This window comes from Hemiscyllium ocellatum, chromosome 17 (assembly GCF_020745735.1).
Source record: "Hemiscyllium ocellatum isolate sHemOce1 chromosome 17, sHemOce1.pat.X.cur, whole genome shotgun sequence".
Taxonomy (NCBI): domain Eukaryota; kingdom Metazoa; phylum Chordata; class Chondrichthyes; order Orectolobiformes; family Hemiscylliidae; genus Hemiscyllium; species Hemiscyllium ocellatum.
In genome coordinates this window covers 35,102,380-35,204,558 of record NC_083417.1, presented here as the reverse complement: position 1 = coordinate 35,204,558, position 102,179 = coordinate 35,102,380, and the positions used below count along the sequence as shown (strand labels likewise).

At 39.7% G+C, this 102,179-nt stretch overlaps 2 protein-coding genes across 5 annotated transcripts; one reads left to right on the top strand and one right to left on the bottom strand.

Annotated features, from left to right (window-relative positions):
• Window positions 1-2,246: 2,246 nt before the first annotated feature.
• Window positions 2,247-95,527, bottom strand: ankrd27 (ankyrin repeat domain 27 (VPS9 domain)). Of its 4 annotated transcripts, none has more exons than XM_060837663.1 (29): window positions 95,451-95,527; window positions 89,641-89,788; window positions 81,661-81,780; window positions 80,753-80,909; window positions 78,160-78,314; window positions 75,277-75,336; window positions 75,110-75,163; window positions 74,940-75,005; window positions 74,610-74,686; window positions 68,969-69,090; window positions 58,874-58,952; window positions 55,610-55,742; window positions 53,241-53,333; window positions 48,286-48,413; window positions 42,073-42,155; window positions 41,740-41,855; window positions 41,238-41,330; window positions 38,431-38,628; window positions 36,939-36,998; window positions 36,583-36,702; window positions 35,283-35,327; window positions 24,489-24,605; window positions 23,452-23,649; window positions 14,943-15,062; window positions 13,603-13,776; window positions 6,498-6,630; window positions 6,059-6,149; window positions 4,216-4,288; window positions 2,247-3,038 (listed from the first exon to the last, which is right to left on the bottom strand). In XM_060837663.1, the coding sequence occupies exons 2-29, from the start codon at window positions 89,740-89,742 to the stop codon at window positions 2,718-2,720; spliced, it is 3,288 nt and encodes a 1,095-aa protein (XP_060693646.1). In that variant the 5' UTR covers window positions 89,743-89,788; window positions 95,451-95,527; the 3' UTR covers window positions 2,247-2,717. The 4 variants fall into 4 exon arrangements, with proteins under 4 accessions (XP_060693646.1, XP_060693647.1, XP_060693649.1 ...); XM_060837664.1 differs by having other exon boundaries at window positions 6,516-6,630; XM_060837666.1 differs by lacking the exon at window positions 41,238-41,330.
• Window positions 95,528-95,705: 178 nt separating this feature from the next.
• Window positions 95,706-97,334, top strand: si:ch73-167i17.6 (regulator of G-protein signaling 9-binding protein). The gene has a single exon (XM_060837662.1). It carries the CDS (start codon window positions 96,106-96,108, stop codon window positions 96,823-96,825), a length of 720 nt encoding a protein of 239 aa, XP_060693645.1. The 5' UTR covers window positions 95,706-96,105; the 3' UTR covers window positions 96,826-97,334.
• Window positions 97,335-102,179: the final 4,845 nt, after the last annotated feature.

Sequence of the window (102,179 nt, the reverse complement as noted above, 5' to 3'; positions counted from 1 at the left end):
TGTAAATGTTTATTGTAAACGGTTTTTGTAATTTTGTTGAATAAAATATATAAACGGGGAAAAAAAATAAATAAATCTCTGCTCAGGTAGTTGAGGCCAGTTATGATGTTACCAGCACCATTTGACGTGGCACTACCAAGATTGTGGTTTCAGGCAGCATGGTGGTACAGTGGTTTGCACTGCTGCCATACAGCACCAGGGTTCCAGGTTCAATTCCAGCCTTGGGCAACTGTTTGTGGCATTTGCACCTTCTCCCCATGCCTGTGTGGGTTCCCTCCCATAGTCCAAAGATGTGCAGGTCAGGTGAATTAGCCATGCTAAATTGCCCATAATGTTAGGTGCATTAGTCAGAGGGAAATGGGTCTGGGTAGGTTATCCTTCAGAGGGTTGGTGTAGAAAATCTAATCAAAACTGACATCTGCATTGCGATTAAACAGGATTGTGTTCTAGCACTGAGTTTACATGTTCTTTGCAATTATATTCTTTCATTTATCTGCAGGCGCTTTCTCTAAGTAACTTTCGTATCACTAATTAATCCAAACTACAATTGGTGGGCTAATTGTCTCAAACGTTCTTCTTACTTCCTACATTTTAGCAGAGGGAGATATGGTGATATACGCAAGGGGTCAGTTTTAGCACCAGTGCGCTTTGAGATATTTAGTTAACCCTCAGTAGACAGGGTACAATTTAAATGATTAGGGTACCAAAGTCAAAGTCAACAGCAGTAAATGATAATTGAAAAAGACTTCAGGAGCATGCAAGCCAGATTGGAACAGGCATGTGGGCAATGCCATTTACTGTCAAGAACTGGTTTTTTTAAAAAAATGGAGAGGCAGTAGGAACTAAATAGCAGGCGATATAATATTAAGTGCTTAGTAAAAGATCATGTAGACATTAAGTACTTCAAATATTAGGGTTAGATAATTTTGTTAAAAGGGAAGCTTGGTCAGTAAGTTCATTTTACAACCAATTAATCTTATGCTTATTTACTTGGCATGATTAGAATATTTACCATCATGCAACAAATTAAGTCATGACTGATTATTCAAATTAAATTAGTGGCAAAATTGACTAGTGGAAACTTCTGGAAATAAAAGCTAATCTAATATTTAGGAATAAACTATATTTGATTTTGGAATCATTGTCAAAATTCTAGGTTATAAAGTCCTTTTAGAAACTTTACCTTGTATCCTTTAGTAAACAGTTTATAACTTCCTTTTCCTCCAACAATGTAGGGAAGCACGGTGGTAAAAGTGGGCCTCTCAGTGCCAGGGACTTACTGGTTCAATTCCACACTCAGGTGTGGTGTTTGCACATTCTCCCTGGGTCTGTGTGGGTTTCCTCAGGAGGCTGTGGTTTCTTCACACAGTCCAAATATGTGCAAGTTAGGTGGATTGTCCATAGTGTCCAGGGATGTTTATGTTAGGAGGATTAGCCATGGGAAATGCAGGGGTACAGGGAAGAGGATGAGGTGAGGTACTTTGCAGACTGGCAGTATGGACTCAATGGGCTGAATGGCCTGCTTCCACACTGTATTCTATGACTTTATAGCCAGAATACACACATGGAACCTGTTCCGTCATAGTAACTTCTTCAAAACCAAGAAGTGGGGAAGCTGGTATTGGACTGGGGTGGATAAAGTTAAAAATCACTACAGCAGGTTATAGTCCAACAAGTTTATTTGGAAGCACTAGCTTTCGGAGACCAGCTACCTGAAGGAGCAGTACCTCCGAAAGCTAGTGCTTCCTAATAAACCCTTTCGACTATAACTTGCTACTGTGTGATTTTTAACTTCAAAACCAAGACAGCCCTATGTACACAACGTGATACCTAGGAACAGCTGAAGGATCATCGCTCTGGAATCTCTGACATTAGAGACACCTGCAAATGCATTCAAACATCAACTCAAGAAAGCATATTTTACTGAATTCAGTTGAGATACACAAGATTACAAATAGACTAGTGTATAGTAAAAATGGTGTTAAATGCTAATTTTGCAAATAATGTATTTAATCTGGATGTGGCTAAAATAGTGTCATCAAATATTGCAACCAAGGGACCCAAATTATGATGAAAATTACTTTAAATTGGTTACACTTGCAGTGTTCATTGTATACCCTGAAATGATGGCTGGGCGAAGGGTAAATAAAATAATAGCAATCTTTTCCACAAAAATGTTTATTTTTGAATAATTTGTTTATATGAATAGTAACATTGCACATTTATAAAATTAAATAAGGCACACATTGTTATAGAAAGTCCTAGAAAAATACAGACACCAACAGAAACAAACTTTATTTGTGCTCAATAGGAATTGGCAGGAGTTTAAAAAAATACATTTTTGATGTTTTAATGTTAAAATCACTGCCAATAATTAAGAGTGATTTTTTTTAAATATATACACACACGAAAATACAGATGCATGTCTAATGGAATACTACACAGTAGCTCATGGACAAAGCTCCATTTCCCTATATATGTGCAAAGTAAAATATTGCTACTGCAATACATTTATCCATAGAGAGTTAAGTGCTTTCTCCTTTGTGACTGCACAGTGGAAGTGAACTTCATACTTAGTGACAATTTTTATCCAAGGTTTTAGTAGATCAGTTCTCCAGCTGAAGTAGGTAGTGAGCATTGCATTGTGTGCGTACATTATGTGAGGTACCTACCTGGAGGCATTTATATTAGCAGCTCCTTTATGAACAGTTTTTGGTTCATAATTCACCAATATCTTTGTGGTTGCCTACTTTTGCAACATTAGCTGTCTCAAAATCTGGTGAATCTTGTGAATGATTACAAAGTTCTCCACAAATTCCCACAAATTCGGTGTTTCCATTTACATCATTCAATTTACTGGGTAAACATTTAAAACCTGTATCCCTCTTGTTTTGATCATTAGTCTCTGTATGGTTTGCTGCAATTAGCTTTTCTTTCTCAGTTTCAAGGTCAATGGCATAATTAAGAAACAATGCTGCACTGTGGTCCTTTGTTTCAGTTTGCTTCAATTTTCTTTTGTCAAAAGTCTTGATTGCCAACTGTCAGATCAAATTATAAAAACAATGCAAATGTACATAAATTAGACTACTGACTTGTTAGTAATAAAATAAAAGCTTTTCAAATATTCTTAAACTGTTCAATTTATTTGAAAAAGTGTCAAATCCAAATTAACAAGGCTCCACTTAGATCATGCTGGGAGCAGAGTCCTGGTGAATTGCACGGACTAGAGTTGTGCATCGGGCTAGAAACTAAATAGACAGGGCTTCAGTTGCATGGAGAATTATGGAAAAAGTTACAAAGGGACAGGTAGCACTCTGATAGGTTATTGAAGTTTCCAGAACAAGTAACAAGATAGAATATGGAAAAGGTCAGGAATTTAACTTCAGGCATAGCAGATAAAAGGGACAATTACGACAAGGGCATAGTCAATGCAGGACTGAGTGTTGTATTTAAATGCATGAAGTATATAAAATAAGGAAAATGAGCATGTAGGAGAGATTGAAATTGGCAGGTACAAAGTTGTGGTCATCATGGACATATTTGCAATGGGTCAGGATTGCCTTGTTAGTAAGAATTGAAACTAAATTGATAGCAAGTAGTAAAAGAGTCTGGAGGCGTAGAATCCGTGAGGGTAGAGTTGAAGAAAGGGGAAAAAAAATACCCTAATGGGAGTTATGTACAGGCCTCCTAGCAGTAGTCAGAATGTGGGCTGAAAATAAATCATGGGGATCTTCAAATATATGCTAGGAGTGGATCTCAAGCAAAGGAACTCAAGGAATATGTAATTTTTTTTCAGAACAGTTTATGGTACAGCCAACTAAGAAACAGGCAATTCTGAATTTGATAATATGTAATGAGGCAGATTTGATTGGGGAGCTTAAAGTGAAGGAACATCTAGTGACCATTACATGACAGAATTTACCCTGTAGTTTAAGAGAGAAAAGCTGAAATCAGATGTAACAGTATTACAAGGGAAAGAAGTTTAATCCAGATAAATATGAGGTGCTGTATTTGGAGAGATCAAATATTAAGGAAAAGCAGACAATTAACGGCAGGATCCTGAACAGCATTGGTGTCCATCAGGATCTTGGAGTGCAAGTCCATCGCTTCCCGAAAGTGGCTTGCTTGCCTTTATTGCATGCCATTATTTGCATCAGATGGTATCATGATTTTCTTATAATTATCTGGTAAAGTTAATCCAGTTAAATTTCATACCTGATGGATTAGGAGTTCATCAAATTCAGGGCTGCTTTTATCTCTTGTAACAGTCTTCTTTAAATTCTCAGATCTACAGACAAAGGTTTAACCAAAATGCTTTCAATCTCTTGAAGGGTCACATTCAGAGCAAGGCGCAGTTTTTTTATTCCATCTAGTTTGATTCATTTCTATGGAAATACCTATTCTTCTGTCATCCTCTTACTTCCTGAGTAAAAACATACATTTCCATAATTCCTTTTCCTCTTTTCCCATTTTTGGATTTTACTCTAGATAATTTTATGAGGTCCATTATCTGAAACCACTCACATAAGCACATCCTTGCACCTAAACCGGTGATATATTCTTTCCCTTGTGAATACCTAACTAATCTGTCGTGAGGCCAGGGATCAAACTGAAATTCGCCTGAAAGCAGAAGCAACTTTGAGAGAAACAAGTGAACAGACATTTTAAAAAGGGGTAGCTGACAGTGAAGCAAAACGCATACTTGTAACCGGATTACTTAATTAAAACAAGATAAACAGAAAAATTCTCAAACATTCAAGACATATTTGAATTACCATCTTTTTAAAAAATGTTCAAATTGCTGGTTCAAAATTTGACGTTACGTCCAAATGTTACATTTCCTATTCTTTTACGGAAATAGGAAAATGTAGACATAATCCTAAATTTGGTAAGAAAACAGAGTTAACGCTTTGAGTCTTTTGACTCTTCATCAGAGCACATGCTGCTGCCAGACCTGCTGAGTTTCAACACCAAGTTCTGTTTTTGCTTCAGATTTCCAGCTTCTGCAGTTCTTGGTTTTACTTTATGCTGAATTTGGTGCTAAGTTATGAACAATTGCATATATTTTAAAAGATTTATAAAAATAATGCAGCTTGTTATTAATTAACACAGCTTCCTAATAACTTTTTAAGTTCATTACAATTTTAAAAATAAATGATATAGAGTCAGAGATGTACAGCACAGGAATAATCTTTCGGTCCAACTTGTCCATGCCAACCAGATATCCCAACCCCAATCTAGTCCCACCCGTCAGCACCTGGCCCATATCCCTCCAAACCCTTCCTATCCATATAAACATCCAAATGCCTCTTAAATGTTGCAATTGTACCAGCCTCCATCACATCCTCTGGCAGCTCATTCCATACACGTACCATCCTCTGCGTGAAAAAATTGTCCCTTGGGTCTCATATCTTTCCCCTCTCACCCTAAACCTCTGCCCTCTAGTTCTGGACCCCCCAACCCCAGGGAAAAGACTTTGTCTATTTATCCTATCCATGCCCCTCAATTTCGTCAACCTCTATAAAGGGATAAAAGAGAAGAAAGTGAGGATTGCAGATGCTGGAGATCAGAGCTGAAAAATGTGTTGCTGGAAAAGCTCAGCAGGTCAGGCAGCATCCAAGGAACAGGAGAGTCGATGTTTCGGGCATAAGGACTTATGCCTGAAGCGTCAATTCTCCTGCTCCTTGGATGCTGCCTGACCTGCTGTGGTTTTCCAGCAACACATTTTTCACCTATAAGGGATAGGTGAGCAAGTTAATCAGGAACGAGCCATGTAAAAGGCAGCTGTCTGGTTTGGACTATAATCCAGTTCAAGGAACAGCAGTTACAACTTCATCCTCACTCGTTTCAAAATTCCATCCTAGATAATTTTATATAGTGGAATCATACGCTGCATTGTAAGCTTGACCACTTACAACACACCCAGAAAACCTTCTTGACAAAAGTTTATACACATCAAAAGTAGTCCAAATTAATTAAACTAACATTGATAAATAGTAGTAACTAATTTATACCTTTACCGAATCTACATTCTTTTCCACATTAGAGTTGTAGTTACCTGTTAAATTTCTGAATGGATTGCACAAGCTGGGTCCTTTTTTTATCAGTGAGTTCATTAACTTCATCTGGCTTCGTAACAAATGTATCAGCTGAAAAGGAAAGTAGATGGTTTTGATACTGAAATGGAAATAAGCAAATATAGATTTCCTTTCACTTCAATTCCTTTATCAGAAGGCAGCAGTACAAGTGGCAGTCACCCTCTGGCTATTCACCTTCAGGTATCCCTGCCAGGCAGAATGTTGTCCTCACTTCATGTCCCTGCAGAAGAATTTTCAGCTGTGGGAAGCTTGGCTCACTTTCCCAGTTTCTGACATGACTTTGTCAAATAGACAATCCATGCCACGAGCACAGGAACAGTAACAAACCAGCAAAGGATTTGAGAAAAACCTATAAATTAAAAGAAACCCACAGTCCAGAACAATTTACTTGATGATTACCTTTAAACAAATTCTTACATTTCTTTCTGACATCAGCTGACTTTATCTTCCGGGCAGCAGTGAGTCTGAATACTCCAGCTTCTTCAGTGACCTGAGCAGATGCTGTTTCCAGAATTTTCAGAATCTCTACATTCTGGACAGGAAAAACAGAAAATAAAAAGTGATGTGTAATTTCTTTTATTCATAAAATGTATCATTCTTCAATATTTAATATTCAGTATGACTTTAATCCAGATTAAAGTCATCACTTTATATGCAACAAATCATGGCTGAATTATACCTCAACATCATTTGTGCATCTTCTCTACACTTCTTTATACTTACAATAATCCATCAATGGAAATTTAATTTGGCCAAATATCCACAGCCTTGTCAGGAAAGTGCTCCAGCCAGTGCATGAAAGTGCTTCTCAATTTTGTGCTTAAATAGTCTAACATTAATTTCAGATGCGTCCCTTTGTTTTGGATGCTCTCAAATAGAATACTTTATCTGAATCCACTATTTACTCTTTCATAATTTAAAAGACTTGATTAGATAACCCCTCAACCTTTCAAACACAAAAGGAATACAAAATACAACTGACCCTCATAACCCAACTCTCTTTGACAACCTGCATTTACACATCTCCTTAAACACAGCACTGGGAAAGGCTTCAGGGGTAAACCACAAGGAACAATCCGAAGTAGGGGGCCCCAAAGATAGATTGTTGTTATCTACAACCTTGTTCTGGCAGCTCCTGCGACAGCACTGGTACCAACCAAACTGTAACAGCTCTGCTGTTCCTTTGGATTAGCCAGTGTTGTGGAGAGGGGGAACGTGCTTCATGGTCAACAGCTTGTCCCTATACCACACCGCCTAGGCTGACATCCTACCACTACTGTAGCTGGAGAGGACACTCCACCCGCTTCACCTGTGACGTCGACACAACACTAGGGGGCAGCAGATACTGGTTTTATGTCATTGCAAGATCAGCGTAGAACACAATGCCAGGGGTATCAACCGTAGGAGGGATTTTCGGATCCCACTGGACAGCTATCACCCGCCTCAACCTACTATCCTCACTGGGTGCATGGGGATTAGGAATTATCCTGACAGATTGTAATCATTGCACCAAACAATAAAAGAAAAACAAACAAAAACAAACACCTCTAAAAATGAGAAGATGGAATGTCTGGACAATGATGTCTCAAGGCCACTCAAACCCTCCAGGACAACAGCGACTCTAGGAAATCAGCTATCATAAATAACAAGCTCAAGAGACTCACTGTGGGTTATAGCCACCCTCCAGGAAACAAGGCTGACCGAGGTGGGTTCATTGAAAGAGAAGGACTACATGTTTTACTGGCTGGGGAAGGGCTCCGAGAGCACAGGGTCGGCTTCGCAGTGACAAACAGTCTGATGAACACAGGAGAACCAGGCAGCAATGGCTCAGAGCGACTCATGACTCTTCACCTCAACTCCACCTCAGTCACCCTTGTCAGTGTGTATACCCCAACACTGTCCTCCACATCAGACACATAGGACAAGTTCTACAACAATCTCGCTGCCCTCATTAGCAGCTTCCCTAGGGAGGAGTAGCTTGTTCTTCTGGGTGACTTCAACGCCAGAGTGGGTGCAGACCATGACTTGTGGCCCTCCTGCCTTGGGCATTTTGGTGTGGGCAAAGTGAATGAGAACAGACAGCGACTGCTTGAGCTGTGCACTTACCATGATTTGTGCATCACTAACTCCTACTTCCAGACCAAACCTCAGCACAAGAATTCCTGGGGAGACACCAACTCGATTGGATTCTAGTTAGGCACACCGCCAAACATGTTCTTCACACTCGCTCTTACCACAGTGCTGACTGTCATATAGACCGCTACTTGGTGTTTTGCAAGATTAAGCTGCAACCTAAGAGATTCCATCACAGTAAGCAACAGGGGAACCCTCGCATCAACTTCAGCAAGAGTCCAAGCCAGACCTTACGCAGCAGTTCTCAGAGGCTTCCAAGAGAGAACTCAGCGCCTCGTGACACAGAGACTCCGCCACAGAGAAGAGAGATACCTTTCGAGATACTGTGTACCTCACATCCCTGGCCATCTTTGGAAAGAAGAACTCCAAGACACACCTCTGGTTTGAGGCTAAGGTAATTGAGATGACCCCCATACAAGCGGCCAGCTAACAGGAAGCGCCTGCAGATTCTCAGAGCTGCCAGAAACAAGGTTCAGCAGACTGCCAGATATTGTGCTAACGAGCACTGGACACAGCTAAGTGAGGGAATTCAGACGGCCGCTTTAATGGGGAACATTAGGGGAATGTGCAGAGGCATTAAGGAGGCACGAGGACCAGCGCAGAATAAGACAGCCCTCGTCAAATCCTCTACTGGGGAAGTAATCACAGACAAAGGCCAGCAGATGGAGAGGTGGGTTGAACACTACCCTGATCTCCACTCCAGAGAGTAATAAGCGTCTGCTTCAGTACTTGATGCCATCATGTGCTTGCCAACCATGGACGAGCTAGATGCAGAGCCATCAGTAGAAGAGCTCAGCAAGGCCATTGGCAGCCTGGTCTCAGGGAAGGCCCTGGGAAGTGACGGGATTCCTCCTGATCTGATTAAGTGCAGCAAGATTAGCTTCCTGCTCCCATTACATAAAGTCCTCTGTCAGTGCTAGCAAGAAGGAGCTGCACTGCAGGCCATGCGGGATGCCAAGATCATTGCCCTCTTTAAGAACAAGGGCAAGAGAAGCGACTACAACACCTACACAGAGGCATCTCTCTCCTCAACACTGTCAGCAAAGCATTTGCTTGGGTCATCTTAACTCGCTGCAGAAATTTGCAGAACGTGTATACCCAGAGACACAATGCGGCTTCCGAGCTGAAAAGGTCGAGAGTAGACATGATCTTCTTCCTTTGCCAACTGCAGGAAAAGTGCAGAGAACAGAAAATGCCCCTACATGCTTCTTTCATTGACCTTACCAAGGCGTTCAACCTGGTCAGCAGAAACAGCCTTTCCAAGGTTCTCCTGAAGACTGACTGCCACCAAAACTGCTCAGTATGATAGAATTCTTCCACAGTAACATGAGGGGAACAGTGTGGTTCTATAGCAGCTCTTTTGAGCCCTCAACATCAGCAATGGCGTCAAACAAGGCTGCGTCCTCGCTCCCACACCGAGATTTTTTTTGGTTGTGCTCCTGAACCATGCCTTTGGCACCCCAACGGAGGGGATTTACTTAAGCACTAGAACAGATGGCAGGCTCTTCAACCTGGTCCACCTCTCAGCCAAGACTAAAGTAAGCATGGCACTCATCAGGGACATGCTGTTTGCCAATGATGCCACAGTTGCAACACACACCCAGCAGGAACTCCAGTTACTGGTAGACCGCCTCTCTTACACTTGCAAGGATTTCAGACTGACTGAGTCTGAAGAAGACCAGCATCCTGGGACACTGCCGGTTATCACCATCGACGACTACAAACTCAGTGTCGTCCATCAGTTTACGTGCCTTGGCTCTTCCATCAGTGACCACCTCTCCTTGGACATAGATTGACAAGAGGATCAGGAAAGCAGCCTCAACTCTTGCTCACCTCTCAATTAGAGTATGGACAAATCCCAAGCTGACACTGAAGAAAAAGATGTCAGTCTACAATGCCTGCAACATAAGCACACTGTTGTATGGCAGTGAAACGTGGACTACATATGCCAGACAGAAGAGAAGACTGAACACCTTCCACTTAAGGAGTATCCGCCATATCTTGGCAAGACAGTGTCCGATGCAGTGGTCCTATCTTGTGCTGGCTTTCCCCAGCATGTACACTCTGCCCAGGCAGCGGAGGCTGCACTAGCTGGGCCACGTCCATTGCATGGAAGATGGTCGCATCCCAAAGGATAACCTTCATGGAGAGCCTGCTTCTGGGAAGAGACCCACCAGGGCATCCCCAGCTGCACTACAAGGATGTCTACATGAGAGACATGAAAGTGCTTGATACCGTTACAGAGTCCTGGGAATGGCTTGCAGCTGACTACATCAAGATGGAAAAACACCGTGAACCAACACCTCAAAACAGGGGAAAAGCAGCTGATGAGCGCAGCAGCAGACAAGCGGGCACATAGAAAGTAGTACAGCAGCTCGAGCAGATGAACCATGACAGAGATTAGCCTTCTGCAACCGGGACTGTCACTCCAGCATTGGTCTCTTCAGTCAAAAGTGACACTGCGTCAGGGAAGTAGAAAGCCATAACAATGAGGATGCAACCCATGGTCAGCCATGGCGAAAAGGGGCCTCACATAACATAGCAAAATATTCCACATGCTCACAGTTTAATATCAAGCCAAATAAATATTTATTCAGAGAGGTGACAAAGTCAGATTAAAAAAGATAGTTCTGAGGAATCCTCATTCTGACGATACAATACGATAGTGCTTCTAAGGCCGACATACATCATTCCTAAGATTTAGTATCAAAGAGCAGACCACATGGAATGTGAGGCAATGAACATCTCCAAGAGAAAATCTAAATCTCTCCTTGACATGCAATTGCATTAACATCACTGAATCCCCCACAACCAACAAGCTGGAGGTTACCAGCTGGACCTGCCACTTAAATACTCGTCAGTGGATACAGTAGCAGGTCAAAGGCTGGGAATACTGCAGTGAGTAACTCACTTTCTGACTCCATCTACATGGCACAGCTCACACAGCAGTCAGGAGCTTGATGGAATACTCCCAAATGGATGAGTTGGATGAATACAGTGCCCAACATTCAAAAACGTTGATACCATTCAGGCCAAAGCAGCCCACATGATCGGTACCACATCCACAAACATTCAATCCCTCCGCACCAATGCACAGTAGCAGTGAGTGTTCAAACTACAAGTGTGTACAAAACCCATAGCCATTACCATTCAGAAGGAACTACACCAACTGCAAGTTCCATTCCAAACTCATCATCCTTACTTGGGATGACAGCACTGTTCCTTCAGTGACATTAGGTCAAAATCCAGGAATTTCCACCCTAATGGCATTGTGGGTTAGCTTACAGCAAATGGACTGCAACAGTTCAAAGCAGCAGCCACCTTCTCCAGGGCATGGGCAACCAAGCTGCTCCAGCCAGCGACAGCCACAACCCAGCAATGAACAATAAAGCAGCACATTCATAGGTGTTTGACATTCTGCAGGGATCAATGATTACATCTCCCTATAACCACCCCTCCACCCTCCCCTTAAGGGAGAATTACAAACACCTCTAATTACATATTCAAACTTTGGAAACTAGCATGTAAACTTGATCGATTGAGCGATCAAACTGATGAAAAATTACAAAAACAGGTTGCTAATTGCCTAGAGACAGTATCTATGTTACAATCACAACCAAGCAATTGCAGGAAAATAAAAGCTACAAATCTTGGGTTAGCAGTACATTGGCAATAAATAATTCAAAACGAGCCTACACTTCAGTAAAGTGCAACATTTCTGGTATAGCCTGTGAAATATTTTTTAAACTATCAAACACTATAAAATGAAAGAAAAATCAATTAGCCGATTTACCAACTGCTGATAGCATCGTATAGTACCACCGTGTAACAGAAAAACATCCCTGCAGTACAATATTCATATTTAATGATTCAACAACTGAAGTAGAAGATTCAAATTAAATTTGGAAAAAAACAGATGTGCAATAAAGAATACACAGGCATCCTCAAATAGCACAGAGTAAATTGCAGCAAATCTCATTTGTGGAAGTAATAAGTTACCATTTATAAACTACAAAGATCACTTATTAATTCTCATGAAATTATTCCATTTATATAGTACAGAGCTTATACACTTTCCACAGTAAAATAGATAGTCTAGTCAAGGCTAACTGTTCATTTCTTTTCTACTTTTGTGAATGTTGAATCCTGAAACAGTGCTGCTCCACAAAAAATTTAGTTTGTTTTTGGAAATGAATATAAAGCAAGCTGTAGCTTAAAGCTAGAAAACTGTGGCTAACCAATTTCTCTTGTGTGTATTTTAGCCAGTAAAATTCTTTGACAGATTTTCAACATGAAAGCAATGCAATGTCCAATATCCAAGTTCAAGAGGGAGAATTAGAAAAATACCATTGCAATTTCCGAAAGGAAATCCAGAAGTGCACTATAAGCCAACAAATGGTATATCTGGGTGTGACAAATAATATTCTATTTGAAGGCCACCCAAAGTGAAAAAGCTCATGAAATGAAATTAATCATCAAGCATAACAGATTTTTTCCCCAAACTTTTATTCCCAACAAATATCAAAAATATTACTTCAACAGTCAACAGATGATTCTCATCTGACTCTAAGATTAAGCTCAGATCGTTTTCCATGTGCTTCTTCCAGTTGTCAATGATAAGTCATATCATTAAACAACACAAAATGTTCATCAATTAGAGAAACAGGGTTGCTTGGAACAGAAGAGTAAATCTAGATGCTGAAGATGTGAACTTAAGGCCCTACTGGTAACAGAATGTAAATACAACACACAAATATAATTATTCTGAAGGAGAATCGAAACTAACTCTCCACAGATGCAGCCAGAGTTGTTGAGTTTCTCCAGCTTTGTGTTTGTGCTTAATTACAGCATAACAATTTACACTAGCAGTCTCAATAATTAACATGGACATTAGAATTTATAATGAGACATTACTCAAAAGTGAGACAAAAATGTGATAATGGGAAGGAAAGTTTCATGGACAGAAACTAAATACAGACGCAGTTTTAAAAAAACCTGGATGAGGAAACAAAGTAAGGTTCAGAATTTAACTAGTCCTTCTCCATAGTTTCAGCAACTTGCCATTTTTGTTTCTTTCTAAAGTTGGACTAACATGTGAAAAAGCTTTTTGATTAGTTGGAATGCAATGGTCTCACTAAACAGCTTTGTGATGGTTCAGAAATCATTTCCCACAAGCAGATTAAATGGCAACTGTCTAGGAAATTGGTTATACACTTGAAAAACCATCATTTGAAAGGCTATTTAGAAAGAGGAGAGAAGAGGAAATAATGGATTGCTTGTTATAAAAACCTGGCAGAGGACAGATGTTAACATGGCCTTTTTCTGCAGGATTTTATGATTCCTAAGTGAAATGACAGTTACAAGCTTTTACCTTCCCACAGACTTCCTCAGCACAATCAACTGGAGTGCACTGCTGCTTATTTCGCAAATTGACCGATGCTCCGTTGCACAAAAGTAGATTCACCAGCGCTCCGTGTTTTCCCTTTACAGCCTCATGCAGAGCAGTATTTCCTTGGTTGTTGGCAAGATTAACATTGGCACCATGCTGGAGAGTTTTCAGAGTAAGCAGATTTTAAAAACACCTCACCAAGTCTCAGAACAGTATGCACACATTAACAAGTCAAACAAAGCAGCAAAATTCCTCAATTATATTTCCTATTAGTAGTGGTGTGGTGACTATGCTACTAGCAATGATCTTAATTTCTGTGTCGTGATCATTAAATCCGTACAGTGTGGAAGCAGGCCATTCAGCCCATCAAATCCACACTGGCCCAAGAAGAGCATGCCACCCAGACCTTCCTCCCTACCCTATCCCTGTAATCCTGCATTTCCTGTGGCTAATCCACCTAAGTCTGCACATTCCTGGACAGTGGGAGGAATCCAGAGCACCTGAAGGAAATCCACACAGACACTGGAAGACGACGACTGTTTAGGAGTTTGCACTCGAGGGCAGAATCGAACCCAGGTCCCTGGGACTGTGAGGCAGCAGTGCTAACCATTGAGCCATCATTCTGCCCATAAGTGCTTCATCGTGGCGATAAGGCTAGCATTGTGTGCCAATTTGGAAAAGCTGCTTGACCTTTACACAGCAAACTAAAAATTGACTGAAAAACAATGAAAAATTGCTGAGAACATTCTGCATTTAATTTTCTAAACTCAAGAGGAGCAAGTACATGGAAACAAAGTTGTGCAAAGGCAGAATACATGCATTCTGAAGTCAAAATATGTCTAAGTATCACCTTGTAGTTATATACCTTGCCTACCCTCAAGATATCCTGAAAGCTCACTGCCAATGAATTATTTTAAGCTTACTAATGTAGGGAAACCTGGCAACCAATTTAAGTATAATAAGGTTCCATAAACAACAATAAATGATCAACTAATGTGTTTTACTGGTGCTGCTTGACAGACAGGAACACAACCCTGCTCCTCTTTAAACAGAGTCATGGGTTACAGAAGCCTGAAGGGTTAAATAGGGCCAAGGTATCACATCTCCTCTCATCGAGTGCAACACACTCTCAGTACTCCACTGAAGTGTCACTTTAGATTGCGGACTGAAGTCTATGGAGTGGAGCTTAGGCCTGGGGTTATTACATCCTGACCTAGGGTAGATGTTACCAACTGAGCCAAGCCAATAGTTTAAAGCAGGTTTTAACTGCTTTAGAGGAACAGCCTCAAAAGAACATATTTCAGGCAAATTGGTGTTCTTACCTCCAGCAACAACTCGGCAATTTCCAGATGTCCTTGAAGGCAGGCGTGGAGCAATGATGTATTACCATACACATCTTTCTTATTTAATTTTGCATTATAATTCAGCAAGTATTGAACTATCTGTTTAAGAAAACATAACACTTTTTGTAATTTTTCATTACTGAAATGCAATGCTATGTTTTCATTTGACTTTTTTTTTATTAAGTATGAAAAGGTGATTCTAAATTTGTACCTAGTATTGGTTAGGTGACAAATTAAGCGTTATATACAATTCCGGGGATCCCATTACCAGAATGATGGTAAGGATATAATAGATACATTGGAATGACAGAATTCTTGACAATTGCTGAGGGAACTGTATTGAAGATGCCAAAGGCAATCATTTATATTGAGTGATACCCATCTCCATGTACCAACATGCCAAACTGACCATCTTGATCTTTTCGCCGTCAAGAATAAAACAACTATTGACTAATGTTTTGTTTTCCAAGATGCAATTCTGCAGATATTTTTGTCTTTATTGGTTTTTGTCTGGTTATTTAAAAGGGGAAATATTTATACTTTAATATTTCCAAAGTGGCCGAGCAGAGGCTGATAGCTAAGTTCGGTACCCATAGGGAGGGCCTCAACCGGGACCTTGGGTTCATGTCACATTACAGGTGATCACCATTGCACTACACACACACACCCCAACCCCCACCCCAGACAGACACACACAGGGAAAGACTCACATGCGCACAATATTTTGTGTGGTGAATTTGTACTTGCAGAGTTACATTCATGCAGTTTTTGAGCAAAGTGCAATGTGGGCGGCACAGTGGTTAGCACTGCGGCCTCACAGCGCCAGAGACCCGGGTTCAATTCCCACCTCAGGCAACTGACTGTGTGAAGTTTGCACGTTCTCCCCGTGTCTGCGTGGGTTTCCTCCGGGTGCTCCAGTTTTCTCCCACAGTCCAAAGATGTGCGGGTCAGGTGAATTGGCCATGCTAAATTGCCCGTAGTGTTAGGTAAGGGGTAAATGTAGGGGTACGGGTGAGTTGCACGGGTCAGTGTGGACTTGTTGGGCCGAAGGGCCTGTTTCCACACTGTAAGTAATCTAAAAGCGTTCATGTAGAACTCTGAGCTCAAAAACTGCATGAATTTATGTAAAACTCTGTTATCTCACTTTTTAGATTAGATTTTAGATTAATCTAAACATAACAGCTAACCTGAGAATGCAACTTTTAAAAAAAGGGTTTTGTGATTTACCCATGAAAGACGTGAAACTATCACTGTATTCTAACAGATGAAAGGCTTAACAGGCAATCAATTTTTCAATGTATAATTTCAGTTACATCACACTGCAAATTTTTGCTATAAATCCTGTGTTACAATCGAGCCCTCCACAATCACCTGATGAAGGAGCGTCGTTCCGAAAGTTAGTGTGCTTCTAATTAAACACATGAAACCAGTGTTGCTGGGCTAGGAAAAGCACAGGAAAGCCAGACACGAAAGCATAAGCCTAGAAGTTCTGTTGGCATCGTACCAGACAGCACAGTGGAAGCTAGAAAGCTGCATCAGAATGCACAAGCTGATCAGAGTTTCATTAAGGAGGAAGTGCCAGATCTGCTTAAAACATACATTGCAACGGTAAAGTTTATTCCCATAGGCCAGGAGTAGCAGGTAAAGGGGTTACAATATTAAGGGACACAGGATCCTCTCAGTCTGTGATGCTAAAGGATAAGGAGATATGTACTCCTGAGAGACTATTGCCAGAAAAGATACTGGTAACAGTAATTCATGGTGAGACAAAGTGTGCTCAATTATGTAAAGGGAGGCTAGAGTGGAGAATTTGTGGTAGGAGTGCTGGACAAACTCTCAGCTCCAGGAATACAACTTGTCCTTGTGAATAATATCGCTTATTCACTGGCTGGCACACTGCCTACTCTCGTTGAAAAGACAGTAGAGACGCAGGCAACTAAAGCAATGCAGGAAGCTTATCCAGGAATCTTCCCCGATTATGTAGTAACGAGATCACAGAGTCACAAATTGAAAAAGAGATCAAAAGGGTACAGATAAAGAAGGTGAAGTGACATTAGCAGAGACTGTGTTTTATCAGTTAAGTGGGACAGAGCAGGAGCAAATAGATAAACATGCAAATATCTTTACCTCTGCAAAACTTTGAGTTGCAGCAGAAAAATGAAAATTTAAAATAGTTGTATCAAAAGGCATGTACAGAGGAAGAGTCTGAATGCATCCCCGTGTGTTATCTGAAAAATTATGCCTTAATGAGGAAATGGAGACCATCACATATTCAAGCAGATTAGATTGGGTTAGGAAGTTTACCGAAGACATGCAGATTGACGGAGGAGTTGTGGATAGTGTGGAGGACTGCTGTAGGTTGCAACAGGACATTGACAGGATGCAGCGCTGGGCTAATAAGTGGTAGATAAGGTTCAACCTTAAAAAGTGTGATGGGATTTGTTTTGGAAAGTTGCATTTGAATAGAGAATACAGAGATAAAGGCAGAATTCTTGGCAATGGGGAGGAACAGAGGGATCTTAGGGTCCATGTCCATAGGTCCCACAAAATTGTCACTCAAGCAGGTTAGAAATGGGCAGAATTTCACCAAATTGTGTTGCATAGAAAGGAGGTGTAGCAAATGGCACATGAGCTACCACTTGGAGGTCATTTAGGGGTGAGGAAAAAACAGGCTGAAATACAACATTTTTACTGGCCTGGACTACACAAGGATGTAGTTGAATTTTGCCAGACATGTCACACATGTCAGGTAACTGGAAAACCACAGGCAGGAACAAAACCTGCACCTTTAATAACTAACCCCTGCATTTGAGGAACCTTTTATAAGAGTCATCACTGATTACATAAATCCCCAGCTAAAAGGATTGTAGAAAAACTTACTCAAATTTTTTTTTAAAAAAACTAGATACAGACTACCAATAGAGATAGTCAGATAAGGGTCAAACGTTTACATCCAAACTGTTCAAGGAAGTTATGGACAGCTTAGGCAGAGAACGATTCAAATCTACTGTGTACCATGCAGAATCGCAGGGAGCGCTAGGAAGATGGCATCAAACACTAAAGACCATGTTGAGGCCTTATAATCTGGCTTATCCAGATGATTGGGATAAGGGAGTCCCATTTGTGCTTTTTGCAATCAGAGATGCACCAAATGAATCGACCAAATTCAATCCATTTGAATGAGTTTTTGGACATGAAGTGAGAGGACCACTAAAATTGATTAAAGAGACCACACATTTGGACGATGTCTCAAAGTTTAAAGAACAATTAAAATAGAGCTGGGGAGTTGGCTAGACAGCATTTAAAAGTATCACAGCATGCAATGAAACAGGAAGCGGATAGGAAATCAAAAATGCGTAATTTTGCTATTGGGCAGAAGGTATTTGTGTTACTTCCAGTAATAGGTGAACCTCTAAAAGCAACATTTAATGGATGTTATCAAATCGGAAGAAAATTGAGAGGGGTAAACTACTTGATAAGGATTCCAGACAAGAGAAAAAAATCTCAGCGCGTTGTCATTTGAATATGCTCAAAAGCTACTCTAACAGGGAAGGAAATCAAGAGGAGAAGGCGTTAATGATTACAGCACAGAAGAAAATACCAAGTTCAGAGAATTCGGAATTGGGCATTTCACAAATTAAATTGGACAATGAGAAAGTTGTCAAAAATTGGGATAAATTATTGGGTTACCTTCCTGAGAAAAATCAAAAGGACCTGAAAGATTATTAATAGTTGTGTTTTATGTAAATATAGGAGATGCTGTTCCAATTAAGTAACATCCTTATAGGCATAACCCTCTAAAGTTGACACAGGTTCAGAAGGAGATAGAACGCATGCTCCAAGATGCATAGTTGAACTGAGTTACAGTGATGAGCTCACCCACAGTCATGGTGCCCAAAGCCAGATGGTACCCAACAGTTGTGTGGACTATCGCAGAGTCAATGCCGTTACAAAGACTGATGCATATCCAATTCCTCTGTTGGAATACAGTGTTGAAAAGTGGGACAAACAACTTACATTTCTAAGTTGGACTTGCTCAGAGGCTCCTGGCAAATACCTCAGTCAGAGAAAGCAAAGGCAATTTCGGTTTTCATAACACCAAATGGACTGTACCAGTTCAAAGTCGTGCCATCTGGTATGAAAAACACACCAGCCACATGTCAAAGACTAACTAATCAGGTTATAGCCTGATTATCCAATTTTGTTGTGTACACTGATGACCTTGGTGGTTTTTAGTCACACGCAGAAGAAATATTTACAATATTTAATCAGACTTGTTGATTGACTTCAGAAGGCAGGCTTGGTGGTAAACCCAGTCAAAAGTGAATTTGCCAAAACCCCAAGTCACCTTGCTGGGCCATGTTGCTGGACAAAGACAAATGGCCCCACAGGATGCGAAAACGCAAGTAAATGGGAATTTCCAAGACCATCGACAAAAAGAGCTGCAGTATGATTCCTGAGATTGAATGGATTAGATCGCAAATTTGTGCTGAATTTTAGCAGTGTAGTAGCTCCATTCAATGAATTACTAAAGAAAAGCAAGCAGCTTCAGTGGACAGCAGACTGTCAGAAAGCATTTGACACCCTGAAGACTCTGTTAACCACTGCCCCGGTATTAGCCACACCCGATTACACAAAGCCTTTCAAGGTGGATATCGATGCCAGCAATTTTGGTGTACGGTGCTGTGCTCCGCTCCTACAGGAAGATGACGAAAAGATAGGTAGGCCTATCGGGTATTTCTCCAGGAAACTGAATGCTCATCAGTAGAAACATTCGACGGTTGAGAAACAAACTTTAAGTTTGGTGTTGGGCACTACAACATTTCAGCGTTCATATTACCAGCCACGCATCCGAGACAATCGTATACACTAACCGTGAATTTCTCTACAAATGTCAATAGGTTAAGGTAAAAAATGCCAGACTGTTGAAATGAAGCTTGTTATTGCAGCTATTCAATTTGACAATTGTGCAGTGGCAGGTCAAGAATACTTGATTGCTGATGAATTGCTGAGACTAAAATGAGCTATTGGAGGTGTTTAATGGTGAGAGTAGCATAGACTGAATCCAAATATAATTGTGCATGTTTGCTTGTGCATTGTCAGTTTAGTGTGTGTGTGTGTGTGTGTGTGTGTGTGTGTGTGTGTGTGTGTGTGTGTGTGTGTGTGTGTGTATTTTTTTTTAAAAAAGAGGTTTTAAAATTGAAGCTATCTTTGGATATTGATGGTTCATCTTATTTTAAAAAGGGAGGTGGTATCACAAGAGTGGTTCTGTTCCAAGGTTACTATGTCCTTTTTTCAGAAGGGTAATAAAACAGCTCAGTCTCTGAATTGGCTGAGCCAGTGCAGGGATGAATGGTTTATTAGGGCCCTTGCTATCTACCCCTTAACAGATGACAGCATAGGCCCAAGGCTTTCATGTTTTAGAAATAGCTTGCATACTGAAATGGGAGTGGCTAGTCCCAGCAGTTGAGGGTTTTGGGGCAGTTCAGCAGTTGTGTGTGTGTGTGTGTGTGTGTGTGTGTGTGTGTGTGTGTGTGTGTGTGTGTGTGTGTGTAGGTTGCTGGAGTCAGCCACAGTTGATACTGGAATCTTTCTCTCTCCTTCTGCCCTAACTTTGACCTGTAAGCCTCAGTTTCATTTTTACTCTGATTAAGGTGCTTGTTTATTGGAACTGTTGCATGTATTTTCGGAATATCATAATTTAGCCGGGTTTGGATAGGATGAGAAAATGCTGGAAAATCTCAGGTCTGGCAGCATCTCGAAGGAGAGAAAAGAGCTGACATTGAGTCTAACTGACCCTTTGTTTAAAAAAAAGAAAGAGCTTTGACAAAGAGTCAGTTAGACTCAAAATATCAGCTCTTTTCTCTCCTTACAGTTGCTGCTAGACCTGCTGAGATTTTCCAGCATTCTCTCTTTTGGTTTCAGATTCCAGCATCCGCAGTAATTTGCTTTTATTTGGACAGGATGAATTAGGCAGTATTCATTTTTTTGTTCTGTGCTTCATTACATAATTTTGTCAATAAATTTTAATTTGTTTAAGACTGGCAGACGACCCAGCTAATTTATAACAGGAATATCCACTATACAGCTAGCTAAACAAATAGCAAAGTTATGGTCTGGGCTACCTGTTTAAAGTGTTTTGAGGGGCCTGGCCTAGTCCATAATAGTGTTAATCAGTTTTGTTGAATAATCATTAATTTTGTTTTGTTATTTACTAAAAAAAACCGGTTGATGCACCACTTGTTCTAAACCTGATGTAAAAGTATAAAAGTTGATGAGAGAGGCATACAGCGATACAGACTTACATTCTCAAGTCATGACAACAGGTTTACAAACCCCAATCAAAAGGTGAGGAACGAAATGAGACATTAGAAGAATTCTTTTTATGCAGAAGTATTATGCAAGTTTGAATAGTTTACTCAAGAAAGAGACTTTATTAATTAGAAATAATTTTAATAACAAATAGAAGGCCCAGGAAAATGCAATTAGAGTTCAGTTCAAATTGAAGAGCAAGCATTGAGTCTTACAGCCTTCTGCTACCCTGTAAGTTGTACAATTGAGTATTTGTTAGTCAATGCAAAGAGAAAACACAGAAGAATACCAGTTATTTTAATAAGGAATGTTGTGAAAATCAGTCCAATTTTCTCTCAGGTTTCATCAGCAAGGTGAGAATTTCACTATTAAGTGAAGACCACATTTGCATGAATTACTGTCTCATTAAAACCTAATCACCTCATTAATAGATAAGTTGCTATTATCTCTGGTATTGATGAGAAACAAGATGGTGGCAATTTCCTCATTGGAAAGTCAGCTGTAACCCAACACCTCCATGTTAGCCAGCATTATCCAAAAACTTAAGGCATGTGCCCTGGGCAGCAGCTGCCTCCATCTGTAAAGGAGCAGCATCAGTAATGCTGCCTCACCACATTATCATGGAAGATCTTGGAATAACCGATAGCAGTTCAGAACCTCAGAACTACACTTTGGAGCTCATCAACACCTTACATTGTAATGTTGTTGCCAGGTTGGCACCATCTCAAACACCAAAACCATCTCAGGGCTCTCAAAAGCAATAAATAAACTGCAAATGCTTGAAATTTTGAAACAAACACAGAATGTGGAGAAACTCAACATCCATGGAACAGAGAGAAAGAGAGTTAATGTTTAGAGTCCTGTATGACTCTTCAGAAATTCTGCAGCTTACGCTGCAAACACTACATGTGCTTCAACCAAATGGCCATGTCAGAGTGTCTAAATAATCCTTAGTCCGCTCAATGGAGACTATAGTCAGACTGGGGGCTACACTATCCTCAGTCAGAAAAGGAGATGCAGTGCTCGGAGTGAGGAGGAAGTGCAGGGGCAAAAACAACAGAGTTTGGAGGGGTGGTTAGACAAGAACCATTGAGGGGAAATCTTGCAGGCAGTAATGAGGGTGGTAGCCTATGAGCCATGGTGGGAGGTGGATACACTGACAGAATTAGTGTAAGTGGGTGGTAGTGAATACAAGATGGTGCCACTTACCTTGGGGAGTGCAGAAGGTCGTTAAACTTTCTTGTAAGATGAATGCACATTCCGGTCAGAACATGGACACCACATTGTGGCAATATCAGACGAGGTCTGTAATGTCAGTTTGCAGATTTCTCCTCTGGTGATCATGGACAGAGGAGATGACCCTGTTCTCCACCACCCCATCACTATTTGCAAAGTAGAGTGCCAACTTGCCACACTCAGCCATTCGGAATTAACAGCAACACACCAAGGGCAGTACCAGGCTGACAGTATTTAATATGGTACACAGCTGGGGTTTAAGAATGGCACCCATAACATGAACTGTAATGTCCCAGGGCATTCACAAACACTTCCACTAATTGATACTGGCCTTTATACCTAGACAACTCGACTACAAGGATGCAGAAGTTATGCTGCAGTTATACAAAACCCTGGTTAGAGTCCAATTAGCGTACCAACAGCAGATCTGGGCATCATACCTCAGAGAGGGTGCAACATGAGTTTATAAGTTATGAGGAGAGATTTTATAAATTAGGCCTGTTTCCTCTAGAATTGGGATGGTTAAGGGGTAATTTGGATTGAAGTCTTCAAGATATTAACAGTAAAAGACAGAAGATAAACTCTTCCCACTGCTTGGTGATTCTAGAATGAGGGGACACAGTCTGAGAATTAGGGCTAGACTATTCAGGAGAGACGTTAGGAAGCACTTCGACACAGAGTGGTAGATGTTTGGAACTCATTTCCATAAATGGCAGAGGACATTGGATCAGTTACCAATCTGAGATCAGTAAATTTTTGTGAAGCCAAGGTATTAAGGAATATGGGCCAAAGGCAGATATATGGAGTGAGGCTGCATATTAGCTATGATCTCATTGGATGGTAGAACAGGCTCAAGGAGTTGAATGGCCTACTTTTGTCTCTAAGTAATGAATACAGTGTGATACTGAAATTCAATACAGGTTATTTTCTCTTTGCTTACCTGGAGGTCATTGTGTTGGCAAGCCAGGTGAAGTGGTGTTGCATTATGGGAATTCTTTGTATTGGCATTGGCACCATGGCGCAGTAGAAGTGAGACCAGGTCAAAGTGCCCATGCAGAGAAGCCACATGTAACGGAGTAAAACCATCTTGATTGGCAGAATTCACACTCAGACCATTGACAGTAACACTGGAAAGTTTCTATGGAGATCAAATTAGTTATTAGCCTTTCATGATTAACATTGCGCAATACACACAAGTGTTCAGTTTTAAGTCTCCCCATTTAAAGCTTTCTCACTTAAAATGTCTTATGTCACCTCATGCCATTCCATACTGCCTCATTGTGCCTTGCATCATCACATCACTAGCATGGGCACTACAATGGATGCCACTATAACTGTGCCCTGCAATCAAAGATTACCTTTCTCCAAACAGTTCACTGCTGAAGTCACTGATTAAAAATGAAGTTTACTTCAAAGTTCAAATTTTCTCTGCAGTTTATATCCATCATAGCAGAGGAACCGCCATGGTCTTAGCTTTTTAGAAGTAATTCTCTAGCTTACTATATTCTACAGACATTTACTCATACAGATACAATAGTTGAGGAATCTGCAGTACAGGTCAACTACAAATTTCTTTAAAGACTTATTTTTGTCACTGATGTTTTCCTGTTTTTGTATCACTTGTTACTTCTGCTAAGGATGCACAGTAAAAGACATGCATGGCACAATATTTTAAATCTAACAGTGGTTTTTATATCTCCTTTTACGTCACAACTGTAGAGAAATATATGCTTACATTACACTGCCTACTTTATTAAAACAATGAATAATAGAAAATAAGAGAAAATTATCTGAGTGTTACAGATCAGGCAGAATTTTTTAGAAGAGAGCATGTGTTAAGTTTTCCCAATTTCCAATAATTCCACATTTCAGGCAACCTTATTATAGACATTTCTCCAGTAAATCAAGAGCTGCATTTTGGATTGAACATACACCTCAGTTATTAGAAGCGATTACTTTGCAGGAAAAAGCACATACCTTTTGTGCCGGTTCACACTTTGGACATTGACACAAAGGATGACAGAAATCTGATTTCAACATAAGGCCTTCCTCTTCCTCCGGATCTTCGTCCATCCATTCTAACAAATATCGAACCTACAATGAACACAAAAGAGGTAATCTTCAAAGCAGAAGGGGTGGAGATAGGGGAGCAATCTGCTGGATCCACTGAAGCTTTTTCAGCAGAAAATAAGGAAGTCACCTGATCACAATTCATCTGAAGCCAAAATTCCATAATAGTGACGCAATCAGGTGGGAAAGACAAATAGACTCCCTTCCTTTCAACCACCCTAGTTGACTGCAATAAACTCTTCCCAGCAAGAGACTACGATTCTTTGGGTCTGACCCATCTCCCACGTTTCAGTGTTTGGCCCTCTCTTCCCTCCCACAAGAATGATAGGGTCTCCTTGTCCTCACCTACCATCCCACAAGTATCCGCAGCCAGAGGATCATTAGCTGCCATTTCCGCCACCTCCAGTGGGATGCCACAACCAGACACATATTCCCCTCCCTTTCCTCGTCAGCCTTTCGCAGGGACCGTTCCCTCTGGGACACCCTTATCCACTCCTCCTTCACTCCCAGAAAACTCCCCACAGTATCTTTCCCTGCAACATGTCAATTTACTTCCTCCCTCCTCAGTATCTAAATGCCCAAACACACCTTCAAGGTAAAGTAGCACTTTACCTGCCCTTCACACAATTTGGTCTACTGCATTCGCTGCTCACCCTCAAACTATTTTCTGCATAAAATCCAACCTTTTGCGAGCCACCATCCGTTCTGAAGAAGGGTCTGTGGACCTGAAATATTAGCTATAATTTCCTTCCATAGACGCAGCCAGACTGCTAAGCTTTCCCAACAATGTGTTTTCGATAGTTAAAAGTTTATTATTGCTAATCGGAGATAAACAATGCAATGTCAAGTACACAGCTTTTGGATAATTTCACACAGGTAAAACGTTATTACTGGATAATACTATTGTTCTTCAGTCGATGTCTTAGACCATCAAGAGTAGAAAATATTGTAGTTAATCTCTGGAGTGAGGGCAGAAGGGAGGGCATATGCTTGAGAGAGTAACAGAGAGATCACATGCATGAAAAAGTGTGCAAGAGAAAATGCACAAGAGAGATGGCATGGGAGAGGGTGAAGGAGAGGGAGAGACAGAGACAGAGACAGAGACATGAGGGAGGGCCTGCGCGCAAGTGAGTCGCACACCAGATAGTGTACCCACGCGAGAGCTTCCAATAAATTAAAGTGTGACTTCCCTTCCACAAAACCATGTTCAGTCTGCCCGATTTTCTTGAGCTTATCCAAATGCCCTGCTATGTCATCTTTAATAATAGCTTCTAGCATTTTTCCAATCGTAGATGTTATGCTAACTGTCCCATGGTTTTCTGCTGTGTCTCCCATCCTTTTTTGAATAAAAGAAGTTTGTTATAAGTCAACCAAATGGCACCATCACAAATCAAGGGAGTTTCTGAAAATTAAAATTAATTCATCTACTATCTCACTAGCCCTGGTATGGAGTCCTTCAAGACCTCGACACTTCTCAGACCGCAGCTCCAACAATCTTCAGGGTATCACTTCTCTGGTGATTGCGGTTTTCCGGAGTTCCTTCCTTAATGCCATTTCCTCATTTAAGACCAGTGCAAAATATCAGTGATCAGCCATCTCTATTTTCCAGCATTAATTCCCTAGTCTCATTTTCAACAGAATCAAAACTCACGTTTATAACTCCTTTCTTTAAAATAAAAAAAATGCATAAACTCAGTATTTGCTTTAAATTTCTCAGCGCGTTGTCCATATAAATTTTTTGCCACTTTAGAATGTATCTATTCTGTGCATTCTAAAATACTTCCTTAAATATCTGCTAGTGCATTTCCATTGAGCTATTCTTTAACCTAATGAGACAATTCATTTTAGTCAGCTCTGCTCTCATGCCCTCAATGTTCTTAGTTACATTTTAAAAACACAGTTTCAAAACCAGGCTGCTCTGCCTCAAATTGAATGCAAAATTCAAATCATTTCATGGCTATTGATACCCTGCGGTGCCATTAATATGATATTATTAAGTAGTCCTATCTCATTTTATAGTTTCAGGTCTAATGGTTGACTCCATTAGTGATTCTGTGGCTCAAATTTCCACACGACACCAGTTTAATTCAGGTGGAATCGAATTAAACAGCACAAAGTTTAACTGAACTTTAAGCAGAAGTGAATTGCCACAATAAGTAACTTATGTATCTGTGACCCCTTTGTAATAATTCAATAGTACTTTTCCCTAATGCCTCCTCATCCCCATCCACCTGTGTCTCCAGGTATGAATAGCAGATTTCTGTTGGTGGGTAATTACTCCCCGAGCAGAATCTCCAGACCTATTTAATGAATCGCCTCCAGTCGATGATATTTTCTACCTTTCTGGATAGACAGGCTGAACATCTTATTCAATTTCCAATGACTACAGCAGGAGGAGATAAATTTTTAAATGAGGTATTCCCACCCACAGTGAAACATGAAAAGATACACTATTTTGATGATGCAAGATACATCCACTTTAATTGCCCACTTACAATGAACACAAAACAAAAGTCAGAGGTATATAGCATGGAAAGAGACTATTTGGCTCAACATATCGTGCCAACCAAGTTTTCTAAACTGAACTGGTCCCATTTGCCTACATTTGACCCTTATTTCTCTAAACCTTTCCTAACCATGTACCTGTCCAAATGGGTTGTAAACATTGTAATTGCACCATTTGCACTGACAGCTCATTCCGTACACACACCACTCTCTGCATGAAAAACGTGCCCCTCAGTTCCCTTTTAAATATTACTGCTCTAACCTTAAACATATGCCCTCTAGTTTTGGGCTCCCTTACACTTGGCTATTCATTCAATCAATGCCCCTCATGATTTCATAAACCTCTCAAAAGGTCACCCCTCAGCCTCTGATGTGTCAAGGAGAAAAGTCCCAGCGTGTCCACCCTCTTTTTTTAGAACTCAAACCTTTCAGTCTCAGTATTATCCCTACATTTCCTTTTTTCACCCTTTCCAATCTCTCAAACTTGATTGGGTTCTTTGAGGAAGTGACCAAAAAGGATGGATGAACGCAGAGCAATCCATATGAAGAACTTATTGCAAATGCTTGGCAGATATAGTTCATATAAATTATTTTTTGGAAAGAAATCCACTCATTATCAAGAGAAATTATTTTCAAATCAACACCCGGATTAGCATGAGACGACAATCAGTTCCACATTTTGAGCATTTGAAATGTCCCTGAATGCAGGGAGAAGACTCATTAAGTCAGAGGTTTCTAAGTAAATTTGACAAAGCTGACACCAAAAGATCTAGGTTGAAGTCCCACCTGAAGTGTTTCATGACATATTAAAGCAAGTCAAATTATCCTCCACTCCCCCCAAAAACAAAAGGTGCCTACATTTCAGGTTGACTGACTGGTTGAAATCTTAATTGACACTGAACCAGAGCTACTGCAGAGATTTGTATCAAGAGCAATTTTGCTACGGATGTTTGATGTCACACCTTGGTCAAATGCTGACTGGCAATCACCCTCATTCAACCTCGAGAATTCAGCTCTTCTGTCCACATGAGAGCATGGCAGTAATAAAGGCACAAGCTGAATAACTCTTCAGAGAACCCAAACAGAGCTGGAGTTGCCAGATTATCACTCACTGATATTTGAAAACACTTCAGCTACACCTTCCATCATCATGCTGATGCCCAACATCTTGTACAGGCTGTTCCTGGGTTGTAAGAGGCTTCCATTCTGAAATCTGTTCAATAGACAATAGGTGCAGGAGTAGACCATTCTGCCCTTTGAACCTGCACCACTATTCAACATGATCATGGCTGATCATCCTTAATCAGTATCCTGTTCCTGCCTTATCTCCATAACCCTTGATTCTACTATCCTTGAGAGCTCTATCCAACTCTTTCTTAAATGAATCCAGAGACTGGGCCTCCACTGCCCTCTGGGGCAGAGCATTCCACACAGCCACCACTCTCTGGGTGAAGAAGTTTCTCCCCATCTGTCCTAAATGGTCTACCCCGTATTTTTAAGCTGTGTCCTCTGGTTCGGCACTCACCCATCAGCGGAAACATGTTTCCTGCCTCCAGAGTGTCCAATCCTTTTAATAGTCTTATGTCTCAATCAGATCCCCTCTCAATATTCTAAACTCAAGTTATACAAGCCCAGTCGCTCCAGTCTTTCAGCATAAGGCAGTCACGCCATTCCAGGAATTGACCTCATTCATAAATATATTTGTACACAAGTTGGAACACAATTCAGGACAATGTAAAGCAGTTATTCATAACTTCAGTAAATGTTCAAATGTTGGCTCTTTAAAGTTACAACACAATAGGGGCTTGCATTCCTAAGTACGAGAGTCTGCATGTTGGATGTTTATAAACATGGGACTCCTGTATATGTTTAACTTTTACTTGAGCAAATGAAGCAGCACAATATCTAATTTTAAAAAGTGGACAGCTTTATTCTACAGGGAATACATGCAAAACTAATTGGTCAGGTCTATCGTACACAAACTAACCTCCTGTTATATTAAAAGATATAAAGTGTGCTCTCTACACTAAGCTTAGCTTATTCCTGTTTTCCAAATTACTAATCTTTCTTTTACTGTAATTAATTATAAAAGCTTGCTGTGTTAAGTAAAGGACAGGAGGAGAGCAGGATATTAAGTCTCCATTCAATAAATTAAACATGAATTCCTGCAGTTTAATTAGTCATCACTGTTTTCTCTTCAGTTGAAGACACTGTTAATGCCTTTAGAGTGTGGATTTCCAGGATAATGGAAAGGTTAACAGAGGGCCATTTAAAACAGCTACTCTGCTGTGTTTTCTCATTTCCAATCTAGATACTAATTATAATAAATAACTATGACTGAACATTTATGTGGCAGTTTTCCATTTAAACTTGCACTATACTCAGCCGAATGGTCCAAAATATACTGATGCAGTAATTCACTAATTTTACAAAGCAAAATAATGCACCTTTAATTAAAAGAATAAATAAAAATGTTGTAGATCATTAAACTACACATCAACTACATTGCCCATGCTACCACATGAGTACACAAGCACTTTGGGACAGCTAATGAAAAATATTTATTCAACCTTATAAAGCTGGAAATTTGAGTGCATGCTGTTTGGACGTTTTAAAAATGTTTTATTTGCGCTTCAAGGCTTCCTCAACAATAACATGCATCAAGATGGTACTCTGTTCCAATACATAATAATTGGCACTAGTCAAATCAGAATGCACAACAATTTAACAGACCAATAAAACTTCTTTTACAAAAGAGAAATAATCAAAATTAATTTGCAATTTATTTCTGGTCTGGTCACAAAATCCAAACTTCTGCAATTTCATTCTTTGGGACTACATTAACTCGCGCTCAGTTGATAGCACACTTTCCTTCAAATCAGGTGGTTTCTGGTTCAAATTTGACTCTAGGAGGTGAACACAAAAATCTAAGCTGATCTCGTACTAAAGTGGGGACTCCACTGCTGAAGGCACCATCTCTTAAATGCAAGTTTCAAAAAAGGAAGTGATAAAAACAGGGTAAAATTGTCAGCAGAATAAGGAGTCAGACTAGGTCTATGCTAGAGATAAGAGTAACAATAGTGAACTGGGGAAATCCATGCATTCACCTGCTGACTTCCCCAAAATCCTTTCTATGGAGCTGGAGGCTGCCATAACCAATGTGGTCAGTATGGAAGTGAAAAGAAGAGACTGTCAGAACCAAATTAGCCATAAACCGGGACTGAAGGTGATCAGAACCAAGTTGAATCAGAAACTTTTAAAACAAAGGAGATGTTGTGGCCACTGCTCATCACATACCAGTTAGAAACAAAGAAACAACGTTTTATAGTAGTTATTGAAAGTCAATGAGAGAGTTTATCTGTCAAGAATTTTGGCTCTGAAGCGTTTTACCTTCAAATTAATAATACAATATTAATAAAAACCTAAAACAATTTAAAGTTTATTTGAAGACACCATAAAATATTCTGAGGTGCAGCATTGACTGAAATTCAATTTTTTTTCCACAGTTAGTAACAGTTGTTATAAGGAAGTTTCCTAATGGAGTTGGAGTATTTCTGTCACATCACAAACTACCAAGTTATAAAGTAGAATAGGTCGGTATTATTTTAAAAGAAATTTCACAGAAATTACCATACTGAGGATTTTACTATGCTGTAGGACATAACCCTTGGTCTATTTGTGGGCAAGTGGTGTCATATTGTTACAACTTTGACAGTTTTTCAGCTTATTAATATGCATTTGCTGAAAATTCATTAATACATAATAATGAGAAGAAAGTTTGGCATGAAGTAAATTTACAAGAGCAAGGGGGTGTGGTGGATAGCAGTTTTAGGAAGGAAGAAGAGTTGCAGATACACACAGTCACATAGGTGGGTTAACTGCAGGAAAGCTAAGAGAGGAAGGCAGGTAGTGCAGGAGTCTTCTGTGGCTATCCCCATTTCAAACAGGCATGCTGTTTTGGTAATGTAGGGAGTGATGGATTCTCAGGGGAATGTAGCACGAACAGACAAATCTCTGGTATGGAGACTGGCTGTAATGCAATGAAGGGTACGTTGGGTTCCAAGAGATCAATTGTGTTAGGGAACTCTCTAGTCCAAGGCAAGACAGACGTTTGTGGCCAGCAGAGAGAAAAAAAAAATCAGAATGATGTGTTGCCTCCCTGGTGCTACGAGCAAGGATGTCTCAGAGAGGGTGCAGAATGTTCAAGTGGGAAGAAGGGCCAGCAGGTCATTGTATACATTGGAACCAATGACAGAGGAAGGGAAAAGGATGACTTCATAAAGGGAGGAGAGAGTGAGAGAGTTTAGGCAGGAATTTAAAAAGGAGATCCTCAAGAGTGATAATATCTGGATTACTCCCAGTGCTATGAGCTAGTGAGAGCAGGAATAGGAGGATAGAGCAAATGAATGCATGGCTGAGGAGCTGGTGCATGGGAGAAGGATTCACATTTTTGGATCATTGGAATCTCTTCTGGGGGTAGACATGACCTGTACAAGAAGGACGGATTGCACCTAAATTGGAAGGGGACTAATATACTGGCAGGGAGATTTGCTCGAGCTGCTCAGGAGGATTTAAAACTATTAAAGTGGGGGGAGATAGTGAGGAAAGAGATCAATCTGAGACTGGTACAGTTGAGAAAAGAAGTCAGTCAAAACAGTCAGGGCAGGCAGGAACAAGGCAGGACTGATAAACTAAACTGCATTTATTTCAATGCAAGTGGCCTAACAGGGAAGGCAGATGAACTCGGCATGGTTAGGATCATGGGACTGGGATATCATAGCAATTATTGAAACATGGTTCAGGGATGGGCAGTACTGGCAGCTTAACGTTCCAGGATATAAATGCTACAGGAAGGACAGAAAGGGAGGCAAGAGAGGAGGGGGAGTGGCATTTTTGATAAGGGATAGCATTACAGTTGTGCTGAGGGAGGATATTCCCGGAAATACATCCGGGGAAGATATTTGGCTTGAACTCAAAAAGAAGAAAGGGATGATCACCTTATTGGGATTGTATTTATAGACCCCTAATAGTCAGAGGGAAAGTGAGAAACAAAGTTGTAAGATGACCTCAGTTATCTGGAAGAATAATAGGGTGGTTATGGTTGGGATTTTAACACTGACAGTTCCAGTCCATGTTTGGAAAGTTAACGGTTTAGATGGAAAGGCATTTATTAAGTGTGTACAAAAAAATTTTCTGATTTACTATGTGGATGCACCTATTACAGAAGGTGGAAAACGTGACCTACTCATGGGAAATACGGCAGGGCAAGTGACAGAGGTGTCAGTGGGGGAGCATTTGGGGACAACGACCATAATTCTATTAGTTTTAAAATGGTGATGGTAAAGGATAGACCAATTTTGAAGTTCAAAATTGAAGAAAGGCTAATTTTGACAGTATTCAGCAAGAACTTTCAAGAGCTGATTAGGGCAGATGTTCACAGGTAAAGGGACATCTGGAAAATGGAAAGCCTTCAAAAATGAGAAAACGAGAGTCCAAAGTATATCCTTGTTAGGATGATAGGAAAGGTTGATAGGTGTAGGGAATGCTGGCTGACTAGAGAAATTGAGGTTTTGGTTAAGAAAAAGAAAGAAATATATGTCAGGTATAGACAAGATAGATGGAGTGAATCCTGCCTGGCCTGCTGTGCTTTGACCAGCAACACATTTGCAACTGTGATCTCCAGCATCTGCAGACCTCATTTTTTACTCTGAATCCTTAGAAAGTATACTTCTACTGCCTTTAAACTTTAAGAGGGAAATCGGGAGGGCAAAAAGAGAGCATGAGATAGCTTTGGCAAATAGAATTAAAGGAGAGTCCAAAGAGATTTTACAAATACATTCAGGACAAAAGGGTAACTAAGGAGAAAACAGGGTCGTTCAAAGATCAACAAGGCGGCCTTTGTGCAAAGCCCCAGGAGATGGGGAAGATACTAAAATAGTACTTTGCAACAGTGTTAACTGTGTAAAAGGATATGGAAGAATAGAATGTAGGGAAATAGATGGTGACATCTTGAAAAATGTACGTATTACAGAGGAGGGATTGCTGGATGCCTCGAAACACATGGAATAAATCCCCAGGACCTGATCAGGTGCATCTTGGAACTCTGTGGGAAGCTAGAGAAGTGACTGCTAGGCCCCTTACTGAAATATTTGTTTCATTGATAGTCACAGTTGAGGTGCCAGAAGACTGCAGGTTGGCTAACGTGGTACCACTGTTTAAGAAAGGTATTAAGGACAGGCCAGAGAATTATAGGCCAATGAGCCTGACGTTGGTGGTGGGCAAGTTGTTGGAGGGAATCCTGAGGGACAGGATGCACATGTATTTGGAAAGGCAAGGACTGATTAGGGATAGTCAACATGGCTTTGTGCATGGGAAACCACGTCTCACAAACTTGATTGAGTTTTTTTGAAGAAGTAACAAAGAGAATTGATGAGGGCAGAGCGGTGGACGTGATCTATATGGACTTCAGCAAGGCATTTGACAATGTTCCCCATGGGAGACTGGTTGGCAAGGTTAGATCACATGGAACACAGGGAGAACTAGCCATTTGGACACAGAACTGTCTCAAAAAGGTAGAAGACAGAGGGTAGTTGTTTTTCAGACTGGAGGCCTGTGACCAGTGGAGTGTCACAAGGATTAGCGCTGGGTCCAATACTTTGTCTTTTATGTGTAGGATTTAGATGGGAGCAGTTGGTAAGCTTACAGATGACACCAAAATTGGAGGTGTAGTGGACAGCGAAGATGGTTGACCTCAGATTACAAGAGGATCTTGATCAGATGGGCCAATGGGCTAAAAAGTCGCAGATGGAGTACAATTTATATAAATGCAAGGTGCTGCATTTTTGGAAAGCAAATCTTAGCAGGACTTATACACTTAATGGCAAGGTCCTAGGGAGTGTTGCTGAAAAAAAAAAGACCTCGGAATGCAGGTTCATAGCTCCTTGAAAGTAGAATCACAGGTAGATAGATTAGTGAAAGCGGCGATATGTATGCTCTCCTTTATTGGTCAGAGTAGGGAGGACAAGATTTGGGAGATCATGTTGCGGCTGTACAGAACATTGGTTTGGCCACCTTTGGAATATTGCGTGCAATTCTAGTCTCCTTCCAATCGAAAGAATGTTGTGAAACTTGAAGGGGCTCAGAAAGGATTTAAGGAGGTTGCCAGGGTTGAAGGATTTGCACTATAGGGAGAGGTTGAATAAGCTGGGGCTGTTTTCCCTGGAGCGTCAGTGGTTGAGGTGTAACCTTATTGAAGTTTATAAAATCATGAGGGGCATGGATAGGATAAATAGACAAAGTCTTTTCCCTAGTGTGGGGGGAGTCCAGAACTAGAGGGCATAGATTTAGGGCGAGAGGAGAAAGATATAAAAGAGACCAAAGGGGCAACTGTTTCACTCAGAGGATGGTACATGTATGGAATGAGCTGCCAGAGGAAGTGGTGGAAGCTAGTACATTGCAACAGTTAAAAGGCATCCGGATGGGTATATGAATGGGAAGGGTTTGGAAGGATATGGGTCATGTGCTGGCAGGTGGGACTAGATTGGGTTGGGATATCTGTTCTACATGGGCAAGTTGGACCATGTTTGTGTTGTACACCTCTATAACTATGTGCTTGCACAACAACACATCAACCATATGCCAGTGCCGTTCATTATCACAATTAACAAGACAGTTCCTCTAAAATACCCAGAGTATCGTATTCTGATTGAAATGTTTTGAAAACGTCCACTTCTTTATAATCCTAAAAACATTGCTTCAGATCTTGAGAATTAGAATGCAAACCAAATAAAAATAAAGTAAAACACTTCAAGTCTGTCTTCCTGTATATTATTTGAGCTGTACGTTAAAGCTTTACGGTGTAAAATCAAAATCTATTTCAAAACAGTATAAAATTTTAAAAATCAGATAGGTCTTCAAATATTTTCCAAATTATATTTTACATCAGTTCCTTAAGAGTACAGAGGATGATGTTTGTATCCAATCAAAAATAGTTTACCTTGTACATATGAATGCAAGGTCTATTCATAAAATGAAAAACAAATTAAAAGCATATATAAAATCACAAAACCTATGATTCAAGAGTCAGTATTTACTTGGCAATTTGCCAAGATTAAAGGCCATTAAAAATCAAAGAAACCACATATCTATCCCTTCAAGTAATTGAAAAAAGGTCCAGTTTTGACTGACTGTACTTACCATTTCTACATCTCCATCAGCGACAGCACGCAATAATTTTTCCACCTGCAATAAAATTGCAACAGCTAAGCTCCTTTTAAGCGGAATAGAAGCGAAAGGATTATCTGCTTAACTGCAATGCTTTGTAGCACTTCTATGCTCGAATCAGCAGGAATTACAAAGATGTTGAAATTAGAGTCAAGATTTTTAAAAAATCCACTTTGTAGCTGTGTGCAGGCTTGACATGACAGCGTTGCTTTCAGATACCTTATTAGCAAAGTTTTTGTGTGACAATATAAATAAAACAAAGATTAACCCTTGAAATATTTGTGTTTGTATTATCTGCTCTAAGTTCTCATTTCCAGCAGAAATCTGAAAATAAAAGCTTTTCAGTAATTTACTTGTGAGTTAAATAATTTTACATTTATTATCAGTCTTATCATTAAAACATTCACTTATTCTTATAAATGCCATTACTAGACATTGTTGATAAGTTAATAGCTCATTACAAACTCATCCAGGGCTATTAGGGATGAGCAGTAGACACTCCTTGAGTCAGTGACATCCATATTCTATGTATTAATTTTTTAAAGTTCTAAACAGTAAGATTATTCTGAGTCTGCACCTGCTCCACCTTTAATGTGATACCTGGAAGCAACCAGCTTTGTGGCTAGAGAAAACAAGATAATAAAGCATGCTGTAAAAATTTACATCACTGATCTGCCTCTTTGGTTAAGAAATTGAATTTATAGGTAAAATTAATTTTAAAAGTTGTAATGGCTCCAGTACAGAGCTTAGATACTCATTAATCTACCCAATGCAATGTAGGTAACGTACTGTATATTTATAACTATAAAATGGCATTTTTAAAAGCTTTAAATTTTGTACAAATTATGCAGAAGTCAAATGCAAGGAAGACAAGAAATGACAAAGAATTTTGATTTTAGCAGTAAAACAAACTTAGAAAGTCAAAAAAGTTAAAAATGTGGCAAAACCACTGGCTGAAAAATATTTTTCAGTTGAGGCATCAAGTTGGTAGATCACGGATGATACGTATGCCAATTTAAATGTTATTCTGCAGTATACAAACTGATTACATGTTGGAGCAGTGAAATATTTTTTTTATCTAGCAGTGTGGAACATTCCCACATCAAATTGGGATCTTTGCAAATATGTAGAAAAAAATCGAATTAACATGGTTAGTTGCTGCTAAAACAAATCAGTGCAATTTGTTTAGTCAATCTTTAGATTTAGAGGTGGAAGATATAAGAATGTGTGGAGAAATGATCTACAATAAAAGGTAAGATAAAACATCTTTCACCTCTTTGTATTTGACTTTATCTTCTTCAGGCTTCGTTTCAACTGATGCAGAGGAGACCGTTGACAGAAATGATTTCTGACTACCAGCATCAGTGGAAGGCTGAGTGGATCTACCATTCGACTACAGAAAACAATGGTTAAGTTAGGACAAGTTAAATCAATACTCGTAAATGACTAAAAGTTTAATACTAAAATCTGAAGGCTTTGAGAAAAAAAAAGGAACACACAACATGATATTGAAAGACAACAAAATATGTAAGTGCATTTAACATTCTAACAAAATACCTGTATACTCAACTGTTTTTACATTTAAAGAAAAGCAGCACATGAGACAGATAACTTCACATTAGTAGTTACCTCTGGCATGCTCTGTCGCCGGTCATGGTCAAAATAGGTAATTTCCAGCAAATCTAATATCTAAGAGCAGAGACCAATATTTTTCTTTAACAAAGTTTCATTATCAACTGACAATATTATTTCATTCAGTCTGCAGATACAAATGAAAATTTCTTTAAACTTTTACTGCACAAATCAAAAGGTTAACATGAATCAGCAACACAACATATTGTGATGTTCCTCCTAACCATTCACCTTGTTTTCACTCTTCCTAATTTTGACAATTTTCATTTTTGAATTTCTGGACTTCTCTTAACTCGCGCTTGTAATCTCGCCTAAACTGCGACATCACTTGGTCAAATGAGCTTTCTTGCGAAATTGCCCCCATAAAAACCGAAAGAACTGCAGATGTTACAAATTAGAAACAAAAACAGAAAAGTTGTTGGAAAAGCTCAGCAGGTCTGGCAGCATCTGTGAAGAGAAATCAGAGTAAACGTTTCAGGTCTGGTGACTGTTCTGAGGATGCTGCAGAAATACTGAGCTTTTCCAGCAACTTCTGTTCAAGTTGCTACCATATCTTCTACTTTTAGTAAAGATAACAAAGACATTTAATGAAATTACTTCTGACTGGCTTTCTTTTAGCACAAGATTATGATTGTGAAGACTTAGATTGCGAACTGCAAAGAGCACAAAGTTTTGATCCTTTTCTCTCCAGAAGGTAGTTACTACCTAGGACGCAGTACTATTTAATATTAAAAGGGTCAACTTAAAGATTTGACAAACAAATAATGACCATTATATTATCTCATTTTATGAAGAGACTTTACTCAATGATAACTAAAGATAAAATTAAAATTATTTTGCTGCTTTGTGAAGAGAATTCACATACAGCTTTAGAGAGAGTGTTTTTTTTTTATTTACACATTTGGCAGTTATTTCTGTAAATAGCCCTCAACTAATAAACTGCTGAGAGATAATCTGGTGCCTAATAAAAAATTGAAGCATTTAAGTTACTTTAAAAAATGTGGTTCTCAAATGCTTACATGGGCAATACACAAACTGTTCCATCCCTTCCTTCATTTTGGGAAGAAAGATGAAATTAATGGCAAAAGATGAAATTAACAGCAAAACAGAAATGTCAATGTCAATGTCAATATGTATTGTTAAACATCAATACATAGATCAATCTGAAATACAATTTGATTACAGGATTATTTCCTTTCCAGCAGCAAAGCTTTGTGATTATGGAACTTCAGAAGTGCTGATTGAATTAGAAGGCACAAGTATGCAATTTTACCACATGATAACTAATATTATTGTGAATGTGTGGATAGTTACGTACAGCAACCTATTTTTCAAGTTTGAATCCTAAGTAAAATTCAGCTTCTTTCTATTCATTATCTACAGCAATGCCTGCTTCTTTTTCTAAATGTTTAACATAAACAGTGTGATCTTACAATATGTATCGTTAAACATCAACACATAGATCAATATGAAGTTTAGCCTATATCACCTTAGAATTGAGTGCACATTGCAAAGGTGTTTCTTTCATTTTGTTCGGAATTTCATTACTAGCACCATTCTCCAGCAACACCTGAATGATGCCATCATAACCCCATCGTGCAGCAATGTGGAGAGGCGTATCACCTTTGTCATTTGTCATGTTTAATTTGCAGGTATTTAAATGGTAATACACCAGTGCTTTGACACACTACAAAAGAACAAAAATAAACAAACAATTTAGTTTCATGGAAAGAGCAAACAGTGTATATTTACGTCTTCAATTCTAACTCTTATTCTATGTGAATATTTTTGGAAGGTCACCTCCAAAGGAAATTTTAAAGAAGTCTGTAATAATTACAAGGAGCAGGAGAATCGACGTTTCGGGCATGAGCCCTTCTTCTGCTCCTTGGATGCTGCCTGACCTGCTGCACTTTTCCAGCAACACATTTTCAGCTCTGATCTCCAGCATCTGCAGTCCTCACTTTCTCCTGTAATAATTACAGTAAACTTTCCAGAGTTTCAATTATGTTCCCTTACCATTAGTAGGCTATATTGATAAATTCATCATTACATTATAGGTTACGAACTTGTTATTGATTAGCACATCCTGAAAAACAGCTGCGAGGAGTCTTTAAGAAATCAAAATTTAGTTAAGAGATAACACTATGCTGAAGAGGCTAAATATTTTCAAATTTCAGGTGTTAGCTCTTCAAAGTGAAACAAGTGAAAGTAAATCCTTCACTTGACCAACATGAAAAAGATGATTTGACCATATATTCATTAGCTGATTGTGGGAGCTTGCTGTGTACAATCCTACTGACATATTTCTTACATTACAACAATGGCTAAACTTCACATATATTTAATAGATTGTAAAATGGCTTGGCTTGGAATATCCTTCCATATAATTGCAAGTCACTTATCTTCTTTATTTGTGAGTAAACCTTTTGACTAATGGCAAAAAAATACATCAACAAAAGTATCCTGAAGAAGGGTTTTTGCCCGAAACAACGATTTTCCTGCATCTCAGATGCTGCCTGACCTGTGCTTTTCCAGCACCACTCTAATCTTTGCCATCTGCAGTACCCACTTTCACCTAAAAGATACACTGCTCAAATAGTTTGTAAAAGCAATTTGAAATACTGTGTCCTGTTCTATGTTATTGTAACTCGGAAAAGGTTCGTATGTGTGCTGAAGATTTGGGGGGGGGGGGGGGCGGGGGGAATGTTGGGATGAGAGTAGCAATGATAGGTGGAGATGGAACCGACAGAGACAGAGACAGACATTTGGGCAGATAAGAGAATGAGTAATGGTCAGCTTCAGAGAATGAATGGCTGCTAATAGGGACTACTGGTAGCTGACAATGGGTTGTTTGTGGCAGCAGCCCATGTGATGACAAGTTCTGGGGTATTGGAGAAGGACATGGGAAACAGTGCTCAGGCTGAACTCAGTAAGGAGTCCTGAAGGCTGCACAGTCCCCAAGCGGAAAATGAGATGCTGTTCTGCCAGCTAATGCATACATAACAACCTTTTCCTAGCTGCAATCATTTCTGAAGGTCAGTCAGTGGACCCGACACATTGACATTGCTTTCTCTGCATAAATGTTGCCAGACCTAATGCATTTTTCCAGCAATTTCTGTTATTATTCAACTATTAGACTGGATAGTCATTAGCAGCTCTGGATCCCTGTGCTGTTACATATGTATCTAAGACCCAATAAACCAACAGCATCATGGCTTAGGAAACCAGCAAGGGGACATATTTAGTTTGCTGAATTTGATTTTCGTTACTGTGCTCTTGTCCACCATTCACTCTGGCCATCCTAGACCCACACATTAAAATACCATGGAAAGCACAAGCTGGCAAATTTTCATTTTCCTGGAAATATGCATTGGATTCTCTGATCTCTGCCAACAGAATAGAAAGGAGATGCCAATAGAGGACTAAATGCTATCAGCTATAATTCCTGCTGTTGATCAGTCGCCAAACTTAGATCTGGGATAATTCAAATAGAACTCAGCCAGTGGCACCAGTTGCTGGACCAAAGAGACAAGAGGACAGAATGGGAGATACAGGGGCTAGCCTGATGCTGATGTGACGCAAATTGAGGTGACACTTTTTAAACATACCACAATCAACAATGTAGTAGAAATTTACACAAGACACTCAGAAGGTCAAATCACATCCTAAGCCAATGCCATTTCTATAAAGCCCTCCAAGCCTATCATTTCCCACCCAAACAAATTTCCTTTGCTCCTCCATTGGTAGTTGTACCTTTAGAGTACGGGCCCAACATCTCTGAATTTCCTCCTCGTACCAGCTTACTCTGCTCCTCTAAGAGCTTCTGGCTTAGTGTCCATTACTTTACTACACCTATGTGAAATGCATTGAGACTAAAGGAAAAGAAATGGTGTTCATTTACGTACCACCTTTCAGAGTCTTAAGATGTCTAAAAGCACTTTAGAAGTGATGTCACTGGTGCAATGTAGGATGCTTTGCTATATTAAGAGTATTAGATAAATCCAAGCTTGCTATTATCGATATTGTTAAGCATTTAGCTACAGAGAGCTCATTGCAAGGTCAAAAACTAGATGAGTTACAGAAGCAAACATGGAACATCTTGGCGCGTCCGTTAAAAGGAAGATCAGTGGGAACACAATATGGACAGACTAAGATGAGGCTACATTATGGAATACTGTGGGTGTGGCAGTATAATAAAAGCAAATGGTCAAGTTATATTCCTGGAATAAGATTTATAGCACCTTCCTAATAAAAAAGCTACATATTGTACAGAATTCAACTTGTATGAAAACTTACATCTTCATGACCATGCATGCAAGCCAAATGAAGTGGAGTATTGCCATTATTATCTTGTGCTTCAGTGCTAGCCTTGTAATCCAGAAGAAGCAACTAAATATTTAAAAGAAAGGTATCAAAATCTGTCTGCAACTTAAAGTGATTCAGTAAAACTAGCATGTGAGACATCAAAAATACTTTTAAGTTACATGTAAAATGAGACATTATTTGAGCAGAAATAATCTGCAGTTAATTCCTTTCTTCTGTCAGCAGGTAATGGACACTGACTCAAACACTGCAGTACTGCTTATTATCCTGAGCAAACTGGTGGAAACATGGCACTTTGCCTCATATCTACTATATTACATAATTACCAAAATAGTTGTTTCAGAGACAATTAGTTTTCTGGTCAAACACTTAAAAAATGCTCCAGTAACTGGGAAGTGTTCTCTTTGACTATAATCTTTTATTTTAAGTCAATCAGCTTTCAGGAATACTTTGAAACTTGACTTGATTTACTTACAGTCACATTTTGATACCCTTTCTGACAGCATAGGTGAAGTGGGGTGGACCCATGATAGTCTGTAGCATTAACTGCACTTCCTTTTTCAACCAATAGGTCAATTAATGCTGCTTGGCCTGGAGGATAAAATACTAGTGTCAACTATTCATTTTTAAAAAACATTTTATCAGAACTATTCTAAAAGCACCAAATTAACAAACTGCCCTTTGTGCAGTTCTCTACATATTTTAATTTATGCATTAAAGTGAGAGAATAATTCTAAACCTTATGATTTAAAAAGACTCAAGATACTTAAATGTAGAAACCTGATCAATGCACAAATGCAATGCTCACCACAGAAAGCAGCTACGTGCAATGGTGTATAACCCCGGTCGTCTCTAGAGCACGGTGTGACAATAGATGGGTCATTCAATCGTCTACAACATAAAAAAAGTCACCAGACACTGGAATGAATTATACAAACACATACAGGTATTTTAAAATAACCAAATCAGCTAACTAGCTGACACAGGAAAAACACACAAATTTGCTCATGTAATAATGACATCTCTCAGAAGGTTGCATACACATAAGCAAAATTGCAGGTTGGACATATTCCACAGACTTTAAATACCTTTGGCATTATCTGTACATAGTCACCTTGAAAAAGGTTGCAGACTGGATTATACATCAGTTTCAGCTCTGTTAAAACAGCTAGTTCCTGCACCCTCTCAAATTCTAGCTGGAGCATACTGAGATAAATTACTGAGTGCTTTGCAGGAGAATTAAATATTACTGCTAAAGCAACTTTAAATTCATTTTTGCAGCTTTCTTGTCAAGCATTTTTGTTAAGAGTAGTACAATTCTTTGAATATTAAAGATTTACCTTTTTAACTATTAGTCCTGTTCTGCTTTTTGTTGACAATCCAAGACTGTCCATTTCACCCGCCTTCCTTTATTTTATTTTAGTCTATTTAAACATGTCCCCTTCCCCTTGCTTAACCCAATCATGCCAGCTTTCCTTTTCTCCCCATCTTTAATCCAATTCATCACTGTTCCTCTGCTTTCCTACCCTCCTTCCAGATTCAAGCCTCCCTTGTAAAAGTTCACAGCAATACTTGGTATCATTCTCAGGAGAACATATGAACATACATGTTGCTGCCTCAAGAGCAGAACAGCCTTTACTACACCCAAGCGCATTCAGGAGGATACAATGACAAGTTCAAGTTGGCACCTATTCATAGAACGCAGAACAATACAGCACAGAACAGGCCCTTTGCCCACGGTGTTGTGCCGAACATTTGTCCTAGCTTAAGCACCTATCCAATTACCGCTTAAAGGTCACCAATGATTCTGCCTCTGCCACTTCCACAGGCAGCGCATTCCATGCTCCCACCACTCTCTGGGTAAAGAACCTACCCCTGACATCCCCCCTATACCTTCCACCCTCGGAAACTAGGAACCATACAATATGGTGAATAGCCTTATGTTCAGCTCAAAATAGCGAGAAATCAAAAGTTCCTACCTATGCAGAAGAGTCCTAACTGGTTCAGTCAGTGATTTTTCATGCTTTTTACAGCCCAATAAGACAAATGAACAACAAAATAACTTATAATCACATGGAAATCATAGGGACCAAAAGTTCTATACAGGTTCCTATTGAACATGTTATGGTGACAGAGGAACCCCAAAATATTCACCCAAAAGCACAACAGGACAACAGGTCAGACAGCAGTTACAAAAGTTGGAATGCCCGACCAACTTAATTGTAATTTCGTACAAGTTATCTCAGACAGTGAATATGATGGTAGAAAAGACTACAATCTCAGAGATTTTTGGGTCTTCCCCTTTCAACGAATTTAAGGGTTAAAAGCTAGTTCAATCAGGTCTGAGTGTGTTAAAGGAAGGAGGTGTGCTAGGAGAAGCAATGACATTGTAACAATGTCCGAGGGCTTGTAAATCAACAATGTCCTAGCAAAGAACCTGAAATCAACTTAGCAACTATCAATGTGCCATTATCTTCTCTTGTCAAAGAACGCAGAGGTGGCCTTTCATGGTTTTTTTGAGTACATTTCCCATTTCCAACGTGTGTGTATGTGAGGTGTATTATTATTTCCTTTCACATTTAACAATTAAAAAGCTCTTCTGTTAACTCAGAGAAACCTGGTTATATTGGCTCTTTTAAAAGCAAATCAATTTGGTTCAAGGAGGAAGATATTCACAAGGAAGAGGACGCTTTGTGGATTAACCTTTTGTGAACATCCAAGGGTCACATAAATAAAGAAGGGAACCTGACAACTTGGGGTATTCTATTTACTTTAGTTCATGGCTGGACTACAGACTGCACTGGCTTGACCAGCATTGATTGCCCAATCTAATTTCCTTTGGGAAGGTGGTGGTGCACTGTCTTCTTGAACCGCTGCAGTTCATTTGGCTGAAGTACATTCAGTGTGGTTATGGAGGGAGCTACAGAATTTGACCTTGTGACACTGAAGGAATGAGGATATATATCCAGTCAGGATAGTGAATGGCTTGGAATGAATTTGCAGGTGATGGCACCCCCATTTAACTGCTGCCCTCAGCTTTTGAGAGGATAGTGGGGTCAAAGGATCAACTGTGAATTTCTGCAGTGCATCTTGTAGATGGTACACACTGATACCACCTCATCTTGGTAGTGGAGAAAGAAACATTGGAGGATGTGCTGTCAATCAAATGGGTTATATTTGTCCTGGATGGTGTCAAGGTTCCAAACATCAATGAAGCTGCAACCATCTAGGCAGGTAGAAAGTATAGAAGCATATGTATCAAGAGCAGGAGTAGGCCATTTAGTCCCTCCAGCCTTCTCTGCTATTCCATAAGGTCATGGCTGATTTGACTAACCTCAAATCCACATTCCTACCTACCCCACAACCGTCTTACCCACGGCTCAACAAGAATTTACCTACATCTGCCTCAAAAACATTTGAGGACTCTGCTTCCATCACCTTTCCATGAAAACAGCTCCAAATACTCAGGACTTTGAAGAATTGTACTTATTCTATATTTTAAAATGGCAACTCCTCATTTTAAAACAGTGACACCCTAGTTCTAGATTCTGCCATTACATTAAACATCCCTTCCACGTATGTCCTGTTAAAACCCTGTAAGATTTTATATACCTCATTCTAATCATCTCTAAATTTGTCTAATCTGACCTTTTGCCATGTAGACGGTAGACAGACAGAGTCATGAGTGGAGTTACTCACTGCACGATTCTTAGCCTCTGACTTGATCACATGGCCACAATTTTTAAATAGCTAGCCCAGTTCATTTTCTAGTCAATGATAAGTCCTCAGGGTATAAGTAGTGGAAGATTTAGTGATGGTAATGCCACTGAATGTCAAAGGAGAATAGTTAGATTCAGTCTGTGGGAGATGTCTGGCATGAATGTTTTTTGCCAATTGCCAGGCCAAGCCTGGATACTGTCCAGATCTTCTGCATTTGAACATGCACTGATGCTGAATGTTCACAATCATTGGCGAACATCCCACCTCTGACCTTGTGATGGAGGGAAGGTCATTGATGAAGCAGCTGAAGGTGGTTTGCCAGAGGACACTACAGGAGGAATTCCTGCAGAAATGCCTTCAAGCTGAATAACTGCAGTCAATGCTAAGGATTCAAAGGACAACTCCTTTTCCGACTCCATACTACTATGTTGCCATCTCTGACAGCTCTCTCAGACCAACAGAACAAAATATAATGGTGTTTGAGACACTCCGTAAGATGTGATTCCATGACTATAGCTGCACTACGTTGTTACTTGATTAATCCGTTACATAGCTCTCCCAAATTTGGCACTAGCCCCCAGACATTACTGAGAAGGAATTGGCTGTTGCACGTGGTCCACTTGACTTCTTTTCTTTCTTATACTGTAAAGAATTGGGAAATCTTGTCTACAGTCTGGTTTTAATGATGTCCATTGGTAAATAAATCTCCACTAACTTATGTTCAACAGTACAGTCATGGCTAGATTCAAAACTGGTGCTTTCTCCTTTCTTGCATGTGCTGAAATCCTGACCACAACAAGGAATTTGAATTTGATCTTTACAGCCTCAATCCCCACAGGAGTACTACCAGATGATTGGAGAGATGAGAATGTTGTTCCTCTGTTCAAGAAAGGGACAGGGAAATTACAGAGAATTACAGACCAGTCAGTCAGAGTCAGATGTACAGCATTGAAAACAGACCCTTCGGTCCAACCAGATATCCCAACCCAATCTAGTCCCACCTGCCAGCACCCAGCCCATATTCCTGCAAACCCTTCCTATTCATATACCCATCCAAATGCCTCTTAAATGTTGCAATTATACCAACCTCCACCACATCCTCTGGCAGCTCATTCCATACATGTACCACCCTCCGCATGAAAATGTTGCCTCCTGGGTTTCTTTTATATTTATCTTTCCCCTCACCCTAAACCTATGCCCTCTAGTTCTAGACTCCCCGACCCCAGGGAAAAAGACTTTGCCTATTTATCCTATCCAAGCCCCTCAATTTTGTAAACCTCTCTAAGGTCACCCCTCAGCCTCCAATGCTCCAGGAAAACAACCCCAGCCTGTTCAGCTTCTCCCTGTAGCTCAGGTCCTCCAACCCTGGCAACATCCTTGTAAATCTGTGGTATGCAACGTACTGGAAAGAATTTTAAGAGATTGTTTTTGCAAATAGTCACAAATCCTCAGTTTGATTAAAAATAGTCAGCATGGCTTTGAGAGGGGCAGGTCATACCTCAAGCCTTATTGAGTTCTATGAGGATGTATTCAGACAAGTTGACTAAGGTCGAGCAGTGGATGTGGTGCATAGATTTCAATAAGGCATTTGATAAGGTTCCCCACAGTAGGCTCATGCAGAAAGTTAGGAGGTATGGGATACAGGGAGATTTGCCTGTCTGGACACAGAATTGGCTGACCGAAAGAAGACAGCAAGTGGTAGCGGATAGAAAGTATGCCGGCCTGAGGTCGGTGACCAGTGGTTTTGGATTGGTAGTGCTGGAAGAGCACAGCAGTTCAGGCAGCAACCGAGGAGCAGCAAAATCGACGTTTCGGGCAAAAGCCCTTCATCAGGAATAAAGCAATGGTGTCCCACAGGGAAATGTTCGAGAGCCTCTGCTCTTTGTAGGCTTTATAAATGACTTGGATGAAGAAGTGAAAGAGTGGGCTAGTAAGTTTGCTTACTAAGGTCAGTGGTGTTGTAAATAGTGTCGAGCGCTGTTGCAGTCAACAAGACATTGACAGGACGCAGAGCTGGACTGAGAAGTGGCAGGTGAAGTTCAATCTAGATAAATGCGAAGTAATTCATTTTGGAAGGTCAAATTTGAATGCTGAATACAGGGTTAAAGACAGGATTCTAGGCAGTGTGGAGGAATGCGAGATCTTGGGATCCACTTGCATAGATCCCTCAAAGTTGATCGGGTTGTTAAGAAGGCGTATGGAGTTTTGGCTTTCATTCACAGGGGGATTGAGTTTAAGAGCAGCTCTGCAAAACCCTGGTTAGACCACATTTGGAATAGTGTGCCCAGTTCTGGTCACCTCAGTATAGGAAGGAAGTAGATGCTTTAGAGGGGGTGCAGAGGAGATTTACAAGAATGCTGCCTAGATTCGAGGGCTTGTCTTATGAAGACAGGTTGAGTGAGCTAGGGCTTTTCATATTGGAGAGAAGTGACTTGATGGAGGTGTACAAGGTAATGAGAGGCATAGATAGGAATTGATATCCAGAGATTTTATTCCAGGGCAGAAATGGTTGTCACGAGGGGTCATAATTATAAGGGGATTAGAGGAAGGTATTGAAGAGAGGTTAGAGGTAGGTTCTTTACACTGTGTGGTGGGTACGTGAAATGCACTGCCAACGGTGGTAGCAGAGACAGAGTCATTAGAGACAGAGACATTTGAGGCGACTGCTGGAAAAGCATACGGACAGCAGTAAATTGAGGTATGTGTAGGTTTGGTTGATCTTAGATTAAGATAAATGTGCAGCACAACTTCATGGGCTGAAGGACCTGCACTGCTCTACGTTCTATGTTCTTAAATGTATCCATGAAGAATTTTGTTGAGACCTACCAGACTCGTCAGTGCTCTGACCAAGGTCATCACACTTGAACATCAGCTTGGTTTCTCTGTCTGCCAAGGCTACATGATCTGCTGAGCATTTCAACATTGGCCGTTTTTGATTTACTCTAGAGTGCTTTCCTGGCAAATGACTCCTATTAAATATCACCACCCAGAGAGCCTTACTGGAAGGTAACAATGTGGAATGAACTCTTAAGCAATCAAGCTTCATGTAAAAGAGGTAACTTTATTTTCACATTGCATTCTTGATGTTAACACAAATTAGATGACCATTAAAGGAATTGGCATCCTAATTTTCCGATTGGGAAGATAGCAAGTGGTGTGTCAAAATATTGTCACCAAATCTCTTAACATCATACCTGGACTAGGATACCATCTAGATATTTGTATTTTTAATTTGAAAAGACATTATAATATGTTGACCAAATATCAGTAAGCTTCTCCAATTATTTAATCACCACCTTACCCTGATACAAGTTTCTCGCAGCTATCACAGAAACAGAGGGGATGGCACATCTTTTGAACGCTGTCTTCGTCAGCTTCACCTTGACTTAACAATGCTTCCACTTCTGCTTGATTACCAGCTGCAATATGCTGCAAACACAAAATCAAAAACTTTGCAGAGAATGGAAACAACCCAGGAAATCTCACCTTTTATTTTCATTATTTTACTCCCCTCCAAACAATGTAATGCATGTCCTCTGATGAAAGGAAAAATAAAAAGCCAGCCATTGTGTTTTCAGATCTCTGCTCATTTGTGATCAAGCCCTTCTCTGACTTGGTATCTACAGTTCCATGAGAATGTTTGAAGTGCCTTCAGCCATTTTACTAAATTGAAAGAGGTGTTTGAAATGTTGCATGCTTGCTATTCCAGTTAACGAAAGGGTTTAACCTGTCTTATTTCCTTGAAGGGAATCACCTCTCTCAGCTGAATGCTGGAGTAGAACAGCTGATTGAAAATAAACAAACATTCATCGTATGAAAAACTATATCTACAATGAAGCAGTAATACTATAGGAGGAGTCCATGTTAACTACAAATGATAAACGTAGAACCGAAGACCAGCTGGTGAAAGAATAATGAAGTGCCTTTAAAGAAAGGTGATCATGTGGAGTCAAAAATCCTGAAAGAGGGCAAGGTAGGGCAAACCATCCAGAGCTCCATAGACGAGGGGGAAAAAAAAGTGTACAAGTCCTTGGCAGGAAGGATCAAGAAAAATCCTAAAGCTTTCTATAGCTATATCAGGAATAAAAGAATGACTAGACTAAGATTAGGGCCAATCAAATTGTGGGAAATTGTGTGTGGAGTACAAGGAAATAGGGGAAGCACTAAATGAATATTTTCATCAGTATTCACACTGGAAAAAGACAACAACATTTTTGAGGAGAATACCAAAATACAAGCTACTAGATTAGATAGGATTGACGTTCACAAAGAGAAATTAGCAATCCTGGAAAGTGTGAAAATAGACAAGTCCCCTGGGCCAGATGGGATTTATCCTCTGATTCTCTGGGAAGCCAGGGAGGAGATTGCAGAACCTTTGGCTTTGACTTTGAAGTCGTAGTTGTCCACAGGAATAGTGCCAGAAGACTGGAGGATAACAAACTTGTGCCCTTGTTCAAGAAGGGGAGTACAGACAACTCTGATAATTGTAGACCAGTGAGCGTTACTTCGGTTTGGGTAAAGTGTTGGAAAAAGTTATGAGAGATTGGATTTATCATCATCTAGAAAGGATCAATTGATTAGGGATAGTCAACACTGTTTTCAGAAGGGTAGATCACGCCTCACAAACCTTATTGAGTTATTTGAGAAGGTGACCAAACAGGTGGATGAGGGTAAAAGTGGTTGATCTGGTGTACATGGATTTCAGTAAAGCATTTGATAAGGTTCCCCACGGTAAGGTATTGCACAAAATATGGAGGTACGGGATTGAGGGGGATGTAGCAGTTTGGCTAGCTGAAAGACGACAGAGGGTGGTGGTTGATGGGAAATATTCACCCTGGAGCTCAGTTACTAGTAGCGTATCGCAAGGATCTGTTTTGGGGCCACTGCTGTTGGTCATTTTTATAAATTACCTGGATGAGGGTATAGAAGGATGGGTTAGTAAATTTGCAGATGACACAAAGGTCGGTGGAGATATGGATAGTGATGAAGGATGTTGTAGGTTATGAAGGGACATAGACAAGTTGCAGAGCTGGGCTGAGAGGTGGCAATTGGAGTTTAGTGTAGACAACTTGGATTCACTTTGGAAGGAGCAACAGGAATGCAGAGTACCATGCTAATGGTAAGGTTCTTGGATGTGTAGATAAATGGAGAGATCATGGTATTCATGCACACAGATCCCTGAAAGTTGCCACCCAGCTCGATAGGACTGTTAAGAGAGCATTGTGTTTTAGCCATTAGCAGTCAAGGGATGGAGTTTCGGAGCCATGTGGTCATGTTGCATCTGTACAAAACCCCGGTGTGACTGCACTTTGAGCACTGCGTACAATTCTGGTCACCACATAATAGGAAGAATGTAGAAGCTTTGGAAAGGGTTTAGATGAGATTTACTAGGATGTTGCCTGGTATGAAGGAAAGGTCTTATAACGAAAGGCTGAGGGACTTCAGGCTGTTTTTGTTAGACAGAGCTGAGATGTGACTTTATTGAGACATATAAGAGAATCAGAGGGTTAGATAGGGTGGACTGAGAGTGTCTTTTCCCTTGAAATGGTGATGGTTAGCACAAGGGGACATAATTTTAAATTGAGGTGTGACCAATGCCAGAGGTAATTTCTTTACTCGGACAGTAGTAGGGCAATGAATGCTCTGGCTGCAATAGTAGACTCACCAACTTTAAGGGCATTTAAATCATCATTGGATAAACATATGGATGAAAATAGAATATTGTAGGTTAGATGGTCTTCCCATTGGTTTCACAGGTCGGCGCAACAGAGGGCCAAAGAGCCTGTACTACACTGTAATGTTCTACATAGAACATGAATCAAAGAAAGGATGCACATTGAAGAGGTCAGATAGATAACACATGAGAAGCATGCCTCAGTGAATATAGAGTAAGTGGAAGTAGTAAAAATATTCAGGGAAAATTCTGTTTAACGAATTTGAGGTTTTTGATGATGTAACAGACAGGGTTAATGAGAGTAATGTAGTTAGTGTGTGAATGTACTCTGTAATAAAGACAGAGAACATAACAGCGCAGCATAGGCCCTTCAGCCCTCGATGTTACGCCAGCCTGTGGAACCAGAAGCCTATCTACCCTACACTAATTCATTTTCACCCTGACAGTTGGTGAGTCCACTACGGTTTCAGGCAGTGTGTTCCATGCCTCTACTACTCTGAGTAAAGAAACCACCTCTGACAGTGGTCCTACATAAGCATTGCTGCCTCACAGTGCCAGAGACCTGGGTTCCATTCCCACCTCAGGCAACGGTCTGTGTGGAGTTTGCATGTTCTTCCAGTGTCTGCGTGGGTTTCCTCCGGGTGCTCCGGTTTCCTCCCACAGTCCAAAAATTCAGGTTAGGTAAATTGGCCATGATAAATTACCCATAGTGTTAGGTGAAGGAATAAATGTAGGGGAATGGGTCTGGGTGGACCTTTTGGGCCGAAGGGCCTGTTTCCACTGAGTAATCTAATCTATATCTATCACTCCCAATTTAAAGTTATGTCCCCTTGTGCTACCCATCACCATCCAAGGAAAAAGGCTAGCACTATTCATCCTATCTAACCCTCTGATTATCTTAGATGTCTCAATTAAGTCACCTCTCAACCTTCTCTCTAGCAAAAACAGCCTTAAGTATCTCAAACTTTGCTCCAAACTAGGCAACATCCTAGCTAATCTCCTCTGAATCCTTTCCAACACTTCCACATCCTTCCTATTATGTGGAGACCAGAACTGTACACAGTGCTCCAAGTGCGACCACACCAGAGTTTTGTACAGCTGCAACCGGACCTCATGGCACCAAAACTCAATCTCTTGACTGCTCAAGACTAATACACCGTATGCCTTCTTAATGACCCTATCAAGCTGGGTGGCAACTTTCAGGGATCTATGTGCATGAACACCATGATCTCTCTACTCACCTCCACCACCAAGAACCTTACCATTAGCACGATACTCTGCATTATTGTTGCTCTTTCCAAATTGAATAATCTCACACGTTTCCACATTAAACTCCATTTGACACATCTCAGCCCAGCTCTGCAGTTTATCAATGTTCCCCCGTAACCTGCAACATTCTTCAGCGCAGTGCACAATTCCGCCAACCTTAGTGTCATCCGCAAATTTACTAACCTATCCTTCTACCCCCTCATCAGTCTGGGCGGAACTAAGAAGCAACGAAGAGCAGAAAGCATTAGTAGATACTGTCTTTCAGTGACTTCAATCTCTGTAGAGACTGGGCAAACATGTGCAATAACGTGAAGCCAGATGAATTCCTAGAGTATGAACAAGTTGGTTTTTTAACCAGAACATTGAGGAAACAATAAGGGAAAAGGCTATCCTACATTTAGACTTGCGCAATGAGAAGAGTTTAATTAATAACCTTACTGAGAGAGATTTTCCAGGAAGAAGTGACCACAATGTGACAGAATGTTTCACTTGGAAGAAAATAACATGGTCTGAAGCTAGGTATGACCAGCAAGTTGGCTGCGACAGATTGGGTAATTTCATTAAAAAGCATGACAGTGGATAGGCAATAGTTAACATCTAATATTAAAGGTGCAAATACATGCACTGAAATAATTATACATTCCTTTCTGATGCAAACATACAGAAGGAACATTGGAAGCAGTTTACAATCAGCAAAGGAGGAACAATTGATCGATTATGGAAGGGAGAAATTGGGTATGAGAGTAAACTTACAAAGGACAATAGAAGTGGACTGTAACAGCTTCTACAAATTTAGTAAAAATAAAGAAATTAGTGAATGTCAGTCCCTTACAGCCTGAAATGGAATAATTAATAATTCAGAACAAGGAAATAATTGAACAATTGGTAGAACAATTGAACTATTTTATTTCCATCTTCACCGTAACAATAAGTTCCCAGAAATCCTGGGGAAACAAATATCTATTGGGAAGGAGGAACTGAAAGAACTTGGATTCAGTTTAAAAAAAGATGGAGAAATGAATTGATTTGAAAGCTGATAAATCCTTGTGGTCTTATAATCCATATCCCAGGACAATGAAAAGGAGGTGGACATAGAGATTACAGATAAATTGGCCATCATCTTCCAAATTCTGTAGATTCCAGAACAGTCAGACAGAATTCATTTTGAACCACAAAAGTTTCACTTTGAATGAGAACTTTGTGAACTTTTAAAAACATGTATCTAAGCAAAAATGTTTCAGGCTGCTACCATGCAGTTACACAATCACTAAACAGCTCATAACAGAATTGTAAAACAATTAATTCAGATTTACCTCAAACAAGAAATCAATTGGAGTTGCGGACAACTGAGACAGCAAATTCATCCTCTCTCTAAAAAAGACTTTATCATTTAGGTCTCCTGATCCCTAAAATTAAAAGGACGATTTTTAAAACAAGACAGTTTGTATTTCAATTTGCAAAGTTACATTTTATGTGCTGTAATTCATGTAAGATGTAGGGCATATGCACGCAACTTAAAAACTGAACAGACATCAAGCACTCGATAAAAATCTTAGATCTGTTAAAAATACCAAAATATCTTTAAATATTCAAATCCCTCAGAGCATCAAGATTAGCTTTACAACTAGTTATTATGTAAACATATCCTACGGCTCAGTTATTCTGCATATTGACCTGTTTTGCGATCACTGTTCAAGTGACAGCGGCCATTTATGACCTCAAGAAGAGTACAAACTACCTACAATGAGACCAGTGACTTCTGGCATGGTTTTTCACCTTGTTGGATGTTAGTTTAGTTCTGGGGATCTATAGATATCTGGTAACAGTGATCAAGTGTAGTAAGCAGCCAAATGTACTGAAAAATCATTGCATTTTACTTGTTGGTTTGCTGATTGAAAATTTAAAAAAATTAACTTCCTGTACAGTTTATAAAGAGGGTGACATAACAGATGAGAATATGATGGAAGTTAAAATCCTAGACATTGACAAAACCAAGGAATTGTCACTTTCCCAATTAGATAATTAGCTTCACTCAGTGGTTCTCCAGCGATGGCTATGACTTAGCACATTATTAAAACCTCAAACACACTTCTAATCAACTAGGCACATCTTTTTTGCGTAGCATTACAGTTTAAAATGCAGAAGTTCAAGTGATTCTAAAGATTCAGTTTCACAGAGATTACAATGGCACACCCTGTGGAGGAGCAAGGAATTAACTTCTGACTCCATGTTTAACTGAGTGTATGCATCACCAGAAGTGGTTGCCTGCTTCATTGCTTTGATGAAGTTGAACTCTAACAGAAAACTGGGGCCAATATTTTTCCAAAAGTGCACTTGGTGTTGAAATTTATAACAAGAAATGAATTTAGTTGCTTTGAAATATAGATAAAACAACTAATATTTTACTAAAGAACAGTTCAGTTGGTAATTTTGTTTAGCAAGTGTAAATTATTGAAAACAGCACTAAGGAAATATTTTTTAAAAACATTTTCTAACATAGAACTTTCTCAGCCCAAACCTCATACTAGCAATAATCTATCCTTTTTTATATTTAAATATTAATAAAGAAAATCATGGGCATGGAAATGGCAATAGCAATTTATGATTATAATTTCAATAGAAGATCAGTGCTAAGGAGATCATTTCGACAAAACTACCCCTCAAGTTATTTGTGAATACAACATGTGTGTATCCATATTAGTCACACGGCACACAACACAGAAACAAAGAGTCAACAGCAATAATGGGCCATTCAGCCCTAAACCTGCTCCAACAAGATCATGGTGACCTAATCATGGTCTCAACTCCACTTTCCTAACTGGCAACCCGTAACCCTTGACTCTATCAATGATTAAAGGTTGAGCCTATAGTACATTCAATGACCTTACGTCTACTGTTCTCAAGAAACAGAATTTCAGAGACTAGTAATTTTCAGAAAAAGAAATGCACGTCTCAATATTAAATAGTAAACCTCCTTCAAACTTTGGCGCCTAGTTCTAGATTTTCCCTCAAGGCGAAATATGATCTCAGAATTGACCCTGTCAAATCCCCTTAAGAGGTCATATATTCCAATTAGATCAATCTCTCATCTTCTCAACCCCAATGCCTATTGGCCCAAACAGTTTGAATATGTTCTAACTTTATCTTTACTGGTATCCGGTAACTCCACGCAATGATCTGTTACTGTTGCCCCCCCAACAACTATTTCACATGTATGCAAATCTAATTTTCCATCATCACAACACCAAGTTCCAATGCTTCAACATACTGCATGAGTGTTGTAAATATACTCCACTCCTCTATTCTTTACATAATGTAGTTTCCTAACAATTCCAAAGACCAAATTTACAACTCTCCCTTCTAAATACACTCTAACCTGCAAACCTTCCAGATATTTAATCAATATTCTCTCCAACTATACTCATTTGCAGATCTTAGAATCGAATATGAGTCCTAAATATGCAGGTACTTTTTTTTAAAACTAAGTACTTGAGATTCCCATTTACAAAATGCACAATCACAAATTTGAACCTGAAAACAAAAAAAAACACTAAATGTGGGAAGAGTGAATGAGTTAAATCTAATTACATCTTTTATTTTAACTGTCTCCCTGAGTAAAACAGCAAAGTGCATTAAAAAAAAACCACTGCAAAATATTTCAAAAATATATAATGGTTCTTACAGGTTGACCAAGAGTCAAGTTGCCCTGATGAATGTACTCTACCGCAGCTTCAAAGGAAGTTAGACAATATCCCAGCTCATCCTTGACCGCACTGCAAAATCTAAAATTTTTGATATAACTGAGATTGGCCATCCTGTAATGAGAAAAATGTTAATAAAAGGATTATAAAATAGTGGAAAAAACTCTAATAAATTAGATAAATTCTCTGTTTCACCAGCTACAACAATTACTTTCAACAGTTTGGAAGTTTTATGAACGAGAATTGCATCACAATTAACAGCACAGCAAGAAATATGTAAAACCACCAGTCAAGAGAAGAATTTATAATTAACTTCCCATTTTCTAAACTGTATCCTAACCACAGAATTACTTACAAAGTGGTCATTGTTATTTAGCAAGCACAAATCAGCACGCAATATCCAAAACACAAAAGAAAATATGTACGACGACTTTGGTTTAGACAAGAACACAATATGTTTGCGGTACATTTTCACCCAAAGTCTGAGTCCAAACCCCATCTAAAAGACACTGCTTCTGATAATTTTGAAGTGTTTAACTTGAATTATGTGAATCCTTAAACCTGACTCAGAGCTAAGTTAGTGCAAAGCCAACATATATAGAATCAACTAGAAACAAAAAAACTCAGCAGGTCTGGTACATCTGTGCAGAGAAAGCAGAGTTAACATTTTGGTTCCAGTGACCCTTCTTCAGAACTGATGGTAGCTAGGAAAAGGTTGCTTTTTATGCTGAAGATAAGGTTGAAGGAGGGGTAAGGAGTAAAAGATAGGTGGAGATCAGAGCCCAAAGAGAGAAGACAGGAGTGGATAATGGTCAGCCGATGAGAATAAATAGTTGTCAAATGGGGGTTATTAGTGGCTAACAGTGGATTATGTGAGATAGCAGACCATGTGATAACAAGGCCTGGTGTGTGGGGGTTGAGATAAGGACATAGAATAAGGTGCCTCAAGCCTTAATATTGTTGAACTGGATATTGAGCCCAGAAGGTTGCACAGTTCCCCAAGAAAAATGAGATGCTGTTTTTCCAGCTTGCACTGAGCTTCAGTGGAGCACTGTAGTAAGCCTGAGACAGAGAGGTTGGCCAGGGAACAAAAGGCACTGTATTGAAGTGACAGGCAACTGGAAGCTTAGGGTCTTTTTTCCCCAGACAGAGTGTAGGTGTTCTGCAAAACAGTCATCCAATTTATGCTTCATTAGCCAAACGTAGAGGAGACCACATTGTGAGCAGTGAATGCAATAGAGTAGATTGAGCGAAGTGCAAGTAAAGTGCTGCTTCACCTGATAGGTGCATTTGGGCCCTTGGATATTAAGGAGGGAGTAAGGAAGTGGGCAGGTGTCACACTTTGAGATTGCAGGGGAAAGTGGCATGGAGCTCTGGGGGTGATGTTGGAAGTGAAGGAGGAGTGGACTAGGGCATCCTTGGAGTGAATCAGAATGATCTGGACCAGATGGACCAATGGGCTGAGAAGTGGCAGATGGATTTTAATTCAGATAAATGCAAGGTGCTGCATTTTGGGAAAACAAATCTTAGAAGGAGGACTTATACACTTAATGGCAAGGTTCTCAGGATGTTGCTGAACAGAGACACCTTGGAGTGCAGGTAGAAGGATAGTGAAGGTGGCGTTTGGTATGCTTTTCTTTATTGGTCAGAGTATTGAGTACAGGAGTTGGGAGGTCATGTTGCAGCTGTACAGGACATTGGTTAGGCCACTGTTGGAATACTGCGCGCAATTCTGGTCTCCTTCCTATCGGAAAGAAGTTGTGAAACTTGAAAGGATTCAGAAAAGATTTAAGAATGTTGCCAGGGTCAGAGGATTTGAGCTATAGGGAGAGGCTGAACAGGCTGGGCTGTTTTCCCTGGAGCGGAGGCTGAGGGGTGACCTTATAGAGGTTTACATAATTATGAGGGGCATGGATAAGGTAAATAGGCAAAGTCTTTTCCCTGGGGTTTGGGAGTCCAGACCTAGAGGGCATAGGTTTAGGGGGAGAGGAAAGATATAGAAGAGACCTAAGGGGCAACTTTTTCCACACAGAAGGTAGTACAAGTATGGAGGGAGCTGTCAGAGGAAGTGGTGGAGGCTGGTACAATTGCAACATTCAAGAGGCATTTGATTGGGTATATGAATAGGAAGGGTTTGGAGGGATATGGGCCAGGTGTTGGCAGGTGGGACTAGATTGGGTGGGGATATTTGGTTGGCATGGACGGGTTGGACCGAAAGGTCTGTTTCCATGCTGTACATCTTTATGACTCTATGAATGGTCCTTGCAGAAGACTGACAAGAGAGGGGAGGGGAGTATGGGGCTGATGGTGGCATCCTGCTAGAGGTGGCAGAAATGGCAGCTAATGATCCTCTGGCTATGAATACTGGTGTATGGTGGGTGAGGACAAGGAAGACCCTATCACTATTATGGGAGGAAAGAGAGGGGGTGAAGGCTAAAGTGCAGAAGATGAGTCAAACCCAGCTGAGAGCCCTGGGGGCCATGGTGCTGAGGAATCCTTGACTGAGGAAGAAAGAGGACATTTCAGACCTTGTTAAAGTTGGCATCAACAGAACAACTGCGGCAAAGACAGAGGAGCTAGGAAAATGGAATGGAGTATTTATAGAAATTAGAGCTTGAAGATGCGTAATCAAGGTAACTGATGGGTTTGCAGTCGATATCAGTTATATCATTGATATACCAGAGGAGGAGTTGTGGAATACGACTGGACCAAGCAATGTTCCACGTACCCCACAAACAGATAGACATAACTGGGGCCCTTGGAGGTAACCATGTGCACCCCTTTGACTTGAACAAAGTGGACGGAGTTAAAAGAGAAGAAGTTATTTAGGAGTGAGGATGAGCTCGGCCTGGCAGAGGAGGATAATGGTGGATGAAAATAGTTCAGACCTTTTTCCATGAAGAAGTGGAGAGCCCCAAGACCATCCTGGTGAGGGATGGACATGTAAAGGGGTTACAAGTCCATGGTAAAGAGAAGGCAGCTAGAGTCTGCAAACTGGAAATAAATTGGCAACTAACTACTTTCTTTGAATATTTTAATGTTTTCAAGTTCAAGCAAATTAAGTCCAACTACACAAGAGATACCTTGGATGAGAGAAACAAAAAGTACCTTACTAATACTTTTCCAGAAAATAAAGAATTTAAGTACAAGCATGTAGCAAAAATTATCACTTGTGCAATGTTGTATTCCCCAAACTTGTTAATACCCCCAGAACATTATTTTGGTTTAAAGATTCATAAACATACCAGTTAGGAATTTCAGTTTTGACCAGTAGATACAGCAGAACAGGCAGCAGATCATCAGCAGACATCGAATACAAGTTAACTGAAAAATTGAAAACAAGTTTTTGGTAACCACCGCACAATTATGCTCAATAAATACAATGTACACAGACAGTCCCTGGAAATTCTGTATTTTTGAAATCCCACTCTAATAATGGCATATGTAGTGGTTTATCACAGGTTTCATGTTACATTGCAAAAGCCTCCAGAAATTATGGCTTGATGTAATTAATGACAGTCCATCTCACTAATTTCCTTGGACATTTGTACCTTCGTTCAGCACATTGTTACAGCTTTGCAACAACCACCCCCAAGATTAAAATCAATAGCAATCATGAATTTGCTCAACTTCTTCCTACTATGTTGGAATGCTATTTAAATAAAAACTTCATTATTTTTAATAAGCTTCCCTTAATTATATTGACAAGAATAAATTATATTATTAAAATTTGAAAATATCACCATAAATCACTGTCAACTGAAAATCCACACAGCGTTGGAAATCATGGCTTCATTAACTATTATCATCCTGAAGAATAAACCTTAAAGTAACAGTAATGTTAATTTTGAAATAATTCATGCTGATATTAAATTGGGAAAAGAATATAGCTCTTTCATTGGTGGAAAAAGCACATTTGTTCTAATGCTGTACTTACTGGCATTCCTTTAATCAATTTTAAATCATCCCCAGATAACTTGACTCAAACTATATGCATCTCATTTATAGATTTATGTATTCATTATTTTTAACTTCACCAATAATAATGCATCAAGCATTGTGGATGTATTGTTGAATTGGGTATGGCTCTGATGTTGTATTGCTCGCATTACAGCAGACTATTGCACATGTAAATTTATAGATATCGGCATTAAATCTGCAATTTATCACATTATACAAAGGATCAATTTTGCCATAGGGGTACTTTTATATTAAATGAAATGCAGCACATAAAACACCAAATTAGAATTGATGTCCTTCTGTATCTTAAAAATGACCCATCAATAAAGTGTCTAAATATAAATGTTTTTGAGTCATTATTTTGGTATTGAATAGAAATGAATCAAATGCAATCATAAATGTTTTTAAGTAACGTTAAGTGCAGGATCACACACCTCACAATGTACTATTTTATTGACTAAACAGAGATCTCAGTTCTTCCTTTGTCTTTGAAATACATCACATTCAAAATGCTGTATTTATTAAAGCTGGAGAAATATCTAATGTGTAAAATAGGTGCAGTTCCAAACTCTGAAGAATACTTGGTAGGGACCCATGGTTGCCACTGCCTATTAGCTATAAATTGGTGGCTGTGCCACTTCTGATTTATTATGGCATATTCTAAATCTGTTTTCTCACAAATTGAGGCAAAAACGTGTCATCGGTGGAAGAGGATGACTATTTTATGACATTAATCACCAATATTATTGTTGCCGAAAATTCAGGAGTCCTTGCTCCTCAAAATTTCAAATCCATTGAAAAGGGCCAGAAACTGTAGCAACCTTGTCCTACAGTTTCTCCATTGCAAGTGGCCTTTATAACTACATCATTGTTGTTTTTTTGAGCTTCAGACAGATCTGGTCTAATGCAAGATAAAAACTGAAGGAACTGCGGATGTTGTAAGTCAGAAACAAAAAAATGGAAGTTGCTGGAAAAGCTCAGCAAGTTTGGCAGCATCTGTGCAGAGAAATCATGTTTCGGGTCCGGTGACCTTTCCTCAGAAGGGTTCCCAGGCCCAAAACGTTAACTGACATGTCTTCACAGATGCTGCCAGACCTGCTGAGCTTTTCCAGCAACTTCCATTTTTTGTTTGTGACTTACAACATCTGCAGTTCCTTCAGTTTTTATCTTGCATTAGATAAGATCTGTCTGAAGCTCAAAAAAACAACAATGATGTAGTTACAAAGGCCACTTGCAATGGAGAAACTGTAGGACAAGGTTATTACAGACAGTTTCTGGCCCTTTTCAATGGATTTGAAATTTGAGGCGGAGCTTTTCTAGTAACTGCCGTTTTTGTCTAACACAAGGTTATGTCCTTAACCTCCATCAGCAACTTTAGAAGTTTGAATACGTGGAGGAAAGCACTCCACAAATAATCTATGTACATAGTATAACACTGAACAAGACTGGCTATCTGTAGACTTGTATCCTTTTGTGGATGTTTTTGTGACTGAAGACATTCACAATGCTGGGGTCTTTACAATTGCAGAAAGTTGCAAGGTGCTCAACTTCCACAGAGCATGTTTGCTCCTTCCTCATCCCTCTGGAGTTTTCTCCCCATCCAATGTCCTCACTGGCCACCACTGAAGCCCATTTCCTAAGTGCATGCTTCACTGTGCATGCTTCCCTGTGCTTGCGCAGCAGCATTTACATATGACATCATATGTAAATTCTACGTGTTATGCACATTCCCAAATCTGTACTTTCCCACATTATACTCCATCTACCGGATATTTATTCAAGCACAAACTATCTATATTCCTCATGTCCTCTTCACAGGTTACATCCTGATCTTTGTCTCATTAACAAATTTTGCAATTATACACTTGTGCCCTTCATCCAAGTCATTGCTCTTGATTGTAAATAGCTGAGGCCCCATCTCTGGCAGTCACATTAATGTACCAGCTATAGTTGAGAAGCATGGCACTGAAAAAGCAAAAGCAGGTCAGGAATTCCTGATTAAGGGCTTATGCCCGAAATGTCAATTTTCTTGATCCTTGGATGCTGCCTGACCTGCTGTGCTTTTCCAGCACCACAAATATCAACACCGACTCTGCAGCATCTGCAGTCCTCACTTTCTCCTATGTACTAGTTATAGCTCATCAACCTAGTAATGACTTGTTTATTCCCATTCTCTGCCACTTGTTAGTTAAGCAATTTGTTTTATAAATCTACTCAGATGTTGTTACACACCTCTGGAGCACGTAGGACTTGAACCCAGGTCTCTTGACTCATGGGTAGGGTCACAACCATTATGCTGCAAGATCCTCTTAGTTCGCTAATATGTATCACTACACCAATGAGCACTATTTCGTAAAGTAAGCATTAATGTGACATTATCTATTGGAAATCCATATACACCTCAGATACAGAGTCCCCTTTACTTCCTCAAAAATAACAGAACCCTAATAAGTCAGTCATTCACAATTTCCTTTTTACAAAGCCACACTGAATTTGCCTAATTTCATTGAGGTTTTTGTAAGTTCCCTATTATAACATACTTAACATTATAGTATTTTTTGCTATGACAAAACATTAAGCTCACAAATCTGCATTCTCTAATTTTCCTATCTTGAACACAAAAGTTACATTTGCCATTTTCCAATCAGAACAGATATTTAGAGAATATAGCAATTTGGGGAAATTGTAACCAATGCATCTACTCTCTTAGCATTCACTTCTTTGAATGGGATAGGCTGAAGTCCAGGTGGTCCTGGGGATTTGTCAGTTTTTATTTCAAATAGTGTTCTCAGTAACCTTTTCCAGGTAATTATAATTTCCTCCTTCCCATTTGCCTTTTGATACACAATCATTTCTCGAAGATTGATCTTCACTGTTAAGGGTACAGCAATGTAAAATATCTGTACAACTGGTTTGTCACTTCTTTATGTTCCATTATTAATCTCCAGACATTCACTCTCAGAAGACCAACACTCATCCTTTCCCTTTTTAAATATTTGTAAAAGCTCTCACTATCTTTTGTTAACTTTTAAATAGCTTTCGCTCATACGCTCATTTCTCCTTCTTCACTATTCTTAAATCATACTTGTTTTTAATATTATGTCTAATCTTTTGACCAGCCATTCATCTTTTGTGGAATTGTACATATTTTCTTTCAAACTGATCCCAGCTTGAAATTCCTTAGTTACCTTCAGACAATGCTTGCTTCTCACTGGAAAGCATTTTTGCTGAATGTGATGAAGCAAAGAAAATGTATGCCACGGCAGCTTGACTGATCTATTCATTAAACTAATTTCCCAATTCACTTTAGCCATTTCCAGTTTCATACTTGTATAATCCATTTTTACATATAAAGCACTAGTTCTAGACTCTCTTCACTTCCTCAAATTGAAAATAAAATTGGGTCATGGCCAGCGCTAGCTAGGGGATCTTTATTACCAGATTGCCATAAAATCAAACAGCATGGAGATAGGCCCTTTGGCCAAACTGCTCCATGCCAACCAAAACGTCCTTTCATACTCACCCCATTTCTCTACGCTTGGCCTAGATACTGATAATCCATTCCCTATTCATGTATTTGTCCAAATGCCTTTTACAATGTTGTTAATGTACCATCCTCAACTACTTCCGCTGGCAGCTCATTCCATATGCGTATCACTCTCTGTGTAACGCAGTTGCTCCTCAGGTTCCTTTTTATTCTTTCCCTTCTAACCTTAAACTGATGCCCTCCTGGATTCCCCAACCCTGGGAAAAAAAGTGTGAGCACATTCACCCTATCCATGCCTCTCATGATCTTATACATGTCTATAAGATCCCCCCCATTAGTCTACTACATTTTAAAGAAAAAAAATGTCCTAGCTCGATCAACCTCTTCCCCATAACATGAGTCCAGGCGACATCCTTGTAAACTTCCTCTGCACTCTTTCCAATTTAATAACATCCCTCCTATAGGGTGACCAAAACTGAATACAATACTCTAAGCACGGCCTCAGCAACATCCTGTACAAATGCAATATAACTTCCCAACTTCTATACTCAATGCTTTGACCCATTAAGGCCAGTGTACCAAAAGCCTCCTTCACTGCCCTGTTCACCTGTGACTCCACTTTTACAGAACTGGGAACTTGAACTCCAAAAAACCTGTTCCACTACACACCTTAAAAAGGTCCTACCATTCACTATGAAACTTTTATTTGACTTTCCCAAATGCAAGATCTCACATTTATTAAACTCCATTTGCTATTTCTCAGCCCACTTCCCTAGCTGATCAAGGTCCTGTTGCAATTTTTGATAGCCTTCATCACTGTCTGCGATATCACCTATTTTAGTAAACCTGCTAATCATGACTTGTACATTCTTATCCAAATCATTGATACAGATAAAAAACAGTAATGGGCCCAGCACAGACCTGAGGCACTCCACTAGTCACAGAACTCCAGTCTGAATTGCATCCTATTACCCTCTGCTTCCTGCCATCAAGTCAATTTTGTGTGCAGTTTGCCAGCTCGCCCTGGATTCCATGAATGTAACCGTCCTGAGCAGCCTACCATGTGAAACCTTATCAAAGGCCTCACTGAAATACATACAGACTACGTCTACTGCCCTGTCCTAGTCACTTCAAAGAACTCTAGCAAATTTATGAGACAAAAATCGCCCACTCAAAGCCATGCTGATTACTCCGAATCAAACCCTGTCTTTCCAAACGCATGTATACCTTATCCCTCAGAATCTTGCCAAGTAACTTATGCACCACAGATGTTAACTTAATGGTCTATAATTGCCAGCCTTTTCTTTGCACCCCTTGAAAAATGGCACAACACTCGCTACCTTCCAGTCTTCCGGGACCTCACTCATGGCTAACAATGATGCAAAAATATCAGCCAGCAACCCCCCAACTCCAAATTTCTTCTCTAGTCTCTTGTAGTGTTTTTGGACAGATCTGCTAAGGAGGTTTATCCACCTTCATACATTCGAATACATCCAACCACTCTTCTACGGTGATATGGACTGCCCCCAAGATATCACCATCACCCCCATCCCAGACTAACTTCCCTAAATTCCCAATTTTCACGTCTTTCCCCATGGTAAATACAGAGGAGAAATAATCATTGAGGCTTGCCCATTTCCTGCGTTTCTAGATATACAGGTCCACTTTGAATTCACCCTAATCTTCTCAGCCAAGGCTCTCTCATGCCCCCTTTTTGCCCTCCCGAATTTCTTCTTCAGTAACCTCCTGTATACCTTCAGGGATTCCCTTGATCCCAGCTGCCTGTACCTGAGCCATATCTTTTCACTGGTCAAAGTCTCAACATTTTTCACCGTCCAGGGTTCCTTATTCTTACCTTTCACCCTCACAGAAACATTCAGACCTCCAACTCCAGCTATCTCATTTTTCAAGGCTTCCCACTTGCCAGAGGTCCCTTTGCCTGCAGACAAACTACTCCAATCAAACCCTGCAAACTCCTCGACAGGCCCCACTTGGAAAAGAGTTCTTACACAAGCCCCACACCTCTTAGGTCATCACAAAAGTTAAAAATTTAAGCAAATCACTTCAAATAATTTTCTTGCTGATGTACTCAGATTAACAGGGAAAAAAAATGACCAGGTTTCTAGACTCAACTAGAAATGACTACATTACAAATAAATCAGTTCTAACTAAGGGAAATAAAAAAAAATGATCAGCCTTATAAATTTAACTTGAACTGTTCGCTTCCTAAACCCCTACACCCACAAACAAATGAATGGAGAAATAGGTTAGGAGAACACAGTTCAATAGCACTAGGATTCAAGGAGGTGTCATGTTGCTTCTTCTAAGTTCCATACTGCATGAATTGGAGATGTCATACTAATTGTTCAGTCTGTCAGTCATGGGTTAGAGGCCACAGTGTACACACAAATAGGAACAAGAACAGCTAGCTATCAGCCAATTCTTTTTACTTTGTCTGTCAGGAGGGAATGATGCTGTTTTTTTTTAAAGAACCTGAGTTTTCTATCCCTATGTTGTTCACACATGGACTGTACACCTCCCCAGGAGCCAATTAGAATTTGTCATGCTGAGAATTCCTGACCCACAACTGATCTTAATTGAAAAAGCAATTAACAGGCTGTCTCTGAGCAAAACTGCTCTGAACATATTCATGGTGCTAATGAGTTTAGCAATCCTCCTCCACTGCTTCAGCAAAACAACATTGTAAGTACAAAGTCTCAAATGATTTCTAGTAACTTGTTTAAAAACGGTAAAATCTTTCTCCAGAATTTTTTGGTTTAAAAAGAGTTAAGTATCCTTTCCCATTTTTTATCACAATCTAGAAATGAGCAAAAGTTATGGTTTTTACACTGTCTCACTGTACATTACCAGATGCTGATATGGAAATGCCAATATCGGTCTGGAGTGGACAAAGTTAAAAATCACACAACACCAGGTTTAGTCCAACAGATTTCTTTGAAAAGATTAGCCTTTGGAGCGCTGTTCCTTCATCAGGTATCTGCCCGAGGAACAGTGTTCCAAAAGCTAGTATTTCCAAATAAACCTGTTGGACAATAACCTGGTGCTGTGATTTTTAACTATTACCAGATTAAATCACCTGCTTTCTTGGCTCCAGAAAGTGTTTTCAGATCATTTCTTGGAGCAGTACAATGAACTCAACTCCAGATTACCTCTGCCAATCTGATTTGTCCAACCTATATGGAGATTCAAGTCACCTATGTCTATCTTAGCACCTTTCTAACAAGCCTACATTATTGTTCCTCACATACCCATTCTACAGTGTGGTTACCATAAAGGAACCTATAAACTACTCTCACAAGTGACATTCTACCTTGATAATTTATCCCCAACCAAATTAATTGTATATCTTAATTGTCAGAACCAAGTTCATTTCCTAGTTAGATATAGTAAGAGGAGTTGTTCCTCAACCTTTTCAAAGCTCCCCAGTCTTTCTAAAATGTCATGCATTCTTCAATATTTAGGTCCTACCCTTCGGTGATCCTGCAGCCATGTCTCAGTAATGGATATCATATTCAGTACAGTCGTTTTTACTTGAGCTGTCAGTGCACCAATTTTGTTTTGAATGCCACACACAAATTCTTTAGCTCCACCTTTGTTATTTTTGTAACATCTAGCCTTATCTGCTGACAAACACTTGGACTGTACGTTGTACATCTTTCACTTATGCTGCGATTCTCCTTTTCCTTACTTTCCAACCTACATTTTTCTCTCATCCTTAGAGGTTGCCTCACCTCCAACTGATTAGATTAAAACCCACTCTACCCCTAGTTGTACAACTCAGAGCCTATCATAAAAAAGGTACATAGCTGCAAATTTTTCCAATACTAGTGTAAATGCCACATGAATTAAAACCATATTATTCTTTGAGCCTTGTATTTACCTTGAACACAGTTTACCTTCTTCTAATTGTTCTTAACTCAGGTAAGAATCCAGAGGGATTCTGACTTTTCAATTTAGCCCCATGCTGCTCATGGTCTCTAAGCTGAATGTTTTTCTAGTCCTATTTCATCATTGGTACCGATGTGGGCAATCACAAATGAAACCTCTCTCTCTCAAATTTCTCACCAGCGCAGGGCAGATGTCCTAAAGCCCAGCAAATGTCCTATGCAAGCAATATATCCTCCCTGCTGGGTGTGGAGAACTGTGTCAACCCTTTTGACTATAATTTTGTCCAACAATGACCATATTCGCATTTACTCCCCACACTTAAATAGTTTTCTGTATCACAGTGACACAGTCAGTTTGCTTATCTATCCTGCACCCCTACTTTTGTTCATACAACCTCCAGAATCTCCAGCCTGCAGGACAATGGCAAGGGCTGAATCTCCTCCATTTCAATCATCTAGATCTGCCTCACTTGCCATCACACATTCCTATCCTTGCCTAAAATCAGGCATCCATGAGACTACCTCCTGGACCAAGTGACCAGATAATTCTACCCCCTTGCTGACACACGAGTGTCAGTGGCCCATTCAATCTGATCAAAACTCTGAGCTGCATGTGTGTTTGTCATGAATCTCACTGGCACCCTGCAGCTCTTATTCTGCAGTCTATCTCGCCATTTTTATTGCACTAATTTATTCATTTTTCTATTCATATAGGTAAAGATTTGAAGGCCATTTTTTAAAAGCTGAAATTAGGGGGTCAGCTTATACATGAGGTATTGTTTTAGAGGAGATAAAATTCACACTTGCCACGAGTCAAAAACAAAATGAACAAACAAGAGCCAAATTTGAAAATCACATTGGGCAAATATATCCTGGTGCGCATAACAAGTGATGACGCAGGTATTGCGTTTGAATCAAAAATGTACAAATCACCTCCTTTAAGGCTGCATATATGGTCTGGAAAAAAGACCCTTGAAAAACTAGGGTCGATATACACAAGGTATATGAAATGAGATCGACATATTAATTATAAATTACCATATATACTTGTGCATAAGCCTCAATAAGCTGTACTCCGGCAAGTAAACTTTATATTCACTAATAAATTGAGTTTTGAAAGATAAATGAGCAAAAATATTCACCCAGTTAACAATCACTGACCTGTTTCCCTGTGACACCACACTTAGATTTTTCTCAGCACACAGTTGGTGCACAGACTGAGGCGCTGTCCTGTCTCAAACTGCTCTTCAAAACTCACCACTCTCTCTGGTACTGCATGGAAGGACAGCATCACCACTAAGGAAGTGCTGCAGTGAACAGGTCAGCAGCACCTGCAGGACAGTATGATCAAGAATTGACCCATGTCCTGCATTATCCAGGCATACATTTCCTCCAGAGTGGCGATACAGTGGATAGCACAAAGCAGAAGGAGGGGACCAAACCAGCCAAAGAAGGCTTTGCTAAGCACATTTAAAGGTGGATGTCCAGGAGGATGACTGGCATGATGGCCCATGGTTAGCACTGCTGCCTCACAGCGTCAGAGAGAAATGGGTCTGGGTGGGTTACTCTTTGAAGGGTCGGTGTGGACTGGTTGGGCCAAAGGGCCTGTTTCCACATTGCAGGGAATCTAATCTAATCTAATCTAATCTGGGATCAGAGTTCAACTATCTGTGTGGAGTTTTCACATTTGCCATGTGTCTACATGGGTTTCCTCCAGGTGCTCAGGTTTCCTCCCATAGTCCAAAGATGCGCAGGTTAAGTGGATTGGCCATGCTAAATTATCTTTAGCGTCTCAGGATGTACAGATTAGGTGGATTAGCCCACATGGGACCAGAGCAACCAAGTCTAACTGTGCTTCAAACACTACATTCTCTGTAAATGTACATATTAATAATGTCATAATAGATTATCCAAATATGCACCGAGAGGAAGTATAAAGCGAAGCTTAAACATTATTTTTTTCCATCTATTCCTTAAGTACTGACCTCGTTGGCTTGGTGATTGCATGATCGCATGGATCACATTTCGTAAGCAGATCAGCTTAAGCTGTGGGCTAGTACACTGGTTCAGCTGACTCAACTCCCGTTTGGCACGAGGTATATTAATACTGAAATACGAAACATAATCAATCAGGTTAGAACAGTGTTTTGTTAACAAAATTGCCACAATATTATAATAATAGGTAGGTCAAAATAAAGAATAATATTGCCATCAATAAGGAGCATAATTAAAAACTTAAAATTCAGTTTTGGTTCACTAACACCCGCACTACTTTCACTTAACAGGTGAATGTACCATTATGCAAATCAAAAACTAAGCAACAAAGTCTGCGCTATTTTAAGCAACTAAAACTTACCAGCATTTTTAAGCAAAGTCAACTGCAATGATAGGCTGGTCAGCATCTTATGCTGTAGTTGAAAGACAATTTTCCGGCTAATGAAGGAAATGAAGTTACCCTTTCAAACTAAAAACACATTGTTACCAATAACTAATGCATTATTTTTACATGCTGTTAAAACCTTGTGTTTATGTAAAATTCCACTGTCCCATGAGTAACAAAATCAATATTTTATAACACCAGTTCAAGCACTAATCTGCAAAACATGAGTCTTTGCAAACAGCAATCACAGACAATGTATTTCCATTGGCCTCCAATCAAAAGTTACAAGCCATTTCCAACTGTACCACGTGCCAATTATTTCACTTTTGTGCAGCACTTATCTGTGCCACAGATAACATCTGGTCTGAAACTAACAACTTCTCCAAATACTTACCACTTTTCAAAAATAGAACAAAAGTTGGGCAAGTCCAACAAAGATCCATTTACAAACCTAGATTCCAACTATTATTGAAAGTCAAAAGACCAACAGTTTAATGAGTAGTTTAGCAGAATATGCCAAGCAATGCATGTGACATACCTACGAATCAGGTGACAACCTGAGTGAGGCTACACACTGGATTACAGCGAGACAACTGGACAATGATAAGTAACCTGGAGCAGGTTCAGTATCCCACATTTGGCAGTTGGGGGATTTAAATTCAGTTGAGAAAATAAATTTGGCATTTTAAAAAGGTATCTATACCAATCACCATGAAAGTATTAGGCTTGTAAAAATCCACTTGGTTCACTAGTGTCCTGTCAAGAAGTCTATGGTTACCTGATTTGGCCTTATTCCAAATTGCTTTTTAAAATAGCCTATAAAGCAACCAACATATCCAACTGTGACATAAACTAGAGATAGTATTTATTTTTGAGCCCAAAAAAAGCCTGCATTCAAGACCTATCTGCTCCAGAGTCATCACATCAGATTAGATTAGATTAGATTACTTACAGTGTGGAAACAGGCCCTTCAGCCCATCAAGTCCACACCGACCCGCCAAAGCGCAACCCACCCATACCCCTACATTTACCCCTTACCTAACACTATGGGCAATTTAGCATGGCCAATTCACCTGACCCGCACATCTTTGGACTGTGGGAGGAAACCGGAGGAAACCCACGCAGACACGGGGAAACGTGCAAACTCCACACAGTCAGTCGCCTGAGTCGGGAATTGAACCCAGGTCTCAGGCATTGTGAGGCAGCAGTGCTAACCACTGTGCCACCGTGCCGCCCACAATCAGTGAACAGACTGGTTAGAAACAAAATCTAGAACGAAACAGGAAGGATCATCTGGCATTGACCTTGGTGATCCACTAAATATGACAGAGAAACATCCAGTCTTTCATCAATTTCTGGAGCCTTTGGGAACATTGACTGAAATTCAAGTCAAGTCAAGTCAAACAACAGCCTGAACAAGTCATACTCAGCAAACTATACAATTTGACTAACAATTCAAATCCCAGATTACAACTTTGTGGAGTGTGTCTGGTTCCATTGGCAATACAGACCCACTAGAAATACACAACTGAGAGGGGGAATCCTCAATACTGACTCTGGATCTCACGACTTATGGTGAAACATGACCAAGAAACCACCCAAGTGATCAATCAGCTCAAATATGGTCGATGGTAATTTGTATTTTTCCATGTCAAACACAAACAGCAAAAAGCAAAAAGCACACAGAGCAAATTTTTGGCTTGGAGAAATTTAAATGTCAATCAAGAGCAACTTTGTACGGTCTTTACTGACCAAGCTGGCCTCGTCTTGAGTGTTATGGTGTCAACCTGACCCCATATAGTGGTGAGACAAACAATACAAGGATACACTCACTGAGAGAAAACACTGTCCATCTTGTTGTGCGGTGCAGTTGTTCTGAAGAATGTAGTGGGAGACAGTGAGGGCTGCAAATGGTGGAGATCAGAGTCGAGAGTGCGGTGCTGGAAAAGCACAGCAGGTCAGACAGCATCAGAGAAGAACGTAGTGGTCAATCACCTTCTTGAACTCCTGCAGTCCATGTGTTGTAAGTACACCCTCAGTGCTGTTAGGAGTGGAATTCCAGGATTTAAATCCAGAGACTGAAAAAACAAAATGACTATATAGTCGCAAAGCAGGATGGTGTATGGCTTGGAGGGAAACTTACAGTTGGTGGTGATCCCATTTATCTGCTGCTATGTCCTTTCACATGGTCTAGATTGTGGCAAGTGCTATTGACACAACTTTGGCACTCAAAGTTTGTGCGAAGATTTGTAGCTCGGGTGCTTGTTGTTGTGGTTCTGTTCGCCGAGCTGGAAGTTTTGGTTGCAAACGTTTCGTCCCCTGGCTAGGAGACATCATCAGTGCTCTGGAGCCTCCTGCGAAGCGCTTCTTTGATGTTTCTTCCGGTATTTATAGTGGTCTGTCCTTGCCGCTTCCGGGTGTCAGTTTCAGCTGTCCGCTGTAGTGGTCAATACCCAATATACCAACCACTACAGCGGACAGCTGAAACTGACACCCGGAAGCGGCAAGGACAGACCACTATAAATACCGGAAGAAACATCAAAGAAGCGCTTCGCAGGAGGCTCCAGAGCACTGATGATGTCTCCTAGCCAGGGGACGAAACGTTTGCAACCAAAACTTCCAGCTCGGCGAACAGAACCACTACAACAACTTTGGCACATTTTGTAAATGATAGCAATCGGCAGAATGTTTTGTCCTGGGTGATGCTGAGTTGTTGCAGTCAGTCAACAGGGAGGATTTCCCATCACAGTTGGGACTTACAGCTTAGAGATGGCAGACACTTTTTGGAGAGTCAAGTTGCTTACAACAGAATTCTAAGCCTGACTACAGAGGCAGATCACTGTATTCATATAGCTGTCCAGTTCAGTTTTTCGTCAATAGTAAACCGCAGGATGTAGAGACTGGAGGATTCAACAATAACAAAGTCATCCAATGTTGTGGAGAAATGGTTGGATTCTCCGTTGATGGAGATGGTCACTGCCTGGCACTTGTGGTGTGAACGTTAATTGACAGTTCTTACTTGCCTCAAGTTTAGATATTGCCCAGGTCTTGCTTCTTTGAACATGGACTGCTTCAGTATCTGAAGAGTCATGAATGGTGCTGAACATTGGGAATATTCATTGGTTGCACACTTATTGATAAAGCTGCTCAAGATGGTGACATCTAGGACAATACCCTAAAGAATTCCTGCAAAGTGTCCTGGAACGGAGGTAACTAGCTTCCAATAATCACAACCTTCTTCTTTCAGATTAGATATTCCTCCAAATCAACAGTGATTTTTCCCCTGAATCGCACACCCTCCAGTTTTGCTAGAACTCAGAGATGCCATACTCAAGTGAAATGATGCATTGATATTAAAGACTGTTTTCTTGCCTCATTTCTGGTGTTTAACTCTTTTCAACATTTAGACAAATCCTTTAATGAGGTCAGAAGCCAAGTCTTCCCAGCAGAATCCAAACTGTGTCAGACAGCTACTTGATTGCACTCTCAAAAACCTCTTTCACCAGTTTGCTGATGATTGAGAGTCAACTGAATCGAAGGAATGGGAGTTGGTATTTGCTCAGTTGCCTTTGTCCACTGCATATTTGCAAGAGATCACTGGGTATATGCCAGGTGTCGAAGCCAGGGTCTATGCCCCTAGAGGCCTGGTATATCACTCACCTTAGCCAGGCATCCAAAGGGGAGTTTAGGATAGCGTGCTGGGAAAAGCATTTAGCATACTGATTTAGGCAACATTCTGCTGAAACTACAGCACGATGACAGCGGGACATGAACAAAAGGAAATGAAGTGATACAATATGCCGACTTTAATTTTCTGATTCCTAACATTCTGACTCAAAGTGACAGCTACCATGCCAGAATGCATCAGCAAAGGCAGTATTCATTATACGTACACCATCAACTTTCCTTATTAATTTGTACAGGCAGTCAGGATCAAAACATTGGCAAGATTGCCTTCCTATCCATAGCGCACAGTAATACTATTTATTTTTTAGTATGTCTGCTGAGTAAAAGCATAAACTACCTGGACCTAATCAAACACAAGAGTTTTTTAAAAACTCATTTGTAAGATATGGGCATTGCTATTTAAAGTCCGATGGGCAGTTCAGAGTCAACTACATTGCTCTGCATCAGAAGTCATATGTAAACTAGACCAGGTAACAACAGCAAATTTCCTTCTCTGAACAAACATAAATAAACAAACAAACATAAAATGGGCTTTAAATGATATTCAGCTAGCATTTAATTTCAAGTTGTTTTAATTAAATTCAAATTTAATAATTCAATTTAACTGCTGCAAGTTCATATGTTGTAGTTAAAATTGAAGGGAATTGTTTGCAATATATTCACCAATAGAAAGCTTCAGAATTTAATTTTCTTTTTAACCTCTGAGTTTTCTTGCACAACCAAAATAGGAGATCTTTCTGGTCAATGCTACTGTTGAAGTTAAGGTGAATACTTTGGCAACTGACACGACCTCATGACAACACATCAGAAATCAAAAGCACAGGACAGCTACACAGACAATTCACTCTCAGGCACTGTTCAGCAGACCACTATGTTTACTTTTATTAAAATATCAATTTTGTTTTAGGATGTAACAGGAATACAAAGTGAATATCCGCCAAAATTCAAACAAAGGACTGAGAATAGTCAGCAGGTTCAGCACCATGAGCAGAGAGAAACAATTGGTCAGGCAGCATCCAACGAGCAGGAGAATGTGTGTTTCGGGGAAAAGCCCTTCATCAAAAGTGAACCTCATTCCTGATTAAGGGCTTTTGCCCTGCTCCTCGAATGCTGCCTGACCTGCTGTGTTTTTCCTGCACCCCACTCTTGACTCTGATCTCGAGCATCTGCAGTCCTCACTTTCTCCTGGAGAGAAAGGGTTACCCTTTCAGAGGATGATTTAGTATCAGAAACACATCTATCAAAACATAACTTAACACCTATTCAACTGGTACAAAGAAGGGATTCGCCGTTTTGAGCTACATTCAGCATGGGCTCTTAAGGCTGAAAGCAGCCTAGATTTTTAATATTTGACATAATTTACAATTATTAATAGCAAGTTACTGTTTCCAGATAAAAATCATTTGTACTGCACTGGGTATTTAAGTAGAGCCAAAAGTAAAGCTAACTAGAATGCAACACCAAAATATTGCCAGTTTCACCCTTATTATTCACAAAAACATTCAGAGACGAAGATTTTGCATCCTTTTAGTATGCATTTAGAGCAACAATAAACTCACCTGAACTGTGACTGGATTCCCAAATCTTTCAGCTGAAGGTCTTGCAAACCTCGGGTTTTTTTGTTAAAAGCAGCATCCTTCAAATAACCAGGCAGCACAAATCAGTAAGGAATAGTAACATTAACTTCACTTCAGGCATTAAGAATGCTAACATACTGTTCAGTTTAAAAATAATCTGTGCACTTTTAGCTTGAAAGTTTGTTGAAAGGAATTTTAACAATAATATGAAGAGGCTTTTGAAACTGTACTGAAACAAAAAAAAAAGGTTTCATATTTAAATCAAGTTAACTGCAATAACAGAAGGAAAATAGACAATGAAGTGAGTCATACCTGACTGGCCTCTATAGTCCCCACACTTTTGAATATTTGATCATGGATACCATGAAGTACATACATCTGCAGGGTTAATTTTAAACATGTAACAGACTCAGCATTTTACTCAACATGAGAAATTAGTTTTCATAACTTGGTAAAGACTAATGAAGAACCTGTTTACATACTTCAACAGCTTGTTTCACCAATGCCATTTGCACCTCCTGCTTGATCAGGATTTTCTATACAGGACAGACAGCCACAAAGAATATACTTGTCAGTTGCTAGTGAGCAATTCAATACCATTTTGTTAAAAACATTCTCAACAGGGCAAAGACACAGAATAACAACTTACTAATCGTGAATCCCTCAGAAGGTATTGAAGACATTTCGTATAGAGTGCATTAACTTCATCCTGTATTGCAAAAAAAAATCCATAACAAAAATGTGCAAAGTTTACATCCTATTACAGCTATTTGATGCTATCAGTTTTAAGTAACAGTACACTGGGTTACATAATCTAATCAATCAAATTAAACTACTTCTCAATGAGAGTGTAAACTTAATCTGTTCACCATATTCTTTTTCAACATCTAGCTCAGAGTGGTAGAAAATGCTCCACTGCAATCACAATCCTGGAGGATAGAAGACTGACTTGTAGCCCAGTTAATTTATACATTTCAACCTCTCAGGGGGTTATTCCCAATGTTTTGCACAGCATTCAAGCAATTAAGAATACTGTAATTTCAAACACTGGTCAAATTATTGTTGTGTATTCAGTTTCATTGTAATGTGCTACTATATAGTTATTTACTCTAAATTCTGCAATAATATCATAAATCTGAACACATCTTATATCATATTTTGCCAGCAATTTACATCAAAACAACAGTTGGCTATGTAAAAAAGTTGAGATCAAAAACAAATACAATAAATTTAACATCTATCCTTCTGTCACCATGGCCACTAAAGAGATATTCCCTTCAACAAAATAAATAGTTTGAAAAACAAAAATGAATACTTCAAGCTGAAGGATCAAAATTAAAGTAAACAAGATTACATAGCTATTACTTACAACGTAATCTAGTTGAGTAATTGAAGTGCATAAGATTTGAATGACATACTTGAACTACTTCAGCTGCTTTGTCCGCTCTGGCATTGATCATTTGTTGGAGTTACATTCATCCAGGCAAGGACAGTATTCTATCATATTGCTGACTTATGCCTTGTAGACCAGTGGACAGCAACTGGGAAGTCAGGAGGGAAGTTACCTGCTGCACTTTTTTTAACCTGCTGACTTGTTTTTGCAAAGATAGGTCTGAGAATGGTGTGTCGAGAATAGTTTCTGTGCAATGTACTCAAGATGTTGACAGTGGGGCATTCAGTGAGCAAAATGCCATTGAATATCATTGGATGATTAGATTGTCCTTTGTTGGAGATGGTCATTACCTGGCCCCTATGTGCCATGAATATTTCTTACCTATTATCAGCCCAAGCCTGGATGTTGTCCAGGTCTTGCTGAATTTGGACATTAACAACTTTAGTATGGTGTTGAACATTGCATGATCATTAATGACTATTCCCAATTCTGACATTATGGTGGAGGGAAGGATCTTAAGATGGTTGGACCTCCTGAGAAACACCTGAAGCAATATCTGGCCACTACCAACTATAACTATCTTGCCTTGAGCTAGCTATGACTCCCAACCGTAGACTGGTTGCTCCCATTTCCTGTGGATTTCAATTTTTGTCCAGATCCCAAATACCATACTCGGTCAATGATGTAAGAGGGCAGTCACTCTCATTACAACACTTGTGCCAACTTTTAAGTGAGGTCAGACGCGTAGTGATCCCAGCAGCAGACTGAGCTTCAGTGAGAGATATACTACTGTTTAAGTGTTTCTTGCTAAAACTATTGAAGATAGTATCCATTGTTTTGCAGATGATCTAGAATAGACTGATGGGTGACAATTAACTTTTTTTTTAAGTCCAGGACATAGCTAGAAAATTATAGAGTTCGGCATGTGCCAGGGTTACAGCTGCATTGAACAACTGGCTCAGGGCTTACTGAGTTTTGGAGCCCAAGGTTTCAGTGCAGTTGCTATTATGTTGTCAGAGACCACAGCCTTTGCAGTATCTAGTGCCCTCAACCATTTTTTGATATCATAGGGAATTAACTGAAGTGGCTGAAGACTGGTATCTTTGATGTTGAAGGCCTCAGGAGGAGGTTGAGATCAATCACATTCAAACCTGTTTACTCTTAAAGCTTTCCAGATCAAACAAAGTCAGTGAACTGTTAACTCTGTTTCTCTCTCTAAAGATTTTGGCTGGCCTGCTGAATATTTTCCAACATTTCTACTTTCAACATTTGCAGTATTTTATTATTGTATTTGAATGTTAACTGATAACAGTTGGTAAAACTTGCTGTCAGATGTTATATAATAAGCTTTTCCATTTTCAATGAGAGCGATGGTTACTTGGGATGTTATTCCACAATGTCATGTCCGATTCCACCCTCCCAATGGCAAAACCCACTCAAACATGCCAAGAATAAAACTAAATCAGTTGCAATTTTTCATTTTCACTCTTCATTATTCTATTAACATTTTTATTTTACTTGAAGGCTATAACCTCTTTTTAAAGTATGCATAAAAACCAGATATTTTGATTTAGCTTAATGCAGACTGTGCAGTATACTTAATTTCCACACCATTATCTCAGTCAATTAAAGGAAAAATGATTCTTCCTAGGTTTTAGGCCATTTCTGCACAGTTCTTTCCATCCTTCTCATCCATGCCCCACACGTAATACATCCAACCACATACAACCACAAATTCCTTCCATTTCAAAATATTGAGCCAGCTTGTGTTTGTAAAGGGGAGAAGGCCAGGATCTTGAAGAGTCAAAGGGGGTACAGGTGCCAATGAGAGGAAGAGAACACAGCAATAAACAAAATATAAAAAGGAAGTAGGGCACAGAAAGATAAGAGTGTGACAAACTGCTACCAAAACAAAAACACTGAAAACAGAATAACAAAAAAAAACAGAATGTTTTCTTTGGAGAACTTAAGGTATTGTTATGACAGGGACACACTCCATTCTAATAAAGAAAAATTAGTTAAAAATAAACAAAATATTTCCTTTGCCTCCAAATTAATTTTTTTTAAAAACTTTCACTGTAAAATAAGGCACACCAAATATCATACAAGGAAATGCAACACAAAATAACTGTTACTAACTATATGATGTCGCAGACTTTTCATTTCCAGCTCCTTAAAAGACATTCGGAACGACTCAATGTACTTATCAACTTTGGATAACTGCCGACCCAAAAACTCTTTAGCATCATCAAAATTTTTCAGACAGTAAGAGTCTATGGGAGATGGATTTTCATCTGAAATTAAAAAGATTTTTAGCACAGACATGTATACACTAACTGTAAAAATAACTAGTATTGTGCATTAAATGAACTTAGATTTAGAGATTTAGTGTTTTAGTTACTATAACCTTTAAGCATAGACTTCCACGACAGAGAGTGGAGGCACATCAGTGGAATTCTTTGTAGACATAGTTACCACAAACTCCTCCAATTGTTAAGACTATAGTAATTAGTGAGCTCAGTGAACCACTGAAGTAATTTGTCTGCAAATGATCAGGATCAGGGAAAGAAAAAAAAACAATCCATTCAGCTCCTTCGCTTTTAACAGAGTCATTCCTCATTCAAATTTATCTGATTTATCTTGGCATTTTTACTTTCTCCCTTAATTCAACTAGTATTCTTCACCCCCTCCATCATGGTTTAGCCTGGCATTCCTTACTTCTAAGTCAAGTTGTCACTATTGCTTTTTCCCTCCCTCCATTTAAAATGAATAATATCCTATTCTCTTCTACCTTTCTTGCCATGTACATCTCCATCTACACCGTTCAACTGGCTTAGAAGACAAGCCAGGTAACATTGAGAGCTGCTGAGGAAGCTGCTGTTTGTCCAGACAGGCTGGATGGAGCCTGCATGTGAATTCCGGCATTAAGTTCAACGTTTAAAATAAAGCATAAAACATCCCTCTTAACTTCATTCCTCTTTATCTCCATGCATTATACCGATCCTCATGACCCCCCCACATCCTATATACCACCTAACCTCCTGCACCCAACCCAATGGCTGCTCATTTTCCATGCCAATCTACTTATGCCTTCCTGTCCTGGTCCCTCAAATTCCATAGGAAAAAGAAAACAGGGGCTATGGATCAAACAAGGAATACTGCGGTATGTATAAAGACTTTAGTGGTTTCACAAAGTTAAATATATTAATAAATGATGCCAAACCAAAAAAAGAAATCATTGAAGAGCTGGAAGTTGCCAGATAGGGAACACATTAGCCTTATCACAAAGTTTTGAATAGAACTTTGTGATCAAGATCTTAGAATGGATTCCCCGACTACAAATAAAACTTGAAAATCTTAGATATTTTGCAACGTACCCTGGGAATAAGTCATTTGACATAAGAGGTGCATTTTTGCATGATGAAATGTTTCAAAGTGAAATACATTTGAAACCATCTAAAAAAGCAAATGATATAGAAGTTCTTCGAAGTCCTGCAATGAAGTGTAACAAGAATGTGAAAAAATTTGGCTTGTATCTTCTTGAGATTAAAAACATCCTTCCTTAAAAAAGGAAACTGGATTGGTGACGATATAGAAAATGAAAAAAAACTTACTGATCAGTTAAAAGCATGGATTATGAAATTACATATTTAATATTCTGTTTAAGAATTGTTTGTTCAAAATGTCTCATTTTCTAAACAACTTGTTCAGTGATGTAATTATACAGCTCAGGCGGAAGTTGAACTGAGGCTTCTTCATTCAGTAGAAGGACACTATCACGACCACTAATGGTTATTGTGGAGGAGTATTTGCACCTCTACTTCTGAGCCAGAAAGCCTCGGTTCAAGCCGCACCACTCCACAGGTATGTCCAAAAAAAATCTGAACAAGCTGATAAGAAATCTATTTTAAAAAAAGGAGGAAAACAGATAGGACTATTGTGTGAAAATCTGTATGACTGAGCAGTTAAACTCTATCCACAAAGAAAGGGGTCTTGACTTCTGTTACACTGACTGGCTTGGATCTGATGTGACCAAACTGGCAAACTTCTTCCCTCCCCCTTCTAGGTTTTCCACACGTTCTCAGTTACTAAGTATTGAGATCAATATAGTGCTATCAATCAAGTTCTCTTCAGGAGGTTACAACCCACTCATCCCAAAAATGAGGAAAAACTGTTACATGAGGTAAGCAATATTGTTCCAGAGAAGCAGCTCAGGCTACAGCACGAACTAAGTATGTTACTGTTTCCAAACTGCAAATTTCAGAGTCCTATTCAGCATGTGTGGAATTTGTATAGCTGTCAGAAACGCTTCAAAAAGGCAGGTTATTTCCGATTATGCTCCTTATCATCTTGCATCTGGCATTGTCAAATGTAAAGAATCAATTTAAATGTTCACGACTTACTATTGATCAGGAAAGTACTTTAGCTCAGTTAAATCAACATGGCAAAAACTCATTTGTAGTCAACACAGCAATAATTTTATGCTGCAAAAGGAAATAGAGGAAGAGACGAACAATATTTTAGACAAAACAAATTACTTGCATGCCTTTCTGCATGGCAACAGGTTAAGAATAATATGGGCCAAATGCTGACAAATGGGAATAGGTCAGATTGGGATGTCTGGACAAGTTGAACCAAAGGGTCTGTTTCCATGTTGTATGATCCTATGACTCTAATATGAACATCATTTATGAACTTAAAATAGACAAGGTATACGATTCTCTTAACTTACCGGCACTGGGACCCTTTTCCAATGGTCTGGCAATACACAAGATACTGAAACTTTGTTCTTTCTCAGTGTAAAAAGTTTCTTCAAAAAGGATTCTTATTGCACATGATGAGTTAAATCCAACACCCAAACTAATGAGGTTTCCTCTGATGGTTACTTCCTGGTGTTGCAAATTGTTTACAGTGGTTGTGTCGTGGGGAGGCAGGGGAAACAAAAATGATGCTTAAATAGCAAAAAATAGGAAACTTGCAAAGTTACCAACAATAATCACATGCACCATCAGAACACAATAACCATATCAACAACAATAACTTGTATTTGAATGATACCTTTAACATAATGCAATATCCCAAAGCACTTTGCAGGAAGATTTATGAAAATTTTACACTGAGTCCCTTTAGGGGATATTCAGTCAGGCACGAGAAACCTGATCCATGAGGTAGGTTTAGTGAGCATGTTTTAAAGGAGGAAGGCAAGATAAAAATAGGTGGAGACATGTAAGGAAGGTGTTCTAGAGCTTAAGGCCTGAAGGCACAGCCGCCAATTGTAAAATAATTAAAATTAGGGGCTACAGAAGTACAAATAGAGGGAAGTATGTATCAAGATTGCAAAGAAAAAGGTGAAATTAACCATGGACAGAGTTGAAAACCAACAGGAGAGAAATCTAAAATTTAAAAAAATGCTGTTCTTGACAACCATACGGTCATTAGTCTAAATTTATACGGCAGATCAAGGGAAATACTTGTTTCTATTATTACTCAGTAAATTTCATGCAGGTGTATTTGCTGTTACTTAAGTATACAAGAAAAATAAGACACTGCAAAAACAATCTTGCATTCTGAATTAAGCTGTTTATAGCAAAAGTTAATAGGAAAGGAAAATGAGTACAGCATAAGAAAAGAACCACTTACCTTTCCATTTAATGTTCGGTAACTACTCCCACTATCATCCATAGGCTGTAAAATGTAAGATTCAAAGTGGGCAGCAGCAATACTGCCTTGGGACAAACTGCCTCTGCATGGCACCAATACCTAAATCAATACGGAAGTTATATTATACCAGTGAAGGAAGCTTTTAACAGATCACTTATAGAACAAAAATATCTAGGGAGAGTAGGCTATGACGCACTAAAAAAATAGTCTGTTAACTTTCCTTCAAAATGCAGACAAGTCACTATGTTCAGTACCTCATGGTGTTGGAATTAAATTATTTTCCATTGTATCATGCTATCCCCATGACACAGAAGTAAGATATGTAACTGACAACTATAAATTATCTTATCAATTTCTTCCAAGTTCCAATTTGAGTTTCCAAGGTTCCATCCAGCTGAAGCTGGAGAAGATGCCTAAATTTTGAACATCTCTTTCGCCCTCAAACAGATCCCCATTTTTGCTGTGTTTCAAATTCTCATTGTGTTTATCTTCATATACTTAACTTGCTGCCAGTTTTCTTTGCCATCAACTTAATTCATCCTGGTTCACAAACCAATATGGCCATGACGACCTTTGTTCATGCTCACCACCCAATCCAGTCAACAAGTTAAAATGGTGGTCTTACAGATTGTTGGTCCAGCTGCTTAATGCCAGAAGCATGCGAGATAGAAGCTCACTCCACCCGTTTGTAAATCAATTTATTGGAATTTTATAACTGGAAAATATTCCTATTTCAGTTGCAGACCAAGAATTCACCAGCTGCTACCTTCCAAGGTAGGTCCAATATTCATCTCCCTAACTTTGGTTTAACACGAGAAATGGCAAAAAGAATTTGTACTTCTCACCAAAGTCTCAGCTGCATTTGGTTTCTCACTATGGCTTGTTTTCTTGCAAGAAATAATAAAGCCAATGTAAACCTGAACAAACTGGTGTCACTAAGTCTGAACATGATGACAACGTTCATGACATGGATCCTGATCTATAGTTCTGCTTTACTATTACCGTGCTCTATCTTCCATATTACACACACTACAAATATTTCCCAGATAACTATCACCAAGTATTACATCCATTACATTAAAATGGCATACTTCATGTCTTCAGGCAAGAAATATTGCCTTTTTTGATGTTTTAGAGGAGGAGTGTTATGATTTCATGAGCAACTGTGCAAATATGGAGTCTCAGAGGCCAGATCTGAATTTTAAATCAGTGTTCTCATGATTTGGTAAATTTGCTGCCAAAAATATCTTGGTGCTTTCATTATTTATCTCCCAAAACAAAAGCACTTCAAAAACAAATGTTAGCAAACCTCACAGATACCAACATTTGCATAAGTGCACAGACTGGTCATACATGCATATCCTAACTGCATTTATATTCCAGGGGTGAGATGTTGGAATTGCACAGGGCATTGGTATCTGAAGTACTGCATACTGTTTTGGTTCCTTAACTTGAAAAGGGAGAAATTGCATTGGACATGGTAATTCCAGAGATGAAAGGACTGACTTAAGGAGAGATTGATTAGCTTAGACTGATACTTGTTAGAATTTCGAAGGATGAAAACACATCTATTTGGAGATATTTGGACTAAATGGGATTGATGCAGAGAAGATGTTTCTTCTTGTGAGGCAATCTACTTTTACTCTAAATGGTGACAGTTTTTAAAGAGAGAAGGTGAAGGAATCTCACTGCAGTATCGGGTAAACACGTCTCAGTCTTTCTAAAGCATTAGTACAGTTAGTTCATCTTCTGGTTAGTACAGGAAGTTCAAAGAGCAAGTTAGTTAGGGGCCTATAGGTAAGAAAGTAATAACTGTAACTGAGGGCATCCCTGATAATTACATGTACGGGAAGTGTACCCAGCCTCAGCTGGTTACTGAACAAATGGATCAGCTTGAGTGGCAGTTGGAGACACAAAAGACCACATGAATGGCAGAGAACAACATAGTTACAAAGTTCTAAAATGTGGTCACACCCAAGTTACAGGAAGATGGATGACTGTTAGATGGGGCAGGCAGTCAGTGCAGGAGTCCCCTGCAGCTGTACCTTTGTCAAACAAATTCTCTGTTTTGGATACCGATGAGGGGAATGGCCAATCAGGTGACAGCAGCAGCCGCCAGAGCAGTGGCACCATGGCTGGCTGCTGATGTGCAGATAGGAGAGAAAGCATAGTAGAGCAATAGTAATTGGAGATTTGATAGTCAGGGGCACAGATAGGTGCTTCTGTGGCTGCAAGAGAAACTCTAAGGTGGCATGTTCCCTCCTGGTGCCAGGGTCATGGAAGTCTGAGTTTGTATTGGGCATCCTGAAACAGAAGGGTAAACAGACAGAAGTCATTATCTACATTGGCACAAATTACATAGATGGGAATAGTGACAAGGTCCTATAACAACAGTTAGGTAGTAAACTAAAAAGCAGGACCTGCAGGGTAGTAATCTCAGGATTACTTACCATGTCACGTACTATTTAGGCTAGGAACAAAGGCAGAGAACAATTGAACACGGCTAAGAACTCGTGGTGGGAGGGCTTTAGATACGTGGATCACTGGGATGTCTTCCAGGGAAGGTGGGACCTGTACAAGAAAGATGGGTTGCAACTAAATCACAAAAGCACCAATATCCTGGTAGGGAGATTTGATAGTACCACTCAGGAGGGTATAAAACTAGTGTGGCAGCAGGATGTGAACCAGAGTAGCAAGTCAGTAAATTTCGAGACTGGCGAAGAGCTCAAGACTAAAGCAAGTATATCTAAGAGGAAGTGCAGTCAGGGAGAGGTTGTTGAGCTCAGCAGAACTGGAGGCTTAGACTGCATTTGCTTCAATGCAAGTAGTACAACAGGTAAGACGGATGAACTTAGAGACTGGATAAATGAATGCATTATGTTGTTACTATCAGAGAAATGACAAAGAGGAAGAGGATTGGCAGTTGAACATTCTGGGATATTAGTGTTTTGGTAAGACACAGGACGAAGCAAAAAGAGGTAGAAAAACTACACTACTAGTCAGCTGTGTTAAGGGAAGACATCCTAGTGGGATCTTGCAGTGAGGCATTGTGGGCAGAGCTCAGGAATAGGAAGGGTGCAATCACAATGCTGGGATTGTACTAAAGCCTAGCCAGCTGCCAGCAAGAGATAGAGATATTAGTCAGATTCGGGAATGACATGAAAATAATTGTTATGGTCGGTAATTTTAAACCTTCCTCAGAATGCCAAGGGTTTGGATGGAGAGCAATTTGTTAGGTGTGTCCAAGAGGGTTTTTTTTTAAAACAGTATGTAGATAGTAAAACAAGGGAGGGGGCCATATTGGATATGTTATTGGCAAGTGAACTCCACCAGATCAAAGTTTCATTGGGGGAGTATTTGGGAATAAGTTTTCAGACACTTAGAGATAAGGACAAGAGTGGACCTTGGATGAAGATGTTTGGGGGGGGGGGGGGGGGGGGGGGGGTGGAGAGGAGTAGTGAAGGCCAACTATGACCAAGTTAGGTGGAAATTGGAGAATGTGGATTGGGAGCTGGTGTTTGAGTGTAAATCCAAATCTGACATTTGGAAGTCTTTTAAAGGTTAGTTGACTAGAGTGCAGGCATGTTCCTATGAAAAGGAAGAACAGGGATGGAAAGATTCACAAACCTTGGATGATAGTGGGAAATTATCAGTTTAGTCAATGAAAGAAAACGAAGCATACCTAAGTTCTAGGCAACAAAAAAATCAATGAAGTCTTGGAAGAATATATAGAGAAGTAGGAAGGAACTCAAACAGGAAGTTAAGAGGGCTAAAAGGGGTCATGAAATACATTTGGCCAGCAGAGTTAGGGAGAATCCCAAAATATTTTATACATACATTAAGAGCAAGAGGGTAGCTAAGGAAAGAGTAGGGCTACTCAAGGGTAAAGGAGGGAAGTTATATCGAGTCAGAAGCAACAGGTGTGATCCTTAATGAGTACTTTACATCAGTATTCACCAAAGAGAGCGATATGAGGGATGTTGTGGTTAGGGAAAGATCTGTGAACACTCTTGGGGAGGTCAACATAATGAAGGAAATGCATCTTGAAATGCACTAAGGTAGACAGGTTCCCAGGGTCACATGGGATCTATCCAAGATACTGTGGGATGCAAGGGAAGAAATAGCCTAGCAGGGGCCTTAATAGATATGTTTGCATCTTTGTCGACTTCAGGCAAGGTTCCAGAGGATTGCAGAATGGCCAAAGTTATTCCGCTGTTCAAAAAGGAAAGTATAGGCCAGTGAGCCTTACATCAGTGGTGGGGAGGCTGTTGGAGAAGATACTGAGACACTGGATTTATTCACTTTGGAAGTGAATGGACTTGTTAGTGATAGGCAGCATCGGTTTGTGCGAGGAAGGTCATGTCTCACCAACTTGATTTGAGTTTTTTTTTGAGGTGGTAACAAGAATGATTACAGGAAAATATAGGCGGTCTGATTAGTAAGTTTGTGGATGACACCACAATTGACAAAGTTATAGATAGTGAGGAGGATTGTCAAAGGAGACAGCTGAATATAAATAGCTTGCAGATTTGGGCAGGGAAATAGCAGATGGAGTTTAATACAGACAAATGTGAGGTTATGCATTTTGGAACATCAAATTCAGGTGCAAACTTACGAAAATGGGAAAACCCGAAGGAGCACTGACATACAGGAAGAGTTGGGTGTACATGTCCACAGATTCCTGAAAGTGGCAACACAGATGGATAAGGTGGTCAAGGAGGCTAGAGCACACTTGCCTTCATTGGCTGGGGTATCAAATACACAAGTTGGCAACTTATGGTACAGCTGTATAAAACTTCAGTGAGGCCATATTTGGAATATTGCAGTCACTACACTATTAGAAAGATGTCAATGCTTTGGGGAGCATGCTGAAAAAGTTTACCAGGATGTTTCCAGAAGGGTTTTAGTTATGAGGAGAAGTTGGAGAAACTCTGTCTTCCTAGTGAAAATAATCAAAGGTTGAGGGACGATCTGATAGAACTCTTAAAAAAAAATTGAGAGGCTTTTTTCCACGTTGGAAAGGTCACCTACAAGTTAGCACAGGTTCAACGTAAGAGGGGGACAATTAGGGGAGAAGTACTGGGAAAAGTTTTCACACAGAATGTAATGGGTTCCTGGAATGAACTGCCAGTGGAGGTCGTGGAAGCAGGCACAGTGCCAACATTTAAGGCGTATCTTGATATACATGTGAACGGGAGGCAAACAGATGGATAGAAACCACCTATGGGCAATAAGTATTGGATCAAAATAAGGAAAAGGAATCAATGCAGGCTCAGTGAGCATGTTTCTGTGCTGCGTTGTTCTTAATAGATAAAATGCTCGAGTCTATGACAGCGCACTTAGAAAATAAACAGCAAGATTAGACAAAGCAAACATGGATTTCACAAAAGGTCAATAGTTTGACAAACCTGGAACTTAAGGATATAACTAGTAGAATGGATGAGGGAGAAACGGTGGATATGCTGTATTTTCAGAAAGCTTTTAATAAAGTTCCACATACGTTATTATACAAAATTAAAGCACATGGGATTGATGATAATATACTGGCATGGATTGGAAATTAGTTAGTAAATACGAAACAGACAGCAGATATAAATGGATCATTTCAGAGTAGAAGGCAGTGATAAGAGGGCTGCTGCAAGGTTTTGACCCCAGCAATTCACAATACAATAATCGTCTCAGTATCTAGCACAAACAGGAAACAGGGGTGTGTGAACTGCATTAGGAATACTGTGGCAGCTGGGAGAATTTAGGTCATTACTGACACAAGATATGCACCTGTTTGAGAAACAAGTGGCCACGACCACTTCTAAATGGTGCTATCCTGGCTGCAATAGGTGATTCGGTCTTAGTTTCTTTAGATTCAGTCAGACATTGGATAGGTTAAGGTTGGCTTTCCCACACATATGCCAACTCAGACCCCTAAGTGATCAATTAGCAATGTCCCACAGCTGTTGGTATTTTACCAGCAGCAGGTCGGATGGAAAGAGGGAGGGAAAGAGAGGACCTGGTCACGTGTGACAAGGCTGTCCAGTAACAGTACCACAGAGGCCACATGAAGTCCATCTCCTGTTCCTTCAAATCAAATCTTCCAGGGCCTGCAAGGCTGACCCTAACACACTACACACACTTCACTCAATTGCCAATTTCCTCTCTAGTTGTTGGTCTGGACCAGATTCAGTACCAACACAGCTACAGCTTGTCACACAAGCTATCCCCCCTTGCAGTTTTGACAGTTCCAACACAAGTCAGTGAACTGACTAATGGGCCAAGGAATCACACTGGCCTGCAGAAATGCCACTGCAGGGTTGCTCCAAACATTCAACTTGTGGACAGAGCCATTGCCGCTGCTATGACATGTAACCCACAGAGACTATTCGCATATTCTGCTGAAATGCAAAAACTTGCTGAAAGTTCCAACTCAAAATGATGCAGAACTGAAGAGGTGGACCACAGGGATGGTACAGCTCAAGGAAAAATATTACTTGATCAAACTTCCAATCTTAGGTAATTTGCTCTTAAAATGGACAAAAAAAGTGAAGATTTTTTTTAAACGTCCTTTTATTTTTAAAAGCTTAATCAATTGCCCTGTTAAGAATTCAACCAAGTCAGAAATCCAAGATACCAGATAAAATGACTTGGAAACAGAAAAGAAATTGCATGCAGTTAAGATTACTTCAAATCACGGCGTTTCAACTGCCTCCTTCTCAGTGAGATTCTTGCAAAATCTTTGTTTTCATAAACAGTCTGAACACTGTACTTTGCTAAGCCAATCTTAACACAAACTTTGGGGTATTTTCTGTTATAGGCTTCAGCATACTATTACATTGCTCTCAATTAAAATTTGACACTTTAAACACAAAGGTACAGTGTGAATAGTTCAGTGCCAGCAAACCCTTAGAAAATCCTCTTCTTCAAGCTCGGTACCCAAAGGCAGTTCCTGAGCAATTATTCACAAAATCATAGCCAAAGGGGTCGTGATATTTTTCTGTGGTTACAGTGAAGAGACAAGCCCAGAGTCTACCTCAGCTGGAACAGGGATCAAACCTCATGATTAATTTGCAATTAATCAGATCCACATGCAGGCTATCCTGCCAACTCAGTGAATTGCAACCCCCTTTCCATCTCTTACTCTTGGAAACTCTGGCAATTACAAACCTAGCCTGACCAATTTTACCGCAAAACTGACTGGAGATAATCTCCATATCCCAGAAATTAAGAGATGATCACATGCGAAATCAAGGCTTGGGAAAGCACTTTTTGTGAATGGAACATTAATCTTGCTCCCCCTTGCATTCAACAAATGCTATGAAGTGAATTTACCTTGGCTAACCAACAGCTCATGCTTCTCTCTCTACCAGGATTCAAGAACGGTGGGAAAGCTGCAAGGTAACTGCTAAATTAGAATCAGGGCCTTATCTGTACTATGGGAGACCAAATTAAGTACTTAATGCAGTGCACTCGCCCTCACTAATATGTACTTACACAACTGAGAACCCAATGTGAGTGCACATGCAACAGCTTGGGGACACATTCATTATGGGTTAATTTCTGACTCCCTACCCCAATGCATTGTACAATGGGTTAATAATGAACTTAAAACACTAGTAGTTGCATAAAAACAAAAACATGTTTGATTAGTTCATTATCAGAAAGAAATCAATCAATCTATCTCACAACCAATTCATACCAATTGACATCAAATCAATATGGTGTTGGGAAAGGAAGCCAAAACACAAGTGGAAAGTTTGAAATTTAGATCAGTGCAGTAGGGCAGGCCGAAACACAGATCAAAAGGTCTTGAATCTCCATCTGTACTCCACTCGGACAACATAGGTTAGCACTTGGTAACCAAATACACACAGTGTTCTGTGTATCCCACTTTGAACTTCAGTACATATAAACAAGAAAAACATAAATCAGTTCAACGTTATTTACAAAGACGCTAATGATACTCACAATCCCATGCAGTTCTGCCACACAGTTGGATGTATCAGGTTTCTGCTTCTGAAGTGCTAAATAAAAAGGGTTTCTTGAAATATCTTCATCATACATAGCCATGGACACCAAACACTTTCTGCTCTAAATTTCAACTGTGGATGAAACACTGAAAAAGGCAGGAAAATATCAGATTTCACTTTCCTATGAACTTGCCATCGTCAGTACAATGAAACGCTTTTCAATGGTTTCAGAGACTTTTTGTTGATCTCTCTATCTGCTCTGAAAACAGACTGTTTTGCAATTTTGCTCCAATTTTCCAAAAAGAATTTTACGTCAAATAGAGAATGACCTTTCTATTAGCTAACAGAAAATCTCATTACCCTGAAGTGTACATCAGTGGCAGGAGATGGATCAAAACCTGGAACTGTCCACTGGCAAAAAAACTTCAAAGCCCTTCATGAGAGTTAAACTGAAAATTAGAATATTTGGTTAGATTAGATTAGATTACTTACAGTGAGGAAACAGGCCTCTTCAAATTATAATGGGAATAAATAAATTACAGAAGACTTGAACATATATTTCAGTTCTGTCTTCACAAACAAGGTCACAAATAATTTACTGGAAATGTTAGGAAACCAAGGGTCTAGTGAGAAGGAAGATTTGAAGAAAATCAGAATTAATTTTAAAAAAAAGGTACTAGAGAAATTAATGAGGTTAAAGAATTACAAATCCCCAGGGCCTGATAACTTACATTCCAGAGTACTAAAGAAAGTGGTTCTGGAAATAATGAATGCATTGGTGGTCATCTTCCAAAAGTCGACAGACTCTGGAATAATTCATACAGATTAGAGAGTCGCAAATGTAATCCCACTATTTAAAAAAAGGAGGAAGCAAAGAAGAGGATTACAGACCTATCAGTAGTGTTAGAGTTCATTATTAAATATATGATAAAGAACACTGAAACATTAATGGGATTAGACAAAGTCAGCATGGCTTTATGAAATGGAAATCACGCTTAGCTAATCTACTGGAGTTTTATTTTGAAAATGTAACAAGTAGCTTCCTATCGGAAAGATGTTGTGAAACTTGAAAGGGTTCAGAAAAGATTTAAAGGATGTTGCCAGGTTTGGATGATTTGAGCTATAGAGAGAGATTGATTAGACTAGGGCTGTTTACCCTGGAGCAGAGGCTGAGGGGTGACCTTACAGAGGTTTACAAAATCATGAGGGACATGGATAGGATAAATAGACAAAGCCTTTTCCCTGGGGGTGGGGCAGTCCAGAACTAGAGTGCATCTGTTTAGGGTGAGAGGGCGAGATATAAAAGAGACCTGAGGGACAACTTTTTGATGCAGAGGGTGGTATGTGTATGGAAGGAGCTGTCAGAGGAAGTGGTGGAGGCTGCTACAATTACAACATTTAAGAGGCATCTGGATGGGTATATGAATAGGAAAGATTTGGAGGGATATGGGCTTGGTGCTGGCAAGTGGGACTACATTGGATCGGGATATCTGGTCGGCAAGGACAAGTTGGACCGAAGGGTCTGTTTCTGTGTGTACATCTCTATGACTCTATGAATAGATAAAGGCAGAACCGGTGTACGGTGGTGTATTGAGTATTCGATTTTCAAGTAGGATTTCGAGATGTAGACTTACATAAGTTCCTAGTGGATAAAATTAATGTATCAGGTTTGGCAGTAATATGCTGACACGAATTGAGAAGTGGTTGACAGGCCAGAAACAGAAAATGGGAAGAAACGTATCTTTTCTGAGTAGCAAGCGGTGACTCCTGGTGCACTGCAGGGATTAGAGCTTGGATACAAGCTGTTTGCGCTATATAAAAATTAATTGGATGAGGAAACCAAATGCAAGATTTCAAAGTTTGCTGGTGACAAAACAAGGTGGGACTGTGGTTGTTACGAATATGCAAAAAGGCTTCAGGGCAATTTAGGCAAGTTGAGTGTGTAGGCAAAAACACACAAATGCTTTACAACATGGATAAATATAAAGTTGTGCACTTTGGTGAGGTAAACAGAAAGACAGTATTATTTAAATGGTGATATTGGGGCCAGTGGATGTGCAAAGGGATCTGGGTGTACCAGTACACCACTTAATGAAAATAAACAAGTGCAGGAAGCAATTAGGAAGGCAAATAGTACGTTGACCTTCATTTCTTGAGGATGAGTTCAGAAGTAGGGATATGATGTGCAGTTTTGGTCTGCCGATCTAAGACAAGATATACTTACTGTAGAGGGAGTGTATCAAAGATTAGTTTGGTTGATACTGGGAATGGCAGGGCTGTCCCATGAGGAGAGACTCGTATCTCTGGGCCTGAGTCACTAGAGTTTAGAAGGACAAGAGGCGACCCGATTGAAACATATAACATCCTAACAGGGCTAGAAAAAATAAATGTGGGGATTGGATTCCCTCTGCCTAGGGAATCTAGAACTAGGAATCACAGTCTCAGGATATCATGTAGACCATCTCGTACTGAAATCAGGAAATGTTTCTTCATTGCTGGTCAAACTGTGGAATTTGCTATCACAGAAGTCTGGAAAGACTGGGTCATTGAGTGTATTCAAGAAAATATTGCTTTCTTTTCAATATTAAAAAGCAAAGGGTTATGGAAAGAAAGTGATGTTTAGACAGACGATCAGCCAGGAATTGTAAAGCAGACTCATGGGGCTGAATGGCCTACTCCTGCTCATAGTTTCTAGATTACATTTCTGGATGGCAATGACAAGTATTGTTAACGCACTGTGTGTATCATACACTATAGCCTCAAAAGGGATTAAAAAGTTTCATATGTATGCTTTCAGATATAGCCTGCAAGAATTGTACAACAGGGACCTTTGTCAAATGCACTGCTACACCAGCAGAATGTGAGATGGTGCATTTTGGAAAGGCAAATCAGGGCAGAACTTATACACTTATTGGAAAGGTCCTGGGGACTGTTGCTGAACAAAACGACCTTGGAGTGCGGGTTCATCGTTTCTTGAAAGTGGAGTCACTGCCTTCACTGTCCTATCTAGCTATGTTTGGTCAGCTTGCCTTTATTGGTCAGTACATTGAGTATAGGAATTGGAAGGTCATATATAGGACATTGGTTAGACCACTATTGGAAAAGTGCGTGCAATTCTGGTCTCCCTGCTGTAGCAAAGATGCTGTTAAACTTGTAAATCTTTTTTCTGAACCCTTTCAAGGATGTTGCCAGGATTGGAGAGTTTGAGATATACGGAAAGGCAGAAAAGTCTGGGCTATTTTTCCTGGTGCATTGAAGGGTGATGGGTGTCCTTAGAGATTTATAAAATCATAAAGGGCATGGATAGGGTAAACAGACAAAGTCTTTTCCCCAGGTGGAAAACTCCAAAACTAGAGGGCATAGGTTTAAGGGACCTAAAGGGCTACTTTTTGAATGCAGAGGGTGGCTTTTTTATGGAATGAGCTGCCACTGGAAACAGTGGAGGCTGGTACAATGACAACATTTAACAAGTTAGGAGGAAGTGAGGACTGCAGATGCTGGAGATCAGAGTCAAGACTGCAGTTCTTGAAAAGTACAGCAGACCAGTCAGCATCAGACTTATGCCCGAAATATCCATTCTCTTTCTCCTCAGATGCTGCCTGGCCTGCTGTACTTTTGCAACACACCACATTCTTACCTCCAAACATATAAAAGGCATTTGGATTAGTATATGTCTAGGAAGAGTTTAATGTTGGTAAATGGGACGAGATCAATTTAGGATATCTGGTCAGCATGGACATGTTAGACCAAAGGGTTTCTTTCCATGTTGTATATCTCTATGATTCTATGTGGACTAAAACTCAAAATGTTGGCAGTTTTGCAGTGAGAGTGAATGCCAGGGACAGAAGTTATCTTTTTAAAACTCAACTACCACAGTTTTGATGGCAAGGGCAGAGGGGAGTATATGATAACAATGATTGAGTGGACAGGGCACTACAGCTGAGCACTGATCAAGGAGGGGCAGTTGAGGTTTGACGTGCTGATTCAGGAGAAGAATCAGGGAGTGGTGTGTTTCAAAAGGAAAAAAATAGCCTGACAAGAGCTTGGTGAAAACAGAGCAGAAAATATAACATAGCAAGTTAAAAATCAGGGCAGACAATGATTGGAACCTATCATTTTCCTGATTCTGCTCTCATTCTCCTCAATATCACAAACAGCATTTCTGATCTCACAAACCTCATCATCCTCAACACCACCCACATTCACCTTAAATTTGAGTTCTGCATATTTTAAAATCGGAAAGTCTCTGGAACATGACTATTCAGATTGGACAATATGAGTTCTCGCCCAATCACTTAAGTAAATGTGCTCAGTCCCTCCACAATGAGTTCATCTTATTACTCTAGGATGATTTTACAGGGCACAAGAAATCTCAAAGCCCCTTTCTGCACTGCAAAACTACCTCCAACAATCTACCTAAGTTATGCCATGGATTTTAAGATTTCTTGATTACTGAAGCAGAGGCTGTTAATTCAGCTACTTAATAGAAATTTGAGCCGATATGCCAAGATCCAACACAAAAGCCAGCTTTGGAATCGGAGAAAAATCAATAATTGCATAACAAATTACCAAGAGAACTAGAATGTTCCAAATATCCTACACACTTCAGTTTTGATTTCGGGGAAAACTCCTTTTCTTCTCCTCCATGTCCCTTTTGATTTTAGGGATATCAGAAACAAGAGATGGTATTAAACATCCTTCAGATAACTATCTTTTGATAAATCTTGGTATCCAACACACGTAAAGCATCGGTGGATATAGGAAATCATGAATTATGCAAATTGAAATTGCTGTAAGAAACATGTTCTATTTTAAACTCAATTATTATTTAAGTATACTAAAGAAATTGAGAACTTTTCTTACAAGATAGTACTACTTCAGAAAACTTTGACACAAACTCCTGCTACCTTTTTATGGCCTCCGGATATCCCACAGGGCTTCAAAGCTAAATTTACAGGTGCAGTCCATTGTAAGCAATACCAAAAGTAGACGCATCAAGATCGCCACACTCGGCGATGAGATAAACACAGGTAGGTAATCTGCGGGTCCAGTAACCTTAACTAACGGGTAAATAATCACATAGAATGCTCTCTTCAAATTACTGCAGCGAGCTATTTTGGTGGAAGGAAAGGCATCAACTGAATGGTTGTATTTGAAAGTTGGTGCCTCGAGTATTGTAGTACTACTTTGGAATGTGTTTAAATCTCTGAAGTGGTATCGACTTTTTGATACAAGGTGACATTACTGAGTCAAAGCCAACATCTTACGAACAATTCAGAAAAATACCGTCGCAATTGACCGTATCTTAAGTAACTTATGTTGAGAAAATAAACATACCCGTACGTATTGGGTTCGCAATAGATCCTATTTTTCACATTAAGCGTGGTCTCTCTCCACTATAAGTGAAAATGACCCTTACCACTTTGAAAAATAAATTAGCTTTTTTTTACGCTTTGTAACTTGGCTATCGATATAACTTGCTAATTATGTGACCACTAAAGAGCATAAACTACCTTTTTTTTCCTGAATTGGGTACCTAGTTATCAGAGATTCAACTACATCGCATTCAACCATGCAATCTGGTTTTCCCAAGATACAAACTGATACCACATCCCACATACTTGCCTCTTTAAACATATAAAAAAAGTGACGCTACCACCATAAATAAATATATGAAACGTAAGCAAGGCCTCTCTGACAGAATCTAATTCGGTCAAAATAAACCCTTGTCTGGGACGTTGGTTCACCAATTTGAACATATACACGACTCCTCTAGTGCCTTAACGTGGAAGGCCAGACAACACTCACCAAATGGCCATTAACTAGGTCATTTCACCCTGATTTGATGCTTAACTTCCCAGTAGAGCTTCACTCTCCCTTCCTGTCAGCGGAAACAATGTCGCCATTCGTGTCATTGACAACTCTACTGACCAGTCAGATCCCGACATCGCATTCCACCGATGGCCCCTCAGCCAATCGGCGCCGCCCTAGGGGCGGGCTCTTACCGGCAAATGAAACCAAATGGAAACATTCAGAGCAGGTTTCACTTCCCGGTGTGAGGAGCACGTGATGGAATGAGTGGCTGTGTGTATTCATGGTATTCAGTCTGTTAGCAGATTGTGAACTTCCCACAGCGTATGTAGTTAACGACAACTGATTTATCCAAGAATTATGAATTGTATTTACTTGAGGCAATATGTTTTAAACAAAGTGTTGTAATCCGAGTTGGATGCTCAGATACAATTACCCAGAAAGTTAATGTAAAATCGTCCGAATACAAGAAAGAAGACAATAACGACAGATGATGGATGAATGGTTAGCTGTGGACCAAGTTGGATGATTGTGAAGTGCCGTTGAGTTTTCAATTCATAATTCCCTGTATAGATATTACAGGACTGAATCCATACGTGATAACAGTATAAATTATTCTGAAGAATCTGTGTTGAGTATATATACCACTGCAATGGTGAAGGACGAATGTAAGACGCTTTTAGATGCCCTTAACAAAGTGTCTGCTTGCTATCGACACTTGGTTATCTGTGCTGGTGGGTCATCAGACTCTCAGAATTTACGCGAGGAACTGAAGAAAACCAGACAAAAAGCACAGAACCTGGCAATTGCCAACAAAGCCAAGCTAACAACTATTTTAAAAGACAAAACTATAAGCAAGGATGATCGAGCTGAATTCGAAAGGCTGTGGGTAGTGTTTTCGACATGTGTGGAGATCTTGGAGATCGATATGAGAAAAGCTCTGGATCTGGGTCAGGAGTTTCCACTGAACCTTCCCACAAAACACCTCATCCAGACTGGAATGATCGGGGGGACATCTGCTGTGGCTGCCCGTGCCATGAGTGTACAGAACATGAAGTATGAAGAGGGCAACAACATTGACACTGTCGATCTGAACGACTTGGAACAAGATATCAATGAAATCGGGGAAATGATGTACGAGATGGAGATGAAGGTGAATGTACTTCAGTGGACAGTGGAGGCGAAGCAAGAACTGGGTACTGAACTAAAGTCAGCTGCCAGTGCGGGTGCTTCATCGTTTGGCATGAGACCCGTGAACGAGGGTACAAACAAAAATTTGTGTGACACCAATAAGGTCTTTGCTGGCGCGATGTTCACCGCTGTTTTAGTATTTGCCATTGTTCTCGCTCTCTGTGTTGTAAAATTTGCTTAAGACTTCAATGTTGACATGTTTTCATTTACACAAGGAAACAGCCATTACATTTTGGTTTTTGAAATTTAAGGATTAAATTGAACAGAGTTAAAGATCACACAACACCAGGTTATAGTCCAACAGGTTTATTTGGAAGCACTAGCTTTCGGAGCGCAGCTCCTTCCTCAAGTGGTTGTGTCAACATCATAAATTGAACAGAACTTCGTTAAAGGCAATTACGTAACTTGCTGTCATATTTACGTTCGCGGTTTATTTCCTTTCGGGAAAATGGAGACAGCCACATCAGTTATTCATCTATCTAGCGCTTCCTAGAGTTAGGAACGTGTTAGTTGCGGGTTAAATAATGTGTCTAAAGTAGTCATATATCTTACGACTGTGCCTCAGTAGGACAGCAGAATCGGTCGAGTATATCAATTGAAGTGTATTCATAATGACCAGCAATGTTTAAGTGTTAATGCCAGTATTCTGTAGTGAACTGGGTAAATTAATTCTGCACAAATGAAGTTAAATGTATTGTACAGCATTTATGATAAATGTTAACTTACAGAACTAAAATGCTAGACCCTGAATACGTTTTTCTATTGACAGCTACTGAATTACTCCTGGTTAGTTGTCAGATATGTTTTTTTTGATCGATATAAGACAGGGGAGTTGAGAGAAATCGGAAACAGTCTCTGTTGGCTCTGACCGTTTTTTGTTTTGAGTTCTCAGCCTGAAGTTACGTTCTTGGCCAAACCATAGGAAAATGCCATGAATTTTACAAAGAACAGGGCCAAGCCAAATCCACCTCAGCTGGAATGAGGATTAAACCTTGTGCTGTTGGCATTAAACTGATCCACAAACTGGCCATATAGGCAAGTGAGTTAACTGCAACCTCCCCCACCCAGCCATCATTATATAAATCAAACACCAATTCACTGCTAGGTCAGAAGTAATAACTGCAGGGACTGATACAACAATAGTCCTCAAGAAATGCAGTTTTACTATAACTGATTTTACCCATAAATCAAGAAAGCTACCATAAGAGCATTTTACCTGAATGCTTGTAGCATTCATAACAAGGTTGATGAGTTAACCGCACAAATCATTGCGAATGAATATGATTTAGTAGCCATTACGGAGATATAGTTACAGGATGGTCATGACTGGGAGTTAAATATCTAGGGGTATCAAACTATTCCTAAGGACAGATAGGAAGGTAACGGAGGTGGTGTAGCTCTGATATTCAAGGACAACATCAGAGTGATGCTGAGAGATGATATAGATTCAATGGAGAATAAGATAGGATTCATTTGGGTGGAAATTAGAAATTCTTAAAAAGAAAAAGTTACTGTTAGGCGTAGTCTATAGGCCACCAAATAATATCACATTGGGGCAGGCAATAAACAAAGAAATAACTAATGCCAGTAATGTGGAATGGCAATTATCATGAGGATTTTAATCCACATCTCGCTTGGTTGAATCAGCTCGGTCAGCGTGGCTTTGGGGAGGAGTTCACTGAGTGTAGTTGTGATAGTTTTCTTGAACAGTATGCAATGGAATCAATGAGGGAGCAAGCTATCCTAGATCTGGTCCTGTGTAATGAGACAGAAATAATTAATGACCTTATAGTTAGGGATTCTCTTGGAAGGAGCAATCACAGTATGGTTGAATTTAGAATACAGATAGACACAGTGTGAAGGTAAAATCCAATACTCGGGTCCTGTGCTTAAACAAGGGAGACTACAACATAATGAGGGAGGACTTGGCTAAAATAGATTGGAAACAAAGATTTTACGGTGGGACAGTTGACGAGTAGTGGAGGACTTTCAAAGCAATTGTTCAAAATATTCAGCAAAACTATATTCCAGTGAAAAGGAAGGACTGTAAGAAAAGGGGCAAATGCCTTGGGTGTCTAAGGAAATAAGGGAGGCTATCAAATTGAAAGAGAAGGCATACAAAGTGGCCAAAAACAATATGAAATAGAAGATTGTGAAAACTTTAAAGGTCAACAGAAAGCCACAAAAAGAACTATAAAGAAAAGTAAGATAGAACATGAGAAAAAAACTAGCACAGAATATAAAGACAGATAGCAAAAGTTTCTATAAATATATAAAATGTAAAGGAGTAGCAAAAGTAAATGTTGGTCCTTTAGTGGATGAGGAGGGGCATTTAGTTATGAGATATGATGAAATGGCCAAGGCATTGAACAGATATTTTGTATCGGTTTTCACAGTGCAGGACACGAATAACATAATAAATTGACAAAGAGACAAAGGTAGGTGAGGACCCAGAAACAATCATTATTATGAAAGAGGTAAGGATTGATAAGTCTCCTGGCCCTGATGGAATGCATCCCAGGGTACTAAAAGAGATGGCCGGAGAATAGTAAGTGCACTGGCGGTAATTTTCCAAAATTTGCTGGACTTTTAGGGCAGTCCCAGCAGACTGGAAAATAGCAAATGTGACGTCACTGTTTAAAAAGGGAGGTAGACAAAAGTTATTGACCAGTTAACTTAAACTCTGTAGTGAAGAAGATGCTTGAGTCTATTATCAAGGAAGAAATAGCAAGGCATCTTGATAGAAATTGTCCCACTGGGTAGATGCAGCATGGGTTCATGAAAGGCAGGTTATGCTTAACTCATCTTTTGGAATTCTATGAAGACATTATGAGCAAGGTGGACAATAGGACCCAGTGGATGTGATGTACCTAGATTTCCAAAAGACCTTCAACACGTGCCACACAAGAGGCTGCTGCATAAGGTAAGGATGCATGGCATTAGGGGTAAAGTATTAGCATGGATAGAGGATTAATTGACTAGCAGGAAGCAAAGACCAGATCAATGAGTGCTATTCTGGCCGGCAATTAGTGACTAGTGGTGTGCCTCGGGGATTGGTGCTGGGACTGCAAGTATTCTCAATCCATATAGATGATTTAGAGTTGGAACTCACATGTCGGGTGTCGAAGTTCGCAGATGACACTAAGATGAGTGGCAGAGCAAAGTGTGCAGAGGACTGTGAAACTTTGCAAAGAAACATAGATACTTTGAGTGGACAAATGTCTGGCAGATAGAATACAATGTTAATAAATGTGAAGTCATCCATTTTGTTAGAAGTAACAGTAAAAAGGATTATTAATTGAATGGTGAAAAGTTGCAGTGTACTGCTGCGCAGAGGAACCTGGGTGTCCCTGTGCATGAATCACAGAAGGCTGGTCTGCAGGTACAACAAGCAATTAGGAAGGCAAATGGAATTTTGTCCTTCATTGCTAAAGAGATTGAATTTAAAAGCAGGGAGGTTATGTTGCAGTTGTACTGGGTGCTGGTGAGGCCATGCCTAGAGTATTGTGTGCAGTTTTGGTCTCCTTACTTGAGAAAGGATGTACTGGCACTGGAGGGAGTGCAGAGGAGGTTCACTAGATTGATTCTGGAGTTGAGGGGTTTGGCTTATGAGGAGAGACTGAGTACATTGAGATTATATTCACTGGAATTCAGAAGAATGAGGGGGGATCTTATAGAAATATAAAATTATGAAGGGAAGCGATAAAATAGTTTGGAGGACATTTCAATTGGCAGGTGAAATTTGGACAAGAGTGCATAGCCTTAAGATTAGAAGGAGCAGATTTAGGACTGAATTGAGAAGGAACTTCTTCATCCAGAGAGTTGTAAATCTATGGAATTTCCTGCCCAGAAGGATAAAGTGAAAGTGTGGGTAAATAGAGCTGAGTCCACGAATAGATCAGCTGTGATCTTATTGAATGGAGGAGTAGGCTGAAAGGGTCAGACGGCCTAATCTTGCTCCTAGTTCTTATGTTCTTATGATTTGCAATAACACAGTTCATATTTGAGTACCATCAGCACAGAGGAATAAATGCATGTCAAAACGCGACATTCCTGGGCAAATTCCTGTTTGTTCAATTCATTTTGGCCAGCTTCGACTAAGGTTGAAGAAGAGTTTGAAAACTGTCCCCAAGGATATTCAGCCCTTCACTTACAAAGCAGCAGAAGAGCAACCTGACAATCTTCAACCTTTAACCTCCACAGCCTTCAGCCTCCAGATAACCAATCTTGTGTATAATGCAAAAAATTAAAATATGTTCTTTTTGTATATTTTATGTCTATCTGAACTTTTATATTAACCTTGTGCTTGTATGATGAACTTTTTTGATGTTCCAAGAACAAAACTGAACATTTACACGAGTTTCTATGGGAATGTGTTCTGAATAACATGGTTTCACTTAATATAGTGACTTTCAGGAACCTGAACACCACATTAAATCAAGGACCACCTGCATTGTCTGTCTATCAGGAAAGGACAAACAAGCAAAGTTTCTTTTCTGGTGAAAAGAAAGAAGGCTGAATTGTGATTTAATCGAGCCCTGTAAAATTATAAATAGTTTAGACACAGTAGGTTGCAGACTGTTTCTACTTTTGGAGAAAAGCAAAACCATGAATATAAGATAGTCACCAAAAAAACAAATTGGAACCTAACAACTTACAGGGTAAATATTGATCTAATAGAATGTCAAAAAATATTGACAACTACAATGGAGGGTTTGTGACCTTGTATACCCTATCTCAGATTTAAACTATATTTCTGCTCATCAAAAAAAAAGCACAACTACCTAAGAAGGAATTATACAGAAAATTAAGTCACCATTTTCCAAGATACATTGTGAAGTTCTGCTCATTTTCATCTGTAAATTATTTAAGGAACAAGCATGAAGTCATGATATTTTTAAAAAGTATCTCACATGTCCTCGGGCTCTTGTAGCACTGTGATAATGCTCCTCCTCTGGCCCAGAAGGTCTGCATTCAAATCCCAACTATCCCAGACGTATGTTATGATCTGTCTAAACACAATGCCTACTCTCTATGAAACCTGACTTCAGGGTGGGGTGGTGGTGCAACATTAACATGTTGAACTCCAGATCAAAAGGTTGAGTGTTCAAATCATATCAGGCTCATGCTTTTGTAACACAATCAGTGTCTTTATACATGTCCCTGCATCTCCAACAGTGTTGGAGGATTACTGATGGAGAGCAAAAGAATTATACTGTACTTATCAGCAATTATTTTTTCCAGTGTAAAGTTTTTCGAATAAATGCAAATTATGTTTACATATCTCCTCAATAATTCTCAAACTCATATGATCCAACACTTTCTCTCAAATCTGTACCTACTAAATTGCTTATTATACATTTTTTTTCTTTCTGACCCACATGCTACCTAGCATTTTAAATGGCTCATATTCTTTACTATTCCTCTTCCCTGCTATCAGCCTTCTCACTCCCTGTGGATTATCTGCATCTCAAATACACCCCTATCTTTCCTATGACCCCATGTATGAACTTCCAATCAGGATTACCCTGTTAC

Bases quoted from the DNA above. Each gene is read 5' to 3' on its own strand.
- ankrd27 (XM_060837663.1), bottom strand. From the start codon at position 89,742: ATGGCTATGTATGATGAAGATATTTCAAGAAACCCTTTTTATTTAGCA. The intron at 55,743-58,873 runs GTATGTTTATGA...TTCTCATTACAG, and splicing joins AAAACTGAAATTCCTAACTG to GATGGCCAATCTCAGTTATA. The intron at 36,999-38,430 runs GTGATATAGGCT...CTCTGCTCTTAG, and splicing joins AATGTGCACTCAATTCTAAG to ATATTAGATTTGCTGGAAAT.
- si:ch73-167i17.6 (XM_060837662.1), top strand. From the start codon at position 96,106: ATGGTGAAGGACGAATGTAAGACGCTTTTAGATGCCCTTAACAAAGTG.